Raw genomic sequence first — 144179 nt, forward strand, 5'->3', positions numbered from 1 at the left:
ATTTGTCTCGAGAATACTTCGGTATACAAAGTTCATTGTCTACTCAGTGACTACAACACCCTCCAAATCATCCATTCTCTGTCATTGTGCTTGACAACATGTATGAAGTCTATCAAGGTGCTGTGTTGGATTTTCGCCAAACATAACGCTAAATGTTACCCTCTCATATTGTGACACCGCAGCAACATCAAGCTAGGGTTTTGTCTTGTCTCCATGTTATGTCTTGTCATTTCCTGTTTTAGAATTAACCCTGGCTGAAATAAATCATTTAGGAAGATAAATGTTGGTTTAATAGATGAAATCTAACAGTTGTAGCTACGCCTGTTAAGAAATTTGCTCTGAAAATTTCGGGATGAGAACAGCCTGTCGGCTCGGGAGCTGAGTTATGGTTCCCCGTTAAATCGGCGCAGAGCCTACGGTGTAGGGTACGGCGTAGGGTACGGCGTAGGGTACGGCGTAGGGTACGGGGTACGGCGCGTGTCGCCGCGTAACCTACGCCGTAGGCTCTGCGTTGGTGTAACGCGGAACCATAAATCAGCCTTTATTCTGGCGAGTCTGAAAAAGACTTTGCAACAACGGACAAGCGAGTGATTATGTACATTCACTGAGTGAATATTATGAAAGTAACATATATATTTCTCGCTACAAATGTAATCAAAATGCATTTTTATGTAGAAACTAACTCAAAATATTGATTTTATTCACTAAAAAATAGGAAATGTCCGCCATGTTTTATTTTTTCATTTAGTCCGCAAATGACGACGAAAAGCATTCCGGGAAATTCTTCTGGCCCTCGGTCAGCTAGTGAGCATCTGAAAACCCTCGCTCCGTAGGGACAGATTCATAGCCACTACCACTCGTTTAAGCTACTACCCCTAGGTGAAAAGAGGAATGGGGACACCACTACCCTCACGGGAACGCGCAAAATGTAGGGGTAGGGATGAAAAGTAGGGGTAGTGGGAGTATTGGGACTGGGCCTAAACAGTAACTAGAGGCTGCGTTGATCAACCTTTCTATTTTCTTTTTTCCCAAGTGAGTCAGCGACGTCATCACTTGTCAGTCTCAGTCAGTTTACAGGTCAACAAGAGCTTTTTGGGAAATGTATGTAACTTTATTAAAAAGAGGTGCTCAAGCAAGTAACATCAGACCTGTATTGAATTTCTTTGAGCATTTTGGTGACTTTAACTTTCCCACTTTGAAATGGAGCTTTGTGATTTGCAAAACCTTTATTATGAAAATGAAAAATAGGACAATTGCACTTCAGTAAAATTCTTTATTTATCAATGAGCAGCAGACTGTATTACTTGTCCCAGCAGCACAGGTCTGACATCAGCATTTCTTCTTGCTTAGCTTTGTCTTTATCACAGTTACACGTCTCAGATCGTCAAGCCCAGTTTAATGTCAGACAAAAAGAAGCAGGGTGGTTTGGAAAGCTTCTTTCTCTTCATAAATAAAATGTTTCCACCGTTACCGTGTCAATAATACGCTAAATCCTCCAAATTGTAATTACTGGAACATATCAGAGTTTAACCCCTATTTATAGCGATCAGTGGGATTAATCAGGCCCTGTATGAAGCAGTGTGTTTGATTTGTTTATTGTTGTGTGGTGATGTGCAATACTTATACAACTATTACTCCTGTGAATTACTAAAAAATGATAGAAAGGTAATCAAATTGAACCCTTGTGGTAAAGAAGAAGATTTGCTAGACTCCATGCAGGGCCTGCATGTGTATTCAATCCTGTTTATAAAATACACTGCAAAAACTCAAAATCTTAACAAGAATATTTGTCTTATTTCTAGTTAAAATGTCTCATTTTTAGTCAAAAAAAATCTCATTAGACTTAAAACAAGACTCATCACTGGAAAAAACAACAATGTTCACCTGTTTCAAGTAGATTTTCACTTAAAATCAGTAGAAAAATCTGCCAGTGGAACAATATTTTTTTGCTTGTAATGAGAAGATAAATCTTGTCCCACTGGCAGATTTTTCTACTTATTTGAAGTGGAAAATTTACTTGAAACAGGTGAAAATTGTCAAATAACAAGTTATTTTTCTGTTAATGATTCTGGTTTTAAGTGTAATGAGATTTTTTGACTAAAAATGAGACATTTTAACTATAAATTAGACAAATATTCTGTGTAATATATGATGTAACAGTGATAATAGATTGTTCCCCACTATTTGGTATTGATCGTGTTGGTGACCATCAGCAGCGAATGGTAGTCTCCCTGTACAGTCTTATTGGATAACCATCTGTTTTAATACAGTAACTATTCTTCAGGATCATTGTTTGTAATGTACCTTATTTGTGTTTTCAGTACTGTTTGTATTTGCCTTGTGAAACGCTTTGTGACTCATGCTGTATATTAATGTTCTTCCTACTTACTAACATCTTGACACACAACGACTAATTTTACTCTGTCTTTTATAACCACCTTGTTCTTAATGTTTTAAACATCTTTTCCGTTCCTGCGTCAGCCTGCTGTCCTTTCTTCGTAGGCTGTTGTGTTCTAGTGCAGATGAAGGCTGCAGATGTTATGACTTTATTCTCGTAATTTCCAATTTTTTTTTTTTTTTTCTTAGTTTGGCCCTGATACTCTGTCGTAGTATCACACGCAGTACTGGAGTTGAGGGGGGATGAGGGGGGATGAGGGGGGATGGCATCCCCCCTGAAATAAAAACGGTCCAAATCATCCCCCCTGTAAAACTGCCATCCCCCCTTTCCATCCCTTATGTCATTTCATCAATGAATGTGGTTTTACTGCTATTTCAACATTTAGAGTCATCACCAGAAAAATAACATCAGAAAAATAACTTATTTGACAATTTTCACCTGTTTCAAGTCAATTTTCACTTGAAATAAGTAGGAAAATTTGCCAGTGGGACAAGATTTATCTTCTCATTACAAGCAAAAAAATCTGATTTTTCTACTTATTTTAAGTGAAAATAAGTTTAGTTTAGTAAAAAAAATGTTTGACTAAAATGAGAGAAAGATTTTGAAGGACAGAGTCATATTGATAAGTTCAGAAAACTGTTTTTTATTGTTGTGTTTTGTTGTATTTGATGTAAGCCCAGTGGATATTTAAAGCTTACAGAAGGCTGCATTTAACTGCTGCTATGTCATTCCTGCAGTATTTCTGCAGGTGTTTTGGTCACTGCTATTATTTGTAATATATTATATTATTTGTAATCAGCACAAATTATCTGTCCCCATATGATAAAATCCAGCGTCCCCCCTGATTTTTTTTTTTTTTACAACTCGAGTACTGGCCCTAATATTATGTCGTAGTATCACACGGCATTGTAGTTTGTTGTTTGTTTTTTTTACAGATTTTGGACGGATTTATGTCAAACTAAAAATATTCCGACATTTTTTCCCAGTCCCTGAAGGCAGCTGGATGACGTCGCGTGTTTTGCACGTGTGGCGGGAGTCGCTTCTGTTTATGAGAAGTTCCGGGTCTCCCGTTCTGATCAGCGGTTTTAGTTTAAACATCTCATCTCAAGTTAGTTCAGGTCGAGAGATACCAGGAATCATATCTTTTCTATTAACTCAGCCTAACGTTATTAGGAAGTCCTCGTTTGATAGCCGAAAAGATCCACTTTGTGAGTGAATGGAGCAGTCTCTGGTTAAAGACAACCCCCTGCTTTTACCTGTCAACGCACAGAGAACCGTCTATGACGGATTCATTACTGTGCAGGTAAGACCAGACCTCATTTAAGTTTATACACATTTAAAGATTTCTTGCTGTACACACACGCACTTTAATAAAAAATAGGAAAGTTGAAGATATTTTGCAATGTCAACATTCACCTGGTTAATTCGGGATACTTTATGCTTTATGAAATATGAAACAATTGATCTTATTTAAGTTTATAGTTTGATTTGGATCCCCATTAGCTACAGCTAAACTGCAGCTATTCTTCCTGGGGTCCGACACATAATACCTGTACATTACAACAAAACATTAAAAGCAAACCTAAAGAGGTAGAAAATAAAAAGATAAACAACAAATAAAAAGTCATTCCGTTTAACATTTAGATATAAATAAAAACAATACATATTCATACATTTTATACATTAACAAATTCAAACAATGTATAGCTATCACAGTTTGCACCAATAACCATTTTTAATAAATATTCATATATACCTGTATACAGAGGTGGGTAGAGTAGCCCAAAATTGTACTCAAGTAAAAGTACTGTTATTTCAGAATAATATGACTCAAGTAGAAGTAAAAAGTAGTCATCCAAATAATTACTTGAGTAAAAGTAAAAAAAGTACTTGGTGAAAAAACTACTCAAGTACTGAGTAATTGTTGAGTAACGTCTGATTTATTTTTTTAACACAACCATTCAAACAGACAAAAGTACAAAATAATCTTCAGGCAAATTAAATCAATAAAATAATACAATAAATTAAAATTAATAAAAAAATAGCTTAAATTAAAATAATCTTAAAGTAAATTCAAGTACTTAAATAAATAGTACATAAATAATAAAATAATAACAGAATCAAATAATAAATTAAGCACAAGTAGCACAAAATGTCAAGCCTTTGTACTTTTCTTTTTTAACCAGGCAGAACTAGAACAAACATGAACTCATAGAAACTCTGTGTGTGTTTGAGTCTGTGTAAATGTGACAAAACATGCAAAAACAAACATTTTTCCCAAAGAATCACCCAGTGATGTCATGAGATTGACCCGTACGTGGATAAAAGGGATAAAAGAAAAGTAACAGCTCAACGTAGCCTAATGTAGCGGAGTAAGAGGAACAGTTTCTTCTTCACAAATCTACTCAAGTAAAAGTAAAAAGTATAGTGATTCAAAACTACTCCTAAAAATACAAAATTTCCCAAAACTTACTCAAGTAAATGTAACGGAGTAAATGTAACTCGTTACTACCACCTCTGTATAAATATATATATATATATATATGTGTGTGTATGTATGTGTGTATATATATATATATACACATACATACCCATATACTATCTACATATTTATTTAATAATAATTAAATATGTTTTATACAGTATGTATCTATTCAGGAGATGTTTCTTTACTAACAATTTGAATTATTTTATGTTAATAGTTTGCTTGAAGTGTTTGGGAAGTTAGTTCCATGGGGTCAGGGGACCTAAAGCGTTGCCCATTGTTTTTTACAGTCTGGTGCAAATGCATTCATCTGTTCCACCTGCACACCAAAACTAACTTTGGAAATGTAAAATTAAAATTCAGTTAAAGTCAGCGTGCAAATTAAACCCAGCTAGTTAGTATAAATCTCATGGGAAGGGTGAATATTAATAAAAAATTAACAATAATAGTCTGTTTTCATAAATTTGCAAGGGTAAAAAGAATAAAAATATGCATTTTGAATTTCAGATTTTATAAACTCATAAATGTGAAAGACAACCTTCCCAGAGGAGAGCAAAGACGACACAAGAATAATCCGTTTGGAACACTTTTCGCTCAATTTTTATGTTTTCTCAGCTAGCCACGAATGACAACGGGCAGGTTTTTACCCAAATACTACAGAGGCCCCCGGTACCAAGAGAAAGAAACGATGCAAAGCTCTTCCCAAAAGAAACCTCGTATTTTCTAACTATTGAGTGGAGTCTGTTTTAGCTTCACATGCTTTCTGCAGTTCTCTTCAATTTCCTGATGATATTGCTTTTTAACTTTCCTTGTTTTATGCCTTTTCTAGGAAAGAGACTTCCGACTGAGAATACAACTCCCGCCAGATCAGCAGCTCAAGAGGGCCAAGTGAGAACTTCTCATCTTCTCTGAAAAGATGCCATCTTTGTGTTAGCTAAGTTGAAAGAACAAGAAATTTGTTGACATATTGAAAACAAAAGTTATCAAGCCATTATTTTATCATACGTTTCCATTTTGTAAAACAAACAAACATGTATAAAATGTTTTTTTATAATGTGTCTTATTAGAAAAACTACAACTTCAGATAAACAACAAGATCTAACCTTTTTCACGCCATCATTGATTAAATAGTAAAAGAGGGTGGAGAGTCTCATGGGCAACAGTTCAGTATCTTGTTTGTTTGTTTGTCTGTTTTACTGTTTGCACTCGTAAAAAGGAACATAACACAGAGGAAAAAAAGTTAAGAAAAGATGTGCAGGGCTTATAAGCGACTCCCCCCCTCGTAAACACAAGAAAAAATGAAAAACAATAATTCACAAAACCATAAAAGCACAATACATAGGGCTATACAGTTATACAATACTTCAGAATACAATTAAATAACTTAGAAATATATTTGAATAATGGTGAATGAAAAACACGGTTAAATTAAAAATCTATAAACTTTTTGTCAGCTTTCTTTTGAATGCAGATAATGTTGAGCATGTTTCACTTAGATGTTTTCAACTGTTCCACAGCACAACACCTTGATACATAAATGAACATTTAGCAAATTTAGCCTCTTGTAAATCCACATTTAGCAGCAGCCATTTAAGAGGTTATTTCCACTACATCACATGGTTGTGGGGGGATTTTGGTCCATTCTTCTTTGCATCGTCGCTTCAGTTCATTTTGGTTTTGGGACATTCACTCATGTGTCCACCACAGCATTTCCATCTGGTTGAGCTCTATATTTCGGTTCAATCATTCCAAACCCTTGATTATCTCATTTATCTGATGATTTGCTGCTGTGCTTCAGTTCATTGTCCAGTTTGTTGTTACATTTGCCTGTAGAATACACTTGTATATGCAGTTGTTTTTGATCAGTTCAGGACTACAAATGATCACTAAGAGGTGTTTCTGCTGGGATGCTGTTTGGTTTTCTCCAAACACGGTTCTGGACTTTTCTACCAAACCCGCTCACTTTGGTCTCATCTGTCCATCGGGACGTTGTTCCAGACGCCTTGGGATTTGTTCAGTTTGTGAACCTCAGTTGTGTTTCCATATTATTTTTAGGAAAGGACTCAAAACCGAGTCCGATGACACCACGAGTCTTTATATCAAACCATTCAAAAGTTATGGCAGAAAATAGGAACTATCAAATATGGACCAATCAGATGAAGGGTGGGCACGCTTTTTGGCGTCTAGTGTTGCCACGGTAACACTTTTGACTTAGAAAAGTAATGCGCTTCGTCGCAGGATGCAAACGCACATTTTGATGTATAACACATCTGGGTTCACGTTACGGTTTGGGCCGCATTAACTGCCGAAGAAATGGCATAAATTGCGCCAAATTTACACGATTCATTCAAAATGGCCGACTTCCTGTTTGGTTTCGGACATGGCGTCAAGAGACTTTTCTTTAAGTTGCGACATGATACAGGTGTGTACCGATTTTCGTGCATGTACGTCAAACCGTATTGTAGGGCTTGAAGCACAAAGTTTTCTAGGGGGCGCTGTTGAGCCATTAGGCCACGCCCATTAATGTAAACCATTAAATATCAAATTTTTCGCCAGGCCTGGCTTGGTGCAAAATCTGGTGACTTTTGGGGCACGTTTAGGGGGAAAAAAGGCTCTCATTTCTTCAGAAAAAAAAAAAAAAAAAAATCCTACAGATACAATAGGGCCTTCGCACTGTAAGTGCTCGGGCCCTAATTACAAATTAGGCAATTTAAAAAAAAAAAACACTTTCCAATAAATGTAATTTTTCTTTTTTTTTTAGATTTTTTTGGGCTCTAGTGGCCCTTTAGTTGCAGACAGGAAGGGGGTAGAGAGAGATAATGACATGCAGCAAAGGTGCAGGCCGGGATTGGATCCTGCAACCACTGCAGGACTGTAGCCTCAGTATATGAGCCACTGCTTAACCCACTACACCACCGAGCGGCCACAATAAATGTAATTTAAAAAAAAATAAACAACTAAAACCAAAAGAACTAAGGATGAGAAGAGGGGGTGTATGTTTTATTCATGTCTCCAGTGGCAGTAACTGTTCCAACTCTCCCCCACTGCAGGCTCCACTGCTGCTGGCAGCTGAAGCACTTGTTGCGTGGATACGAGCACATCGTGAAGCAGGTAAACGTATCATTACGACGCTCGTTTCAATCCCAGTCTCCAGTGACATGTTGTGTCTGCCGTCTCTGATGAAGATCATGTGGTTCGCCGTGTGTTTTGAATCTTTATTGTCATGTTGCGTTATTTTTGTGGTTGCGTCGTGCCTGGCAGCTGCTCCGTCACCCATCACACTGGCCAGATTCAGAAAATGAACAAAATATATATATATATTCATCACTGTTTAATTAACATCGCCTGGAAAATGTCCCTATTTGTTATGTGGCCCCTACGGGTTATTTGGATGAGATTGATATTTCACCCTGGGCTGCAAAGTTCATTATTTTCACAGGCTTTAAGCTATTATTAATTATTAAAGGCAGTGGCAGCTCCCATTAATCACAAACACTGTTTGATTTGAATGGCTGGCTAAAGAAAAAAAAAACAGACACTGTCACTTAATTATCCGTCCATTCACAGATGTTTTTCTCTGCAGAGGCTGCAGCAGTCCAGCGATCTGTCCGGCTTCCTGGTGGAGCTGAAGACGGTGCTGGTGAGTTCTGGGGAGCTCGGACACATTAGTGTGTTGTTTTATCAACTGGAAATAAATGAGAACCTCAAACACTGTTTGTTTGAGATTGTGTTTGCCAAAAACGTAGCTGGACTAACTTTTGCATGACTGTTTGATTCATGTATGTGCACTGCAAAAACTCAAAATCTTACCAGGAATATTTTTCTTATTTCTAGTTAAAATGTCTCATTTTTAGTCAAAAAATCTCATTACACTTAAAACAAGAGTCATTTCCATTATCTTCTCATTACAAGCAAAAAAATCTTGTTCCACTGGCAGATTTTTCTAGTTATTTTAAAGGTATTGTGACATCATTTTTAACATGCTTTTAACACTATTAAAAGTCTTGGCCAACATCCCTCAAATGTGTCTAAAAGAGTGTAACAAGAAAAACTTCACTCTAGTACTCTATTCCTGGCTTTTTATTACAGTGTTTTTTTGCGCCGTGAAAAATGCTTCCTTTCCCCCCTTTCCTGTCAATCATTGCTCCGCTCCTCCTCCAAACCTCCTCCTCCTCCAGCCATACGCTCACAGCGGCGTCGGAGAGGGAGCGACAGGCGAAGCATGCACGGAAAAGCAGGAGGGCGAACCACAGCAAACAATCATAAAAATAAAGGCATGCAAGCAGCAGTGTCACCTTATCTTAAGTCCAGTCAGTGGCCGCGGGTCTTCTTAGCAGTTTTCCTCCGGTGATTAGAACAAAAGAGGCGTGTTAAGCCTGATTTATGGTTCCGTGTTAAATCGACGCAGAGCCTACGCCGTAGGGTTCAGCGTACGGTGCGCGTCGCCGCGTAACCCTACGCCGTAGGCTCTACGTCGGTGTAACGCGGAACCATAAATCAGCCTTTATGGTGCACTGGAGAGGAGAGGAGGCAGGGAGCTGGGTGGAGGGGGCGGTGATTTAGCGGATCGTTACGTAACGATCCGCCACCAAACCACATGCGCCGTTTTTGCATAGTTATGCGGAAAATCCCAGAAAGCACACAATACACTGAATGTTAAAAGTTCGTTGTTTTTTGGGTGTAATTGATGTCAAGACACCCAACAAAACACAAAAAATCAAGAAAAATTTGTTTTTCATGTCACAATCCCTTTAAGTGAAAATCTACTTGAAACAGGTGAAATTTTTTTTTGTTTTTTCCAGTGATGAGTCTTGTTTTAAGTGTAATGAGTTTTATTTGACTAAAAAATGAGACATTTGAACTAGAAATAAGACAAAGATTTTGAGTTTTTGCAGTGTAGCATGTTGTTTTATGAACTGGAAATAAATGAGAACCTTCGACGCTGTTTGTTTGAGATTGTGTTTGCCAAAAATGTAGCTGTACTAACTTTTGCATGACTGTTTGATTAATGTATGTGAGGTTTACATAAGGAAAATAAATAGATTTTAAAGAAGCATGGAAATGATTGGCCCTAATCCGGTTTGTTTACATAGTTTGTCTTTAACTGAAACCTATGGTTTACACTGCAAAAACTCAAAATCTTACCAGGAATATTCGTCTTATTTCTAGTTAAAATGTCAAATTTTTGGTCAAACAATCTCATTACACTTAAAACAAGAGTCATAACAAGATAAATAACAATTTTCACCTGTTTCAAGTAAATTTTCACTTGAAATAAGTAGAAAAATCTGCCAGTGGGACAAGATTTATCTTCTCATTACAAGCAAAAACATTTTTTTTAAGTGAAACAGGTGAAAATTGTTGTTTGTTCCAGTGATGAGTCTTGTTTTAAGTCTAATGAGATTTTTTTTTTTACTAAAAATGAGACATTTTAACTAGAAATAAGACAAATATTCTTGTTAAGATTTTGAGTTTTTGCAGTGTAATTGTGAATTTCTTGTGTGTTGATATTAAGAATGTTCCTTGTGCTCCTGCAGGAAGTAGGTCTGAAGAGGCGTCCTGAGTGCCGCTCCATGCCACCTCCTCAGTATTACTCCCAGCTCATCTCGGAGATGGAGACCCTTGGGTGGGACAAGTAAGTGGGCCGTGAGGAGCAGTCGCACATGCTCGGAAAACAGGTCTAAAAAAAAAAGCATTAGCCGCTCAGCAGGTCAGTGAAGGAAAAGTTACGTCTGAGCACCAGCTATAGCACCACAGTTCTGTACGAAGAGTATCAGGGCCATGCAGGAAAACAAATATTTGAGAGGGGGAGATTTGTTTTTATTGTGCACTTCGAGAAAAAAGTTGAAATGTCGAGATTAATGTTGAAATAGGGAAGGGAATCCTTTCAGCAGTGCCTGTGTTTTTAAATTTTAAATTATTACTGAAGTTGTTGTTTTTTACATATTACTGAAGTCACCACTATTGCACTTTATTTGCTAAACAGTTTGCACTCTCATTTTAATGTTTATTTCTTAATTACTGTTATTTGTGTGTTATTTGTGGACTTGTGCTGCTCCTTCCTTGGCCAGGTCACCCTTGTAAAAGAGGTCTTGATCTCAATGGGTCTTTTTATCTGGTTAAATAAAGGTGAAATTTTTTTTATAAAATTTCAAGAATAAAGTCGAAATTTGGAGAATAAAGTGTAAATGTCTTCTCTGACCCATCAAAACCAGTTAGCAGAGCGACTGACAGCTCTGCAGCAGCAGCCGGAACTAACTAACTAACTTACATCCTTGGAGTGGAACGTTAAGGATACGTTTCTGAAGTTATGCAACTGCATATGTGTGATGTGTTTCAAATCAATATCGTAAAGCCAATTCTTGTATTCTGAACCTTGTTGTTACTAACCCAAGTAGTCAACACTAAAGCATATGAGGCTTTCGCCTTTTTTCTCAACTTTTCAACTTTATTCATGAAATTTTGACTTTTTTCTCAACATTTCGACTTTTTTCTCAAAATTGTACTTCAAAATAAATCTTCCTCCTCTAAAATATTTTTATTTTTCTCCTGCCTGGCCCTAATACTCTTAGTTCTGAATGATTGTGTAAAGAAAATACTTTTTTTAAATGTTGTTAACGTGGGAGTCAGTGGAGATGGACTGGCTCTCACAGCCAGACTCCAGTGGCCAGTGGAGGAACTGCAACAGATATCTGTTCCTCCACTCTAAGTCACATGGTTGGCACTAGTTTACTGCAGAGAGGCAGAAGGAGCAGGCCTGGGTGGAGCAAGCTCCTTTAGCTCGGCTTAGCTTATGCTAGCCCATGATGCTCACATTGCATTGATTCTGATTAAGTCAGGTCAGATTCGTGGTTTGTGAGTACTGCTGAAACAATGTGAAACGAGTCACGTCTGAGTTAAAACCCGGACAGCTGAGGCACTTCCCAAGGCTTAGCACTATGGAGGTAGATTTGTGTCTTAATTATTCAATCAAAAAAAAGATTGGTTCAATCAAAAAATATATTTTCAATAAAAAAAAAATCACTTCAATCAAAGAAAATGATTTCAATCAAAGAAAAAAAGTGTTTGAATGTAAACAAATATTTGAGACTCAAAGAAATGCATTTGAACACTTTTTTTCTTTGTTTGGAAATGTTTTCTTTGATAGAAGTGAAGTTTTTTGTTTGAACCAACTTTTTTGATTGAAATAGTGTTTTTTTTGTGTTTGGGCCATATTATGGGTAGGACATTTGTGTCTTTATCATTTAATCAAAAAAGAAGTTGCTTAAAAAAGAAAAAAAATATTTTCAATGAAAAAAAATCACTTCAATAAACGTTTTTAATCAAAGAAAAAAAGTGTTTGAATGCAAAAACATATTTGAGACCCAAAAAATTGCATTTGAAAAAAATTTTTTTTGATTGAAAATATTTTTTGGGATTTGAAGTGATTATTTTTTTTTTGATTGAAGTGAAAAAAAGTTTTGAAGTCTTTTTTTTGATTGAATTATTTTGACACAAACATCCTGCAGTGGGCGGATGCTTCCCCATTGGTCAGACATGTTTGAGTGACAAGTGTCTACACCAACGTCTACAGCCCCCCGACTTTGTCCAAAATGGTCTAGTTTGTTTGTGCTGTGTTAGTGCTGGTTTGTGCAGAAAAAATCGTTTGTGCTGCTTTAGTTTTGAAGATATAACGGGTTAATTATGACACGATGACGTCACGCAGCCCCCCACTTTGTTTCTGTCCGCGGTTCCGATTCCAAGGAATTGAAACCCTTTTTGATTCCAGTGGGAACGAACGATGTCAATCCACTCGTTGCGTAAGGCAGCAGTCAACAGTAAACATGTCACCCAAGCAATACAAACGCTCAATAGTCTGGTTACATTTCACTAAAAAAGAGATAACATGGCAACTTGAAATACTTGCTAAGTGAATATTTCGTCAAAGGGAGGAAATACTACCAACATGGAAAAACATTTGTGTACACAGCAGCAATAACAATCAATGAATGTCGCGTTTTCGATCCACCCCAGCAGCAACGTTAGCGCGTCCTTAGCTAATAATACTGCTCGTAACTAATGAACTAACGAATGCTGCCTATCATATTAAGGCCATTTGCCTCATTGTTGTCCTTTTTTTTCCCAAATGAGAATCGATAAGGGAATTGATAAAGAACCGAATCGTTAAGCAGAATCGAAAATGGAATTGGAATCGTAAAAATCTTCTCAATTCCCGTCCCTAAGCAGGAGCTTTCAGTTCAAATGAAATCCTTCTCAAACTTTTTCTTAATCGAGGTAAAGAAATAAATTAAATCCAGGAGAATTGTGAACATTTGTCACAGATCAAACTAAACTTGTTAAACTACCCTCTCACCAAAAACAGGGAGGGAAGGAAGCCAGAAAGGATGTTTTTGGCTATAATTTTGGCTCGTTTTTTCCACCTTCTAAAATCACAAAAATGATCATGGTGGTTTTCAAAAGAGGGATTTCCGGTTGTCATTGAAACCCTACAGATGAAGATCAGAGCTGCCGTGGAAGCGCCGTCTGAGACGCCGCAGACGTGCTCCTTAACGGCGGCTTCAAGCATCTATCGTGGCATTTAAGAGGAAATCAAGTGATAATAAAACAATTATTTTGTCTTAATGAACACCGTGTTAACATAGTTCCATTCCCCACTTACATGGTCCCCGGATACCGCGGAAGTAATTTGCCTGTGGAATTGCTCACTGATGAGGCCTTTTTTTTTATCCAGTGAACCAAATATCAGCCTCACGGTTTATCTCCTCACGAGCGTTGTTGCCGTAACTTCTGCAAATTCACACGGACATCAGAAGCAACAGAGGAACATTGTATTTGAGACTATGTAACCATTGAAACTTTTTAACTATTTAACCATAAATGTGAGATTTAAAATCTCTAATTCAAGAGACAGGCAGCAGTGAAGACGATAAGAGTTACCAAGCGTATAAGGACAACGTACATATGAAATATGAAGCACCACCAACATCAAGGTCTAAAATGACTGCTTTATTTTGACTGATTGATTTGATTTATTTTGTACATGTAAAAAGACAACAATTAAAAGAAGTTTGGGAAAACAATATATATATATATATATATATATATATATATATATATATATACTCTATACATACATGCACACATATATACATACATATTCACACACTGTAATTGTGCCTTACTTTTGTTTTTGTGTTAAAACAAAAACAAAAATCATATTTTAATAGTGAGTCTTCATATACGGTAAGTAATTATATTAAAAAAAAAATGAAATAAAACAAGAAAAGTCATGTGGGCAACACTAAGTATCCCTGTGATCCAGCAGCTTGTAGAAGCTGTAACAGCAGCAATCGTTTCCTGTGTGACATTTCTCTCCCAGTGGCATCAGAAAGCCATTTTCAGGCATTTTTCACTCATCTAAGCGTAAAAGTGTGCAGAGCTACAGCAGACTGGTTCTTGCTGGGGGAGTCGTAGCCCCGTTGACCGTCACCTCCCGTCTGCTCAGGATACAGATGAAGGTTGGACACAGTCTGTTGTACGGAAGAGTATCAGAGCCATGCAGGAGAAAACATATTTGAGAGGGGAAGATTTATTTTTATTGTGCACTTCAAGAAAAAAGTTGAAATGTCGAGATTAATGTTGAAATACAATTTCAAGAATAAAGTCGAATTTTCGCCTTTTTTCTCAACATTTCGACTTTTTTCTCGAAATTGTACTTTAACATTATCCTCGACATTTCCACTTTTTTCTCGAAATTTCCAATTTTTTCTCGAAGTGCATAATGAAAAAAAAATCTTCCTCTAAGTGATTGTGTAAAGAAAAGATTTTTTTAAACTCTCTTTCCCAGCCAGCCTCCAGTGGCCAGTCAAGCAACTGCAACAGATCTCTGTTCTGCATGGGCCTCCACCCAGAAGTCACATGGTTCTCCTGCTTGACCCTAATACTCTTCCGTACTGTTGGGTTCCTTAGCTACGCTCTTTTTTACGAATTAGCGTTACATAGCAGTAGCTCAGGTGGTAGAGCGGGTCGTCCAATGATCGGAAGGTTGGCGGTTCGAATCCCGCTCCGTCCAGTTGCTGTCTTAGTGTCCTTGGGCAAGACACCTTACCCACCTTGCCCCGTGTGAATGTGTATGAATGTTTGGTGGTGGTCGGAGGGGCCGTTTGGCCAATATGGCTGCCACGCTTCCGTCAGTCTGCCTGCTTATATCCCCGTAGCTTAGAATGTGTATGGATGAATAATGGTCTCTGTAAAGCGCTCTGGGTGCCTTGAAGGGCGCTATATAAAACCAAGTCATTATTATAAAACTGGAATTCTGGACTTCTGTGTCAAGGCTGTGCCATCACTATGGCATCGGTGCGAACCACGTCGTCGGGTAAAACGATAGTTTGCTGCAAGGTTTTTAAAATGACATTAATTAGCTTCAACTTGAGTAGAAATATACGCTACCTGCTCTGATGCTATGTCTGAGTTACGTGTAGTAAGTAAACAAAAGGAAAGTCGCCACTGCGAGCTGCGGTGCTGCAAAAAAAGAACCTACACTGACGCCCGGTGGTCGGGGGTGTAATTACAGAGCAACACAAACTAACGCAAAAATGAGTTGGGCTGAATTTGGCATTGTTTGTTTTTGAGTTTGTTTTGTAAAATCATTTATGACTCTGTGAAAAATGTATGTGTTGTTGGTTTATGTTGTATTTGCCTAATACTATGATTGGATGCTTCTTTTTAAAAATACATTGAATTACAACAATGGCACAAACTTTTCCTCATCTCTGCACTGCAAAAACTCAAAATCTTAACAAGAATATTTGTCTTATTTCTAGTTAAAATGTCTCATTTTTAGTAAAAAAAAATCTCATTACACTTAAAACAAGACTCATCACTGGAAAAAACAACAATTTTCACCTGTTTCAAGTAGATTTTCACTTAAAATAAGTAGAAAAATCTGCCAGTGGAACAAGATTTTTTTGCTTGTAATGAGAAGATAAATCTTGTCCCACTGGCAGATTTTTCTACTTATTTCAAGTGAAAATTTACTCGAAACAGGTGAAAATTGTCAAATACCAAGTTATTTTTTCTGGTAATGACTCTTGTTTTAAGTGTAATGAGATTTTTTGACTAAAAATGAGACATTTTAACTAGAAATAAGACAAATATTCCTGGTAAGATTTTGAGTTTTTGCAGTGTGTGGATGGGCAGCAGCCTCCGCTGCATCACATGGTCATTGTGGAGCAGTTTTTCTCCCGCAGTCTCAGCTGATTAGAGGGTGTGCAACAACAAAGCTCCACATTTACCAAATGGCTCTTAATGACTTCCTTATTTTTAGTTATTGAGTTATACTTGAATCCAGGTCACATTTAATAAAGCTCAGCTGTCTTTCAGCAGCAGGCCCGGCTAATACCGTAGGAGAAAGCGAGGAGGGGGTGGTGGTAGTTAGCAGGAAGATATCTGTCCTCCCCCAGCTTGGATTAAGCCTCAACGACTACACTCATTTTCCACTTTCCTATTAATGACCACGACTGCAATTATGATATTAGCAAAATGCAAATGGCTCTAATTGAAGACTCTCAGGTTTTAATAGGAGCTGGGGGGGTGAAGGTATGCTTCATGTTGGAAATGGGACCAACATCATTTACAGTGCGGTGTTACGGTTAGGAAGCATTATACACAGTGGGCCTCAATCTCCTAAGCACTTGAGATTCGCTTAGCGTCTTAATTGGTATGGGCCGTGCTAATGGCCACCGGGGGTTTCAGTTGTAATTCTGTCTGCTGATTGGGCCAGGTAAGTGAGTCCTCTCTCTGTCTCTCCGCATGCCTCCATTTTTGCGTTTGAGTGTGGTCATCTTAATAGGCTGGGGTTGGCAAACCCGTAGCAAAGGCTGTGTTAATTAATGTGGATCAGGGTGAAGGCGGGTCAGCCGCCGTCTCTGGGTGGCTCCGTACGGTCCGTAAGGTCTGTAAGGTCCGTAAGGCCTCTGGGAGCTGCAGGGGCTCAGCACAGGCACGGCTGCTGGGCCGGCAAGCGTCGGGTCTTACCTTATGGAGCTTTTACACTAGCACCTACTCGGCTCAACTCATCTCATCTCATCTCATCTCGGCTCGACTCAACTCGGCCTGGTTTCTTTTCCACTACAATTCAGCACCTGGAGCAGAAGTAGGAGGTTGGAGTGAAGCTGCTGTGACGTATTTGATTGTGTATCTAAACGAAGAAGACAACAACAGTAAAGATGTAGAATCTGGAGGAGGTGATAGATGTGCTGCTGGGTCTGTGGCTTGTGTTGTGTTTCAAGTTAAAAAATGAGAGTGAGAGAAGCTTCAAGCGGCAATGCTTTTTTTGTGTGATTGTCTCTGCGCTGCTGCAAAGTCAGCTGGAGCCGTGAGCAGCTATGAAGAGACAGAGCTCCTGGTAGATCTTGTCGTTCCTTATCGCCCGTCTAGATCCTTTTTAATTCTCTCCTCAGCACCAGGTTTATGAACATCTGACCCTCAGAGTTGGATCATGAAACAGACTTTTGCTGCCATTGCTGGTTGAATAAAATGAACAAGAAGCCGTCAGAGTCTCTTTCTCTGATTTCCACCTCCTGACTCAGACGTCTGACTCCAACCCCCCGACCAATCGGTGGCCTGTAGTGTGATGATGTCAGATACAGCCGACTCAGCCGCTTAGAACCTCGGCAGAATAGATACAGAAAAGTATCTACTCGACACGTTAGACCCTTGTTGGGAAAGAACCAAGTCGAGTCGAGTCGGGCTGAGTAGGTACTAGTGGAAAAGCCCCATTAGTCCGCTGTTGCCGTGTCCACAGTGTGTATCCTTATTTACCATCCGTCTGTGGTCGCGTTGTCGGACCCTTCCAGCCTGGGGTCCAGGAACTGCACGGTAGCCAGCGTGATGCCTTCACTTCATTAATTTACTCGGCCAGCTGATAAACGCTGTGTCTAATTCTGCATTATAAATGCCGTCACAAAGGCTGCTAGGAACTCTTGGGATTATACAGGTTATAAATGGTGGCTTCTTGCGCGCGTGCTTGTGTGCAGCACGGCCCTGCATCTCCGCACCATCATTTCGCACACGCGAGACACAAGGACAACATCTGTGTTCTCAACATTCATGAATCTCTGTCTCCACACACACAAATATGCCTCGTGTGCAGCGTCCTCAAGCAGCTCTCTTGGCTGTGGAGTTGCAAACGGGACGCTCTCATCAGTCTTCCCAGCAAGGCGTCTGACTGTCGTGCTGTTTCCATCACGGCCGCGCTGGGCAGCGGCGGTCCCTGGTACGCTGGGTGTGAGACCCCACAGGAGCAGAGCACTGGGATGCTTTCCCTACCGCGGGTCCTTCTGCAAAGTCCTCCAAAACCACAATACATTTTGTGATAAGTTAATTAAATGAAAAGTCTTTTACATCATACGCTCCAAGTTTACAAGAAATTCCTCAAAGAAAACCAAAACAGTGACGCAACTGTAGGACTCATTGTACTGGACGACCAGGGGTCGGACATGCCGCGGTGTTGGCTGGGACAGCACGAAACCGAACCTTTGTTATTTCAGTTAAAAGAAGTCAGTCAGCATCACGACAGATGTTTGTGCCACCTACATCCTATCTGACTCCGTACGGGTCGATATTCAAAGCCCAGGTATCACAGTTGCTATTCTTTTTTGTCCAACATTATCTTCATTTGGTTTTCAAATCCTTCCAATGATACACAAAAATAAGAGTGCTCTCACATAAAAGGAAACATCAAGGGCAGCTGAATTATTGTCCAGCATTCGAATCATATTTCCTTACAAGTCAGGTATTTATGAGATATCGTAAAGCAACACTCAGTTTAGTTTTATATGAGAAAAGGAAAGAGAAAAAAGAAAGCAAAAAAAATAAAACCCACCCAACGATCAAAACAACAAAGGTTTCTCTATTTTTCAAGGGTTAGCCCAAATTATTTCACCATTGTGCATAGTTCAGAAATACAAACTCGAATGTACAATTCACACAGAATAAAGAAATCAAGTACCAAAAGAAAGGAAATTATTTCAGAGCACTGCAGAGGATCATCCGCCCCACTCCCCAGACCGCTGAAATCCACACTCAATATATTCCATAAAAGATTAAGACATAAAAATTATAGTTTGCCCTTCATAATGTAAGTAATCTTTTCCATAGGTAACGTTGTAGACATTTCCTTAATCCAGTTAATGAATTTTGGTTTTCTGGTACTCTTCCGAGTGCTATATGACTCTTTTTGCAAGCAGTAAACACAAATCCAGGGGAGTGATTATTTTTCTAGACATATGATGTCTATCAGGATATAAACCTAGGATAAACAGTTTAGGGTCAAGAACACATTTTATACCTAGTATAGTCTTTAAAGCTCGTTTAATCTCCCATCAGAATTGTTGAACTTTATTGCATTTCCAGATACAATGGAAGAACGTCCCCTTCTCCTCTCACCTGATGCACAGGTCAGGGATGGCACCATTATACTTATTGAGCTTTTCCCACAGTTGCTATTCTACCTTTTTAGAGATGGACATTTTTAACATGAGGGCCAATACAAATTGGCATTAACTTGAATGATCTGGGTTATATCTATCAAGCCAGAGCCACTCAGAGGGCAAAGGCCATTTTGGCGAACCCTCACCATCCTCTCCATGCTGAGTTTCAGCTTCTCCCGTCTAAGAGAAGGTACACTTTTCCCTGTAGGGCCAAATCAAACAGATACCTCAAATCATTTATCCCATCTGCAGTTAAGTTTTTTAACAGCCTATAGGGGGAACAATGTACCTGTTTACTGTGATGACTATATTTACTATATTTATTTTATTTATTGTATTGTGTGTTTGAAGTGGGATATGTATGTTGTCCTGTTGTTGCAACCCCTTCGGGGACATTAAAGATTTTCAAATCAAATCAAATGTCCTCAGGTCTAGTTTCCCTCTAGTGGTCATTCGATGAACTGCACATTTTCTTACTTCCTGATTGAACTTGGACATGACGGATTTATGCATCTGTCGTGTTTACAAAAGTGTGTATTTTATTAGTCTGCAGTCTTAATGTGCACTTGGGGGGTAAAGAAACCTGAGCATCGACTGCTGGAGGACTTCTGAATGTGCTGAACTGGCCTGAACATGACGTTTGTGAGTTAGCGTGCGGCAGATGTTAGTGTGAATTACATCAAGGAGCCGTCGCCCTTCTCCCCGGGTTTGATCACCAATGCGAGAGCAAGAAGACACTTTTATGAATCGGGCTCATTGGATGCAGTCTCCCATTATTCCATCACTTTCCAAAGTGTGCGTCGGGGAGGAGTGATGCGAGCGCCGCGCTCAAACACACCTCATAAATCCCCGGCAGCCATGTGAGCCTCGTCACAGAGCGTTCATGGTGATGTACTGTAAATCTGGAGGAGGACCGCTCCGGTGCTTTGTCTCGGAGCGGCCTTTTGTCTTCCGGTCTCAGTGGAGCAACGTTGGACGGGCGGGAAGTCAGCGGGCGCAGTAAATCTGACCAGCATTGTGTTCTTAGCCTCAACAGATAATCATTACCTCTTGAAGGAGGGAGTCAGCCTCATGTCGTCCAGGAACACATCATTCTCTGAGAGCTCGACTGCCAAAGCCCCTCCGGTGTGCCGTTACTGTAAACGGGCTGTGGTCTGGGCCGAGCTCCGTTCCAGCTACCTTTCAGTCAGGCATCCTTTCAAAAGATAAAAAAGGTGTTGACATGTTGTTCTCGGAGAGAGCCGGGAATTGACAGGACTTACCTTGAGGTCAAACGTAAACAAATTTGAAATCGAAACAAAGGTTTTATGGCGCTTTTCCACTAATACCTACTCAGCTCGACTCGCCTCGCCTCGGTTTGGTTCTTTCCCACTAGGGGTCTAACGTTCCGAGTAGATACTTTTCTGTATCTATTCTTCCGAGGTTCTAAGCTGCTGAGTCGGCTGTATCTGACATCATCACACTACAGGCCACCGATTGGTCGGGGGGTTGGAGTCAGACGTCTGAGTCAGGAGGAGGAAATCAGAGAAAGAGACTCTGACAGATTCTGGTTCATTTTATTCAACCAGCAATGGCAGCAGAAGTCTGTTTGGTGATCCAACTCTGAGGTGCAGATGTTCATAAACCTGGTGCTGAAGAGAGAATTAAAAAGGGATCTAGACGGAGATAAGGAACGACCAGATCCACCAGGAGCTCTGTCTCTTCATAGCTGCTCATGGCTCCAGCTGACTTTTCAGCAGCACCGAGACAAACAAAAAAAAAAAAAAGCATTGCCGCTTGAAGTTTCTCTCACTCTCATTTTTTAACTTGATATGGAACACAAGCCACAGACCCAGCAGCACATCTATCATCTCCTCCAGGTTCTACATCTTTAGTGTTTTCTTCTTCGTTTAGATCACACAATCAAATATGTCACAGCAGCTTCGCTCCAACCCTCCTACTTCTACTCCAGACGCTGAATTGTTATGGAAAAGAAACTTGGCCGAGTTAAGTTGAGTCGAGTAGGTGCTAGTGGAAAAGCGCCATTAGTTGAAATGAGGATGAGAGCAGAAAGGACAAGAAACTGGAAGAGGAATATTATGTCCTAATTATAACTAAGCAGACCCCCCCGTGATGCTGTGGTCCTGTCACGATGTCCTCACCTTTGGGAACATTTATGATCCGTGCTGAAAGTGGCTCCTGGGACATGGAACGATGGCATTTTAAAGATAGCACGACTACTTTCTGCTGTCCGTCCACATGCCCCCCGCTAATCCGGGTTGGAAGCAGCCTACTTCACAGATGGCCCGATACCCAAACGCCAACAAACACCAACACTTAGTAGACGGTACAATTTCACTGAATAGTTGAGCCTGTTGGGTTTCTAAACGCTGACTAGCAAGCCTGGGCCACTACCACAGCTCCAGAGGGGCATTACACATCCAGATCCAACATTTTCAATGGCCGACGGGAGCTGGTCTTGTAGGACGAGGAATTCTACCGGTGCTTTGGCTCTCGGTCTTTCTTTGGGGAATCTCTCTCACTTGGAGACGGCAAGCTCCAGAGCTCACTGCTGCGCCTCATCCGTCTCCGTCTTTGACTGAATAAAGTGGAGCTTGTTCACACGACGGCTCCTTCAAAGCTGAATGAACTAAACCCCAAGCTAGAGCAATGTCTTGCAAACAGTTTTCCTCTTCACTTGTTCTTCTAAGTGAATGATGACATTTAAGAGAAGAATCTTCTCCTGTACAGCTGTTCAAAAACACCAATGCTTGAACATGAACCAGTGACAGCAGGTAAAGTTTCTGCAACTGTGGCAGCAATGAGTACACTGCAAAAACTCTAAATCTTATATATTATATATTATTCATTATTCTTATATATTAACAATTTTCACCTGTTTCAAGTAGATTTTCACTTAAAATAAGTAGAAAAATCTGCCAGTGGAACAAGATTTTTTTGCTTGTAATGAGAAGATAAATCTATTCCCACTGGCAGATTTTTCTACTTATTTCAAGTGAAAATTTACTTGAAACAGGTGAAAATTGTCAAATAACAAGTTATTTTTCTAGTAATGACTCTTGTTTTAAGTGTAATGAGATTTTTTGACAAAAATGAGACAGAAATAGAAATATTCCTGGTAAGATTTTGAATTTTTGCAGTGTACAGAAGAATATTAGGGGCCAGGCAGGAGAAAAATAAAAATATGTTATACAAGAAATAAATAAATACATTTAAAAGAAAAAGAAAAATATGTTAGAGGAGGAAGATTTTTTTTTTTTATTATGCACTTTGAGAAAAAAGTCAATGTCGAGAAAAAAGTCGAAATGTCAAGAAAAAAGTTGAAATGTCGAGATTAATGTTGAAGTACAATTTTGAGAAAAAAGTCGAAATATCGAGTAAAATGTTGAAGTACAATTTTGAGAAAAAAGTCGAAATGTCAACTTTATTCTTGAAATTGTATTTTGACATTAATCTCGACATTTCAACTTTTTTCTCGACATTTTAACTTTTTTCTCAAAGTGCACAATAAAAAAAAAATCGTCCCCTCTCAAATATTTTTCCTCATGCATGGCCCTAATACTCTTGCGTAGATGAGAGAGGGAAGACTTTGGAGAAGAGCAGTAGAAGAGAAGACCTTGTGGCTGTGTTTCACTATATTTGGGAGTTGTTGACGTCTTCATGATGATGTGTTTCCTCTGAACGCTCTGATCGGTTGACTCTGTGTTTCCATCTTCAGGATGCTCGGCATAGACGTGGAGTTTCAGACGCTGAAGCTGAAGGCGGAGGACTCTTCAGGACGCCAGCACATCCTGTCTGTGAAACTCAAGTCGAAGGTGAGCGTCGGCCCTCCGCTCTCAGGCAAACGCACCGACTTTCAGCCAATCCCAATCAGAACAGGCCCGACTTCGCACAGACGCTCAGCTCTTCCAGCCATTTACATTTGTGCCCCTGAATCTGGGTCAAACAGTAGACGGCGTGGAGAGACCCGCCAGCCCGCTGCGACTGAGATGTAGCACAGATAAAACACCTCCCCGCAGACCCCAGTGTGACGGAGAGCTGAGTCTGGGCGCGGAGGAACCGGTCCGCCCACGCTCATCTGCATAGCTGCTGCTGCTGAGAGCAGAGCCAGGCTCTACCTGTGTAGGTAAATGTAATGTATGCAGCCAGACCAGAATCCTCATCTCCATATTGATTGTGTTTAACGACCCTTTGCACCAGGAAGACACCACACTTGAGGCTGATTTTTGATGCTGTAGATCATCTACATTACACGTTGGAGCAGATTTAAACATCAAATTATCCTCATTTTAAAGTGCACCTCATGTTGCTTGTAACTCCCTGTAATAGACCTCTTTCCCATCTCGTGTCTCTGGACACCCCTGATTGGTCAGAGGGAATTCTCAGCGTTGAGCATAATCACGTCTGCAGCGGAATCTAAATCAAATCAAATCAAACTTTATTTGTATAGCACCTTTCATGCATAGAATGCAGCACAAAGTGCTTTACATAAAAACAATACACAAACATAAAACTTAAGGATGCACTGATACCACTTTTTTTCAAAACGAGTAGTGTACGAGTACTTGCATTTCAGTACTCACCGATACCGAGTACTTACAACATTACACATAAAGTTGCTTTTGAATTATTTACATTTTTTCCACATATCATCTGTACAACATTCAATTCAATTCAATTTCCAGAGACTAGAACATAAACCCCTGAGCAATTATTACATAAACAATGGCAGGTAAAAACTCCCCTAGTGGCAGTAAAGCCTTAAGCCAAACAGTGGCAAGAAAAACCTTTAAGAGGAAGAAACCTAGACCAGGACCTGGATCATAAGGTGGTAGAAACCTGGACCAGGACCTGGATCATAGGGGGGGACCCTCCTGCCGAAGGCCAGACTGGGGGGTCGGGGACGTCAGCGGCACACAGCAGACATCCACACAGGCATGTGGTTAAAATACACACTAAAAGTAGGGCTGGGGATCGATTCAAATGTCAAGAATCGTTTACGATTCTTAAGATTCAGAATCGATTATCACGCTTTGATTTGATCCGATTCCGATATTGATTTGGGTTAGCGTTATTAAAACTGTTTTTTGAGCTGTTGCATGATTTATATGACTGTGTAGTTCTGCAACACATTAATACTAGTATTATATTGAGATTCAACAGCAAGTATTGGCAGCTAATGATGCTGTAAGGACCAATCAGCTCCCAGAATGCTGATAGAACTGCTTTCAGAAACATTTTTTTCCCATTTTTGAGAATTAGGTTTTTACCATTTTATGCAAATGTAACCCCAAGACGGTATATAAAGCAAAGAAATATAGACAATTTATGCAGTTATAACTGAAAACTTTAATATTTTCATACCTTTAAACATATTTAAAGGCAAAAACATGGCACCAGTTATGCTCGTGTCCAACAAAACATTCCTTTTTTGGGCATAAACAAAAAAATACCAAAAGTTGTAATGTAATGATGGAAGAAAAAAAAAAAAAAACGATCTTTAAACATACAAATGGATTTTTAGGAATTAAAGGAGCTGTATGTAAGAGCAATAATAAAACGAATCATAAAATGACCCCGATATGTCAACAGACATTTAAAGATCATGTTCATTTCAAATACTGATGTCACTGACAACAGCACTCAAGCCAGGATATTCCAGTTTAAAAAGAGGAGTTGCAGCCCTCAACTGATGTTTATGTTGTCATTTTTTGTTTTGGCCTGAAGCTCCACCCTCCACCTATCTCCCAATCACCAAGTCAGTATTGTTTCTGAAGCTCCACCCTCCACCTATCTCCCAATCACCAAGTCAGTATTGTTTCTGAAGCTCCACCCTCCACCTATCTCCCAATCACCAAGTCAGTATTGTTTCTGAAGCTCCACCCTCCACCTATCTCCCAATCACCAAGTCAGTATTGTTTCTGAAGCTCCACCCTCCACCTATCTCCCAATCACCAAGTCAGTATTGTTTCTGAAGCTCCACCCTCCACCTATCTCCCAATCACCAAGTCAGTATTGTTTCTGAAGCTCCACCCTCCACCTATCTCCCAATCACCAAGTCAGTATTGTTTCTGAAGCTCCACCCTCCACCTATATCCCAATCACCAAGTCAGTATTGTTTCTGAAGCTCCACCCTCCACCTATCTCCCAATCACCAAGTCAGTATTGTTTCTGAAGCTCCACCCTCCACCTATCTCCCAATCACCAAGTCAGTATTGTTTCTGAAGCTCCACCCTCCACCTATCTCCCAATCACCAAGTCAGTATTGTTTCTGAAGCTCCACCCTCCACCTATCTCCCAATCACCAAGTCAGTATTGTTTCTGAAGCTCCACCCTCCACCTATCTCCCAATCACCAAGTCAGTATTGTTTCTGAAGCTCCACCCTCCACCTATCTCCCAATCACCAAGTCAGTATTGTTTCTGAAGCTCCACCCTCCACCTATCTCCCAATCACCAAGTCAGTATTGTTTCTGAAGCTCCACCCTCCACCTATATCCCAATCACCAAGTCAGTATTGTTTCTGAAGCTCCACCCTCCACCTATCTCCCAATCACCAAGTCAGTATTGTTTCTGAAGCTCCACCCTCCACCTATCTCCCAATCACCAAGTCAGTATTGTTTCTGAAGCTCCACCCTCCACCTATCTCCCAATCACCAAGTCAGTATTGTTTCTGAAGCTCCACCCTCCACCTATCTCCCAATCACCAAGTCAGTATTGTTTCTGAAGCTCCACCCTCCACCTATCTCCCAATCACCAAGTCAGTATTGTTTCTGAAGCTCCACCCTCCACCTATCTCCCAATCACCAAGTCAGTATTGTTTCTGAAGCTCCACCCTCCACCTATCTCCCAATCACCAAGTCAGTATTGTTTCTGCATCCGGGTTGCCAGCTCGGCTCTAATTATCGCAGCCATGGCAGCCTACGTTCCTGCTGCATTCTGCAGCCTACCTGGCAACCTCTGGTCGGGGGGAGGAGGGGGAGGGTACACGCCGCTCAACAATATTTTGAAAGTGACTGCAGTACCAGTTTTGGCCATTTCTTACAGACGGCTCCTTTAATATGAGAATCGATTTAGAATCGGAAAATCGATTTTTTTCAATACAGGCCTAACTAAAAACGTTTAAAAGTATAACATAAAATCCTAAAAGTAGGTCTAAAGAGCAAGAAATTAGAAACTGAGATAATAAAACAATAGAATGTATAAAATAGACTATAAATAACGACTAAAACATTTAAATATAACATTGAGATAATAAAACAGGATAAATGAAAGTAATCAGAATCAGAATCAGAATCAGAAAGGGGTTTATTGCCAAGTTTTCACACGAGGAATTTGTTATGGGGATTGGTGCAACACAATACAAATATAAAAACAAATATATAAGAGATAAAATAAAATAGAATGAAATGTATAAACAATAAAAAGTATAGACAGTAAAATAAAATGTAGACCGGAAATGTACAAAATGAGGTTTTAAAGTGCCGGGTGAGTCTGTACAAAAGTGACTTAGAAACTTAGGATGGGTAAAAAGTATAGACAGAAATGTACAATGAGGTTTGTAAAGTGCTGGATATGAGTCTGTGCAAAAGTTACAGGATTGGAGTTTTTACGTTAATGTAACGTAGAGTGGGATGGGGGGGCAGTCCTTGGTAGTCGGGGGGGAGGGAGGGGGGACCGGGCCTTGTTGATGAGGAAGGCTGCAGACGGGAAAAAACTGTTCTTGTGGCGTGAGGTTTTGGTCCTGATGGACCGCAGCCTCCTGCCAGAGGGAAGAGTCTGAAACAGTTTGTGTCCGGGGTGGGAGGGATCTGCTGCAATCTTTCCTGCACGCTAATACAACACAGAGTAGTAAGATCCAATAAAAATAGGGGTGAGCATAGACAATTATAAAGAGTTAAATGAGTCAGTTAAACGCCTGATTAAAGAGATGGGTCTTGAGCCTCTTTTTAAAAACATCAACAGTCTCTGAGGTTCTGGGAGGATGTTCCACAATCGGGGGGCATAATAACTGAATCTAATCTAATCCCACTCATAAGAGACTGACATCATTGATAACACATCCATGTGCAGAAATAACAAGTCCAGAAACACATTTGTAACCAGGAGGAGGCGTTAATGCTTCCGTAGCTGGATCTGGTCAGAAAGTTCCCGCGGTGCCATGCCAGTGTCCTGGACGACATCCACCGGGGCTGGGGGGGGGGGTTGCAGGAGCCCGTCCTGTTCCCGCCTGGCCCTGCTCGCCCCTCTGGCACCAGGACGGAACCACGGACTATTCCAGACCTCCAGCTGCCGCCGCCGCAGCCAGCGCCAGGTCATCCCTCACCAGGCACAGCTTGGGAGGAGGTGGTGCTGGCACGGGGGAGGCTTGGAGGGAGGGAGGGAGGGAGGACGGGGAGAGGACGGGGGAGAGGAGAGAGTTCTGCCATGCTGAAGGTGAACAGAGAGGACGTCTGACCCAAACTCCTCAGGAAGTTCCAACATGCTAAGGAGCCACCAATGTCACGTTAGGTGTTCAGGCGCGGAAACTAGGCCTCTGTTGAAAAATATCAATTTTCCGATTCTAAATCCATTCGTATGTCTAAAGATCGATTTTTTGTTTTTTTGTTTTTGTTTTTTTTTCATCATTACATTACAACTTTTGGTATTTTTTTGTTTATGCCCAAAAAGGTTTGGAAAATAACTGGTGCCATGTTTTTGCCTTTAAATATGTTTAAAGGTATGAAAATATTAAAGTTTTTCAGTTATAATTGCATAAATTGTCTATATTTTGTTACTTTATATACTGTCTTGGGGTTACATTTGCATAAAATGCAAAAAACCAAATTCTCCAAAATTGAAATCCGAAACAGACCAAAAATGGAAAAATTAAAATGGAATGCGGGAAAATTTAAACTGATTTCATGCGTCCTCTGTTTGCTGCCCTGGATCTGTTTGGTAATTCTGACCCACACGATGTTTCTGAAAGCAGTTCTATCAGCATTCTGGGAGGTGATTGGTCCTTACAGCATCACTAGCTGCCAATAGAGGGAATGTGCATGACGTAACAGATGAGACTTCACAGCAGGTTACGTCCACTGAGTGTCAGAAAGACTGAGTGTCAGAAAGACTGAGTGTCAGAAAGACTGAGTGTCAGAAAGACTGAGTGTCAGAAAGACTGAGTGACAGCAAGACTGAGTGACAGCGTAAACTTTCAGTTTGAGCAACTGGAAAACATCTAAAATGGGAAAGAGCTGTTGTGCGATCGACTGTACTCGTAGATTTAGCAAGCAGGCCAGCAGGACAGCACGCAGCTCCCAAAGCTCCGGCCTGCAAACATGCACAAAAGTGAAAAAAAGGGGGGCCAGCAAAAGAAACTACAGGTACGATGGACAAGAATGATGGCTATGAGATACTTATAATAAATAAAAATGGAGAAGGAGAGGAGAGGAAGGGAAGAGGAGAGGAAGGGTGAGAGGCACCGGCCAGTGGATCATGTCGGTGCCCCCCTTCAGCATAAGGGCCGTGGTCTTTTGATTGACAGTGTACATAGCCAAAGTGTCATCACTTTAGCTCCATTATCAGGACGAGACAGGAAATAAGAATCGTATAAGTTAGCAAAAATCTGACTGAATCTCTGCAGCCGAAGATGAATACATGCCATTATTTGAGAATGTATATTGAAACTGTATTCCATCTTTACTCATGTGTGTTGAAGTGAACCTATGCTGAAAGTGATGCCTACGTGGCAGGAAGTATTGAGATGCTGGGAGAGCTTTATATCCAAGTCAAGTGTGACCTGCTTTTGCAACACCTGCAGCATCCCATGGAGGCTCCTGAATGCTCAGCTGACCTGCCCCTCCCTCTGGCCGTCACCTGGACCCCACAGGTGAGAGCACACGCACTATCCAGCTGTGCACAGCAGGAACTGTGGCAGCTCCACCTTTTAAAAAAATACAGATACTGGAAAAAGTGTTGGGTTTGTGTGCAGAAACATGATAAAAGTCATCTGATCATAGTGGGCCGTCAGATACCGCCTTTATCTGCTTCTGATTCCACACCAGCTTTGCTTTGCCTCTACGGTGTCTCTGGGCCGAGTCATGCAACTCTTCTGACCCATAATCCTTTGCTTCCTAGTGTGCTGTCGTGCACGTATACATGTCAGTTAAGTGAAAACAAACAGTTTAGTTAGTTTTGGGGGGGGGTTGTATTGTACGGAAGAGTATTAAGGCCATGCAGGAGAAAAATATTTGAGAGGGGAAGATTTTTTTTTATTGTGCAACAAAAAAAGAAAAAAGAGAAAAAAGTTGAAATGTGGAGATTAATGTTGAAATACAATATCAAAATAAAGTCGAAATTTCGTGAATAAAGTCAAAATTTCGCCTTTTTTCTCAACATTTCAACTTTAGTCACAAAATTTTGCCTTTTTTCTCAACATTTCAACCTTTTTCTCGAAAATGTACTTCAACATTGTGGCAGGGTGGAGGATTGGGTGAAGGCTGCGGGGAAGCAGCCACTCAGCTGATTGGGCACACCTGTGCCCAATCCACCTCTCCACCCTGCCTGGCTACATAAAGGGCGGCTGCACACCAGCAATGGGGTTCTGCTGGGAGGAAGGAGAGCTGCGGAAGGTGCTGAGTCCTGGTACACGTCTGGTGAAATAAAACATTTCCTGCACGAAACCCTGTGTCCTCTGTCCTGTCGGTCCACCCCAGTGGCACGAGCATTGCTACAGTGGTGCCCAACGTGGGGCCCGACAGGATGGAGGAGGAATGCGGGGAGTGGACCCTGGAGATGCTGGCACAGGGGCTGGTGGACCTGGCAGCCCTGTTGCAGAGCCATGGCGAGCGGCAGACCGCAGCGCTGGAGGCGCAGCAGCCTGCAGGCCGCCAAGCGACGGCTCCTGAGGCGGCCCCAGCGACGGCGGAACCCCGGCGGCACGCCGGAGGTTCGCCACGGCGGTCCTGGAGGCGACGATAGACGCCAAAAAGCGCGCCTCCCCTTCATCTGATTGGTCCATATTTGATAGTTCCTAATTTCTGCCATAACTTTTGAATGGTTTGACATAAAGAGTCATGGGTGGTGTCATCGGACTTAGTTTTGAGTCCTTGGCCTTTATTGGTGAAAATTGCACGCGCGAGGGCTCGTTCATCGCTGCTTGCAGCTTTAATTTTTCTTGTTGTTGTTTCTGTTGTTTATAGGTCTCTGTTACAGCTGAGTTAGCGGCGTTGCTCCTGTTGTTTCTCTGCTTTAGTGGCAGCCAACTTTGAAAACTCAATATCCTCTGTTTGAGAAACTTTCAAATATCTTATCAGCTTCGTTGTGTTGAAATTCTTTCATAACATTCCCCCTCTGGGTTTCTCCTTTGCAAACACCCTGCAAACTGCACATTTGTTGTCCTATTCGGACATTGTAAATCTCCCGTACTGGCGACGCCGACGCCCCCTCAGGACACCTGGGTCTGAGATGTGGGAACGCAGCGCGGGCGGGGGGTTGTTGTTGTTGTAAACGTCATCAGATCGGCTGCTCTAAAACTATTATTTTGAGAACTCCGATCAAAACCAATAGGAGCACTATCGGCCGATACCGATCGGTTGCCGATCGATCGGTGCATCTCTAGTACACACACTGCAAAAACTCACAATCTTACCAGGAATATTTGTCTTATTTCTAGTTAAAATGTCTCATTTTTAGTCAAAAAATCTCATTACACTTAAAACAAGAGTCATTACCATAAAAATAACTTGTTATTTGACAATTTTCACCTGTTTAAAGTAAATTTTCACTTGAAATAAGCAAAAAAATCTTGTTCCACTGGCAGATTTTTCTACTTATTTTAAGTGAAAATTTACTTGAAACAGGTGAAAATTTTTTTTTTTTGCAGTGATGAGTCTTGTTTTAAGTGTAATGAGATTTGTTTTACTAAAAATGAGACATTTTAACTAGAAATAAGACAAATATTCTTGTTAAGATTTTGAGTGTCTGCAGAGCTTTAACCAGTATCGGAGACGGCTTTATACAAATGTCAGGTACCATCATGCATTTCCTGACTGCGTTGCTGCATTGTTCATGAACCTAACCTAAGACGTCGTTAGCTGGAGGTCTGGATGGTGTCCAGGTCGTCCTTGTGGCCTTCAGCCGGGTTCTGCTGGAGGATAAGAGAGGATAAGAGCCTCCTGGAGATATTCATGTGCTTACCGGTTCACTGCAGACTCCACCTGCAGAGGTCTAGTTTCATCCAGCACCGAGACCTTGAAAGAATTTCTCTATTCTACTCTGGAATTCTGTTTTGTGTCCCGATGTTTTGAGGATCTCTGAGACTCAAACTCTGAAAGGCACCACCAATTAACTTGACTCATTCTCTGCTACCTATTGCATAATTTGACAAAATGCAGCTCCGCATGCTCTATTAAGACATTTTCTCTTAGTTCCTCACATTTAGTCCACTGTAATTGGTATAAAAGTGCTTTGATGTAAAACCAGCGGTGGGCTCTTTGTATCTCTCTGCCTCCTCGTTATTATTGTTTGGCGTCTTGTTTCTTTCACTCCGGCGCCTCTTTTCATCTCCGTCACTGCCTCGGAGTCTGTGTGTCACTTACTGCATCTCTCTCTCTCACACACACACACACACACACACACACACACACACACACACACACACACACACACACACGTATCTGAGCGCTGAACTGGACTGGTCCTTGTGTGATGCTTCAATCTCACAAATACGAGTGTGTGTGGTTTTTTTGTCTGTTCGCGTGACAGTGGGCAGAAATCAGGAGGAAGGGAATCTGAGGAGAAAAAGAGAGTGTGTGTGTGTGTGTGTGTGTGTGTGTGTGTGTGTGTGTGTGTGTGTGTGTGTGTGTGTGTGTGTGTGTGTGTGTGTGTGTGTGTGTGTGTGTGTGTGTGTGTGTGTGTGTGTGTGTGTGTGTGTGTGTGTGTGTGTGTGGCTGAGCAGATACATGGCAGGCGTACAGTGAGGACCAGCTTAGAACAGCGCTTCCGTATGGAGCCTGTCGGCCTGCTGGGCTGTTGATGGATCTCTCCCACACTGCAACATGAAGGAAATGTGTGTGTGTGTGTGTGTGTGTGTGTGTGTGTGTGTGTGTGTGTGGCGGGGGAAGGGCCTGTCTGTCGGCAATCCTGACATGTTCATTTGAATGAGTAATTATTGCCTGCTCTGTTGCAGGGCCAAGACGTGCCATTCGGTGCATTTGTGTGGAACTAGGAAGAGAAGACAAATAAACCTGTGTGTGAGTGTGAGTGTGAGTGTGAGTGTGAGTGTGTGTGTGTGTGTGTGTGTGTGTGTGTGTGTGTCTGCGCGTGTGTGTGTGTGTGTGGATGCTGCTCCTTGTGCTTGCAGGCTATGCAAGGTTTTAAGAGCGAGGAAGTGCAGATATACGGGGAGATGAAGCAACATTTTGCTGAGCAGTGGAGCACATTATTAGCAGGGTCACTGATGAATGAAAGAAGGCTTTGAACAAGTGATAATAATACTAATAATAACAATAATAATGATGATAATGATCATTTACTAATGATATGTCCGAAAAGAACAACGGAGAACCTGAGCTTGTGGAAGGCGACCTCTTCTCCAGTAATCAATGCTTCAATTCAATTCAGTTTTATTTCTATAGCATCTATTACAACAGAAGTTGTCTCTAGGACTCTAGGAACCCCGAGCAATTATTACATAAACATAACATCAACAGTGGCAAGAAAAAACTCCCCTTTATAGTCCGTGGGCCGGAGCCCAAAATTTCACTTTTCAGCACCAGTCAAGGTGACAAAACTTACTTATGATTTTTGAAAAGATCCATGTCTATAGATGATATTCTGGTATGATAACCTTCCTGAGTGGCAGCTGGATCAGAGTTATCAGCTCATGAAGTTAAAACCCCCTTCAGAAAATTACGTTGGGTCACATGATGCTCTTCTAGTTTAAGGCTCCCAATGACCTGTAACAATGATATAGTATGGGTGTATTATACATTTCCTGAATCTTTATGGTCCTGTGAGTATTCCAGTTTTTGTATTTGTGTCTCTGTTTTTCCTAGTTGACACAGGGATAAAAGATAGTATATCATTTAGGCGAAAATGGTGTAAAAATGTGTGTTGTTTATAGTTTAAAGAGCTGCAGTGACCTCTATGTTGGTCAGAATGATTCACATCTTAGCTTGAATGAATGCTTAAAAGGTCTCCTTTAAAATGACACCAAAGATAATATTGTGAAACATTGACAGATATCGTGTACATGAGTCTAAACCAGGATATGCACCAGCATCTAAAATGTAATTTTCTGAAGGGGGTTTTAACTTCATGAGCTGATAACTCTGATCCAGCTGCCACTCAGGAAGGTTATCATACCAGAATATCATCTACAGACATGGATATTTTCAAAAATGATAAGCAAGTTTTGTCACCTTGAATGGTGCTGATATCTGGTCTGGAACATGGACTAATTAGGAGGGAAGAAACCTGGACCAGGACCTGCATCATAAGGAGAAACCTGGACCAGGACCTGGATCATAAGGAGAAACCTGGACCAGGACCTGGATCATAAGGAGAAACCTGGACCAGGACCTGGATCATAAGGAGAAACCTGGACCAGGACCTGGATCATAAGGGGGAACCTCCTGCCGGAGGCCAATGTTTGGCAATGGTCACGTTTCACTTCCTGTCTTCTACTTTGACTCGTTGTTTGGGACGTGAGTCTAGAGCAGCGTGATGACTTTGCCGGCCAGAGTGAGCACCAGCCTGACGACTGCAGGGAGGGACAAGTCTCTGCCACGCTGCTTTAGTTCGTTGAGGTTATTGGACGGACTCTCTCAGAGCCCGTCAGCCTGACACTCCCTTCCAGAGAGGACGGTGCTCTGGTGCTGCTCCAGTCCCGCGCTGGCCGCTGGCTTGTAGAGCCCTGCTATAGCAGGACTGTTTTCTTCATCCCGCTGCATTTCTGACCATTACCACCCGCAACGTGTGTGTTCCACTGTGTGTGCTGACTTTCATCCGCAAAACTCTGAGAATTCATGCCGCACAATAATAGATATATAAATCTATCTGATTTAATGTTAACATTATCATTGTGGAGCTTGATGGATAATTGAAAGTTCATAGGTCACCTGACCCAAAGTTAGATGCATCATTGTCATCATTCATAAGCTACTTCCCCTTTCGTAAACGCATCAATTATGTGATTGAGGTTATAGCAATGAGGCTGTGAGTGGCTCAAATAACACTAATAAATAACATAAAATAAACAAAGTTAAAGAATGAAACAAATTAATTTAACAAATGAATCACTAAACGCAGTGTTTCCAAATATCTGACTTGCTTTTTCTTTGTCTTTGTTTTGTAAAGACCTTGTTTGAGGTTCTTTTCCACGTCAGCAAAGTTCAAACCGCCCACTCCCGCCAGATTTGCGTTGCAATCCCAGTGCAGCCCTCTAGTGGCTTGTTGTTTTTGCTGAAGGCTTGTGTTTAGGTGTTTGCCAGACACGGTGCCAGACGTTGAGGCCAAACACCTGCAGCATCATGGATGTAGTGCCGACCCCGAGAGCAGAAGCTGCTGCCTGAAGCCTGTGACCAGCTCTTGGGGATGGGGACGAGCCGAGGTCTTTACGACGCGCTGATGTTTTATCCAGACCAGGGGTCGGCAACCAGCGCCGCCCTAGTGACTCCCTGGAGCTTTTTCAAAAATGTTTGACCTTTTTTCTTCTTTTTTTCCCTTTTTTTTCTTTTTTTTTTCTTTTTTTCTTCTTTTTTTTCTTTTTTTCTTCTTTTTTTCCTTTTTTTTTTCTTCTTTTTTTATTTAATTTTTTCGTCCTTTTTCCTTCCTTTCCTCAACATTTTGACTTTTCTCTTGAAATTTTGACTTTTTTCAACATTTCGACTTTTTTCTGGACATTTTGACTTTTTTCACGAAGTTTTGACTATTTCCTCAACATTTCGACTTTTTCTCGAAATTGACGTTTTTCTCAACATTTCGACCTTTTCTCGAAATTGACTTTTTTCTTGACATTTCAACTTTTTTCTCGACATTTCGACTTTTTTCACAAGATTGTGCTTCAACATTAATCTTGACATTTCAACTTTTTTCTCGAAATTTTGACTTTTTTCTCGACATTTCGACTTTTTTCTCTTGAAATTTTTACTTTTTTCTCGAAGTGCATAATGAAAAAAAAATCTTCCCCCAGTTATAACTAATATAGAAACATGCAGCATGTGTTGCGTTAATTCTAAGGCTGATACAAGACTTTTCATTTTTTGCGGCTCCAGACATATTTGTTTTTTTTGTTTTTGGTCCAATATGGCTCTTTAACATTTCGGGTTGCTGACCCCTGATCCAGACCCGGTGTGGTGGTGTTTGATGACCAGACGACAGAAACAGCGTCACCGTCCACACTGAAGCAGCTGTAATCCTGACTGGCTCCACCTTAGAGCAGCAGCTCTCCTTGATTGTTCCCCCTGCTGGACGGGGCCGAGTGCAGTTATCCCGCCGTACCAGTAATCATACCACTGGCATTAATTGGGCTGTAATTGCCGAGGCTCTCAGCACCTGGATGATGCTTAATTGTGTGCACTGTGCTGGCACGATGACCCATAATTTTTGGTTCATTTTTCCCCCTTTTTTCTTTTTTTCTTCTTTCATTTCATTCTATTTTTATTGCTCTCTCATCTCTGTCTGCCTTCTTTCCTCGTGTATGTCCATTTACGTGCCCGTACGTGAACGCAGGTTCCTACTGCACGTCGTTAGTTTATGAACCTGGATGAGGCTGGTCGTTGCTGCGTCTGCTGTTGAGGATTTAGATGAATAAATAACTGCTTCACTCAATGACCACATAATGAAAACAAAGAAAGTTTCTATCGGAGTAATTAAATGACCATTTTCCCAGGTACCAGGGGTACCGGGGGTACCGGGGTACCAGGGGCTCCTGTCAGCAAAACAGTATCTGAGTGCTTTTCCACTTTATGCACTGCAAAAACTCAAAATCTTAACAATAATATTTGTCTTATTTCTAGTTAAAATGTCTCATTTTTAGTCAAAGTTCTCATTACACTTAAAACAAGACTCATTACTGGAAAAAACAACAATTTTTACCTGTTTCAAGTAGATTTTCACTTAAAATAAGTAGAAAAATCTGCCAGTGGAACAAGATTTTTTTGCTCCTTTAATATAAGATAAATCTCGTCCCACTGGCAGATTTTTCTACTTATTTCAAGTGAAAATTTACTTGAAACAGGTGAAAATTGTCAAATAAAAAGTAATTTTTCTGGTAATGAGATTTTTTGACTAAAAATGAGACATAAAATGTCTCATTTTTAGACTTTTGGACTGGAAATAAGACAAATATTCCTGGTAAGATTTTGAGTTTTTGCAGTGTGATAGACTTTTTTAGTTTGTCATATTTTCTCGCTACTTGTAGATAGTTTAACTACAGTCAAACGTTTGACTATTTACTTTTATTTCACCCAGAAGAGAGAGAACTGCTCCCGTTATTTGTTATAGATTATTGTGACATTTAAGTCTGAGCCAGAGATCAGATTGATAATATTCTGCTAACTCCGTTAAATGCCACGGCAGCGTGCAGCGTTGGACTTGTCTCCTGAACCGCTGCGTCGGCGCGAGCAGCTGCTGGCAGGGGTCGGGGGAAGCGGCTCACCCGCCACTTCCTGTTGATCTGCAGACGTGTTTCCACCGGCCGCGCCTGACACACTTTACAGTAGGACTTTAGACAAATGTGGCCGAGCCAAACTCTGTGTTTAAACTCACTTGATGTGTGGAAGCGATCCATAAAACCCTTTGTTAAAATGAAGGTACCCTCGGATGTCTCCGCTGAAACCTCCCATGATCCTACACCCTAACCGCTGCGTGGTGGCTTAAACTGAGTGAAGACAAGCAGGCAACGTTAAAATTTCCCTCCAATCTAACCCTATAAAAGAAATGGATTTGGGGGACAGGAAACGGTCTGGCCGCCCCACGGTGGACCCGTGTGGAGACCGGGTGTTAGGGGTGTAACAATATATCGTGCCACGAAATTTTGCGATAACAAAAACATCACGATACGTGTCGTGGAGGTGACAAACCGATATTGGGTTGTTCATATTAATATATTGTGTTTACTAGTAACGCGCATCCTATTGGTGCGACCAAAATCGCGGACCAAAATCTTCCTCCGCTCAGAAGAAACTAGTACCGTTTTGCGGTCCCGATCACGGGACTCTTGGGGGGTTTTGAGCTCTGAACTTTTACTTCTAAGTTAAGCATGAATCAATGTTTTTTATGATGTAAAGATTGTGTCGTCCCCAAAGGTGTGAGGATGAAACAATAACGGGGTTCACCTTACGGCCTCAGGCTGGAGCAGGTGAAGCTCTGAGCTCCGTAATATGCTAAATAACAGTCATGTTGCATTTGGAGTTTGGGACTTTTCATAGTTTATTTATTTACTTTTATTTATTTATTTCATTTTAGTTATTACATTTCTGGAAAAGGAAAAAAGTCAAGTCATACATGAGAGAAACTATTCAGTTTGTGGCTAAATATTTGTACTTTCTCTTTAAAACTTAAACAGTTATAAAGCATTACAAACTGTAACAATAGGGCAAATGCACAGCATTGTTTTGTATTTTGTGTCTTTCCAATAAAACCCCATGTTTTCCAGTCATATGTTCCTCATTCAAGGTTGTTAAAAAAATACTGCTATAATATCGTATCGTTATCGTGACCTCAGTATCATGTATCGTACCGTATTGAGAGATTAGTGTGTCGTGACACCCCTAACGGGTGTCCACCAGCTGTGGTTGTGGCCGTGACTCCCCACTGTCCTGCTTCTCCAGAGCACTCTGCAGCAGCTGTACGGTCAGTTCCTGCTGGTCCTCCGGTCCCTGACAGAGTTCTGGGACGTCCTGGACGAGGTGGACGGCAGGACCTGGGTCCTGGAGCCGGAGAAGCCCAGCCGCTCCGACACCATGAGGCGCATCGCCATCGGTACGGTACAAGGACTGGGGGGGGGACACTGCTACTGAAGGTCCAGCCTGGCTGATTGTATGTGATTGTCCTGCAGGAAACAACGTCTCCATCAAGGTGGAGCTGAACCCCAGACACCCCCGGATGCTGCCGGAGTGCTGCCTGCTGGGAGCAGAGCACGGTGGGTAGGACCACACCCTCACTGACGGAGCAGCAGTATCTGCTGGCCAGCGTCAGTGTGGTGGTGGTCAGGGAGCCGTGAGGGTCCCGGGGGGGTTTCTTCCTCAAAGGCCTGGAGAGCAGCGCTGTCATCCGCGGGAAAAACAGCTGCTAAAATCCGTAAAACAAGTCGCGCTGCCGTCGTCTCTGATTCCAGTCAGAACCTTCCTGATGCTGATTGGTCACATATTTGCCCCACTGAGTAGGATTTCTGTGGATCACCTGAACTATCAGGGTTTACACTGTTTACACACTGCAAAAACTCTAAATTTTAACAAGAATAATTGTCTTATTTCTAATTAAAATGTCTAATTTTTAGTAAAAAAAAAATTCTTTACACTTAAAACAAGACTTTTCAAACAATTTTCACCTGTTTCAGGTAGATTTTCGCTTAAAATAAGTATTCGACTTTTTTCTCGAAATTTACTTTTTTCTCGAAATTTACTTTTTTCAACATTTCGACTTTTTTCTCGAGATTTTACTTTTACTTCGTTTCAAGTAGATTTTCGCTTAAAATAAGTAGAAAAATCTGATTTTTTTTTGCTTGTAATGAGAAGATAAATCTTGTCCCACTGGCAGATTGTTCTACTTATTTCAAGTGAAAATCTACTTGAAACAGGTGAAAATTGTCAAATAACAAGTTATTTTCTGGTAATGACTCTTGTTTTAAGTGTATTGAGATTTTCTGACTAAAAATGAGACATTTTAACTAGAAATAAGACAAATATTCCTGGTAATATTTTGAGTTTTTGCAGTGCACACCAATGTCACATGGTTCTATCAGGCTAACCTGATGTGACTGTATCCCTGTAGTGACACGGGGACGGCGTCTGCCTTCCCTCGTGTAGCAACGTGCACGTTTCTTCGTGCCGACTTTCACCTCAAAACCTGGAAGAGCCGCCAGGCGTGAAATCAACGGAACCGGATCTTCCTCTGGTCGCGCCTCGTCGGAGCAGAACCGTGTCGGTCCACCTGCGTCCGGAGTGGCAGGTCGTCTGTCCCGCCGCGCCGAGGGCAGGGGCCGGCCGGAGCTGCCCGGACCCGGCCTCCAGGCAGATCCGGTCAGCTCCGGCCGGCCCGTTTCCAGCTCCACACTGCAAAAACTCAAAATCTTAACAAGAATAATTGTCTTATTTGTAGTTAAATTGTCTCATTTTTAGTCAAAAAAATCTCATTACACTTAAAACAAGAGTCATCACTGGAAAAAACAACAATTTTAACCTGTTTCAAGTAGATTTTCACTTAAAATAAGAAGAAAAGATTTTTTTGCTTGTAATGAGAAGATAAATCTTGTTCCACTGGCACATTTTTTTCTACTTATTTCAAGTGAAAATTTACTTGAAACAGGTTAAAATTGTCAAATAACAAGTTATTTTTCCAGTGATGAGTCTTGTTTTAAGTGTAATGAGATTTTTGACTAAAATTAGACATTTTAACTAGAAATAATAATATTCCTGGTAAGATTTTGAGTTTTTGCAGTGCAGCTCTCTGTCCAGGTCTCCATCTCTGTCCGCCATTGTTTCCGTGAACCCAAGATCACATGACACGTAGCCTGTTGCCTAGCAATGCAGCTCAAAGGATATTAAACAGGAGGTGGGAGGCGAGCCGACCCTCCAACATGGGGGGTTCGCGCAGAAATCTTGCTTTTGCATGTGAATAACAAACGGTGAAGGTGTAGAGCGGTGCCTGGCGGGACTCCTTGTGGCTCTGGGCCGCCGTCTGTACTGAATGGTGGCGGCTGCAGAGAGATGGTCTCTTCTGAAGGCTCACAAGCAATACTGGTGCACGGGGACCCGAGGGGAAGCCGCTCGTCCCGGTCCGGTCCGGAGGGAATAACACGTGTCTCTGATGTTGCAGTGGTGACGCCGCTGAGGGACAAGCTGAACGCCAACATGCATCTGTGGTGAGTGTCTCAGCAACACCGTCCTGCTCTGTCTCTACAGCTGCTTTCCTTTTACACCTGCCGCAATTCTGATTCTTATTCATCCTGATCAAGTCCTGAATCCTGCCTGACGGGGAGCTGGTGGTGGGGGGGGGGTCAACTGTCAGAATCAGAATGATTGACACAGACGGACTTCCTGGGCCGCGCTGAGTCACACAGACGCGCCTGAAACCCGTTACATAAGTTTGCGGTTGAACAACGAGGCAGAAACGATTACCAGGCCGTGCTGAGGCTTCAGAGGTCACATGACCCCCAGCTGAACCCCAGGGGGGTTTTCCACTAGCACCTACTCAGCCCAACTTGACTCCACTCGGTTTGGTTCTTTCCCACTAGGGGTCTAACGTGCCGAGTAGATACTTTTCTGTATCTATTCTACCGAGGTTCTAACAGCTGAGTCGGCTGTATCTGACATCATCACACTACAGGCTACCGATTGGTCGGGGGGTTGGAGTCAGACGTCTGAGTCAGGAGGAGGAAATCAGAGAAAGAGACTCTGACGGATTCTTGTTCATTTTATTCAACCAGCAACGGCAGCAAAAGTCTGTTTCATGATCCAACTCTGAGGGTCAGATGTTCATAAACCTGGTGCTGAGGAGAGAATTAAAAAGGGATCTAGACGGAGATAAGGAACGACCAGATCTACCAGGAGCTCTGTCATTTCATAGCTGCTCACGGCTCCAGCTGACTTTTCAGCAGCACAGAGACAAACAAAAAAAAAAGCGTTGCCGCTTGAAGCTTCTCTCACTCACTCACAATCCACAGACCCAGCAGCACATCTATCATCTCCTCCAGGTTCTACATATTTAGTGTTGTCTTCTTCGTTTAGATCACACAATCAAATACGTCACAGCAGCTTCTCTCCTCCTAGTCCTAGGTCCTAGAACCTCCTACTTCTGCTCCAGGTGCTGAATTGTTATGGAAAAGAAACCAGGCTGAGTTGAGTTGAGCCGAGTAGGTGCTGGTGGAAAAGCTCCTCAATGAAGTTGTTCAGTTAAAGGCGTGTAAAACCTCTGGAGTCCTTCCATTGGTTGCTCCTTCAGTTCCACCAGTGAGGATCACCTGATCCTCACTCAGGGACTGACACAGCAACATGGCTGCACCGTGTTCCCTCAGCATCGTCCTCCAGCAGCATCCGCTGCTCCTGCTCCGTCTCCTGTGCTGCTCATTAGCATGTGCTTGATGAGTGTTAATCTGTCTGTCTGTCTGTCTGTCTGTCTGTTTGTGTGTCTGTCTGTGTGTGTGTTTGTGTGTCTGTCTGTGTGTCTGTCTGTGTGTCTGCAGGAACCCGGACGCCGGCGTCATGCACAACCTCCAGGACGTGTTGGAGATCCAGTTCCCGTCTCCCGCCACCCACGACAAATCTGTACGTATCTCCGTCCCCTGCGGCCTCAGCCCGGCTGCAGGAGCCAGCGTTCTGCCAAATTATCCTACCTGTCGAGATGTTCTGCTCTGCGTCACTGCGCATGCACACGAGTCAACAGCATCGCCATCGTCCTACCGATCAGCTGTATATGAAGAAATGCCCCAATCACAATTCCAGCTTCCTTTACCAAGGTTGCTGATCTTCATTTTACCCCCAACTACCACCCCACCCCTCATATCCACTTTTTATGCACAGATTGATTTCTCTCATCAAGACTACTGCTGCATTCAGATGAATCTGAAAATCTGATTAATATGAAACTTTGTATAAACCTTTTCTTTATGATACTTCCTGGGAATGTGCATTTTACTGCTTTTCAAAAAGAAATTTAGTGATAAAAAAAGATATATGTAGTTTGAAAATGTATAGAAACACAACAAGGTGATACAGGCAGTTCTATCCGCATGCGTGTATGTGACAGCATGATCTGACGGGGTATTTTCATCTGCCAAATCATCCTACCTGCCAATATCTACAGGACTGTCTCAGAAAATTTGAATATTGTGATAAAGTTCTTTATTTTCTGTAATGCAATTTAAAAAAAAAAAAAAACATGTCATACATTCTGGATTCATTACAAATCAACTGAAATATTGCAAGCCTTTTATTATTTTAATATTTATGATTATGGCTTACAGTTTCAGATTAAGATTCCCAGAATATTCTAATTTTTTGAGATAGGATATTTGAGTTTTCTTAAGATGTAAACCATAATCAGCAATATTAAAATAATAAAAGGCTTGCAATATTTCAGTTGATTTGTAATGAATCCAGAATGTATCACATTTTTGTTTTTTAATTGCATTACAGAAAATCACAATATTCTAATTTTGTATGTGGAAGCGTGATTTGACAGGTTTTTTTCTTCCGCCGAAGCGTCGTACACATAGATCTATGTGGAAGCACATTCTGACTTCCTGCTGTATTTTCTGCTGAAGTACGACACCTCGGCAGAAAAATCATTTCATCCTACGGGTAGGACGATTCACGGAGGTAGGACACCTCTGCAGAACACCGTGCGTCTGTCCACCTCCGTGCAGGTCCGTCCCCGTGTCTGTCCTGCTCTAACGAGGAGCTGCCGGTGTGTGTGTTGTTGTCGGCTGTAATTGGCTTGTTTACAGATGAGATCATTAGAATAACAAAGATGGCAGATTTCTGCCGGCGATCGGGCTGCTTTAATCACGCAGAGGCGTTTATCTCCTCTCTCTGTTCCTCCACCCCGGTCCCCCCCCTCCTCTACGAGGAGGGTTGAAAGGCCGGCGTGTTTATCTGCCGTCTCCACGGTGATTAATGCCTCGGCTTCATTAACATTCAGACGGGTGAGGAAAGTTGGGTTGACCAGATGTCGATTTAGTCGTAATTTTTCTCTCTTAATATGAGAATCCAGGTACGAAACCAGACCGAGAGCTTTCAATTCCAAGAGTACAAGTGTGTAGCAGTGTGTACCACACTGCTAAAACTCAAAATCTTACCAGGAATATTTGTCTTATTTCTAGTTAAAATGTCTCATTTTTAGTCAAAAAATCTCGTCCAGAGCGTCAATTTGAAGTTGAAAAATCTGAACTTTATGCAAATGAGCAGCGTTGACGCCGAGACAGCGTCCAATCACAGACCGGGATTCCCGAAGAAAGATTGTACTTTCATGTTTACACAAACATACACTCATTCACATGCGTACAGGAGCAGAGCTGTCACTAACACACTTATTTTATCAGGAATTAATATATTTCATCCAGCAAACTGACATTTTTGCTGATTTGACTGTAGTTTTTACCCGAACTGATCATGTGATGGTTCTGATGGTTGAGGAGCTGGATGGTCCCAACGATTTTATTTGCTACATCGATCCAACACAAAATAATTAAAAACCGTGCTTATTAATCACCAAACACAGTTTAAACATTATGACCAAATCCGCTCAGACCCGGTGAGTCAGTGTTCACCCAGACAGACTGCAGCTTCATGATGGTTGATGTTGTTGATCCAGGACCAACCTGGTTAAGGATCAAACTCACTCTTATCTACGTGGAAATAACACTAAAATATAGAGAAGGCTTCCCAAAGTGTAATCCCTGGTGAACTACAGGCGTCTTGAGCCTCCACATGCCATTTTTGCTGCTTTCAATGTGAATCCAGGGTTAGAAGGCTCCTCTCCAGCAGCTCGTCCTCCATCACATGGATGAACAGGAAACCTGCAGGCGTGTCTGAACTTTCCTCCGTCTCCGTGCAGAGCTTCAACCTGGACTGTGGCATCTGCTACGCGTATCGGCTGGAGAGCGCCGTCCCGGACCAGGTGTGCAACGACCCGCGCTGCGGCCAGCCTTTCCACCAGGCCTGCCTGTACGAGGTGGGACGCTCATGCGCACACGCACCTGTACGCACACACAACACGCAATCACAGTCACCCGGCCAGACTGGGTGTGAGAGGTTAGAGGCGGGCCGGACCCGGTCACCTCTGACGTACAAATAACTTTTGGAATTTTTCCACCGTGCCACCGGCTGTTACTAACGTGGGTCGGGGACCAGAACCATGTGAACCAGTGAATATTTGAAGAATATTTGTCTTATTTCTAGTTAAAATGTCTCATTTTTAGTAAAAAAAAAAAATCTCATTACACTTAAAACAAGACTCACTGGAAAAAACAACAATTTTCACCTGTTTCAAGTAGATTTTCTCTTAAAATAAGTAGAAAAATCTGCCAGTGGAACAAGATTTTTTTGCTTGTAATTTATCTTCTCATTACAAGCAAAAAAATCTTGTTCCACTGGCAGATATTTCTACTTATTTCAAGTGAAAATCTACTTGAAAAAGGTGAAAATTGTCAAATAAGTTATTTTTCTGGTGATGACTCTTGTTTTAAGTGTAATGATATTTTTTTGACTAAAAATGAGACATTTTAACTAGAAATAATACAAATATTCTTATTAAGATTTTGAGTTTTTGCAGTGAGGTCAGACCGGACCGCATGTAGCTCCTATAATGTAATAATGTCCAAATAAAATTTGCACTTAACTCAATCGAAAATGTAATAAAACCCAATAGTGTAATAACTTCCCCAATAATGTAATAAAATATCCTGACTGATATTGTAATAACATTTTTACCAATAATGTAATACCTTATTACGTTATTGGGAATTTATTACATGGAACTCAAAGTCTGCAATTTAACTCCAATAGTCATTCTGGTGTTTCAAATCCAGCGTAAATAACATTCTTAGTTACTTAAAACACAAAATGTAGAACTCTGGACTGAAAATGAACATATATATATATTACATTATTTGTCAAGTATTACATTATCAGTTTTGGAAAAAAAAAAATAAAAAAAGCACCTGAAAATGTAATAAATTCCCAATAACGTAATAAGGTATTACATTATCGGTAAAGATGTTATTAAAATATCAGTCAGGATGTTTTATTACATTATTGGTGAAGTTATTACATTATTGGATTTTATTACATTTGCGATTGAGTTAAGTGCAAATTTATTAAATTTTCAGGCGTTATTACATTTTCAGGAAATTATTACATTATAGGAAATGACTACATTATAAGGTGCTACACCGCGTCAGGATCATTTAATGTTAGCCAGAGGTTAAGTGACCATGTTGGAATCAAAAAGCTACTTTAAGCCCCTGACGGGACTCAGAAATGTCCGTAACGGGCTGGACGGATCATTTTGACTGGACCACAAAACTGATGAAAACCCTCCCGGTGACGGAGGCCCAGACCGGTTCCAGCCACTTTGCTCTTTATTTCTCACGTTTGCACCTCCATAATCCCGTCGGCACAAATTGTCTTTATTTCTGCAGCAGAGGAATCAGATCGTGATGCTTCATGTTTTAAATATAAGTTTATATTATTCACATTGTTACTTATGAGTGAGGTGATCGCGGTAAGACTCAATACACGTGTACATTGGTCTTAATCCGTCACTATATAATACATGTGACAATAAAGTGGAAACGAGGAGCCGTTTTTCGTCCCACCAACTTAAGTTCTGGTGTCAGTTCTTAAATACAAACAAGAAAAAAGAGTGTAATGATGCACTAACGCTGAATAATAACATTCACAAACCCTTACGATAATAATAAAACCACAGGCTGACAGAAACTTCTCAGCGGTTAACTTGTGTCCTCCACTTCTCCTCCTCTTCTCCTCCACCTCCTCCTCCTCTTCTCCTCAGTGGCTGCGAGCTCTTCCCTCCAGCCGGCAGAGCTTCAACCTGGTGTTTGGAGAGTGTCCCTACTGCAGTAAGGTAGGCTTGACCGGGCCCTCCGGCGGAGCCCGCACCCCCGCTGGGTCTCAATAAACCACCGGCTCAATTTTCATTAGCCACTGCTTTTTATTTCACACATCCCATTAATCAACAGTTTCTCTGCTTGTATTCCAGCCGATCACGGTGAAGATGAACGCTCCGCGGTCCTGAGGACCTGAGGACCTGACGGCCGCAGCAGACGCAGGAGAAAGTCAGCGGAATGGGTTTGGATGAACTGTGGTGAACTGCAGCCAGACGGCGGCGCAGATGATGATGATGAAGACGCAGGGACAGATGAGGCAGACGAGGCAGGACGTCCACCCTGAGTGAGTGGCAGCAGCTGGTGGTCCCCGGTCGTCTCCCGGTCCTGCTCCGGGACGGCCGTCCTCCTCCCATCCCTCCTTGCAGCTGCGCCGTGTTGCTGGTTTACTGGTGCGTGGGCGGAGCTGTGGGCGGAGCTGTGGGTGGAGCCGGGGGTCCCGCCGCGCTGACATCACGTCCTCCGTGTCCCCGCGGCTCCTGTTGGACTGAGGGGAGTTCAGCTGTGGCTCTACACTGCAAAACTCAAAATCTTAACAAGAATATTTGTCTTATTTCTAGTTAAAATGTCTCATTTTTAGTCAAAAAATCTCATTACACTTAAAACAAGACTCAGTACCAGAAAAATAAATTGTTATTTGACAATTTTCACCTGTTTCAAGTAGATTTTCACTTGAAATAAGTAGAAAAATCTGCCAGTGGGACAAGATTTATCTTCTCATTACAAAAAAATATTTTTCCACTGGCAGATTTTTCTACTTATTTCAAGTGAAAATCTACTTGAAACAGGTGAAAATTGTTGTTTTTTCCAGTGATGAGTCTTGTTTTAAGTCTAATGAGATTTTTTTTTGACAAAAATGAGACATTTTAACTAGAAATAAGACGAATATTCCTGGTTAGGTTTAGAGTTTTTGCAGTGTGCAGTCACGTCTGGTTCCTGTGTGTGAGGAAGAGCAGAAACCTCCAGCTGCTGGTGTTTGTGTGACAGAGGAGTCGGGGGGAGTTTTACTCGCCCAGCTGGCGGCCAGCACCTTCACCTCCCACCTGTTTGGACGGAGCCCCGGGGCCCCTGGGGGGCCCGATGGGGGGGCCCCTGAGGTAGCGCTTTGGGATGGGCTTGGGTCTATCATCCTCCTCCTCCTCATCCTCCTCCTCCTCGTCCTCCTCATCCTCGTCCTCAGTCTCCTCCTGCTCGCTGGAGTCGTCGTGGTAACGGCGAGCCGTCCTGGGCCTCAGCCCTGGTCTGCCAGCAGAGACGTCTTCTTTCTGTCACCAAACAAGACACAAGGGTTTATTTGAGCTCTTCCTGAACTTGGACCTGCTGTAGCCTGAACATCCCGATGATGCCGGAGCAGAGCTGGAATCTGGACCGCTGGAATCTGGACCGCTGTGACGAGGAGGGACACACGTGCCGGTCCGGGTCATGCAGCCAGTCAGAGGGACTTGGTCCTGCTCACTGCAAAAACTCTAAATCTTAACAAGAATATTTGTCTTATTTCTAGTTAAAATGTCTCATTTTTAGTAAAAAAAAAATCTCATTACATTTAAAACAAGACTCATCACTGGAAAAAACAACAATTTTCACCTGTTTCAAGTAGATTTTCACTTAAAATAAGTAGAAAAATCTGCCAGTGGAACAAGATTTTTTTGCTTGTAATGAGAAGATAAATCTTGTCCCACTGGCAGATTTTTCTACTTATTTCAAGTGAAAATTTACTTGAAACAGGTGAAAATTGTCAAATAACAAGTTATTTTTCTGGTAATGACTCTTGTTTGAAGTCTAATGAGATTTTCTGACTAAAAATGAGACATTTTAACTAGAAATAAGACAAATATTCCTGGTAAGATTTTGAGTTTTTGCAGTACTGAATGCTACGACGCTCCTGTGCCGATCGTAGTCTAAGCCCCGCCCCCGCTCTGCTGTGATTGGTTCGGTGGAGGAAGAACTGCGAGAGCAGCGAGGTTCTGCTGCAGAGCCCGCCGGGTTTATTCTGTAGCTTGTGTGCGGTTCTGGTTGTCATGGGAACAACGTGACAGTTGTTGGTCTAAAATACATCTGTATTTGAACAAAGGTGATGCAACTAAGGAAACCAGGATGTGGCGTCTGCACGCTGCCGGGCCGAACCATCGCTGGGAACCCAGCAGTACCAGAGACCCGGCCCCGACCCGGTCCCACCCAAACACTGTACCTGCTGAGCCGGAGGCTTAGAGGGGGGCGGGCCTCGTCTGTAGCGGGCCGGCACCGGTTTGGGCTTGACCTGGTCCGGTTCCTCCTGGTCCACATCTGCAGGCGCCGGCCCGGCTCTGGCCGGGGTTCTGGACGGGGTTTTGGGCGGAGCCCTGGCTGGTCCTGCCGGCTTCTGGAAACAGGTTCATACCGGGTCACGGTTGGATCCACGCTGCAAAAACTCTAAATCTTACCAGGAATATTTGTCTTATTTCTAGTTAAAATGTCTCATTTTTAGTCAAAAAATCTCATTACACTTAAAACAAGACTCATCACTGGAAAAATAACTTATTTGACAATTTTCACCTGTTTCAAGGAAATTTTCACTTGAAATAAGTAGAAAAATCTGCCAGTGGAACAAGATTTATCTTCTTATTACAAGCAAAAAAATCTTTCTACTTATTTCAAGTGAAAATCTACTTGAAACAGGTGAAAATTGTTGTTTTTTCCAGTGATGAGTCTTGTTTTAAGTGTAATGAGATTTTTTTGACTAAAAATGAGACATTTTAACTAGAAATAAGACAAATATTCTTGTTAAGATGTTGAGTTTTTACAGTGCAGTCAACACTGTTGTACATCAGTCTTCATGTTTGGTGAAATAAATGCCGCTAAAGTAAAAGCCGATTCTCAAGTTATCTTTGTTTAATTAGATCCTAAATAGTTTGCTGGTGTTTTTACGTTAAATAAGGATCTGAGGAGGAGCAGCTGTGCATGTGAACCGTGAGCTGGGCCTTACCTCATCAAGGAGAAGAGAAATCATTGCGGAAAAAAGCAACAGTCCAATGAATTGAAAGATTTTAACAAGTGCAAATGTTTGTATTATTTGAATCTTTTCTGTGAAAGGCCACATCGTCACTCTCGTTTTCCGCCATTTAACTCTGTCTCTCCACCATCTCTCACCACTCTGCAGAGATTTGATGTTGGGACTTCATGAAGCTACGATCTTTAGTTTTATTCACTTGAAATCAGACCGTGATTGGTGGATTTTCCCATCACTCTCCACACCAAAACACATTGCAGCCTTCCCCGGGATTGGTGAAGTCCTGACCAATGGATGAGCAGCTAACCCGGCCTTAATAGAGACAGACCATTCTGATTGGATAACAGGTTTTCAGGACATGAACTTGACAGTAAACTGATGAGATGAGAGAAAATCTGTTAAATATATTGTATTAAATTAAATGAGATAGAATTTTTTTTTTCTTTATTGAATACTTTATTATTATTATCATTATTATTATTATTATTATTACATTTATTATTATTTCTTATTTTTTTCGGCCTTCTCTGCAGCTTCCCCAGTGCTGCATGAGGACGAGGTTCTGCCGGCCGTTATCTCTGACATTTCCTCTCCTCTCCCGATAAACGGCCACTTGTGAGTAACGAGGGATCAAACTGGCCGCTCTCCACCCTGGAAATGAAACCGTGGAGTGGAGAGCAGGTCAGGAGCATAATTGGAGCCGCTGGCGCCGTGTGAAGGGTGTCGTCAGCTCCTTGACACCGGGCCGGCCCTCGCCGGCACTGCCGGGACTCCGGGGTCAACGAGTGATTCTGGTGAACCAGCTCAGACCGACACCTCTGGGGGGGATGGAGGGGAGGGGGGTCTGCAGTCCGGGCTTCACTTCATTACTGTGGCTGAGTGGCTTTGAGCAAAGCAGACGGGAGTCTTGGGGGCCACATCTCAGGCCCCGTTTACACGGAGCAAAAACGCTGGTGTTTTCATGCGTTTTGGCCATTCGTTTACACGAAAACGAAGCTCAAAGTCACCAAAACGATCAGTTCTGAAAACTCCGGCCAAAGTGGAGATTTGAAAAAACTCTGTCTTCACGTTTGCGTCTAAACGGAGGGAAACGGACATTTAGGCTTCAGAACGTCATATTATGGGAGAGAAACGTCACCAGCGTCATGAGTGACACCTGTGTTTACAATTTCTTTGGCCACTGTCAATATTTTCTTGTATTTTACCTGTTTTATATTCTAAAGTCACACTTAAAAGTAACTCCACTTCTCTGTCTCTCCAAACGAAAGACTCTTTTTGTCTTATTTCTAGTTAAAATGTTTCATTTTTAGTCAAAAAAAAATCTCATTACACTTAAAACAAGACTCATCACTGGAAAAAAGTGAAAATTTACTTGAAACAGGTGAAAATTGTCAAATAACAAGTTATTTATCTGGTAATGACTCTTGTTTTAAGTGTAATGAGATTTTTTGACAAAAAAAACGACATTTTAACTAGAAATAAGACAAATATTCTTGGTAAGATTTTGAGTTTTTGCTGTGCAGCGTCATGTGTGCGACCTGTGTTTACAATTTGTTTGGCCACTGTCAATATTTTCTTGTATTTTACTTGTTTTATATTCTAAAGTCACACTTAAAAGTAACTCCACTTCTCTGTCACTCCAAACAAAAGACTCTCGTTCATCTTGGAGGTAACTGGAAGTTACTCGTGTCATTTGTTGTTTTTTTCCAGGATTCTGATTGGCTAGCATGACTTTATCTTCTCGTTACACTGCCCCCTGTAGGTTTGGCTGCTCATAGCACCTTAACAGATATTTATGAGGGTTGGTGTAAATCAGGGCCGGAGTGGGACTCATTCAGCCCTGGAGTTTCACGACTCAGACCGGCCCACTTTAGATCACCACCTATTATTATTAAAATCATGTAATTATAACCTTACATGTTAAGTATACAATAGCACACTGTTCTGTAAAGCCTTGTAATTCTGTATATTTTTCTAAAATAATTCAGTGCAAGTAAGAGTTGCTTCACAATGTAGATTTATTTCAACACAACACTGTCATCTCTTTTTCCTCTGCATGGAAACAGATCCGTCACAAATGAGAACATGAGTTGTTCCAACAGCTCACCTGTTCCTTCCATACTGACAGTAGCAGTCCCCTCATCACTACTGGCTCCTGGCTCTGCTTCTGACACTAAATCACATTTTAAAAATGCTCTTAATTCTCAGCACAGATCTCCCCTTTTTACAAAGCCGTCTGATCAATTCAGGTCAGTTTCATTAATGTAGTGCTGAATCATCTAGCACAGGGGTCGGCAACCCAAAATGTTTTAGAGCCATATTTGACCAAAAACACAAAAAACAAATATGTCTGGAGCCGCAAACATGAAAAGTCTTGTATCAGCCTTAGAATGAAGACAACACATGCTGCATGTTTCTATATTAGTTAGAACTGGGGGAAGATTTTTTTGTCATTATGCACTTCGAGAAAAAAGTCAAAATGTCGAGAAAAAAGTTGAAATGTCAAGTTTAATGTTGAAGTACAATCTTGAGACAAAAGTCGAAATGTCGAGAAAAAAGTCGAAATGTAGAGAAAAAAGTAAAAATATTCGAATGTCGAAATATCGAGATTAAAAAGGAAAGGAAAAAGAAAGAAAAAAAAAGAGGAAAAAAAGAAAAAAAGAAGAAAAAGAGAAGAAAAAAAAAGGAAAAAAAAGGTCAAACATTTTTTAAAAAGCTCCAGGAGCCACTAGGGCGGCGCTAAAGAGCCGCATGCGGCTCTAGAGCCGCGGGTTGCCGACCCCTGATCTAGCATCCCAGGGCACTTTGCATATAGAGCAGGTCTACACCATACTCTTCATTATGTGAATTCACTCGATAAGCAATCCTACCTGCCCACTCTGGAGGTGTGGGCTCATGGCTGGTGCAGCTGACTCTGAGGGGCTACAAGTTTCCTAGTTAGGTGGCGTTGCATCATACTATTATTTAAATTATATAATGTTATGTTATTTGTCACAACGCCACACAATTCATTGACTTGATAATTAACTTCAATGGTGGTTTGCAGGCAAAGTTTAACATCTTGCCTTACCCGTTTCATTGTCCTCATTTGTCCACGAGCTCGCTTTTGTGAAAAAGTTGCCAATTCTGGCACACTTTGCTGCATCTGATTCCAGAGCTTTTCTCTTTTTTAATTTTGCTTCTCCGCGCCACCCTTGCGCTTTCTACTCTCCATCTCTCCATTACCACTGTCCGAGTGCACGGACGTGTCAAGCCTGATTTATGGTTCCGCGTTACACCAACCCAGAGCCTACGCCGTAGGGTACGGCGTAGGCTCTGCGTTGGTGTAACGCGGAACCAAAAATCAGCCTTTACGTCACGGTGCGTCTGCAAAAAAAAAAAAAAAAGAGCTGCCAGTGGAGGCGGAGGCGGCCCAGGGACAGCGGTAGCGCTTATACATCCATGCTGTAGCATACCTGATCAACCCAGTGCAATGACTGAACACCGGCCCCCCCAAAAAACAACTGAACACCAGCCCTCGCGGCCCAAACATCAGACCGGCCCACCGGGAATTGTCCCGGTCCTCCCGATTAGCCACTCCGGGCCTGGTGTAAACGATGGTATTTTTCAAAACGTAGAGGGGGAAATATCAGTTTTTGTAAATACCCGGCTATGTGTAAACGTGGCCTGAGATGAAGACGTTTCCATGTGTGACGGCTGCTCCCAGACACCCGGACCCCCTCACGGCCGGGAGGACGATGGCCCGGTCCAGGAACCAGCCCACTGGAACTCCGGGTTCCCCAGGACGTTTCTACCCAGAACACATCAGCAGTTCTCCAGAGAGGACACACAACCACCAACTCACTCTCACCAGAACCCGTCCTCACCTTTCCTCTGGCGCGGGGCTCCGGGGCGCGGGGGTCCGTGCAGGCCGACCCCCCGGGGCCGTCCGGCCCGGAGAAGTCCAGCGGGCCTCGGGCGGAGCCGCCCAGCAGCTCTCTGACACGCTGGTAGTCCGGTCTGTCTTTGTAGTCCAGCGTTGTCAGGTACTGGAGCAACGAGGACACCTCATCTGGACACGCAGACAGACACGTGCACGCGGAAGATCATCAGGGCCATGCAGGAGAAAAAATATTTGAGAGGGGAAGATTTTTTTTTATTGTGCACTTCAAGTCACAATTTCAAGAGTGAAGTCAAAATTTCGCCGAAATTGTGACTTTTTCTCTCAACATTTCGACTTTTTTCTCGAAATTGTACAGTGGGGCAGTATTAGGGCCAGGTAGGAGAAAAATGAAAATAATATTTTAGAGGAGGAAGATTTTTTTTTCATTATGCACTTTGAGAAAAAAGTCAAAATGTTGAGAAAAAAGTTGAAATGTCAAGATTAATGTTGAAATACAATTTCGAAAAAAAATGTGAAATGTATTTCAACTTTATTCTCGAAATTTCGACTTTATTCACAAAATTTCGACTTTATTCACGAAATTTCAACTTTATTCTTGAAATTGTATTTCAACATTAATCTCGACATTTCGACTTTTTTTTTGACATTTTGACTTTTTTCTTGAAGTGCACAATAAAAAAAAATCTTCCCCTCTCAAATATTTTTTCTCCTGCCTGGCCCTGATACTGTTCCGTACCTACATATACATACGTACATACATACGTACACACATACATACATACATACATACATACGTACACACATACATACATACGTACATACATACATACGTACACACATACATACATACACACGTACACACGTACATACATATAAATAAATAAAAGGAGTTTGACAAAAATTGCCTTCTTTTTCCAGCTCTGGTTTCATTTCACTCCTCAGATAGTTTCTCTGCAGTAGTTTGAGGGGAGTGTGATTGGTTGCGTGGGGGGGACAGGCTGAACCTGAAGGTGCAGATACTACAGGAGGTTTCATGTCCCGGCTCAGAGCAGCCTGGTACCGAGGGCATTGTTGGTATGTGAGGAAGTGTCATACGCAGACAGCCGCCATGCATCACACGCCGGCCGGACGGCCTGCATGACACTCCCACACACACACACACACACACACACACACACACACACACACACACACACACACACACACACACACACACACACACACACACACACACACACACAGCTGTGATGTATCCGTGTCTCTTATCAGCGGCAGCAGCTGGGCCTCGTCAGCGCAGCCCCATCCGGCCCGGGCCATGCATCACACGGAGCCGTCACAGGTGTGACCTCTCAGGAGGAGGAGAGATAAACCTCCCCACTCTGAGAGGCGTGTCCATGGAACAGCTGTTTCATGGCTAAAAACTTCTTCCTCTGGTGACGACAGCAGATCCAGGTCTGGGACAGTCCTCCGTCCTCCATCTCCACGTCCCAGCTGCGTCAATCCCGCCACAATTTCAATTTCATCCGGAGGCACATTTGGTGTTCCCGCCCCGCGCCACACCGCTCTGAGGAAAGCCCCATCCCTTGGCTGATTTGTACACTATTATCTACGGAAGAGTATCAGGGCCAGGCAGGAGAAAAAATATTAATATCAGAGGGGGAGATTTTTTTTATTGTGCACTCAGAGAAAAAAGTCGAAATGTCAAAAAGAAGTTGAAATGGCGAGAAGAAAGTCGAAATATCGAGAATAATGTTGAAATACAATTTCAAGAATAAAGTCAAAATTTCGTGAATAAAGTCGAAATTTCGAGAATAAAGTTGAAATACATTTCAACTTTTTTCTCAATATTTTGACTTTTTTCTCAAAGTGCATAATGAAAAAAAAATCCTCCTCTAAAATATTATTTTTATTTTTATCCTGCCTGGCCCCAATACTTTTTTTATTGTGCACTTCGAGAAAAAATTCGAAATCTCGAGAAAAAAGTCCAAATGTCGAGATTAATGTTGAAATACAATTTCAAGAATAAAGTCGAAATTTCGCCTTTTTTCTCTCAACATTTCAACTTTATTCTCGACATTTGCACCTTTTTCTTGAAGTGCATAATGGAGAAAAAAAAATCTTCCTCCTCTAAAATCTCATTTTTATTTGTCTCCTGCCTGGCCCTAATACTCTTCCGTACTCATCACCCCCTTCGTACAACAGAGCAACACTGTGATGTGAATATATGAACATGTCAGTTTCCTGTGCTGTGGTGAGCACCGGTCCACCGGTCAGTCCTGCGACCCCCAGTCCCGGTGAGGGGGGGATCCATCTGCAGATGTCGTCAGCGCTTACACCAGCAGAAAGGTGTTTATTTAAAAAAGACCATAGAAAGACTGCTCTTTTTTCAACCTAATCACTCATTCATCTCTTAAAGGGACAGCGAGACAGTGTGTGAGTCGGTTTTGAACCTTTGAACATCAGAAAAGGCGTGATCATGGGACCTTGCAGAATCTTTGACGTCGTAGGAAAACGTCGCCAATCGTATGAATTTGTTTGAAATGTCTAAACCAGCATCAACGTAAGAACTCCAACTAAAACCTTCCTCCAGAGAGTCCCGTGAAGCCATCGCTCAGTCTGACCCTGGACTCACACTGAACGCGCTACAGGCGTCACAGGCGTCCGGCTGCCATTCATGTCTATGAAAGCTCTGCGAGAGGCGTCGGAGGCGTCCAGAGCATCAATTTGAAGTTGAAAAATCTCAACTTTATGCAAATGAGCAGCGTTGACGCTAGGGATGGGAATCGAGAACCGGTTCTTGTTGAGAACCGGTTCCCAGTGTTTCAATTCCTTGGAATCGTTTGCCTTTTTCCCAAACGATTCCCTTATCGATTCCAGTGGGCGGGAATGACGTCACCAAGCACTTTGCGCCACGTGCGCATTCACGCCCAGCAGGAAAACACGGGGACAAAGCGGCATAAACGCTCGAAAGTTTGGTTACATTTTACCAAAAAGGATGACAACAGGGCGACAATACTTGCAATGTGGACATTTTAACAAAGGGGGAAACTGTTAGGACTCGGCCGGCTGATGCGCTGGGAGCATGGAGTCAGCCGGCGTGTGGTAAGGCTGATTTATGGTCCGCGTTACACCAACGCAGAACCTACGGCGTAAGGTACGCGGCAACACGCACCGTACGGCGCGCGTCGCCGCGTACCCTACGCCGAGGGCTCTGCGTCGATTTAACGCGGAACCATAAATCATGCTTTAGAAGAGCTGCGCCACGCGGAGGAGCCGGGCGCTCCGGTGGACAGCGGAGCTCCTGACAGAGCTGCAGCTCGTCAGCTCATCTATGGAGAAGTTAAAGAGCTTCTACCGCTAGATTCTCCTTTTATCAGCAGGGAAGAGAATCAGGCCAGAATAGATGAATGTTATCAGGGACTAAGTTTGTGGTGTTGAACATGTTACTGGACATTCTTGTGTAATTGCTACAAAATAATTTGTTGTTTTTCGTTAATTTCTACAGAAGAATATTTATTTTATTATTATTATTTTATATTAAATACATATTTTACTGTATGTTACAAATCATTTTGTGGGGACCCCCTGGCACCATCGAGGAGGCCAAGGCTGGGGGCATCTTAAGACCTCATATTTTTTTTGTTAAAGATATAAAAGTTTTATATCTTTGAACAAAAAAGATCGGAGAAACAAGGAAATTGAAACAAAGAAACAATTTTAGTATCAACTTTGTTTTATTAAAACAAAGTTGATACTAAAATTGTTTCTTTTTAGTATTTTAGTATCAACTTTGTTTTATTAAAACAAAGTTGATACTAAAATTGTTTCTTTTTAGTATTTTAGTATCAACTTTGTTTTATTAAAACAAAGTTGATACTAAAATTGTTTCTTCTCCTTTTTCCAAATGAGAATCGATAAGAGAATCGATAAAGAATCGAATCGAGAAGCAGAATCGATAAGAGAATCGGAATCGAAAAAATCTTATCAATTCCCATCCCTAGTTGACGCCGAGGCAGCGTCCAATCACAGACCAGGATTCCTGAAGCGAGAAGCCTCAATGCAGATTGTACTTTCATGTAAACACAAACGTACACTCACTCACATGCATACATGAGCAGAGCTGTGCACTAACACACTTATTTTATCAGGAATTAATATATTTCATCCAGCAAACTGACATTTTTGCTGATTTGACTGCCGTTTTTACCTGAACTGCTCATGTGAAACACTAACTGATGGGTGAGGAGCTGGATGGTCTGAACTATTTTATTTGCTACATCGATCCAACGCAAAGCAGACGGTGCGATGCGTCCTGAGCCTCCACAGGCCATTTCTGACACTTCACCAGTGTGAATCCAGCATGAATCGGCCGGAGAGCTGGCTCCTCCTGCAACCATTCACATGAAGCTCATGAAGCTCTGGCCTCCGGCGGCTCCTGAGGTGAACGCCGGGCCGGGCCCTGAACAGAGCGGCCCCTGACCCCAGGAAGCCTCAGGTAGCCTCAGGTAGCCCCAGGAAGCCTCAGGTAGCCTCAGGTAGCCTCAGGTAGCCCCAGGAAGCCCCGCTCGGGCCCCCACTCACCTGTGCTGGCTCCACTCCCCGACAGCTGCTGGACGGAGCCGGGCAGATTCCCCATCAGCCTGAGAGACGATGGAGAGGAACGGGATGGATTGAGTCCAGGGGAAGAACGTGGGAGGACGAGGAGCTACACACTGCAAAAACTCAAGATCTTAACAAGAATATTTGTCTTATTTCTAGTTAAAATGTCTCACCGGGCTTTGGCCTCCTGGACCTGGAGGGGGTTCTTGAGAAGGCCGTCCCAGGGCAGAGAGCCATGGATCCAGTGAAGGAGACAGAAACCCAGAATCTGAAGGTCCCCTCGTCTTGATGGGGCTACAACACAGAGAGAGGAGAACAGTGACACCTGGATTCTTTTTCTCTCTGGCTTCTTTCAAACATAGATTTGGCTCTTTGGACCAGAAGGCGTGGAAGTTATACAAACATTGGAAGATCGTCAGCTCAACACACATCATAGTACTGTCGGACAAAACGCAGAACCCCACACTGCGTACTCCATGTATGTATGTATGTATGTATGTATGTATGTATGTGTGTGTGTGTATGTATGTGTGTGTGTGTATGTATGTATGTATGTATGTATGTATGTATGTATGTATGTATGTATGTATGTGTGTGTGTGTGTGTGTGTGTGTGTGTGTGTGTGTGTGTGTATGTATGTATGTATGTATGTATGTATGTATGTGTGTGTGTGTGTGTGTGTGTGTGTGTGTGTGTGTGTGTGTGTGTGTGTGTGTGTGTGTGTGTGTGTGTGTGTGTGTGTGTGTGTGTGTGTGTGTGTGTGTGTGTGTGTGTGTGTGTGTATAAACATGAATATTTATTAAAAATAGTTATTGGTTTAAACTAAATGTTAAACGAAATGACTATTTTTTCTTTATTTTCTGTTTTTCTTTTCTTTCTTTTCTTATATGCTACGTCTTTAGATTTGCTTTAAATTTTTTGTTGTAATGTACTGTGCATTATGTGTCGGACCCCAGAAAATAGGAACTATCAAATGTCGACCAATCAGAAGAAGGAGCGGGGTTAATTTTCACCAATTTTGTTCAAGGACTCAAAACCGAGTCCGTTATGTCAAACCATTCAAAAGTTATAGCAGAAAGTAGGAACTATCAAATATGGACCAATCAGATGAAGGGGGGGCACGCTTTTGTGCATCTAGCGTCGCCACGGTAACGCTTTTGACTGAGAAAAGTAATGCACATCGTCGCAGGATGGAGACACACATTTTGATGTATAACACACCTGGGTGCACGTTATGGTTCGGGCCGTATTAACTGCCGAAGGAATGGCATAAATTGCGCCAAAATTACACGATTCATTCAAAATGGCCGACTTCCTGTTCGGTTTGGGCCATGGCGCCAAGAGACTTTTCTTTAAGTTGCGACATGATACAGGTGTGTACCGATTTTCGTGCATGTACGTCAAACCGTATTGTGGGGCTTGAGGCACAAAGTTTTCCGGGGGGCGCTGTTGAGCCATTAGGCCACGCCCATTAATGCAAACCATGAAATATCACATTTTTCACCAGGCCTGGCTTGTATGCAAAATTTGGTGACTTTTGGGGAACGTTTAGGGGGAAAAAAGGCCCTCATTTCGTCGGGAAAAATAAAAACGAGAAAAACAAAAATTCCTACAGATACAATCAGGCCCTAACTATAAAACCTGCCGGTCTCTCACTTGCGGATCTCTTTGAATTAAAGTATTTTCCCAAAAAAGAAAAATGAAAACAAATCTTCTCCCTGACCCCCTCTCAATGCTCGTGTCATATAAACTTGTACAACTTTTGGCTAATTCCTTGGCTTTTGTAATTCTTGATTTATTTTGCAAGGGTACTTTGACAAAGAGTAAAAAAAAAAAAAGAAAAGAAAAGTCGATACTACTTTCAGTTTGAAAAGTATGTAATGCTTTGAAGCAGATATTTCTAAGAACAGTCAAGGTCGGCCCTTTGAATTGTCAAATTAAAGGCAAGAGATTCACAAATATGAGTCGATGGAACGCAGCAGCAAAGATACTAATTGACCTGTTACAATGCTTTAGCGCAGTGATCCAGGCACACACACTTTCTTCTCCTTTCTTTGGTGGTGAAGTACTGAACCGTCTGAGGCTGAATGACTACCACATGTTGTAGGAGTCAACAATTGTGTACCGTTGACCCCATTTCTGAACTCCACGCTTCATCTGTTTTTTCCACATAAAACCAAATCACGGATGAGACTCAAGGGTGTTATATTTAACAGTCGGACATTCTGGCTTCAGAAAAAGTACCTCAAACAAATTCAATAAAATTGCTGAAAATAACAAGTAGAGGAAGAATTTATGCAATCAGCCAATGTGTAGGAATTATTAAAGGACTCGTGAACCTCTGGCTCTATTGGCAGTTTGAATTCTTTAGAGATATGTTATTTACTAATGACAATATAACCCAAACCCTTCAGCAGGATTAAACTTTCATGTTGAGAACTTCAGTCACGTCTGCAGAATAGAATCTTGTCATGGATCCATTTTTAAATTTCCACCAGACTTTTAATCAGGCTGAGGTCAGAACTGTTTGTTGGTCATGTCAGTGAGCTGATACATCATCCACAAGAAATATTGTAATGTTACATTTTATGCAAAGAAAAATACTGTTTTCATGAAAATGGGCTTAATCATTGCCAGATGTTCTTTTCAGTGTACACCTGTGCATTTAACATTTTTCGCTGACATCTTCCGTGTTCCTGCACCTGTTCCTGCACCTGTTCCTGCACCTGTTCCTGCACCTGTTCCTGCACCTGTTCCTGCACCTGTTCCTGCACCTGTTCCTGCGCCTGTTCCTGCGCCTGTTCCTGCGCCTGTTCCTGCGCCTGTTCCTGCACCTGTTCCTGCACCTGTTCCTGCACCTGTTCCTGCACCTGTTCCTGCACCTGTTCCTGCACCTGTTCCTGCACCTGTTCCTGCACCTGGTTAGGGATGGGAATCGAGAGTCGGTTCTTGTTGAGAACCGGTTTCCAGTGTTTCAATTCCTTGGAATCGTTTGACTTTTTTGCAAAAGATTCCCTTATCGATTCCAGTTGGCGCATTGCGCCCAGCAGGAACACATGTGGACAAAGCGGCATAAACGCTCGAAAGTTTGGTTATATTTTACTAAAAAGGATGACAACAGGGCGACAATACTTGCAATGTGGACATTTCAACAAAGGGAGGAAACTGTTAGGGCTCGGCCGGTCACGCTGGGAGCCTCATGTACTAAGAATTGTGCAGCTTTCATACTAAAAACACAGCATACGCCTACATTTGGGAAAAGTACGTCTGCACAGGGATTTTCAGATGTGTGAATCCATGCTTAGTTTAGTCCTGGGCACCTTTCCTTGATAGATACATCCCCATTGATGTGGATATATACTTGTATACTTGATGTCTAAATAACAATGGAAAAACAACAGAGAAAAAACCCATAAAAGAAAAAAAAAATCCCATAATGTGAAGTTAGTGTATGGGGGGTGGAGGCATGAAGAAATATCTTATTTTGTGGCTGAGGCTGTAAACACGCAGGATCGGAACGTCACACCACAGCTTAAATATAGACAAGATGGTCCAACATGAAAGTCAATGGAGAGAGAGAAAAAAGAAAGTTGCTGCACATCGGAGAATTTCCCTCTTCTGGCACCCTGCCAGCGTATGCAGACGACTTTGATATTATCAGAAAGTACATTAATAAAAATATTATTCATGCATTGCTTAGTCACTTCAATTGGAACGAATCAAACTTTTATTTTAGGGAATCGACATTTTGCTGCAATCATTTTAAAGAATAATGTATGTGGGAATGTCACATGGTTTTCTTCCATTGTTGGTTTGGAAATCAAGTGCTCAAACGCTTTAAGGAATTACATTTCAAATCGCTCCTGGCTTCAGGAAAATTTGGGGAAACATATTTCTCCACTTGGTCATAAATAACAACCTCAATTTTCTGGTTTGTTTTAGTGTCAGATGTTCAAATAGTTTGAACACAGAATAGTGATTCCGTGTTTCTTACAAACGGATGTAAAAGCGGTAAAGTTATTAATGTCATACTCACAATAATGGCGTCTATGTGGACAAGAGGAATCGAACTGTTGACTGAACGCGACAACCTTCAGAAGAAAGCGTTTACGTGTCTTACTTTTAGAATATCCAGTTCATATCCTGTTTATAGACGTTAAAGAGTGCAAATTGACCAATCGGGTTCAGTTACATATCCCATAAGCCCTTACACGTTGCGTCCAGCGTTTCCATCAGAATTTAATGCAGCACCTCCAAACTAAAGTTTGTCAGCATTATCATACCAAATACTTTCAGGTGCTGGAAGGATTTGGAAAAAGTCTCAAGTACAGCTTCTTATTTTTAGCACCTTAAGTGCTAATAGACACTTGTCTTCAAACACTTTTATAGCTGTTGTGCGTGTAAGTATAAGATTTACTTTGATAGTGTGACTGTGATCTGATCCACCTTGGTCACGTAGGATTCTCTTTCTTCGCCAGTTATACTGGGCTTCAGTTGGTAAACTATGTTGAAGCTAGACTTGTTAATAAGTGCAAAGCTTTATCAGTGTCACGCTGTTTCTCTTAGTTTCTCTCACTTTGTGTAATGACTGCGAGTGAAGGAGTGTTGATTCTTCATTGTTAATTGAAGATAGTGAGGTGTAAAACATAATATATTCAACATCTTCAATTAACAACAGCACTGGATGCAGATGTGTTTCTGTTTTAAAACTTAAAAAAAAAAGTCACTTTGATATGAGGGGGCCGTTTTGTACACAAAACTCCCGTTTGATTTTCTATAAACTAGAACCTCTGAGAAGTGTCGGTCAGGAGTGTGTTTGCGTCTTCTGCTTATTGTGTGTCCGCCTTCGTAAGTCTGCATTTATGGGTGGGGTCTGTCAATATTTAGTGACCAAGTCCATCCGGGGAGGTCAAGCCTGGGGAGTTTTAGCCACTCAATACTGTAACAGTCGCAACACGTCTCCGGAGAAACGACGTATCGACCGGCTCCATCAGAGGGAGAAATCTCGCCGGCGATCCGCGGCCGGCATCGATCCTGTCCGGCCGGAGCCGGGACTGAGGAGGAAGTGTGGTCGCTGGGACACGGGACCGTTTACAGACGATGGGAAGACACAGATCTGATCTCGTGTTGACAGAAACAAATTCAAGTATTCCGGTTTGCATTTTTAACATGCTGAACTGATAAGATGCAGGGATGGAGGGAGGAATGTTTGTGAAACAGGACTGGAAGGAAATCACAGATCAAGGAAGGTGAGGGTGGTTACAGCCTGGCTGGAGGAAGAAGACTGAGATGGTTTGTGATTAGGTGAAATATAAGTGTATGTTTGATCAAACCATTTCCATTTCCTCCCTCAGTCTTTGAGAATTGAATTAGCCACTTCCTAACGAGCATCCCTGGTACCTGGACAGATAACTCAAGCTGTTTTTAACAACACAAAGCATCATATGACACGAGTGACGGACGGGAGAACGCTGGGCTGGAAGCCTTCAAGGACTAGTCCATCTATCTATCCATCCAACCATCCATCCAACCATCCATCTTCTTCCACTCATCCATCACTGAGTCGCAGGGGCAGCTGTCTTACAGATGCCCAGACTTCCTTCACCCCAGACTCTTCCTCCAGCTCTTCCTCCAGCTCTTCCTCCAGCCCTTCCTCCAGCCCTTCCTCCAGCCCTTCCTCCAGCCCTTCCTCCAGCCCTTCCTCCAGCCCTTCCTCCAGCCCTTCCTCCAGCCCTTCCTCCAGCCCTTCCTCCAGCCCTTCCTCCAGCCCTTCCTCCAGCTCTTCCTCCAGCTCTTCCTCCAGCTCTTCCTCGGGGAGTCCGAGGCGTTCCCAGGCCAGGCGAGAGACATATTCTCTCCAGCGTGTCCTGGGTCTTCCCCGGGGTCTCCTCCCGGTGGGACATGCCTGGAACACCTTCCTAGGGAAAAGGGACATGCCTGGAACTCCTCCCTAGGGAGGAGGGACATGCCTGGAACTCCTCCCTAGGGAGGAGGGACATGCCTGGAACACCTCCCTAGGGAGGAGGGACATGCCTGGAACACCTCCCTAGGGAGGCGTCCAGGAGGATCCGGTACAGATGCCCAAGCCACCTCAGCTGACTCCTCTCAATGTGAAGGAGCAGCGGCTCGACTCCGAGCTCCTCCCGGGTGACCGAACTCCTCACCCTATCTCTAAGGGAGCGTCCAGTCACCCTGCGGAGGAAACTTATCTCTAAGGGTGCGTCCAGCCACCCTGCGGAGGAAACTCATCTCTAAGGGAGCGTCCAGCCACCCTGCGGAGGAAACTCATCTCGGCCGCTTGTATCCGCGATCTTGTCCTTTCGGTCACTACCCAAAGTTCATGACCATAGGTGAGGGTAGGTGCATAGATTGACCGGTAAAGATCGACCGCATAACTGCGGACACTGCACCGATCCGTCTGTCAATCTCACGCTCCATCGTTCCCTCACTCGTGAACAAGACCCCGAGATACTTGAACTCCTCCACCTGAGGCAGGACTTCTCCACCCACCCGGAGAAGGCACGCCCCCCTTTTCCTGGTGGAGAACCTTGGCCTCGGTTTTGGAGGTGCTGATTCTCATCCCTGCCGCGTCGCACTCGGCCTCAAACCGCCCCAGCACATGCTGAAGGTCCCGGTCCGATGAAGCCAACAGGACAACATCATCTGCAAAAAGCAGAGATGAAATCCTGAGGTTCCCAAACCGGAACCCCTCTGGCCCCTGGCTGCACCTAGAAATCCTGTCCATAAAAATTATGAACAGGACCGGTGACAAAGGGCAGCCCTACCGGAGTCCAACATGCACCGGGAACAAGTCTGACTCAGTGTTTCCGCTAGAAAAAATTGGCACCGGACAATGTGACCGGCAGGGTTTCAATTTACCGGACAAATGTTTGAAATTCCGGTCACATAGGCTATATGAATTTATTGAGGTTAAAAATAAATCATATGCAGTAGTACGATATCAATGCAAGTCATTTAATAGTATTTTTATTGAAAAACAGGGTTTTTAAAATAAAATAAGTCCCGTCAATTGACTCGCGAGCGTAACTTCAAAAAATAAATAAATATTGCAGAAGCTTGCGCGTAACCTACGGCGTAAGGTACGCGGCGACGCGTACTCTATGCCGTAGGCTCTGCGTCGGTGCGACGCGGAACCATAAATCAACGCACACGTGGATGTCGGCGCCGCAGCTCCGCTTCCTCCCGGCTCCCGGCACCGGGGCTCAGCATGTCCCTCCGCGGTACTCCCGGGGACTCTAGTCCCTAGTCCCGCAGCCCCAGTGAGTATTTTCACCGGACATTTTGACCGGAGAGATTATAAAATACCGGACTTCGGCATATTTTACCGGACAAAGTCCGGCAATTACCGGACAACGGAAACCCTGGTCTGACTTACTGCCGGCAAGGAGAACCAAACTCCTGCTCCGATCATACAGAGACCGGACAGCCCTTAATAGAGGGCCCCGGACTCCATACTCACCGAGCACCCCCCACAGAATGACATGAGGGACACGGTCAAATGCCTTCTCCAGATCCACAAAGCACATGTAGACTGGTTGGGCAAATTCCCATGAACCCTCGAGCACCCTGCGGAGGGTATAGAGCTGGTCCAGTGTTCCACGACCGGGACGAAAACCGCATTGTTCCTCCTTTCCCGGGGAGGCTGAGAAGTGTGATCCCCCTATAGTTGGAGTACACTCTCTGGTCCCCCTTTTTAAACAGAGGGACCATCACCCCGGTTTGCCACTCCAGCTGTACTGTCCCCTTCCTCCATGCGATGTTGCAGAGGTGTGTCAACCAAGACAGCCCTACGACATCCAGAGACTTGAGGTATTCAGGGCGAATCTCATCCACCCCTGGTGCCCTGGCTAGTGGACGGCAGCTACAGAAACTGGTCCGGCTGCGAGGTAGGTCTCCACAGGTCGTAACGTGGTAATATGACCACTCTGGAATGAAAACTCGCCGACTCAGCAGTCAAGGAACAGGAAAAACACATTCACTGATACCGCCGTAAATATGCGTTTCCTTTTTTACAGTGTTCCAGTGTTCCTGCTTCCGCAGGCGGTAGAAACTTTCATCTAGAGGTTTTTTTGGTTATTGGAATGTAAAAATTAGTTTTACTGTTTAATAAAAATCAAAAGCTTGCTATGATGACCGCCTACTCAACCTTTAAAGCAACACAGATGAACTTCTGCCATTTTTAGCACTTTGGGCCCCAATAGACGGCAGAGGTGAATTCTCCTTCTCTTCCTGAGTCTCTTAGGTCGTCTCCACATACACTGTATTACATTGCATCATGTCTAAGTTAGTTTGGTGGAAATGTTTGTTTTTGCACTCCGACCCAGACACCACACAACGAGCAACAGCGGCCGGTGCTGTCCTGACTCGTAGCAACGGGATGAAAAGCACGATGACAACACATATGCATGGCCAACTCGGGATGTGTTTTTTTTTTTTTTTTTTTTTTACCCCAAGTTGGCACATTTTTTCTACATCGTTTGTTTCTATCACTCACACAAAACAAACCTTCTTTTGCCGTGCTTTGACGTGCTCCTTCACGACCCACAAAGTACTGCCCAGCTGACAACGGAAGCCTCAAACATGTTTGGTACACCCCAGAATTCGTTCAGATCGAGCGTGCAGAGCGCTCGATGGACTTCGCTGATCGCTCCATTAACTGACGTGTGACGGGATAACATTACTGTAGCTGGAAGATCGCTGCAGCTACGGAGAATTAACAAATTAAACTGGTATTTTAACATGAACTAAATTCCTTTGTGCTTTTTAAAGTTGACGACTTCTATAACGTGCAACGCAATAATTAAGTACAACAGGAATGTTTTGAACAGAAATTTCTCTTAATCAGATAAACCTGAGAATAACTGAGCTGGATAGGCCGAGACTTAATATTTAATTGGTCTTCAACTGAACTCTTCGTCTTCTTTCTAATTAAAATGACCCTGAGAAGATATTTCATGTGAATTAGTACTATTGATGTAAAGTGTATTGAATAGGACAGAAGTGTCCTAAGTAAAGAGAAAGGTCAAAGTTGAGGCATCATCCTGAGAGCAGGTCAAAACATCTTTGGTTGAAGTTCTGTAGGTAAATTTAGTTAGACATGTTCGTGGAAGTATGTGGATCTTGAGGCAAAAGCAGCACAATGCAAGAAGCATAGTGGATATGTGAAGTAATGAGGCCGGGGCGGAAAAATCGATTGAATGAATTCATTCAAATTCTGCGCATTTTTGGCTCCCCGGAGCTTCCGTAGCATTAGCACGGTTGGCTTCACATAGCAGTATGGCGAGTGACAACAACAACAACATCTTAGCACACACGAAACAGCAACAGCAGGTGCCAATGTGGCCACCGGTGAGAGGGGGAAGTTTTGTTCCCAGGAAAGGAGTAAAATCATGGCTTTGCTGCCACAGACGCCACGCTAAAACATCTGTCTACAGTCCATCGCAGTCAAAGGCAGCAGCACCAAAAACCTGTTCCATCACCAGAAAACAGGCATCCAGCACGACGAAGCACCAGTGACCAACAAACCTTAGCTAAAAAACAGCTAACTGTAGCCAAATGGCGCACATGACAGGAAAGGGGGGTGGTGGGGAACACTCACCGGAGCGGCCGCTTTGCACGTAGCCATGACATGGTATCCATATATACCGAGGAGAGGACGGGTTTATTAATCTGCCCAGTCCTGGAAGTAATCTCCATTTCCATCGACAACTAAATTTACTACATTTACCAGAGTTGAAGGAACCAACTTGAGCCGACAAACAGATTTTTCTTTTTTAAACTGCTTCTACGTACTCTCAGGTTTAATGTACACGGTGCAAACATTCAAAGCAGCAGGAGGATAATGGCTCATTTTGTTTCCCTAATCTGAAAGGTACAGAGTTATCACAGTCTGACCTCATTGCCGGCGCAGAGGACATCTCGTGTTGCGGGGGCTACAGTCACACCTTTGCTAAGTAAGAGCTCAATTCAGGGACGTCAGTAACACTAATCCTGCTGGATCTCTCGCCAGGCACGGAGCGTGCACAACCCCGCTGCAGAAACAGCATTAGCGGCTCTTAGGTTCATCTAAATAACCGATGCTAAGTGTTAGATGCGTTTGTCCTTGTGGCTGTAACGGATGCAGCGAGCCTGCGTGACTGCGAGCCTCCCCCTGTAAACACACATCAGCCCCGTTGCTTCAGAGAGCCCGTTGAAGGAGAATAAAGATGAAAAATAGACGTGATACTGACAGTGGAGAGAAATGGTCCGGCTCCCAGAGCACCATAATGGATTACCAATTAATAAGATCAACAACTACATTAAGCGCCGCTGCCCTCCGCGAGCCCCCCGAGCACATCGTCGCTCATTATACCGCTTTATTTGTCCGCTCTTCCGTATTTATGTCTGTGATTTGCCCTCATGTAAAGGATGCCAAAGGAGTGCACGATAAACCTGCATGTGTGCAGACATAACGCACACACGGCTCTGGCACGCACGTTACATAAGCACAAAAACACCCACATCAACACGGCGGGTGCGCGGCGTCTCTGCAGACGGGAGGTGAGGAAGCGACGCTTGTGTTGTTAATTATCTCCTATTGTTATTCAGACTCCCTTAAGCGTGTTGCAGTGTCACACTCTTAACCCTCCTGCCTCCGAGTCTTGTTATTTGCAGACGGTCATCAGTCCGCTGTCCGCCCAGCGAATGGCGGTAATTACACCGTTTAGCTCCGGGTACATACGACTGCCACTTGCAAGCTGTGTTCACCGGGCGTCACCATGGCAACCTGTCAACAACTTTCTGGATATTAATGCCAGTGGGTCAGCGAGGGGCAGATGGGGGTCGGGTACTTGGTGGCGTTATGCAAAGTGTGAAGTGCTTTTCCTTCCTCCGTCTCTGTCTCAGAGGTGTTAACCCCTCCCTCCCCGACGAGGCCCTTCATGAGAATCCTGCTCCAAAATAAAACCTTGTTTATGTCAGCAACTACAAGCTGTATTTGGATAAATCTGACATCAAAATAAAAGGTAGTTTCATTTTAAAACGTACATGTAATCAGGCCTGGGTAAATGGAGATGGAAGACAGACGTTTCTGCCTGATGAATTGTTTCAACATCTGGAATATTGGTAAACCTATCAATTTGTTATCACATCTAAAACCCATCAATACTCAACATGGCTCTGCAACCAGATCTGATTCTGATGTTCACTCTACTCTTCCTCTACCAAGAACCGATGCACTAAAGAGGCTACAATGTATAGAGCAGTAACATATTGGAATAAGCTTCCACCACATTTAACCATGATAAAAAATGACGCTAGATTCAAAAATAAATTAAGATTAAAGCTGCAAGCAGCGATGGACGGGCCCTCCACCCTTGTGCACGTTCAGGCTGCAGTGGAAGCTTGTATGACTTGCATGTAGATTCTTCAGGGCTGGACATTTAGCGGATGACACCACCCACGACTCTTTATATCAAACCATTCAAAAGTTATGGCAGAAAGTAGGAACTATCAAATATGGACCAATCAGATGAAGTTGGGGAACGCTTTTTGGCGTCTATCGTCGCCACGGTAACGCTTTTGACTGAGAAAAGTAATGCGCGTCGTTGCAGGATGGAGTCGCACATTTTGATGTATAACACACCTGGGTGCACGTTACGGTTCGGGCCACATTAACTGCGGAAGGAATGGCATAAATTGCGCCAAAATTACACGATTAATTCAAAATTTCAAAATGGCCGACTTCCTGTTCGGTTTCGGCCATGGCGCCAAGAGACTTTTCTTTAAGTTGCCACATGATACAGGTGTGTACCGATTTTCGTTCATGTACGTCAAACCGTATAGTGGGGCTACAATAGGGCCTTCGCACTGTAAGTGCTCGGGCCCTAAAAAGCAGTACTACTTAGCAAGGAAATCAGGTTTAGTTAGTTGGTTTATTCAACAATTTAAGGGTTGAATTTCATCACATCTCAGATCATTTTTGTTTAGATTTAGTCATGTTTTAATTGTAAGATTGTATTTTATTGTTTTATCTGTGCAATGTTGGACCCCAGGAAGAATAGTCTTCACTGCAGTGAGGACTAATGGGGATCCGTAATAAATAAATGAATGAATATTTGCCTTTTAGAGGTCACCATCATCTCACCATTTATTACACCACGTTCTTTTGTGTATTAGAGAGGTTTCTGAAGAGGGACGTTTAGATGGGGCTCGTACAACTGAGGCTTTGCAGCTGCCGAACTCAGAACTTGTTTTATTTGATTTACTGTAAATGTCGCTCAAATTACGTTGTGTAATGTAACCTGGGAGCAGTGCTCAGCTGTGGGGGTCGTATCCGGGGAACCCCCTGATCCACTTGACAAACCCACGTGACTTCAGGGCTTATCCAATCAGAACAAAGACGGGGCTGAAAGCTTTTAGGGAGGCCAGCAGGTAAGCCTTCTGGGTAACGGCTCTGCTCCGGTACACTGCTTTACCACTGTGTCACGCCGCCAAACCCTCAGGAGTTCGTCTGACCCTCTTATATAAAAAGATTATTACATTTCACCAAGTGGAGCCGAGCCTTTATTCTTAAATGTTTTTATATTATTTCAGTCTTCCTGAGAAACTGCAGTGGCCGAGTGTTAGGACGTATTTATGAAGGGGTGTTGGATGAATCAGATGAATCTGCTGAGGTTTCAGTGGATTAGATTTACGACGGCGAGACACCAAAGGTAAGCTGAGCTCAGATGTAGAAAGTGGAGCCGTGTTGTTCTTTTACTGGTTTTACTGCTCGTGCAGTGACTTTTTGTCTCTCCTGGGGCTTTTCGACCAAGTGAAAATGGCTGCTAGCGCCACTGCTAGTGCCGACTTTCTGCTACCCACGTGATTTACGTTTCAGGGTGAAAGTAAAGCCTGAGTTATGGTTCTGCGTCAAATCGACGCAGAGCCTACGCCGTTGCCGTGACGTCGTCGTGAACCTTCGGACTTCTCCGTCACTCCATTTCCCCGCGGTGCAGTACCCCCCACGACCGCTAAATCGCGATCGTTTCCTGAATGGTTTATCCGACTTTTTCCGGTCACACTGAATCAAAGAGATAAGGACAACTATTGTGCAAAAAAAATAAAAATAAAATAAATCACACATACACGAAGAAAAGAGCGCTGAAAGTTCACGACTGCTTCAAACCGGAAACCGGAAATGCGTTGCTTCAAGCAAACCAATCACAGCCCTCTCTGTCTGCGTGTGGTCTGCGTCGCCTCGACGCGTAGTTACAATTTTTGGGAGGTGCACGTCAGTGACGGCGTGTGGTATGCGTCGTTTTGATGCAGAACCACAACTCAGCCTTTTTTCCTCTTCTTAGAGTCACATGTTTACTGTCAGTAACGTGTGTTTGATTGTGCGGTTAAACCAGTTTGCACCATGTTTCACTTAGTTGCTCGGAGCCCAGATCGTTTTGTTCAGGCGGACATAAGCTGCGTCCGAAATCCCATACTTCCACCCTAATGAGTAGCAAAAACAGTATGTTAGATTTTTTAGCGCGTCCGAAACATTAGTACGTACACAATAGTATGTACTGTACTATCCATACTCATTCTGGAGAAATGTATTAGTATGGATTGATGGACACTAGCGAAGCAGAAACTTCCCACAATGCAATGCAGCGGTGTTTGGTTGCTAAGTGCTGCACAGATACTTAGCAACCAACAAAAATGGAGGATAACGTTATAAATAAATACAGGAGTATCTGGCGACGCAGTTCCCTTTCGGAGTCCCAACGTCTGTTAAGCCTTCTTCTTCTGTTTCTCGTTAGAAGATGAAGAGGTGAGAATAAAACCACACAGCGCAGGAGAAATGTCATCTTGTTTGGGCCAGGATAAAGGGGAAAGAGCTGAGCGGTGCTGCTACTGCTGCTGTGACAGGAGTTGTTACCATGGTAACAACTCCCCCTCCCAACGGCAGGAGGTGCCGTGTAGCTCTGAGTAGTATGTCCCAATTAATGCACACTACTGATATTTACTCAAAAGTGTGCCCAACTTAAGTATACTTTTTGAGTATATACTAGGGCTGGGCGATATATCGACTATAGCCGATGTATCTCGGCTTCTACTCTGTGCGATGTACAAAATGACTCTATCGTGCATATTCGAGTATAAATTTTCAGGCATTTTGCATTTAGCCGCGGGCGTTAAATGACAGACTTTTCTCGCTCTCTCGTCTCGTCTCTCCTTCTCTGAGACATAAAACAAGCGCACCCTGTTACACATGTCAGTCACGTGCTGTCGTGTGTGCATTATCATTGGCCCCCGACCAGCTGCTGGTGTCAGCGCGGCTGTCCGGGACCGGCGCTCACTTCCCCGCTTTAACTTTAACTTTAACTTTCCCAAACTCGGCCTGTTTGCGCCGTGAGCTCATCTGCGCGGTTGCTACGCGCGGCGGACTCTTTTCAAAGCTAACCGGCTTAGTAAAGACGGGAGGGGATGTTTTCTCCTCGCACGACGCGAACGGCTCTGTGGAGAGTGCGACACGCGCAGCCGAGCCTTTAGGCTGATTTATGGTCCCGCGTTACACCAACGCAGAGCCTACAGCGTAAGTGCGCATCGACGCGTACCATACGCCGTAGGTTCTGCGTTGATTTAACGCGGAACCATAATTCAGGCTTTTCTCTTTCAGAACTGAGAAACGTCACCTAGTGTTGCTTAAATGTGGCCACATGAAATCAATCACTATCATCGAAACAAAGTCAAACAAGACTATATGACGTAATATTTCTAACAATAAGTGAAAGTGATGCAAAGTAAAGGAGGAGAGGATGAAACATTGCAGTCCCTGCACCTACAATTGAATATAAAGGTGCTCTAATGGCCCTCCTGCTTAGAGCAGCTCATCCTGGTAAAACCAGGTAAAAACCAGGTGAAACCTGGTCATCCAGGTAAAACCGGGACCAGAACATGTTCTTAGCAGATGTTCTTTGACCGGGAATCAGAGCGATGCAACGTGCACTTCTCTATTTTGAAATGACACTTTTTATGTTTGTGCCACTCACTGCTTAGTAACTGTTTAATAAATACAGTTTTGGTAAATTTGACTTATTCCCCCTTTTTGCATGAAAGTTTAAAATGAGCATATATTAATGCAGTATGAACGAGAATGTTTTAATGTAGATATAGAATTATCATTGTGGTGTGATTGTAGCATCAAAGTGTTAATTCAAGGCTAAGGCAAAATATCGAGATATATATCGTGTATCGTGACCTGGCCTAAAAATATCGAGATATTAATAAAAGGCCATATCGCCCAGCCCTAGTATATACTGTTTAGTATGGCATTTCGGACGCACCGATACTGCATGTGTACACTGTCGGCGGGCCAACTCAAGGTAGGGAACCTGCTCCGCTCAAACATCAGTCCTTAATGGACGGAGGATGAATACATGATGCAGGTTATGACTTCGGTTAATTAGGGAATTGTTAAACAGAAACGATGCCGGGGAACTCAGCGGGGGCCGTGGACGGGAAATCGATGGTCGATGAAGGAAGAGAGCGTGTAGGCAATTTGCCCGTTAATGTGTTCCCAATACCAGCTGATGGAGGTGGAGGTGGAGGGGCGTGGAGGCGAGACCATTTTACACGTATTGACAAAAACTGTAAATGCAAAAACTGCTAATGGTGAGGTTTACACAGACGTGGAGGGTGGTGGACACCTGTCTCTTCTCACACTTGTGATGAAGTAAAGTGATACCTGAGATACCTGGAGGCCCGCCCCGCTCTCTGGTCCAGACACGCTTCTTCACGTTTCTTGGGAAATTACATTCAAATTAGTAATTAACTTCAGTTTTACTGTTAAATCTTATTTAAAGAGGACCTATTATGGCATCTAATCCCTATTTTAAACAGGCCTTGAATGTCTTAAAAACAAGCTTTTGATTGTTTTTGCTAAATAAATTAGAAATTCAGCCTCTGAGCCATGTCTTTATCTTCCCAATCTCTAACCTCATTATCTATGCAGGATTCTGAGTGGGCGGGGCTATGATAATGAGGCACTGTGCTGATTGCGTAAATGATGTGATACACCGCTACGAAAAAATGGCGGAAGTAAAATTTCGAGAAAAAAGTCGAAATGTCAAGAAAAAAATCAAAATGTCGAGAATAATGTTGAAGTACAATTTCAAGAATAAAGTCGACATATCACGAAATTTAAACTTTATTCTTGAAATTGTATTTCAACATTAATCTCGACATTTCGACTTTTTTCTTGAAATTGTATGTCAACATTTTTCTTGACATTTCAAATTTTTTTTCGAAGTGCACAATAAAAAAAAATCTTCCCCTCTCATATTAATATTTTTTCTCCTGCCTGGCCCTGATACTCTTCCGTGGTGAGAGTCCTCAGGGATGGGATGGATGGAACAGGGAATACAGCCAGAGTGTGCTGTCTTATGAGACACGGCTGACGGAGCGTCCCGGACCTCGTCCCACCCAGACAGAGAGGTGAGTGATGGGCCTGTTTGTCAACGACAGGTGACGTAAACCTGGACAGGTAGTTGTGAAGCCGTTCTGACATCTGGAGGCTCCGGCCTCTCGTGCCGCCTGGCTCTGATCTGATAGTGAGACTTACCGGCTCCTTTGTGGGCGTCCAGGCTGGTGTACTCGATGGTGCCATTGTGTCCCTTCTTGGGGTTTTCTTTGTAGTCTTTGTGGACTCCGTCAGGACAGTATCTGTAGGAGAGCCCGTAGTCTGCCAGGTAGACCTGAGGCAGGACCCCCAAATTATGTCATTACAAACCAAATACACTTTAAATGGAATAGAATTACAGCAAGAGGAGACAAATCAGAGACATAAACCTAATAAAAAAACTAAAGGAACTAACAGCTAGGGGTGTAACGATACACTAATCTCACGATACGGTACGATACGAAATATTTTGCCACAAACTGAATAGTTTCTCTCATGTATGATTTGACTTTTTTCTTTTCCAGAAATGTAACAACTAAAATTAAATAAATAAATAAAAGTAAATAAATACATACAATTTTACATCATAAAAAAGATGGATTCATGCTCGCCTTATAAGTGTAAGAGGAGATTTATTTTTGTTAAGGTTATTTTGGTAATTCAGGGTTCATTATTTTATAAATCTATTCTTTATATTCTGATGTAAATCAGGGACTATAATGACACTAGTCAGTTTATCTGTAGTGATTATTCTGTTTTAGATTGGGCGGAGTGATACGCCACAGTACGGCACTAGGTGCTGTGTTGATGTTCTAAAATCCTACGCTGTTGAGGGACATTAAAGTACACTGGAACTCAGCAGAAGTTGTCCCCGTGTTTATCCTACTCACCACCCCAAAAAGGTTTAATTTAATAAGGTAAGGCTTAACTCTACACCAGCCTTACATAAGTAAAAGTTCAGAGCTCAAAACCCTGCAAGAGTCCCGTGATCGGGACCAAAACGGGACTAGTTTCTTCTGAGCGGAGGAAGATTTTGGTCCGCGGGTCGGGGCGCGGTCGGCACGCGTGTTACTAGTCAACACAATAGATTAATATTAATAAACCAATATCGCGATACAGTTTGTCACCTCCACGACACGTATCGTGCCGTTTTTTGTATCGCAAAATTTCGTGGCACGATATATTGTTACACCCCTAATAATTAGGAAACAAGCATTGACCTTATTTGCATGAAGCATGAAAACATGAATTCAGACCATCAGCTGAACACGATGAGCGTGACGGTGAAGGTGAGGATGCACGGACCTGTTGGGGGTCCCGGTGACCCAGCATGAAGTTGGCAGCTTTGATGTCTGCATGGACGTACTCGTTGTCGTGGATATACTCCAGCACGTCCACCTGGTGCAGGAACCACAGGACACTCAGCCGAGGACAACCATTAGGATCAACAGACTATAATGAAGGTGTCAAACGAGCTGCCGTGTCCTGGTTGTGGTTAAAGAGCTCACTTCCTGTTAGAGCCTCGGCTGGGACTTTTGTTGGCGCTAATGGACAGAAAAAAGCTTTTCACTGATTATCTCACCGCCCTTTGGCCGATCCGGAGCGCCGTGTCCTTCTTCATGCGGCCTCCGCTGGCCCTGCAGAGCTTCTGGAGATCGCTGCCCAGCCGGTCCATGACCATGAAGCGATACCTGAGGGGGACACCAGTTGGGATGAGAAGCATCTAGCAGTTATCCATGCCATCAGTGGTTTGGACGGAAAATCAGGGACAGTAATCCCTCGCTACAACGCAATCCAAAATGTTGAAAGAGCCATATTGGACCAAAAACACAAAAAACACACAAAAAAAAAATATGTGGAGCCGCAAAAAATGAAAAGTCTTGTATAAGCCTAAAGGTTGATTTATGGTTCTGCGCTACACCAACGCAGAGCCTACGCCGTCACCGTGACGCCGTCGTGAATCCTTCGGACTTCTCCAACACTCGCTACGGTGCAGTACCCCCCCGTGACCGCTAATTTGCGATCTTTTCCTGAATGGTTTATCCGACTTTTCCGGTTACAGTGAATCAAAGAGATAAGGACAACTATTGTGCAAAAAAAAAAATTAAAAAATTTAAAAAAATTAGAAAAAAAAAAAAAAAATCACACATACACAAAGAAAAGAGCGCTGAACGTTCACGACTGCTTCAAACCGGAACCGGAAATGTGTTGCTACCAAGCGAACCAATCACAGCCCTCTCCGTCTGTGTTTGGTCTGCGTCGCCTCGACGCGTAGTTAGAATTTTTGAGAGGTGCACGTCAGGCTACGACGTAGGCACGGCGTCGTTTTGACGCAGAACCATAACTCAGCCTTTAGAATGAAGGCAACACATGCTGCATGTATCTATATTAGTTAAAACTTTTTTTTTTTCATTATGCACTTGAGTACAATCTCGAGAAAAAAAGTCTAAATGTTGAGAAAAAAGTCAAAATGTCGAAATCAAAAAGGAAAGGAAAAAGGAAGAAAAAAAGAGAACAAAAAGAAAAAAAAAAAAAAAAGAAAAAGAAAAAAAAGAAGAAAAAAAGGTCAAACATTTTTGAAAAAGCTCCAGGAGCCACTAGGGTGGCGCTAATGAGACGCATGCAGCTCTGGAGCCGCGGGTTGCCGACCCCTCTGATAGAGTAAAGTTGAAGGACTGTTTTGAACAGAGGCGTGTCCGGGGAAGAAGGGGGCGGGGTGTAGTGTCTGACTCCGCCCCCTAAAAACCAGCTTTTTGGACCAGAAAAGGCCTGACGCTGGATTCACGTGGCGGCGCTGCATCTCTGTTGCTGCTTCATTTGTTTTAGAGCTCAGGACAACTGTCTGGAGGATGATTGAGTGAAAACACGATCTAAATGAATATCCTGAACCTTCCCACACAGATAACATCAAGGAGGTGATGTGCTGCCGTCCTGGCAGCGAGCAGCTCAGTAAAATGCTGAGAGAGAAGGAGCAGAGCTCAGCTTAGAGGAGAAGAGCTGTCATCTTAGTTTATTTCTGGGTTTTTTCCCTTCTTTGTAACTCTGGCTTTGGCAGAGGTACGCGCTGTCAGATTACTCTCGTTATCACTTTCCTGTTAATGCCAGATGAAACCTGACTAAGAGCATGGGGAGATATTTGGACGCGTGAGCCGTTTCCCTCCACAATGAGCAAACTCCCAGGTCTGCCTTCTTCACTGAAGTTGTATTTGGAAGCTGAAAAGCCTCCGTCAGTCTGAGGAGCAGAACCTTTACTTTCCCTTTTGGACCCGGTTGTTCTGGTTCTGCTGCTCTCGCCCCCTCCGTTTACTTAACTCGCTTCAGAATCCGTCTGGATTTACGGCAGCACTTTTAATTAGGGCTGGGGAACGATTCAAATGTCAAGAATCGATTATCATGTTTTGATTTGATCCAATTCGATTCCGATATTGATTTATGTTAGTGTTATTAAAACTGTTTTTTCAGCTGTTGCATGAATGATATGACTGTAGTTCTGCAACATATTAATACTAGTATTATATTGAGATTCAACAGCAAGTATTGCAGCTAATGATGCTGTAAGGACCAATCAGCTCCCAGAATGCTGATAGAACTGCTTTAGGAAACATCATGTGGGTCAGAATTACCAAACAGATCCAGGGAGGAAACAGAGACGGATGAAATCAGTTTTATTTTTTCCCATTTATCAGTATTTGGTTTTTCGCATTTTATGCAAATGTAACCCCAAGACAGTATATAAAGCAAATAAATATAGACAATTTATGCTATTATAACTGAAAACTTTAATGTTTTCATACCTTTAAACATATTTAAAGGCAAAAACATGACACTAGTTATGCTCGTGTCCAACAAAACATTCCTTTTTTGGCCATAAACAAAAAATACCAAAAGTTGTAATGTAATGATGAAAAAAAATCGATCGTAAGACATATGAATCGATTTTTAGGAATTAAAATGAGAATTGATTTAGAATCAGAAAATCGATCTTCAAGAAAGACTGTGGTTCTGAGGTGTAGCGTGGCTGCATCAGTACCTGAGGTCTCCGTGTTCAGCCAGTCCTGATCCCCAGTACCGCGGGATACCCAGGAAGTCCAGCTTCCTTCCTCTCTTCCATCGTTCCACTGAATAAAACAATACACACAATTATCAAGCACCGGAAATCAGCCAAATGAGAATTCAAACCCCCAGTAGCTGAGCGGAGGACACAAGGGTTTCAAGGGTTGGCTGGCAACTAAAGTGGATTTTGTTAGTACTTGCAACAGTTTTAAAGTTTTATGTTTGTGTGCACTTGACACAAGTCAACTTTTTGCAAATCAAGTCAAGTGCAAAACGCATGAAAACACCAAAGTTTTTGCTCCGTGCAAACGGGGCCTGAATAAAAGGCTTAGCAATCTGGGAGTGGGCCGGTGTTGGGCCCAATAACAGGTTTGTCCTTGCAGGTGTTAGAATCCCTGACTAAAAGCCTGAGTGTGAAAGTGCTGAGGAAGCGAGCGCAGCTCCAAGACGCGCAGACGGCCCCGGGCCCCCGGCCCCAGGTAGAGCAGCGGGCCTGGCTCGGGCCTGCATGGCGGCCGGCCTGACTGGCGCTCAACCAGGATGGCAGGTGGCCCGGGGCCCAGCGGAGGCTCAGGCATCATTACGTGTGAGTAGCTCCGCTCCGAAACAAAGACGAGCGTGGAGGGGGAGCCCCCGCCCCGGCCGCCACGGAGGTGCGTGTTTGCTTTGGCTGCTTATTAATGACTGAGCGCCAGGGCAGCGGAAACCTCTGCGTCTGCAGCCACTTCATCCGTCAAAGGCACTCGTGCTCCAGCGAGCTGCCGGGACGCGGGGCCAGTCGCGCTACTCACCGCTCTCGGGTTTGGCTGCCCTCTGGTAGAACTTGAGCTCGGAGAACAGCGGCCCGTTCTCGTGGTACTCCTGCAAAGACGAGCACAGGCAGCCGCTCCATCATCACCGGCTCAGCGTGCAGAGGGCCGGTCGTCTGGATGTCATTCACCGCGGAAAAGAAAGAGCATCTACACCGGTCGTTTCACAGCTTTTCCTCTCCTCACGTATACGGTCAAGTCCACAACTTAGTTTATAGTTTATAGTTTGATTTGGATCCCCATTAGCTACAGCAAAACTGCAACTATTCTTCCTGGGGTCAGACACATAATACTACGACGGAGTATTAGGGCAAACTAAGACAAAAAAAATGGAAATTACGAGAATAAAGTCATAATAATATGAGAATAAAGTCGTAATATTAAATATATTTAAAATATATAAATATAACTTCACAAGATGCTCAATATTCCTCATTTAAACACAGGGAGAAAATGCTCTTCCTGTTAGAGTTCTCATAAATTACGACTTTATTCTCGTAATGTTACGACTTTATTCTCGTAATGTTACGACTTTATTCTCATAATATTACGACTTTATTCTCATAATATTACGACTTTATTCTCTTTATTTATTATGACTTTATTCTCGTAATTTCCCAGTTTTTTGTCTTAGTTTGGCCCTAATACTCGTATAATACATTGTACATTACAACAAAAAATTAAAGCTGCAAGCAGCGATGAACGGGCCCTCGCACTCACGGCCACCGCCCCCCATAAGCATATCAGAAACGATACCACCCACGCCACTCTATGTCAAAACATTCAAATGTTTTCACCAATTATGGTCAAGGACTCAATACAGAGTCCCATGACACCACCCACGACTCTTTATGTCAAACCTTTCCAAAGTTATGGCAGAGAAAAGTATTCTAGGGGGCGCTGTTGAGCCGTTAGGCCACGCCCATTAATGCAAACCATGAAATATGAAATTTATCGCCAGGCCTGGCTGGCATGTAAAATTTGGTGACTTTTGGAAACTATCAAATATGGACCAATCAGATGAAGGGGACGCGCGCTTTTTGGCGTCTAGCGTTGCCACGGTAACACTTTTGAAAGAGAAAAGTAATGCGCGTAGTAATAACACACTTGAGAAATTTTGCCACGCCCATTAATGCAAACCATGAAATATCAAATTTATCGCCAGGCCTGCCTTGAATGCAGAATTTGGTGACTTTTGGGGAACTATCAAATATGGACCAATCAGATGAAGGGGGGCGCGCATTTTGCCGTCTAGCGTCGCCACGGTAACACTTTTGAAAGAGAAAAGTAATGCGCGTAGTCGCAGGATGGAGACGAACATTATGATGTATAACACACCTGGGTGCACGTTACGGTTCGGGCTGAATTAATTCTCGAAAGAATGGCTCATATTGCTCAAAAATTACGCGATTAATTCAGAATGTTCAAAATGGCCGACTTCCTGTTCGGTTTCGGCCATGGCGCCAAGAGACTTTTCTTTAAGTTGCGACATGATACAGGTGTGTACAGATTTTCGTTCATGTACGTCACACTGTATTCTGGGGCTTGAGGCGCAAAATATTTTCTGTCTGAACCAACCAGATGAAGGGTGGGCGCGCTTTTTGGCGTCTAGCGTCGCCACGGTAACGCTTTTGAAAGAGAAAAGTAATGCGTGTTGTCGCAGGATGGAGACGCACGTTTTGATGTATAACACACTTGGGGGCACGTTATGGTTCGGGCCGTATTAACTGCCGAAGGAATGGCATAAATTGCGCCAAAGTGACATGATTAAAATTCAAAATGGCTGACTTCCTGTTCGGTTTCGGCCATGTCGCCAAGAGACTTTTCTTTAAGTTGTGTACTGATACAGGTGTGTAGCGATTTTCGTGCATGTACGTCAAACCGTATTGTGGGGCTTGAGGCACAAAGTTTTCCGGGGGGCGCTGTTGAGCCATTTTGCCACGCCCATTAATGTAAACCATTAAATATCAAATTTTTCGCCAGGCCTGACTTGCATGCAAAATTTGGGGACTTTTTGGGCACGTTTAGGGGGGCAAAAAGGCCCTCCTTTCGTCAGAAGAAAAAGAAAAAGAAAAAGAAAAATTCCTACAGATACAATAGGGCCTTCGCACTGAAGGTGCTCGGGCCCTAATTAAAAGCAAACCTAAAGAGGTAGCATAAAAAAGAAAGGAAAAACTGAAAATAAAGAAAAAATAAAAAGTCATTCTGTTTAACATTTAGATATAAATAAAAACAATACACCACGCACGCACGCACGCACGCACGCACACACAAATTACTTATTTATTTGTTACCCCTATTTTAACCTCATGTTGTTGTTTTTGTAAAAAGTGGAACTGTAAAAGAGTCAAACTAGAACTCAGGTGAACAAGAACACGTGGCTTTTCTTACCGTGGTGTTATTTATTTAACAATAATGAATCCAAAAAGAAAACAAAAGCATGCGTTTTGTTTTGTCTGCTGCTCGGTTTGGATGTGTGTTAACACAATGCACAGAGGGAAAGACATAAGCTATGGTCTTAGAGAACCAATTGTTCCTGTAAATCAATCTGGAAGACGTTATACAGCCGTTTCCAAACATCTGGAGTTCAACATCCTACTGGGAGAAAGATTATTCGCAAGTGGAAAACATTTGGGGGAGTTGTTCATCTTCCACAGAGATGACGCTCCAACAAATTGACCCCAAGGTCATAGAAAAAAAAAAAACTCAAGACCCACTAGTCTTCAGTGAGCTTGTCAGAGGTCATGAAGCATCTACGAGAGGACTGAACAAGTACGGTTTGTTTGGAAGAAAAAAACAACAACATGGAAACACGACTGAAGTTCACAAAGCTGCATCTGAAAAACTGAAAAGGACATCCTAACGTTTTCTGAGTCAAACTGGAACTCCTCTGAGTGCTAGAGGTATCTGAGAGGTCAAAACTGGATCATGTAACGCATCAAGGTGGCTACAATAAACTCCAGTCAAGGTTTGGTCCAGTTAAAGCAGACACGGCATCAGCTTCAGCCGAAGGAATGGCATAAATTGCGCCAAAATTACACGATTAATTCAAAATGGCCGACTTCCTGTTGGGTTTGGGCCATGGCGCCAAGGGACTTTTCTTTTAGTTGCGACATGATACAGGTGTGTACCAATTTTCGTGCATGTAAGTCAAACCGTATTCTCATTACACTTAAAACAAGACTCATCACTGGACAAAACAACAATTTTCACCTGTTTCAAGTAGATTTTCACTTAAAATAAGTAGAAAAATCTGCCAGTGGAACAAGATTTTTTTGCTTGTAATGAGAAGATAAATCTTGTTCCACTCGCAGATTTTTCTACTTATTTCAAGTAAAAATTTACTTGAAACAGGTGAAAATTGTCAAATAAGTTATTTTTCTGGTAATGAATTTTTAAGTGTAATGAGATTTTTTGACAAAAAAAATTTAACTAGAAATAAGACAAATATTCCTGGTAAGATTTTGAGTTTTTGAAGTGTTTAATCAGGCTTTTAACTGACTCATGTAACTCTTTATAATTTTCTATGCTCACTCCTATTTTTATGTAAAGCACTTTGTGCAGCATTTTATGCATGAAAGGTGCTATATAAATGAATAAACTGAAGAAACGTTGCGAGGAGCAGCAATGTGGGAGACCGCCCAAGTCATAAAGGAAACAAATACTTCAAGTTATTACTGGGAAAAGGCAAATCTACAAACGCCTGAATCGCCTACGTTTGCCCACATGGTTTTTTTTTTCTTCTTTTTGTTAAACAAATAATGTCATGGGAGAAAAAAACAACTATGTTGTTGTGTGTCTGAGGTTGTATTTGCTTACTACTCAGTTCCACGGAGGCCCAATAAAAAGAGGATCAAAAGAGGCGGCGGTAACTTGCCTGTGATTATATCTGTGTATTACTGCATCCGTAACTATAGCAACGGCTGTGTTTCAGCAGCACAGAACAGTAAGGGAATCCTCCACTGTACATTACAGTCACGTGTCACCCAGGACTGATGGTACTCACCACTTTTATGACGAAGTCTGAGTCCTCTGCAACGGGTTGGTTTACATCCTGGGAGGCTGGGAGAGGAGAGAAAACAGGCTGGAGATGAGACGACAGTATGTGAAGTCTAAATGGCTGGATTCACACCAGACATTAGTGCTTTTTAATTAAGGCTGGGAATCCATTCAAATGCCAAGAATCGATTCGATTCAGATTCTTAAGATTCAGAATCGATTATCATGTTTTGATCCGATCCGATCCCGATATTGATTTGCGTTAGTGTTATTAAAACTGTTTTATGACCTGTTGCATGAATTATGACTGTGTAGTTATGTAACATATTAATACTAGTATTATATTGAGATTCAACAGCAACACTGCAAAAACTCAAAATCTTAACAAGAATATTTGTCTTATTTCTAGTTAAAATGTCTTATTTTAGTAAAAAAAAAATCTCATTACACGACAAGGCTCAAAAACTCAAAAAACAACAATTTTCACCTGTTTCAAGTAAATTTTCACTTAAAATAAGTAGAAAAATCTGCCAGTGGAACAAGATTTTTTTGCTAGTAATGAGAAGATAAATCTTGTCCCACTGGCAGATTTTTCTACTTATTTCAAGTGAAAATTTACTTGAAACAGGTGAAAATTGTCAAATAACTAGTTATTTTTCTGGTAATGACTCTTGTTTTAAGTGTAATGAGATTTTTTGACTAAAAATGAGACATTTTAACTAGAAATAAGACAAATATTCCTGGTAAGATTTTGAGTTTTTGCAGTGAAGTATTGGCAGCTAATGATGCTGTAAGGACCAATCACCTCCCAGAATGCTCATAGAACTGCTTTCAGAAACATTGTGGGTCAGAATTACCAAACAGATCCAGGGCAGCAAACAGAGATGCATGAAATCGGTTTCATTTTTTCCCACATTCTGTTTAAAATTTTCCATTTTCGTACTATTTCGGTTTTTCATTTTTGAGAATTTGGTTTTTAGCATTTTATGCAAATGTAGCCTCAAGACAGTATATAAAGTAAGGAAATATAGACAATTTATGCAATTATAACTGAAAACTTTAATGTTCCCATACCTTTAAACATATTTAAAGGCAAAAACATGACACCAGTTATTCTTGTGTGCAACCAAACATTCCTTTTTTGGGCATAAAAAAAAAAATACCAAAAGTTGTAATGTAATGATGAAAAAGAGAAAAAGAGAAAAAAAAGGAAATCGATCTTTAGACATAGGAATCGATTTTTAGAAATTAATATCAGAAAATCAATTTTTTTTCAACACAGGCTTAATTCACAGCAGACATTAGTGCTTTTTAATGAGTTAGAAAGACCACAGAGATGTGCAAAATCCCCTCGTGAGCAACGCTTTCTTCAAATCTGATCTAGTCACAAAGCTTCTGCAGCGAGACAAAGAAACAGACCGGGCAGATTTGGGACTTCCCTCACATAACACGTCAAAGAAAGATCTGTTCTGCCGGTCTACATGGATGTGCTGTGTGCAGAGGTTTCACCAGACATTACCCAGATAAATCAGGCCGAAGCCACCTTCACCGATCACTCCCCCCAGACGCCATTTCTTCTTCTCCCCGTCTGTCACTATGAAGCCTTCAGGGAGTTTTTTGGGTGGGGCGTTCTTTTTTCGGGGTGCCATGAAGACTGAGTACGTTTCTGTTAAAAAAAGAACAGAAAAATGACATAGTTAGTTAAATATCTCTGTATATAAAGATAGCGTGCTGAAGAGATCACATACTCTGATCAGGGTTCAGACACATTTTAACCAACACATTTCCATGACTTTTCCATGACTTGGCAGCAAGTTTCCATGACTATACATGACCTCTAAAACATCAATGTATGAATGAAATATAGGAATAAAACTATGTAAAAAGTCACCACAGTGGAGATCTAATGACAATTATGGTTTAATACAAAAGAAACATTTGTTTAAACTAACACTGATATACCAGCACTATGTTGTAGTATATGTTGTATAGTAATCTAATATAACTGTAATAATAACCGATCTGCATGATGTGCAAGATGCTAGGAACATTTTCTATACGAAATATTTATTGATCAATTTTAAATCTACCTTATAGGCTGTTATTACTAAATCAATCAATCAATCAATCTTTATTTATAAAGCCCTTTACAACACACAGGGTGACCAAAGTGCTTTCCATTAAAATCCACATTAAAACATTAAAACATTAAAACACATTAAATGTTATCATTAAGTGGGAAAAATAAATTCCATGACTTTTCTAAAACTTTTGGGATGAACTTATTTTTCCAGAACTTTCCCAGGCCTTGAAAATGACATTTTCAAATTCCATGACTTTTCCAGGTTTTTTTTAAACGTATGAACCCTGTCTGATGAGTATAAAGATGATACAGTCCTGGGAGAAACACCGGCTCAGTGAGACCTGGGGCTCTGAGATGTGGCTGGTTTTGTGTTTCTCCGAGCACTGCAGCCTGATCTTGGGGTGAATTTGCAGAGACGTCCACTCCTGGAAAGAGAGGTGACCGTCTCAAATGCTCTCCTCTTGTGAATAATCTCTCTCATTTCAAAACTTTGAACCCAAAATGGTTTGGAAATGTTTTTAAATCCATTTCTGGATTGATGAGCAACAGCCATCAGTTGCACCAAAACCACTCCCGATTACCTTCCCTCTTGGCGTTGTGTTGACTGGGAATGGTGTGAACACATACTGAGTACTCCAGGCCAACAAACTGATAAAGTATCTGCTTTTATAGAGATCTGGAAAATACGGAAGAGTATTAGGGCCATGCACGAGAAAAAAATATTTGAGAGGAGAAGACTTTTTTTTATTGTGCACTTTGAGAAAAAAGTCAAAATGTCGAGATTAATGTTGAAATACAATTTCAAGAATAAAGTAAAAAAAATTCGCCTTTTTCCCTCAACGTTCCAACTTTATTCATGAAATTTTGACTTTTTTCTTGAAATTGTATTTCAACATTAATCTCGACATTTTGACTTTTTTCTCGAAGTACATAATGAAAATAAAATCTTCCTCCTCTAAAATATTATTTTTATTTTTCTCCTGCCTGGCCCTAATACTCTTCCGTAGAGATACAACAACAACATAGTGCTAAAAAAAGAGAGCGCTGACCCTTACACTTCAGTTAAAAAAGAGCGCACACTTGAATCCCCCTCTTTAACAGATGGACCAGCAGGGCGGCAGGAGGACCAGCCCCGCGCACATGCACACAGTCTGAGGTAGCAGCAAACAAACAACAGCTAGATAAAGGGCGGGATGAGAGGCTTCTCCACCTCTCCACCTCCATCGTGAGCAGGTCTCAGGCATCAGCAGTGCTGGGACCCGGGAGATCCGCGGTGGCAAGACTCACACAGACCCGAGACCAGAAGCTGCTCCCACACAGAGACGGACCTGGTGTCATCAGCCGGCATGGGATATCGTTCCATTGCTACGCTGATGACACACAACTGTATTTCCGGATAATCTCACTTCCCTCCGCCCCTCCCCGTCAGCACCATCATTACATTACTCACAATTTCCTGCAGCACCAAGACAGAAGCCATTCTGATCGGCAGCCCATGTAAATTCTTCCCCAATAACCAGTGTCACCTTTTCCAGCCAGAACCTCCGGCTCTCATCTGTAATCACCAACCTAGGTGTCAAAATGGAGCGGAGTGGCCTAGTGGTTGGGACTACGGGCTCTTGATCCGAAGGTCGAGGGTTCAAACCCTGGCACGGGCGTCACTTTGCCCATCCTTGGGAAAGATGCTTTACTCTCGGCTTTCCTCACTTCGGTATGAATGGGTACCTAACTTTGCTAGGGGAAGTGGTTACCACCTGTTTGTTTGCGCTACAGAAACAGGGGATAAACACCGTCTCCTTGGGCTCGTAAAGGACATACTTACTAGGTGTCAAAATGGACCCTCACCTGACCTTTGACTCTCACATCAAAAACCTTTGGAAAACCTAATTTTTCCACCAGACTCCGTCCCACACTCTCCCTCCCTGATGCCGAAAACCTTGTCCACGCTTTTGTCTCCTCAAGGCGGGACTACTGCAATGCACTTCTCATCGGGACCCTAGCAAGACTTTTTTGTTCACCAAGGCATTTGCTTAACCTCAGTAGGAACTATGCATTTTTAATCTCTTTGCTGTGCATTGGTGACTTTCTTTTTTTTTCTTGCAATTTTAGTCCATCTTATTTTTGCTGCTTTTTTAACTTGTTTTTATTGTAGCACTTTGAGATTTGTTTCAAATATAAAGTGCTTTATAAAAAATGTATTATTATTATTGGTTTGTACTGGGATTTTTCAGTTCACGGTGAATGTCTATACTCAAAAACCACACAATCCAGATGAGCTGGAACAATCGGTCTCAAATATTGGGCTAAAATCCCTGATAATCAGCTGGTAACTGAGGGACCTGCAGATGCTGCTGGTCCCAGCAGGGCCAGCAGGGTTGGGCCCTACACAGGGGCGTCAATTGGCTATAAGCAAGGCACACCTCAGCTTCAGGGGAAAATTTTAATGTTCGTTTTTTTTTTAAATACATTTATAGAATTACTCTGTGTCTATAACTTAATACATATAAAATAACTACAAATGCATATCAGAACAACATGATGGATTTCACTAGGTATTATCTTTCCTAACACTTGTACCCCCCTCATATCTTGAAATGTGAGGTCCCAGCGTCCCTGACAACAGTGGTCGCTATCCATCTCGTTTTTAGCTCTGCAGTGTTACTAACTTACAAAAATGAAAAGGAAGCAGACAATCACGCAATTTAAAAAAAAAAAAGAAAGAAGGCAAGTGATGAGTCCAATGTTGCCCCAGCATCAGAAAATATTAACGAGGCTGTTAGCCACTGATGGATTAATTATGCAAGTTCATTTTAAGGTAAGATATCAAATCACCCTACCCTCTTATAAATCTGTTTAAGGGAAATATTTGACTTTTTTTTTACTCTCTCTCTCTTTCTCTCTTCTGCCCCCTCTCTCTCCTTTTTGCATTTGGACTTTTAACTGTTTTGAGTTAAACTGGGATGTCCCTGTGATATTGTTGCACTGACATAGTGAATAAAGTGAACCAAATGAGTTAAATTGCGTTTGTCAGATACGCTTTTTCTGCTCTCTAACTCTGCAGAAAACGGATGCGTAAAAGCCCATTGACTGAATTGATCAACACGTTGTTAAAGTGTAGTGTTTATAGTAGCAGGATGTGAGTGAGACTGCATTTGAAAAAGTTAAAATTTCCTTACCACCAGAGGTGGGTAGTAACGAGTTACATTTACTCCGTTACATTTACTTGAGTACATTTTGGGAAATTTTGTACTTTTAGGAGTAGTTTTGAATCATTATACTTTTTACTTTTACTTGAGTAGATTTGTGAAGAAGAAACTGTTCCTCTTACTCCGCTACATTAGGCTACGTTGAGCTGTTACTTTTCTTTTATCCCTCTTATCCGCGTACGCGTCGTGATTCTTTGGGAAAAATGTTTGTTTTTGCATGTTTTGTCACATTTACACAGACTCAAACACACACAGAGTTTCTATGAGTTCATGTTTGTTCTAGTTCTGCCTGGTTAAAAAAGCTTTGAAATTTTGTGCTACTTGTGCTTAATTTATTTTTTTACTCTATTATTTTATTAAAGTACTTGAATTTACTTTCAGCTTATTTTAATTTAAGCTTTTTTTATTCTTATTTTTATAATTTATTTTATTATTTTATTGATTTAATTTGCCTGAGGATGATTATTTTGTACTTTTGTCTGTTACTCAGTACTTACTTGAGTAGTTTTTTCACCAAGTACTTTTTTACTTTTACTCAAGTAATTATTTGGATGACTACTTTTTACTTCTACTTGAGTCATATTATTCTGAAGTAACAGTACTTTTACTTGAGTACACTTTTTGGCTACTCTACCCAGCTCTGCTTACCACACAGATCAGCTACATAGCAGACTTCTGTGAGTATACTGGGCATATTGATTGATACTGTAGTTAAGTTCTGAGACTCGTAACCTTGCCATACCTTAACTTTAACTGAAATGACGACACTGGCCCAACCAGATGATTCAGTTTGGTTACAGCAACTTTGTAATGTTAAGTTTGCAGAAAACATAACAGAAACAAAGGTCACAGGACCTTCTTAGTTCCCGTTTGTTCAAAACTACGTCAAAAAACTTCCCTCACACGTCAGACAGTGAACTGAGCTGAATCAATTCACCAGTAAGGTTCCCCCCAGCCCGGTATTAACATATCAGTTATAGTTTTACTTTGTTTTTAACTTTTAACTGGCTCTTCGGGATTGAGCTACATTAAAATCATACTTTAATATTTAGTTCATGGGGCTAAAAGTATGTACATAACGTCGTGTTACTGGATGAAATACTAGAAAAGACAACGGAGACGGCTGGACGGGTTTTTAACGTCTGACAAACATTCGAAAGGCAAAAACAAAACGGTTTATAACTTTCTGTTAAAGAAAGCTTTGTTTCAGCGGCAGGAAACGAGCAAGCTGCTAATTTAGTGAATGAGAAACCCCTCAATATGACTCACGTAACAGCAGCCTCCGGGGGGAATCAGGAGACGAGAAACTGATTCAAAGATCCTTCTCTAAACTGACAATAAAACAAAATAAAACCAACAGCATTCACGTCGTCCGGTATCAATGAACTGTTGCCATGGGTTGTTACTTCCTGGAAGTTGCCCCGCCCCCTTCACCGCACAACCAATGGGGTGTGAGGAGAAGCTTCACGGCGACCAATAGCCGTGGAGGAAATAAAGAAGGCGGGAATATCCACGATGACGCGCCTCCTTCCCGAAAAGTCACATCAGTCGTCAGTTTATGGCAAAACAGTTTTCCCAAAACTATAAACTCATTCAAAAATATTTGAAGACATTTATGGAGTTTTAACGAACACAGTTGTGCACCATTCTTATTTCTAGAACAACAAACTGAAAAGTCACTACCAAAGACCGCAGAGGCTTTGAAACGTGACATGAAAACTCACCTTTTTAAGAAAGATTATAGCTAAATATATCTTTTATATGCTCTGTTTTTAAATATATTTAAAAAAAATGTTATTGATTTACTTTTCTGCTTTGTAGCACTTTGAGATCATAGTTTTATAATTTTATTTCTATCCCCATTAGCTACAGCTAAACTGCAGCTATTCTTCCTGGGGTCCGACACAGAATACACAGTACATTACAACAAAAATAAAAAAAGCAAACCTAAAGAGGTAACATATAAAAAAGAAAGGAAAAACAGAAAATAAAGAAAAAATAAAAGGTCATTCCGTTTAATATTTAGATATAAATAAAAACAATACATATTCATACATTTTATAACATCAACAAATTCAAACAATGTATAGTTATCATAGTTTGCACCAATAATCAGTTTTAATAAATATTCATTATTTATATAATATATCTATATATCTATATATAGACATATATATATATAGAGAGAGAGAGACATCTACATATATATATATACATATACTATTTACATTATTTATTTATTTAATAATATTTAAATGCGTTTTATATGTATCTATTCAAGAGATTTCTTTACCAAAACCGATGTGTACCATCAAAATAATTCAATAATTTTCCTTCCTTCCTTCCAGTAAAAACATTGGGATATGGTACGTAGTTCACATCTGACCCATGCAGCACGTTCCATAATCCCTGGCATTTAAGTCATATGTGTTGTAAACTGGGCCATCTGCCCTGATTGTCTGCACCTGTGTCTCGTTAAGCCTTCTGTGTATATCAGGTCTTGTCCTCCCCTCACTCCCTGCTGGTCTGTACTGTTTCCACACTCCATGTGTCCTGTCAGGTTGTTTTAAAGTTTTTTTTAAAAGTTATTAAATCACGTTTGTCTGGACTTGCTCCCCCCGTCTCTCCTGCATCGGGGACCTACTCAGCCTCACATGACACAAAGGTCCTTTTTTAATATACTTTTTGTAGGTTCACAAAGATAAAAGTACTGTAGTGGAAAGATGTTTCTGAGTCTTGTCAGAAACTTGAAAAAGCGATTCATGTTGCCGGTTGTCTTGTCTGCTAACCAGTGGTGGACAGTAACGGAGTAAATTTACTTGAGTACTGTACATATCCAGAGGATTTGTACTTTACTTGAGTATTAGATTTCTTTGGTACTTATTACTCTTACTTGAATACATTTCCAAGACAAATATTTTTACTTTTACTCGAGTAAATTTCTAGGAAGGCTGAAAAGTACTCGTTACTTTCAGGTCTGCTCTTTTTTCTTCTTCCCTAAAATCCTATTGGACACAAGCTGTTTTTGTCAAAGGAGGAGACCTATCACAGTGCACGCTCTCCACTGGGATGTACGTAAAGCGGAAATACGTCAAGCCTCCTCAAAACGATACCGCCAAAGTAGCCTGCGTTTGTCAAGACAGAGCTGCAACAAGTCAAGACAGAGCCGCAACAAGTCAAGACAGAGCCGCAACAAGTCAAGACAGAGCCGCAACAATGGCTACGCCTGCGTCAGGAGAAGAAAGACAATCCGCTGAGTCGTCTGAGTCTGATAATGAGCCGGACTCGGAGCAGGGACTTTCACAAAATCCTTGGCCGTATCTTAACTCAATGTTTGAGTTCGACCGAGTAAAAAACGAGGGCACAGACAAACCACAGACATTTATTTTCAAATGTTTATTGTGTCTGCCGAAGCAGAACTACCTCTCTGCTTTCAACAACTCAACATCCAATTCTCAGAAACAAGAGTTAAAAGATCCTTAAATTAATTTAGAAAAAATATAGTAATTTACTGATGTGGAAAATAAGAAATTTGCTCTTACTTTTACTTAAAGTAAATTTAAAAGCATTTACTTTTGGATACTTAAGTACCTTTAAAAGCAAGTACTTTTCTACTCTTACTCGAGTAATATTTTGACTGAGCTACTTTTAATTGTAACGGAGTAAATTTTGACCAGTAGTATTTGTACTCTTACTCAAGTACTGGGGTCGAGTACTCTGTCCACCTCTGCTGCTAACCGTAACAACTATTATTCTGTAAACATTCCCCTCCAACTCAAGAAAGCTTTAACTCACGCCACTTTGCCCCTAACGAACGTTTACACTTATCACCATCTTATGGTGCTTTTTTCCACTAGCACCTACTCAGCCCGACTCGCCTCGCCTCGGTTTTGCGCTTTCCCACTAGGGGTCTAACATGTCGAGTAGATACTTTTCTGTATCTATTCTGCCGAGGTTCTAAGCTGCTGAGTCGGCTGTATCTGACATCATCACACTACAGGCCACCGATTGGTCGGGGGGTTGGAGTCAGACGTCTGAGTCAGGAGGTAGAAATCAGAGAAAGAGACTCTGACGGATTCTTGTTCATTTTATTCAACAGGCAATGGCAGCAAAAGTCTGTTTGGTGATCCAACTCTGAGGTGCAGATGTTCATAAACCTGGTGTTGAGGAGAGAATTAAAAAGGGATCTAGACGGGAGATAAGGAACGACCAGATCTACCAGGAGCTCTGTCTCTTCATAGCTGCTCACGGCTCCTTCTGACTTTTCAGCAGCGCCGAGACAAACTTAACAAACAAAAAAAGTGTCACCGATTGAAGCTTCTCTCACTCTCATTTTTAACTTGATATGGAACACAAGCCACAGACCCAGCAGCACATCTATCATCTCCTCCAGGTTCTACATCTTTAGTGTTGTTGTCTTCTTCATTTAGATACACAATCAAATACGTCACAGCAGCTTCACTCCAACCTCCTACTTCTGATCTGGGTATCGGAAATAAACCAATTCAATTTTATTTGTATAGCGTCTAATACAACAAAAGTTGTCTCTAGACGCTTTCCAGAGACCAGAACATAAACCCCCGGGCAATTATTACATAAACAATGGTAGGTAAAAACTCCCCTAGTGGGAGAAAAACCTTAAGCCAAACAGTGGCAAGAAAAACTCCCCTTTAGGAGGGAAGAAATCTTGAGCAGGACCAGGCTCATAAGGGGGGACCCTCCTGCCGAGGGCAGCACACAGCAGGCAGGTGGAAGCAGCAACGGGATGACCGGGGGTGGGGACCGCAGGCAGGTGGAAGCAGGACCTGGATCATAAGGGGGAGAAACCTGGACCAGGACCTGGATCATAAGGGGGAGAAACCTGGACCAGGACCTGAATCATAAGGGGGTAGAAACCTGGGGGCGCGCAGGCAGGTGGAAGCAGCAGTGGGAGACAAGGACCAACCAAGGGATGGCGAGTCGAGTCGGGCTGAGTAGGTACTAGTGGAAAAGTGCAGATGTTCATAAACCTGGTGCTGAGGAGAGAATTAAAAAGGGATCTAGACGGGAGATAAGTAACGACCAGATCCACCAGGAGCTCTGTCTCTTCATAGCTGCTCACGGCTCCAGCTGACTTTTCAGCAGCGCCGAGACAAACTAACAAAAAAAAAAGCGTCGTCGCTTGAAGCTTGAGATGAGTAGAGCAGAGTAGGTACTAGTGTAAAAGCGCCATAAGAGTAAACGTGGGGTTGATTAAGCTTGGTAACAGAGCTTCAGTCACGTCGCTGCCTAGTTGTCCCGGACGGACCCTTCCTTTCTGGCAAGTGGCTCAGTTCATATTGATCTCCTCACCATCATCACTTTAAAAAGCTCCTGTGTATCAGCGCTGTGAAAATGTGTAGCAGCTGCCGAGGGCGCCGTCATAAATTCTGGTTTCACACAGTCTAATACATTCTTGTTACACTTAAAGAGGACTCCACTTAAACAGATACTCCAAAGCGTCGATAAGGCCAGCCGGTGCTGGCAGCAAGCAGCAGTAAAATGGAAGCAGAGGTGCTGCTGCAGTCTGACATGGGATTGGGCCTTCAAAGCAGCCTCTTGTATACTGCTTATTCAACTTACTTACACAAATCAATAGCAGTTTGTTTTCAGGAATTCAGGCGTCCCTGTTGTAACCCAGTTTGATCTTCATTTTGCTGTACAACGCGGTCAATACCCGGACCGGTTAATGAACACAGGCTGCAGGAACAGAATGCCACGCTGGAAACCACTCATGGCGGACACAAACACACGTCTCCCTCCTCGCCGCTCTCAATCAAGCACGTTTTATTTCCAAGAAAGAAAAACAGGTAAAAAAAAAACAACAAAAAAGCCCCAACTCTCAGTGTTCCTGTCGGTGTGCAACGTACAACAGGGAGCCCATCGATCCGCAGGAACCCTTTGGGCCTAATTTAAGTCTCCAGGATTCTGCAATAAAAAGGGAGAAAATAAAACATCACTGAGTGAACATCAGTTGTTGTAGGGAAAACAGGGTGAAGCTGGATCTCATTTAGAGAGAAGATCAGCTTCTGCACAAAGATGTGCAGAGCAGCACTTCCCGTGACTGAGGCAAGTTTATTTGATTTGATTTGAAGATTTGAAGATTTTATTTTGAACATGCATGTTAAAAAAAAGAGTACAAAAAAGTAAAAAAACTGAATACAAATATATATATAAATATATATATATATATATATATATATATATATATATATATATATATATATATATATATATATATATATATATATGTACAGCACTTGGGCAGACCTCATGGATCCACCAACATGATCTTACATACATTCTTACATATAGTAAGAGTTTCAATAAGCTTACTTATAAAACACATATCCCTACTTTAATAACTGTTCAATACAGTGATATAATACTCAATTATATGTATATATAAATATAGTCAAAATCAAAACAAATAAAACAAAAGAAAAGAAAACAAATGCCCAGCATTTAGTTGTGCTACTATGTATGTAATAGAAGTAATTATAATGCATAGTATTACATTATCATTACTCTACTATATTACTACAATATAATAGAGAACAAGCATTGGTATAACAATATACTTGAATAACTACATAAGATTAGATATGATATACACTGGTTCATATATTTACCTCCAATTATGTACATAGAAATTACTATAAATCTATATATCGACATATCTACATATAACTATGAATCAGTATATATTAATAGAGATATAGATACACAAATACTCTACGTATAATACAACTCAATATATCTATATAACATACTTACATATCTATATCCATAATATACGTCTTTATATCTACATATATTAATAAATGTACATATCTACATGTTTATTCGCATCTGTATTTTGAATAGATAATAGTATCTTTGTATCTTTTTTTCTGTATCTATTTGTATAGCATAATTCAACACAAGGTAATTAAAAGTGTTTTACATTACATTACATTACATTACATTACATTACATTACATTACATTACATTACATTACAATTAAACAGTAAATAACAAATAAAATGGGCCGCTCGGTGGCGCAGTGGGTTAAGCAGGGGCTCATATACTGAGGCTACAGTCCTCCTCCTGCAGCGGTCGCGGGTTCGAATCCAGCCCGCGCACCTTTGCTGCGTGTCTACCCCGTTCTCTCTCTCTCTCTACCCCTTTCCAGTCTGCATCTCCAATAAAGGGCCACTAGAGCCCAAAAAAAAATAAAATGATAAGGAAAGAGGTAAAATAATAAAAAGCACAAGTTGTTAAAAGTAAGGGCAGTAAAGTACAGCAGGTACATCTCATTCTTAAAAAGGCAAGAATTACGTTTTTATACGGTCAAAACGTACAAAGACCGGGTCAAATACAGTATTACAAAAGTAATCTGTAACAATTCGTACAGTGAATTAAACCAATTTGACAATTCTATGCCACAATGCCTGCATTCAGGGCTTATTTCACACAACTGAGGAGAATTACGTTTTTATACGGTCAAAACGTACAAAGACCGGGTCAAATACAGTATTACAAAAGAAATCTGTGCCGATTCGTGAGGTGAATCGGACCAATTTGACAATTCTACGTCACAAGGCCTGCATTCAGGGCTTATCCATCACTAGTGTAACTTCGCGCAGTTTTCAAAAGGCCTAACCGCTGCACGTTAGAACCTGTGCTTTGTATCTGCACACCTGTTGCGAACCCAGCTGGTACGAAAAGGCCTAGGGAATTGTTTAATGTTCATAGTGCTCCCTAGCTCCTCACAAATGTGTGCAGGGGATCAGTTGCAACTACAGCTGCATGAAATCCTTTAGGATAGATGTCAACCTGTGTATTATTTGAGCTTGTTCATCTGCCTTTCCACCTTTCTGCTCACTTCCCTGTCTCCTTTGCTTCAAATAAAGGCCACCGGTGCCCAGTTGACCTGGAAATGGATCCATCCATCCATTAACTTTCACTTACCCTAGTTGAGATGGCTGGGGCAGCAGCTTAATGCTGGATTCACACTGAAAGGGTCAAAAATGGCCTGTCATATTTTTTAATCTGTGTTTTGTGATTAATAAGCACAGTTTTTAAAGGGGACCTATTATGGAATCTAATAACTATTTTAAAGAGGCCTTGAATGTCTTAAAAACAAGCTTTTGATTGTTTTTGCTAAATAAATTAGAAAGGAATTCTCTAAGCCATGTCTTTATCTTCCCCGTTTCTAACCTCATTATCTATGCAGGATTCTGAGTGGGCGGGGCTATGATAATGAGGCTATGTGCTGATTGGCTGCCTGAATGACGCCATACACCGCTACGAAAAAAATGGCGGAAGCTCAGGCTGGCGGAGTTAGTTGTGGGCGTGGTTTCACGCATCGCTCCTGTCGTGACGTCGTGACGTCACGACAGGAGCAGAATCTTATTGGCTCGTAGATCCACATCACACTGGACGGCTCATCCGGGCGGCTGTACAGACACTGCAGAATTTGGTTGCTTTCCTCCTTCTCTGAGTTGGCAGGCTGAGGGGAGACCACTTTATATATGTTAAAGCAAGAGAAAACCTGTTTTTCAGAATAGCTCACCTTTAATTATTTTGTGTTGGATCGATGTAGCAAATAAAATCGTTGGGACCATCCAGCTCCTCACCCATCAGTTACGTGTTTCACATGAGCAGTTCAGGTAAAAACGTCAGTCAAATCACAGAAATGTCAGTTTGTTTGATGAAATATATTAATTCCTGATAAAATAAGTTTGTTAGTGCACAGCTCTGCTCATGTGTGCATGTGAATGAGTGTACGTTTGTGTGTACATGAAAGTACAATCTACTACATTGAGGCTTCTTGCTTTGGGAATCCCGGTCTGTGATTGGACGCTGCTTGGGCGTTGCCGCTGCTCATTTGCATAAAGTTGAGATTTTTCAACTTCAAATTGACGCTCTGGACTCCACCGACAACTCCGCCGCCTCCGTGGCCTACGACGCCTCTCGCAGCGCTTTCATAGACAATAAATGGCAGCCGGACGCCTGTGACATCTGTGGCGCTTTCAGTGTGAATCCAGGGTGAGAAGGGAAGCCACGACCATCGTCCCCCAAGTTAACTCCTCCAGTTCTCTTGGGAGGACACCAATGCATTTCCAGCATCTCTCCAGGATGTCGTCGCTCTGCCACTGGCCTCATCTCCATCAAACTGACGTGCCTGAAACACCTCGCCATAGAGGTGTCCAGGAGGTCTCCTAACCCAGGCCTACCAACCTACAGTAACTTCCAATGCAAAAGTAGGAGAAGTTACAGTTGATCAACTCACCAGCTGACTCCAAGAGCGAGCTAATCTCAAGGTTAAAACATCCAACTTTGCAGCAGAAATAAACATATTTACAGCCTGGCTCAAAACAGTTTTGGACTCCATAGCTCGAGTTCACATCCATGAAAAACAAACCCCCATTCACATATACTGATGTATATTTATGATGCATCAACAGTGATGGACCCCACTGGAGACGCAGGGGCCCTCAAGGACAAAATAACAACCTCCTTCCACAGCATCGCTTTAAGAAAATCAGATTTCTCCTAATTTCACACAAGAAAACTGGATAATTGATATGTAGACCTACCGACCGCTGTGTTGGAGACTCAAATATCCACTCAGCCAATCACAGGGCCGCAGCTCAACACACTTAGACACTTGTAAGCGGTCAAAACGAGGTGCTGACGTTCAAACTGAACATCTATCTAGTTTTGAGCAGAACGAGGCTGTTGACTCGGGGCCAGCAAAGGGTAGATGAGCGAGTAATGGTGCTTTTCCACCAGCACCTACTCAGCTCTACTCATCTCAACTCGGCCAAGGTTCTTTTCCATAACAATTCAGCTGGAGCAGAAGTAGGAGGTTGGAGTGAAGCTGCTGTGATGTATTTGATGGTGTGATCTAAACGGAGAAGACAACAACACTAAAGATGTAGAACCTGGAGGAGATGATAGATGTGCTGTTGGATCTGTGGCTTGTGTTGGATATCAAGTTAAAAAATGAGAGTGAGAGAAGCTTCAAGTGGCGATGCTTTTTCCTTTAGTTTGTCTCTGCGCTGCTGAAAAGTCAGCTGGAGCCGTGAGCAGCTATGAAGAGACAGAGCTCCTGGTAGATCTGGTCGTTCCTTATCGCCCGTCTAGATCCCTTTTTAATTTTCTCCTCAGCACCAGGTTTATGAACATCTGACCCTCAGAGTTGGATCACCAAACAGACTTCTGCTGCCGTTGCTGGTTGAATAAAATGAACAAGCAGCCGTCAGAGTCGCTCTTTCGCTGATTTCCACCTCCTGACTCAGACGTCTCAGACTCCGACCCCCTGACCAATCGAAAAAGTATCTATTCGGCACGTTAGACCCCTAGTGGAAAAGCGACAAACCGAGGCAAGGCGAGTCGCACTGAGTAGGTGCTAGTGGAAAAGCGCCATTAGACACTTACAAGCGGTCAAAACGAGGTGCTGACGTTCAAACCGAACCTCTATCTAGTTTTGATCACAACGAGGTTGTTGACTCGGGGCCAGCAAAGGGTAAATGAGCGAGGCAGGTCTTCGTACCGCTCCAGTAGGAAGCTGCTGGACGTCTCGACGGCCAATCCATCCAAGAGTCACCAGTGTTAACTCCATTGATACTGTACCCTCTCACCGTGGTTGGGTTTTGACCCAGACTTCTCTCTCTCTGTCTCTCTTCTCCTCTTTTGTCTTGTGTTCTTTTCACCTGCTTGCTCTCTCCCTCGCCTCTCTCCGATCGTGACACCTCTCCAACGGGGTAATTGTTCCGTGGGCTCAGCAGCGCCCGCCGAACGACTCCAGCTTCCTCTCGTCACCTCTCATAGACCGGGCTCCGTGACACCAATCTGAGCGAGGGCCACGACACCATTTGGTGTAACTGGCCCTCGTGATGGAGATGGCATAATCGCCCTAATTAGGAGGAGGGGCGGCGACCCGGGAAGCCACGGCGCTGACCCACCCCGGCCCGAGTCCATATGGTTGGGAAGCTGATAATGAGCCAGTTAATGCGCCGTGCTCGTCGGGAAAATATACTCAGTATGGACATTGTACCAAAGAGACAGAGAGAAAAGGGTTTAACGCTCTTCTGTTTCCTCTCTCACAGTCATCCAGACGCAAGTTAACGTTTTAGCTCCAAAAAAGAAGAAAAAAAAAAAAGCCCACTAATGTGTTTGTGTACTTAGTTACCTCCAGTAGTCACACCTTTCAGCACATTAGTGGGTGTTACATTTTGTCAGTAATTACAGACATCCTGCCTCCACATCATAAATGACACTTTAAAAAACTGTTTAATTTTATGAACCATTTATTCTTGGCCTTGACTCTCAGCTGGCTTCATGCAGCTGTGTCACTATTTCATGTTGTGACTTTGTTCCCTTTATGAATATGAGATGTATTGCCAGTTCAAATGAAAGTAATACAAATCTAATGGGCAGTAATGAGATGGCGCTTCACCATTATTGGCTGCTGGTTGTGCCGACTCCAGCCTGCTTTTGTGTGCGTGTGCGCGTGTGTGTGTGTGTGTGTGTGTGTGTGTGTGTGTGTGTGAGAGAGAGAGAGAGGGGGTGCATTCTCAATGCTGTGCATGATTTGATGCTAATAAAACCATACTTTCTGCTCCGAGGAGCAAGCACTGACCAGGATTCAGATTAGGACTAAATGGCTCCCAGGCCTCGGGCTAAATTGAAATGTAAAACCCTAAACCAAACATCATTTAGTTCTTGTGTTTCTTGATGTGGGCCAGCAAAATGGAAATTAGAGACATGTATCTGTTTAAATGTGATTTTCTTTCTTTCATGCAAATATTGATGTGCACTAAAGGGGGCTCGTGCGTACCTGGGTGCGCATGTTGATGCTGTAACTGATTTTTTTCCGTTAATCTCCATCCACTCAGCAGTTTCCTCCCTAAAAATGAAGTCTTAGAGAATTTGATGTACAGTTAAGGTCGAAATCATCAGCCATCAAGGAACTTTGAAACCTTTCCCCCAAAGGCTTCCTAATAATTGTGTTATTTTTAAACTTAACATATTTGGTATTTCGAAGGCCTTTACGTGGTTCATTTTTAAAATGTACTACTTTTGAAAAAGGTTTTTTTTTTCCACAAAATGTAATGAAAATTGAGGTGGTTAAAATTATCGTCATTATCAGTTATTATAAGTCATTTTTGCCTTCAACCCTCAGCCTTTGAACCTTACTTAAAGGACTAAGAGGCTTATGTTGATATTCTAAGGAATAATTTACAGAAATCTGCTGTCAGTCTAGTTTTATCACGACTGGCTCTTTCAACAAGACCATTCATCCAAAATGTTTTGCCCTGTTGCAAACTTGTGCAGGGACCTGCAGGTTAATGCCCATCTTCAGAAACCATGCGATATGCAACAATTACCCACGGAGGAATGAGCAAAGACCCCCAAGAGTCAAGATTCAACTTAGTTCACAACTACTTCAAGAGATCGTGGCCAGTTTTAGGTCACCAGTTACACTATTGGTAAAAGAAAAATTTGGGCCTTGATACATTTGCTTTTTTCTTGTTCTTATGAAACATATCAGTAAAATATCTTAATTTAGCTTCACTTGTTTCACTTTTTTGTTGGCTTGAAACCAAATAAACTATAAACTACGGTGGCCGAGACCCGCCATTGCTGAAAATAAAAGTAACGCTGCAAACAGAAACAAACGCTGCTGCAAATTAAAGAAACGCTGCAAATAAAATAAATGCTGCAATCAAAAATAAACGCTGCTGCAAATAAAAGAAACGCTGCAAATTTAAAGAAACCCCGCTGCAAATGAAATAAACCCCGCTGCAAATAAAATTTAAAAAAACGACGCAAATAAAAAAGCCACAACAGAAGTGAATTACCGGGGACTATTTTTGCCGATGCACCGGTGTTACACATTAAAAATGACACGTAGCGACGTTGAACACTAACCTTTTCACTTATTTTCTCGTTCGTTGTTCTTCTTATTCCTCGCTCTTCTTATTTCTTACTTTTCAGTTACGTCTTCATCTTCTTCTTCTCCTCTCACGTAAAAAACACCGGTGCATCAGCAAAAATAGTCCCCGGTAATTCACTTCCGTTGTGGCTTTTTTATTTGCGTCGTTTTTTTTTTATTTGCAGCGGCGTTTCTTTATATTTGCAGTGTTTCTTTTATTTGCAAAGAGTTTATTTCATTTGCAGCAGCGTTTGTTTTTATTTGCAGCGGCGTTTGTTTTTATTTGCAGCGGCGTTTGTTTTTATTTGCAGCGGCGTTTCTTTATATTTGCAGCGTTTATTTTATTTGCAAAGCGTTTATTTTATTTGCAGCAGCATTTCTTTTTATTTGCAGCGTTTCTTTGAGTTTCAGCAATGGCGGGTCTCGGCCACCGTGATAAACACTATTTGAGATGGTCATTTCCATGGAAAAGTTAACAGTTTTGATTCCTTGAAGTGATAATCCTGACATCAACTGTGTGCAGAACCTTGGCTGTAATATGTAAAGATCTATTTACAACGTAGCATTTCTTTCAGTTCAGCTCAGAGGCACGTCATAAACAACCAGTCTAAATCAATACTGCAATGAAATCATAATGCATCATATCCATCTTGCCATCAGAGCAATTTACAGTTTAGGCTGGATATCAGACCGGTGTTGGTCTGGCGGATCAGCAGATCAATACGGCCGTTAGAAAGGTGCAGTCCTGGACTCCTAAATCGCTGACTGAGTGATGAAGTGACACCAGTGGTCACTTGGACAAATGTGGCCCTTTTCCCACTGGCCGAGGTTCTTTCACAACATCAATTCAAAAGTATGTTGCGTACAGTTTGCAATTCTCCACTAACTTACTGATGCAAACCCCTTTCCGTGAGCACTTTACATGTACAAACCAATGTTTGCGTGGGTTTTCTGCAAACCAATGATGCTAATTGATATTATTACATGAATTCCTATCAGATCTGTCCAAACATCCTCATTTCCATTGTAGCCACCAGAATAACATCAGAAACCAGAGCTGCCAGAGCTGGACTCTGCTGGAATCCGCAGTCACCAGTGTTGTGCAAATTCCTACTTCTCATGAACTAGTTCAAAGTTCAGTTCACTTTAAAAATGAATAGTTCACATTCAGAGTTCACTATTTTCACTTTTCTAGTTCAAATTCAGTTCATTTCAATATTTTCAGGTGAGAAGTACGAATGAAACGTCCCCCTATCCTAAAACTGTTCACTATACAATCATGTAATGTCCTAGTGGCTTTTCAACTTTACTAAGAGGCTGTAAATCTCCAACAATGTGGTCCATTATCAGTGTTTCTACCTGTTGCAGGTAAATGCTCCCCCTGAAGGAGCAGCAGTGGGACTGGGGTCGTTTGGGGCAGTTGGGTCTTCTTGATCTTTCCTAATGACTTTGTTTGATTGCCACAGGGTGCATTTTCTCGCCTACTTTTGTGGTTTGAGAAAGTTGCACCTCTGGCTGGAAAACATTGTGCATGATATAATAAAGCTTGTAATGATTCTGTTCACTGGTTTTCTTATGGTGCACCAGACAAACGAACACGAGGATCTTTCAGTTGGCTTGGACCCTGTGTGTTGCGGGCTTGCTTCAGATCAAAAATGGATAAAACGGGTAACGGTCGTTATCCGTTTTTTTCCATTACTCATTTCAGCATAATATCGAAAACTGAAAGAACGAGTCTTTATTCCTTTTTTTCATTTCGGTTAGGAAACCAATACTGAAAAAAAAATTGTGGTTTTCTCGTTTTCTTACTTTTGGTTTCATTTTGAAAAATGATTCACAGATTAAGAAGTCATTTCATCCAACAGTTTTTATCTAGAAACCAAGAGTGTCTCTGTGTTCAGATATGAAGCAGTAACAAAAGGATTTTTGAAAAGTGGAAAACCTGGAGACAAAACTACGGTACATATGCAAAGTCTGACATCTCACATGCATTGTTTTACCTGAAGCTGCTTAAGATACAGACCTCACACTCCGGAGAGGGGATGAAAATCCCCACAAGCCATTCACACTGACAACACTCTCCCACTTTATTCCCCCCCCACCACCGAAAAAACCCAACAACAACCTGCCTTTCAAAAATAAACAACAAAGGAACACTTCTGGCAGCGATGAACGTATTGATTTAGTCTCCATCCAAACTAGTTTTACAAACAAAGAACACTTTTCTTTTGTTTCATCCCAAGTCCCACCCGTAAATCATTTTTTGACCCCAATAAACAATGTGCTTTTGAATATACAAAAGAACGTCTGATGTTGATTCCAAAGTTTCTGTGCAGTTTAAGCAGGTGTGCCGGTGTGTGAGACTACAGGGGATGCAGAGATCCAGCTCTCACCGTTCCCCCACCTGGGGCTCCTAACGAACGCAGAGAGTACGGTCATACGGCTCGCAGGTACAGCCGGCCAATTACACATCCATCGCTCGCTGGAGACGTCTTTTGTCTTTGATGTTGTTCCTCAAACAACGAGGCCTTCCTTCTCCTCATCCCCCACTGGTACTCACTCACCGTGTTAATTACCAAGACGATAAGCGTCTGCATCCAAACCACTGCTTCCCCAACGCTGGGATGGGATGATAATGTAGGTTGTCCACAGATGCAACACAGACTTAAAGTTTGGTGGAAGGTTGTGCTGCGTGATAAACTTTATAAAGTGATAAACTTTGACATAAGAATGTTGCGTAAGAAAGGTTAGGAGTAGGGCTGCCAACCGTCCCTTGAAAAAAACGGAATCGTCCCGTATTTATAAACTAAGGTCCCGGCTATACGTAGTGTTTTCATGCGTTTTGGCCGTTCGTTTACACGAAAACGAAGCTCAAAGTCACCAAAAACCATCATTTCTGAAAACTCCGGCCAAAGTGGAGATTTTCAAAAACTCCATTTTCACGTTTGCTTGTAAACAGAGGGAAACGGACATTTAGGCTTCAGAACGTCACATTATGCAACAGAAACATCACCAGTGTGCGACCTGTGTTTACAATTTGTTTGGCCACCGTCAATATTTTCTTGTATTTTACCTGTTTTATATTCTAAAGTCACACTTAAAAGTAACTCCACTTCTCTGTCACTCCAAACCAAAGACTCTCGTTCATCTTGGAAGTAACTGGAAGTTACTCGTGTCATTTGTTGATGTTTTTTTCCAGGATTCTGATTGGCTAGCATGACTTTATCTTCTCGTTACACTGCCCCCTGTAGGTCTGGCTGCTCATAGCACCTTAACAGATATTTATGAGGGTTTGTGTAAATGAAGAGATCTTGAAAACGATCTTGTGTAAATGATGGAATTTTTTAAAACGTAGAGGGGGAAATATCAGTTTTTGTAAATACCCGGCTATGTGTAAACGTGGCATAAAGTACGCGTCCCGTATTGAGCTGAAAAGGGACGCACTTTGTCCCGTATTACTGTGAGATTCAAAAATAGTCATAAAATGCCAATGGAAAATCTCATTGAGATGTTGAGTTCATAAGCTATTTTGTTCTGTTTTACTACAACTGTAGCTACAGTCATGGCCTTTGAGGCACAAATATGTAAGTTTTCTACAGACTTTCTGTTAGCACTTTTAATATTGCACTAAAAACTCACACACACACTGTCCTATTACAGAATGGATGTTCTGCTTTCTTTCTATTGTTTTATATTAATTTATACAATTTTAAGTTACGCAGGACAGGTTTCTGTTTAAGGAAGATACTTATTTTATTCAGTTCCTTTTGTTATTTTGTATTAAAGTGAATTGCTGGATAATAATTTGTTTTCCATGTGTTCATGGCATTCAAAAATATGCATCTAATTCAATTCAGGTTGGAGTCAAATAGTAAAAAAAATTTCACTCACAAAAAAAGGGGCTAAAAAAATTCACGGCCCCCAGGAAAGGTGAAGGCAATCGGGTTGATGAGGTGTCCCTTATTTAGTTTTCAGTGAGTTGGACCCTAGTTATGAGGCCACCGGTGTCGACAAAAGGCCAGTGTTGTAAACTGGCTTTTCTCAGTATGAATTCTGGAAAATGCAGTGTTTTTATTTTTGTAGTCCAATTATAAAAGATCTTTGTTTATCTTACTGTACTTATACCCACCATTTTCAAAGAGATGGTAAATTTGGACTAAACCAAGTTTTTCAAATAATGCAATGACTAACTACCGAGGTCAGAATTTCATAGTTCCTAGCTGAAAGCTTCAACTGGAAAAGTAAAGAGAACTCCTCACCTGCCAAGGTTCAGAATCCAACATGGCTGCTACTCCAACCCACAGAGTAAACACTCAGCTAACTTGACTTTAGGCAAGGCAAGTTTATTTGTATAGCACAATTCAACACAAGGTAATTCAAAGTGCTTTACATCAACATTAAAAGTGGCAAGACACAATTAAACAGTAAATAACAAATAAAATGAAATAAAATGATAAGAAAAGAGGTAAAATAATAAAAAGCACAGGTTGTTAAAACGTAAGTACAGCACATCTCATTCTTACAATGGCAAGAATTACGTTTCTATACGGTCAAAACATACAAAGACCGGGTCAAATACAGTATTACAAAAAGTAAATTAGTAGTTCTGTCTTATTTTAAACATACTATGACAGACTTGGACAAACTAACTTGTTGCGTTTCATCAGTGGACCCATAGCACTAGCTAGCATCAACAGCTAGTCCAACTTAAGTAAATGTTCATTTTCTGACTTCACCAAGCAGTGTCATAGTTGTATTGTGTTCATTATGTCTTCAGATTTATAGCTTTGTGGTTTTCTTTTGTTCAAGGATCCGAGTTCTTACCTTCAAACTTTACTCCCATAGTAATCCCATTCCCATAGTAAAGTTTGAAGGTAAGAACTTGGATCCTTGTCTGAACAAAAGAAAACCACAAAGCAAGCAGTCATTCTGAGTGTTTGTCCTCTGAGGGAAATGGATCGCTAACCCAACATTCACTTAATAACTGGTACCAACCGATTAATTATGAATGAAGTAATTCTTTTTTTTATTTTGAACAAGTATATAAAAATGAAAGTAAAAATAAAAAATAAAAAGATAAACATTTACATCTTCATATTCACATATGTTCGAAAAAAAGGAGTAGGAAGAAGAATACACTTTTTCCTAGTTCCTACCCCTTTATAACTGTATGGATTTACATTATTGCTATTATTTATTATATCTACACAGTATCCATATAAATATAATCTATATAAATACTACGTAAACATGCCTATTTTTACATAATTATCCGTATAAGTATATAGAAAATATAAATATTATATCAATATCTAGAAAATACAAATATTATATAAATCTATATAAATATACACTATATAAACTACATAAATATCCCTATAAATATATGCTACATACCCACTAAATATATAACATATATTACATAATTATAACTATGCCTCTCAACATATAATATATACTACATAAATATCCACATAAATATCTAAACATATCTTAAGCAAGTATAATATACCATTTTTCCCTATTTTATTTGATTCTCACACTCCGATATGCACATGCTTTTCATTGTTGTTCGTACTTTATTATTCCTTATGGTTATGGCAGCGTTTTAAAGTGCTGCGGTTCAGCTGGCAGTCGCTACCATTGGTCAACAGGTAAGGTATGGATGAGTCTCTGCTACTTAAAGGAACCTTCCACAGGTAAAACAACCCTAGGGAGATTATTAGAAGGTGGTGAGTGTAAAATAACACATATTTAAGGCCTATTACTGTCATTAGACCCAGAATGAACAAAAGACTTCCTGGCCACACCTTTCATTGAACTGGATTTGTACTTTATGACAGACTTTCGCTAGTTAATTGGTATGCACTTGAAGACAAACAGTGCTTTTCATGCACTTACAAAGTTATAATGACCCTGGCTTGTCTGTAGGGATATGAAACCACACTAGGTAGAAGGACATTTTCCAGTCTTGAGAAAAGCTTAAAATTGTAATTTATTTTAGCTTTGCATGGTTGTCCTCCGGGCTAACGTTGATGGCCATTATGATGCAAACATATATCCTGTTGTAACTCAAAACTGCTTTCATTCAAGTTGTTTTAATCCCTAATTAACGTTTACACTCATTAACATCCAATGATTAACCTAGGGTTGATTTAACCTCAGAGTGCTCCTTAACATTTATTGTTTTTAAATGTTTTGAACAAAATACACGGAGAGTGTAATAATAGTAGCACTAAAAGGAATGTAGCAGAAGTAAGATATGGCCATCAAATAATTACCATAAAAGCGACAGACCAACCATTTGTATAAATGTATAATTGTTGTGAAAAGTTTCAGTCAGATGAAGCCCATCACTCCGAATCCCTCCAGTAGATTGCTGGTTAAACTCAGTTATGCTTGGTTTACCTTCCATTAAAAAATCACAGACACACATTCACACTCATCACTTTGTCACATTGATGCCAAGAACAAATATGCCAATTTTTTTTCTTTCTTTCTATCACTTTTTTTTCTTATTTTTTTAGGCTGAGCACAGTGGGAATGCATTATTCAAATAGGTCTTTGTTACTCCTCCAAGATGATTGTGGCACAATCAGCCATGAAATAAGTTTGCTGTTTTAAAAGTGTTATTCTCCCTCCAGGTCTCTCAGGTGTAGCTTTGTATTCAGGTCAGCTTGCCTGCACCAAAAATCAATCTCAATCAAAGGTGGCGAGGAGTTTATCATAAATTATCATGAAAAGGGTTCCCACTCAGTAGATGCTTAATTACAATCTCATTTGAATAAGTTTGCATATTAATGAGTTTGGAATGAAAATGGTTTGTGGGGTTTGTGATGGGGGGCCGCGGGGTAACCCACAGCGATAATGACGGCCCTTTAAAATGTATGTGATATTATTGCTGGTGGAGAGCTGCGCGCTTGTCTAATACACACGAGCTGACATACCTGTGTGCATGTGCACACATACACACACACATACACACACACACACATACACACACACAGGCATATGCTCAAATAAAGCTGCAAACAAACACATGTAGCACGCACGCAGGCTATACATACATTAGTGCAAGCACGCACACACTTATGGGGTGTTATAATATGATTAATGGCGGAGTGTCTCTGACATTAATAAACTATAACCAAATTTAAGACTTCATTAGTCTCAACTCGGGCTCAGCATTTGGTCACACGGTGAATCAGCACAGTGTGATACTCGCCTTGCATGACTTCTTCATTTTTCCATCCGAAGCCCACAAAAGTTAACTTGTATCCGGTCATATTCTGTACATCTCCTTGGAAAATGAGTCAAGTCACTCTGGTAATGTTTGTGTGTGTGTGTGTGAAATAGATGTTTGCAGATACTGTTATTACTCTCACAGTTCAGCCTGTTCTTACAAGCTCACATGGGAAGTTTAGAGAAAGCACCAAGCAGAGAATATTTATCATCCAAAAACTACGTTGGACAAAACAACTGAGAATAATTTGAGCATTATAAAGTCATTTTTTCTTCACACCTTGCATTAACATGCACCCTAAAGTCTGCTGGTTCACACCTGGGTTTGTACCCAAGTGTAACCAGATCCGGCCAACCTGTACAACACGCAAATAAACATGCATGTTATTTTTGGCTAGCACACAATGCACTAGTTTAAATCACTAAAGCCAGCACCTGCAACTATCTTGCAGAAAAGACAAAAAAAAAAGAAGCAGCCAGAAATAAAAAGTTCTTTACTCTACAGAATATATGTGCTATAATACTTGCAGTAAACCATCAAATGACAAAGAGCTATATTTGGGTCAATCATATGAATCATCACATAAGTCAATAACAGAGGTTTATTAGATGGTCTGAAAATGTCTAATTTTAGTAAAAGAAATCTCATTGCAATTAAAACAAGACTCATCAGTGAAAAAAACAACAATTTTCACCTGTTTCAAGTAGATTTCCACTTAAAATAAGTAGAAAAATATGCCAGTGGAACAAGATTTTTTTGTTTGTAATGAGAAGATAAATCTTGTCCCACTGGCAGATTTTTCTACTTATTTCAAGTGAAAATTTACTTGAAACAGGTGAAAATTGTCAAATAAGTTATTTTTCTGGTGATGACTCTAAATGTTGAAATAGCAGTAAAACCACATTCATTGATGAAATGACATAAGGGATGGAAAGGAGGGATGGCAGTTTTACAGGGGGGATGATTTGGACTGTTTTTGTTTCAGGGGGGGATGCTATCACCCCTCATCCCCCCTCATCCCCCCTCAACTCCAGTACTTGGTATATTCAATATGAATTTGATCTTTGTTACTGACAGTTTACATTACACTTTGCAAGCTACCAGATGTTTTTGTCTTTGCTGATGTTATTTAATGGCTGTTCTGGTAACAGAGAGACATAGAACTGATAAACAAATCAAACTTGATGGTGGTGGGGGCGCCGGGCTTTGCTACAGTTGGAAAAGGTTACGCACAGCCACGGTGTACATTTTCTGCAAGTTACAAGAAACCTGCATCCACTACTTTGTCTCAGCATCCGCCCATGGACTGTTGTTGTCGTCAGATCAACTGCCAAACGCATCAAAACCATGGGCCAAAACAGAAAAAACATATTGGCACTGAGAACCCGTCACTCTGGTAGGCACATTTGTTATTTTATGTCATGCTGTGAATGACACAAAAGACTTTTGCAATCATAATTGGGAAGCCAGACTCTTAATATTTAGACACATCTGTGAAAATCTGATCAGAGTCACATTTAAAACCATCTCTGTATATTGTTTGAGTCATATTTGGAATAAAATACATTTATGGATTTATGGATTTTGGCTCTACACGCTGTCAGCAACTGTCATGGTCAAGAGTGTGCTATGTTCTCGTAGAGGGAGAATAACGTTTATGTGAGTTTTTTTTAATTTATCAAACCAAATTTGGCTATTTTTTCAAAAGAAAATTGATATATTTGGAGACTTTCTGTAGTTGTGTTAAATAATCTCTGCTATGTTTTAAAGCAACACTGTCCATCCATCATCTTTGCCCCCCAGTGAGGTTATGGGGATCCGCTGAGCCTATCCCAGATCTCTACAGGCAAAAAGCCAGAACCTTGGTCAAGTCCCGCTAAAATTATAGTTACAGAATCCTTTCATTGATTTATATTAATGTGAACTGGACTTTCCCCACTGACACAGCGTAATAGGTCTGAAATTGCACTTAGTTGCATTGTGGTCCAGCCCAGACTCTTGCCACAATGCGTATGGCGTTACAGCAACATAACTGTTCTACGTGCATTTAATATGGCAGAAGTGATGAAGAAACCAACGTGGACCAGATCAGAGAGCAAGGAAGAGGAGAAAATAAAGTGACCAATCAACAGGCTGTACAACCACGGACAGTATTAAGAACTGCACAAGGCCCCTGCAGCAGCATCCGTAGGTCTTCTAAAGACTGGCTTTTGGTTTTGAAGCCTCTTTTTTCCTAATTTTGAATCCAATCCCTCTCAAGGAGACTTGATTGACTTGGTATTCTGGCTGTCTTGGTTGACACGCTAGTGTAATATTGCATGGACATCAGGGACGGTGCGTGGTCCCCCTCTTGAGGGATCTCAGTCCTCAGCCTCCTTGATAAGGTCCCATGACTGTACTGTCCTATTAGGGGTACTGGAGAGGAAGGTCTGTCGAATAGTTAAACCTTGGATTTAAGAGGAGCAGCATGGTTTTTCATCCTGGCCATGTGTTTGACCAGCTCTACACCCTCAACAAGGTCCTGGAGAGGTGCATCAGAGTTTGCACCACCAGTCAACATGTGGTTTGTTGACCTGGAGAAGACATTCGACCATGTCCCTTACGGACTCCTGTGGGGTGTACTCTGAGAGTGTGGGCTCCTCTGCCTCGAGACAAGCAATATGAGGTGGCTCGGGCACCTGGTTATGATGCCTCCTGGATGTGTCCCTAGTGAGGTTTTCCAGGCAGACGAATGGAGAGGAGACCCCTGGGAAGACCCAGGACATGCTGGAGCAACTATGTGTCTTGGCTGGCTTAGGAACTGTTGAGATTTCCCCAGATGAGCTGGACAAAGTGGCAGGGGAAAGGGAAGCCTGGCTTCCCTGGTTAGGCTACTACCCCCACGACCTGACCCTGAATAAGCTGTATAAGATGAACGGATGGATGGCTTTTTCCTCATACAGGTTTAACCATGTTGCAAACTGGTAGAACAAGCAGGCCTGGATGCCAGCTGGAACACACCCAGTTTATGTCAGTCACAGTTACCCAATTTTGGTTGGCTGACTTAGCTTATGCTAACCTATGATGGTACCATATTTTCTGCACTATAAGGTGCACCTAAAAGCCTTTAATTTTCTCAAATATGGGCACTGCGCCTTATAGTGCGGTACGCCTTATATAGATTGTTGACTGTTACTGTAGTCAGTGTCGCTGAAGTGATGGCGCTAAAAACGAGGGTTTCACAAAGGCAGGAATCGTCACAGACGTTCAAGACAACAGCAGCAATGCCGACTCGCATAATGGCGACTGACGAGATGGAGCCGGGACCATTGGATGCTGCACTCGCGCAGCTGTTCCATTCCGACACAGAAGAAGAAGATTTCGAGGAATTCAAGGAATGAATGGAAAAGTTCCCCTCTGCATTTGTATTTTGTTAATAAAGTTTGACTTACGGGGATGGCCGGTGGGGGGGCGCGGGTGTCTTATCAGGGCCGGCTTTGCTGGTCCTGCTTCCTGGCTTCGGCCTTCGCTCCCCCTCATTCCCCCCCTACACGATTCATACGCGCATAGGCGAAGGGCGGGGGGCCCGGGTCGTGGGGGGCATTGTCCCGCGTGGCCCGGCACTCCCCGCCTCACGGTTTTAACAGCAAAATAGACACTGCACATTCAACACTTAATAAAGACATTTGACAGGGACACGTAGTTCGGGAGGGGGGGGGTCGGTGTCAAATCGATACTTGGCCCTCCCCCTCCCTGTTTTTATGGCATTAATCACATGCACTCAACACCAGGGGCGGGAGGGGGTCCCACATCACCCGCGTTCCCTCACCGGCCTGGGATAGGTGGGTCGGGATACCCGGGCCCGGCGGGGCTCGCCGTGCAGCCTGGGGTGCCTTCTGGCGGGGCTGGACCCCCCCGGGGAGGGGGAAACGGTGCATGATTTTGTGTCTGTGTCGGTGAGAATGCGGTATGGAAGGGTCCTGCCATGGAAGATTTGGGCCTCCATTGGCAGGACATCAAAACTTAATAATTTATCAATATTATATTATACAAAGATGGTTATTACTATTATTATTATTATTATTATTATTATTATTATTATTAGTATTAATAGTATTATTAGTATTATTAATATGCATAGTATATCATATTATTATTAGTATAGATATCGGATAGTTGAATGGATGAATGAATGGGATGCCTGGGTCTGGGGCCCTCCGTTGTCGGGCCTGCACGGGTGTCGCCCTGTTGGGGGGTTCCCTCTCTCCGGGCCCGTCTCCGGTCCCCCCCGCTGCCTCTACGGCGGGGCGCCCCTCTGGTCTTGGAGGGCCACTTTCGTGGGGGGCGGGTGCGCCTAGCCCGCGTCGGCGGCCGGGGCGGCTCTGTCTCTCCGGGCAGGCTGGCCCCCTGCCGGGTGGGGGTCGTTGGCCTGAAGGGTGGGGGCCTCCTGGCCGTGTGTCCGGCCCGGACCGGGTGGCCGGGGATTGCCTGGGTCGCGGTCCGCCGCCGCGGGATCCCTGGCTGCTTCTTCCCGCGCCGTGGGGGCTCCGCCCGCGGACCCCCTCGGCCGCCGCCGGGGGGGGGGGGCCTCGCAGGCGGTGGGTTGCCTCCCTCCTGCTTCTCCCCTCTGTGGGGTTGCCGGTGGCCTGGGTTCCGGGCTCTTCCGTGTCGGCCTCTGGTCTCGCGGGTGGCGGGGTTGCTCCCTCCCCTCCCCCACTATAGATACACTTCAGGTAGAGCTTTGTTTGGTTTATTACACACACACACACACACACACACACACACACACACACACACACACACACACACACACAGCCACTTAGTCACATGCATATACACAAACATACACAGCCACACAAACATATACACACACACACACACACACACACACACACACACACACACACACACGCATGATCATATACATACACACACACACACACATAGACATACACACTGGCTTGTTCACCTGCATGCTGGCTCTCTAGTTTTTGGGGTTAGGTAGCGGTAGCTTAGCTCAGACTGCGATCAGATCTCAAGATTTAGGTCGATTGCTGTTGTTGTTTTGGTTGGCTCCGTGCCGGTTTCGTGTTTTGTTTGTGGTTTTTTGTTGCAGATTTCCAGTGCTTGATGTGTGTTCCGTGTGTCCCCCCCACAAAAAAAAGGAAAAAAAAAGAAAAATCACTGGGTTTGTATGTGTATATTTATGTATGTGTACGCATATGTATGCGTATATATATGTATATATATTAATTATAGTAATAATGCACTTATATATGCTTTTGGTTTCTACCGTCATGGTATCAATCATTAATATGTGTGCAGACAAGGGATAAAAAAAATTTCCTGTAGCATTTTGTAGCATTTCCTAACTTATTGTGATGTTCTGCTAGGAACGTCTGGCTGAGGCCCCTGTAAGAAAGAGCTTCAAGTCCCATCTCCAGCTGAGCTTCAGCCACATCCCGGGGAGGCAGGGGACATTACGTCTGAGTGGACCATTTTGTACGCCTCTATTGCGAGGGCAGCTGACCAGATTGTTGGTTGTAAGGTGTTCAGGGCCTGGTCATGATGGCCTGGCCTGGCTCCTCAATCCCACCGACAAACCTTCATATGAACAAGCAGAGCCTGGTGACTCGGAGGTGGACTATCGTATCTCTGGGGGCTGAGGTCACCAAGGTGGATGAGAAGCTCCTTGGTGGCAAGGCACCATGGATGAATTAAATCTGCAGAGTTCCTTAAAGCTCTGGATGTTGTCTGGCGGTTTTGGTTGACACGCCTGTACAACATTGTGTATACATCGGGGACAGTGCCTTTATATTCCAAGATTGTTGGGGTGGTCCCCCTCCTTAAAGGAGCATGAGGCTCCTTTAAGAAATGAGACTCGTTAGCGCCACCCTTCGCCACGACGGCCGTCGGGGGTACTGCAGCCAACAGCGAAGTCGGCACGGGAGAACGGGGAGAACGCGCATGCAGCGTCATGTGACGTCACATCCGCAGGACAGCGCGGGAAATTCCGGCCCGGAATTGCAGCACATTTTGCAGCATACAGCCTGTTCAAGGCAACGGAGAGATACACTAGAGGGCTCATTGTTTTTGGTTTGGAACGCTTTATCTGACATTATTACTAGAAAACTTAAAACGTATACAAATTTTTATCATAAATCCTGCCTCAATTCTGCCTCATGCTCCTTTAACATGGGGGAGAGGAGGGTGTGCTCCACCTTCAGAGGGATCACACTCGTTGCCTCCCTGGTGAGGTCTATTCAGTGGTTCGGGAGAAGAGAAGGTGCCAGATAGTCTGGGACTCTCTGAGTGTAAGCGATGTCCGGTCCCTGTACATCCGGTGTCAGAGCTTGGTTGGCATTGCCACCAGTAAGTCTGATTCATGTCCCATGATTGTAGGACTGTGCCAAGACAGCCCTTTGTCAAAGATTTTGTTCATTACTTTTGTGGACAGGAATTCTAGGCTCAGCCGACAAGTGGAGGGGGTCCATTTTGGTGACCCCAGAATTGGGTCTGTCAGCTTTATGCAGATGTCGTGTTTGCTTCAATAGGCCATGATCTGTAGCTCTCACTGCAGTGCTTAACAACTGAATGTGAAGTAGCTGGGATGAAAATCAGCACCACCAAATCCGAGACCATGGTCCTCAGTCGGAAAAGGGTGGAGTGCCCTCTCTAGCTAGGCCATCCTGCCCCAAGTGGAGGATTTCAAGTATTTCAAGGTGTTGTTCATGAGTGATGGTCGAATGGAGTGGGAGATGGATCAGTGTGTCATCTGCAGTGATGCAGCCGCTGCATTGGTATGTTGTGGTGAAGAAAGGCGTGAGCCAAAACGCAAAGCTCTCAATTTACCAGTCAGTCTTCATTCCAACTATCACTTGTGGTCACGAGCTGTGGGTAAAAGAATGAGCTAAAATTATCTTCCCCTGTATGGTGCCTGGGCTCCACATTCAAGGTAAGGTGATAACCTGGGCTACATTACAGCTAATACCATTGCTGTTTTGAAAGCTGGGATTTCACCATCTGCAGTTTTACTAAAGTAAAAGGCTTTGTCTTCATTAGTCTCTGTTGGTTCTGTGCGGTTTGCTTTCTTTGCCGGTGATACAAAGGGCCAATCCCAATACACCCCCTACTCACTACCACTAGCCCTAAAAATGAAGCCACAGCCGTAGGGTCCTTGTAATGTTCCCTAGGGATTGGGACACCACTTGCTACGTCACTGCGTGGTTTACGTTCGGGTACGTAAGCGACTGCGTAGTTACGTTTGCACGTACGTCACACCATATCAGGAAGCCCAGAGCTAAAAGCTGTTTTAATTTCAGCTGTAGCGCTGTCAATATGCCACTTTATTAAGTTTTAATATTTTTTCAGGCGTAAAAGTAACTGTTAAGATCCCCAACCTGGGCTCAGTTTATCCAAATAACGCCTGTTAAGAAATTTGCTCCGATGTTTTCGGGATGAGAAGAGCCACCGCCGCACGTCGCCGCGTAACCTACGCCGTAGGCTCTGTGTTGGTGTAACGCGGAACCATAAATCAGCCTTTATTCTGGCGAGATCTGAAGATACAACGCAACAACGAGCAAGCGAGTGATTATGTACATTCACTGAGTGAATATTATGAAAGTAAAATATATATTTCTCGCTAGAAATGTAATCAAAAACGCATTTTTATGCAGAAACTAACTAAAAATATAGATTTTATTCACTAAAAATTAGAAATGTCCGCCATGTTTTTTTGTTTGATTCAGTCTGAAAATGATGACATAAAGCATTCTGGGAAATTTTCTGGCCCTCGGTCGGTGAGTCAGCAACTGAAATCCCTCGCTGTGAAGGGCTAGATTGATACACACTAGCCCTCGTTATCCCCACTACCCCTACATGCAAAGAGGAATTGGGACACCACTACCCTCACGGGAACGCGCAAAATTTAGGGGTAGTGCTGAAAAGTAGGACTAGGGGGGGATTGGGACTGGGCCTAAGTTTCAACTGGTTAAACAAATCTACGTGTACCGCTGTATTTACGACAGTACTGGACCAACCAGAACTGTACTGAGCCACCAAGGAAATAAATAAATACCTTATTCCACAGTCTGGCTTTAAAATGTATCTGGGATAATCTGTAATAGATTCTTTTTTAACCTGTGAAAAAAGTGTATTAACCATCTTAACGAACACTGTGCACATGTTTGAGCTACTCCACTGCAACGCCTTTTAACTGCCAAAAACACAAGATTGAAACTTCTCATCTCCTCCACTGATCTTAGATTCAAATAATAATCAGCAAATGTATATGGATTACATTGTGCATCAGCAACATCAGAATGCTGTAAAACAAACAGACGGACAGACCATGGACAGGCAATGTCGTCTGACGTGATTTCATGGTAGTGCAGCCTTTAAAGGAAGATCAGTCCGTCTTTCCTGGTACACATAGAACAAAATAACGGTATTACTTTTGCAGCAGCCCTTCGAACATTGTAGTATTTAAAATAGTTTCTGCATATTACCTCCTGGAAGGATCCACATCTACACTCAAGCGTGTGTCCCTGCTGCTTTGTGGGGAAATAATGAAGCCAGCAGAAAGAAAGCAGGATCTCAGAGCTCCCATCGTCACTGCCCGGGACCTAAAACATCAAAAATAAGATGGTTAGAAAATAATATTAACATTTCTTACTTTAAAAGTGTGTCAATACGTTTGTACGCCAGTGAAATCTCTTGGTCTCAGCTAACTTTGACTCTCGTCGAGAAACATATCCCAGAGTCCCGATCATAAGGAAATACACTTTTACATGAACAATTTCTTTTTTATTTTTTTTTTATTCTTAAACTATTGTTAACACAAAGAAATACATTAAGACAATTTGTAAACATTATATTATACAACTGTTACTGTTTCACCAGCTTCTTACAAATAAGTTAACTAACTTTTAAAATGTCCCTACAGCTACTGTACATTATTCCCTTCTGTGTGGAGAATAATTAATGAAAGATTCTTTGTTTGCCGCATTCTCAGGTGTAAATAGTCCCTAAAATTTACCAAATGCTCATTTCACAACAAGCCACCGCGAACCTAACTGCACTTGTTCATTTGCTAAAAGATTTTTGCATAACATTTTATATTTGCCAAGTGTAAAAGGAGAAGGAATAATGATGTGGGCAGGTCTAGGTACCACCCTGCTGCTTCTGTGGGGTTTAAGCTTTGCTGCCAGGGGCTGATGAAGCATCATCTGCCAGAATGCTAGAAAAGCAGATGTTTGGATAGTTTGTTGGTCTGAAAGAACATCTTCATGCTTTCAAACAGACATACAGGCCATCGGAGAAACAAGTGATGGGATGTAAGCAGAGTGAGAGCCAGACTAGCACCAACAACAAAATTACTATATATAGATTTATAGTAATTTTTATGTATATAATTGGAGGTAAATATATGAACCAGTATATATAGCATATCTACTCTTATATAGTTATTCAAGTATATTGTTATACCATTCCTGTGTATTGTTCTCTATTATATTGTAGTATTATAGTAAAGTAATGATAATGTAATACTATACATTATAATTACTTCTATTAGTACATACATACATAGTAGCACTAACTAAATGCTGGGCGTTTGTTTTCTTTTCTTTTGTTTGCTCTGATTTGTTTTGATTTTGACTGTATTTACAGTATATATACATGTAATTAAGTATTATATCACTGTATTGAACAGTTATTAACCCCTGGTACTGTCTTTGGGTCAAAATGACCTAATTCTCCTGTTCCTTCTTTCCTCCTGCTCTCTCCTTCCTTCTCCCTTCCTTCCTTCCTTCCTTCCTTCCTTCCTTCCTTCCTTCCTTCCTTCCTTCCTTCCTTCCTTCCTTCCTTCCTTCCTTCCTTCCTTCCTTCCTTCCTTCCTTCCTTCCTTCCTTCCTTCCTTCCTTCTTTCCTTCCTTCCTTCCTTCCTTCCTTCCTTCCTTCCTTCCTTCCTTCCTTCCTTCCTTTCTCCCTTCCTTCCTTCTTTCCTTCATTCCTTCCTTCTTTTCTCCATTCCTCACTTCTTCTCTCCCTTCCTTCCTTCTTTTCTCCTTTCCTTCTTTCTTTTCTCCCCTCGTACATTCCTTCCTTCCTTCCTTCCTTCCTTCCTTCCTTCCTTCCTTCCTTCCTTCCTTCCTTCCTTCCTTCCTTCCTTCCTTCCTTCCTCCCTTCTTTCCTTTCTTCCTTCTTTTTTCCCTTCCTTCCTTCTTTTCTTCCTTCCTTCTTTCCTCCCTTCTTCCCTTCCTCCTTCCTTGACTCGAAGACAGCACAAGGGTTAAAGTAGGTATGTGTGTTTTATATATATATATATATATATATATATATATATATATATATATACATATATATTTTATTTATATTTTATTATATTCTATTTTATTTTTTAACTTTTTTGTATTCTTTTTTTAACATGCATGTTCGAAATAAAATCTTCAAATCAAATCAACAAAATCCTTTCAAAAATCACAGTTAGAGTAGGGACACCAATGAACGCCTGATGTCGGTTTCACAGTAAAGAAACTCAAACTGATCCGAGGTGATGTCTGCCTCCATCCTGGTTGTTTTGAATAGTGGCTCTGGATGTGATGCTGTGATTGGCTCGGTACATTCTGCATTATTATTAGAGAAATCAAAGTATCATGTAGTATCATGTATCATGGTTCTGGACCCTGGAGTGGACAGGCTCAGTAATGCAGGCGGACACAGGAGTTGGCAGTCAGCAAGTATTGTTAAGCAATACATGAATGATCTGGGTCTTTGCGATACATGGCGCTCTCTACACCCAACCCTTAGGAACTACACTTTTTTCTCAGCCGTTCATCACTCATATTCTAGGTTAGATTATTTTTTAGTCAGTAGCTCTCTGATGAGAGATATCTCAGAATCACAAATTCACCCAATCATTATTAGCGATCACGCACCTGTTTCTTTCACTCTGGGGAAGAGGGGGAGCGTATCATCCTCCAAAGTTTGGAGATTTAATACATCATTGCTCAAAGACCCCGACTTTATTAATTTTTTTAAGAAAGAATGGGATATATTTTTACAAAATAACGACCAGCCGGAAATATCAGCGAGCGTTCTATGGGAAGCAGGAAAAGCAGTAATGCGAGGCAAAATAATTTCCTTTTCTTCAAATAAGAAAAAAAAAGACAACTTAAAAACAAAAGAATTAGAGTGTGAAATAAAGACGCTAGAGGAGGCCTTCCAGACCTCTGCAGACGAACGTATCCTTAACAGAATAAGGAAAACTAAAATGGAATTAAATAAAATAATTGACGCAAAAACGCAGTTTCTAGTACAAAGGCTTCGCCTGGAAAACTTTGCACATGCTAACAGATCGGGAAAATACTTAGCCAATCAATTAAAAATAAACAAAGAAAAAACAACCATAACATCCATTAAAGACCAGTCAGGGGGAGTTACACATGACCCCTGTTTAATAAATTCAGTCTTTAGAGACTTTTACTATAAATTATACTCGTCACAAATTGAACCATCTGATCAATCCATTAATGAGTTTCTTGGAGACATTAATCTGCCGAAGTTACATCAGGAACAGGTTATGAATTTAGACTCACCGCTCTCAATAGGAGAACTCCATGAAGCTCTTCAACATATGCCCAATAATAAAGCTCCGGGCCCAGATGGTTTCCCAGCTGAATTTTACAAGGAATTCTGGAGTATATTAGCACCAACATTTTATAAAATGATTCTAAATGCTAGGGAAAATAAAAGCTTACCCTTAAATATGAACTCTGCTAATATTAGTCTTTTATTAAAACCGGACAAGGATCCCTTGCTCCCATCGAGCTACCGCCCAATTTCATTGATAAATGTAGACCTTAAAATAATTAGCAAGGCCATTACTGAACGTCTGAAAAGAGTCACCCCTTCTATTATACATCCGGATCAAACAGGCTTCATTAAAGGTAGACATTCGTCTACTAATATTCGCAGATTATTAAATATTATAGACTATTCGAGTATCAATAAACAGGAGACTACTATTATATCCTTAGACGCGGAAAAAGCATTTGATAAGGTAAATTGGAAGTTTCTATTGGCAACTTTGCATAAATTTGGATTTGGCGAATCTTTCATTGACTGGATAAAAATATTATACAGCTCTCCCAAGGCACGTGTAAGGACAAATGATCAAATCTCTACAAGTTTTACCTTGCAAAGAGGCACTAGACAGGGTTGCCCTCTCTCTCCCTCATTATTTGCAATATTTATTGAACCTTTAGCAGCAGCTATTAGACAAAATCAAAATATTAAAGGTATACAATGTAAAATATTAGAGCACAAAATTAGTCTTTATGCGGATGACGTACTCCTCTTCCTCCAGAACTCACGATCTTCACTATCACAGACAATTGCACTTATAGAGGGATTTTCATCTCTGTCTGATTATTCTATTAATTGGTCTAAATCCACTGTTCTGTGTGTTAACTGCAATTTTAGGAATATAACCAATACTCAATTACAATCAGGGAACATTAGATATTTAGGCATAAACATCTCCCCTAGGCTGTCAGAGTTAATAAAATTAAATCATGTTCAGCTTATAAAGAAAATAGAAGATGATCTTTCCAGATGGAGCTCTCTCCCCATTTCGCTCATGGGTAGAATAGCCACCATTAAAATGATGGTTTTACCAAAAGTAAATTATTTTTTCTCAATGATACCATGCAAACCCCCTCTTTCCTGGTTTAAATCGTTGGACTCATATGTATCAAAATTTCTGTGGAAAAATAAAACTCCACGTATTAGTTTAAAGACATTGCAAAAATCCAAAGAATATGGAGGTTTAGAATTACCTAATTTTCAGTATTACTTCATAGCCAGTAAGTTACAGTATATTGTAAAATGGTCAAAAGATCATCCTTTAGATAGTCAATGGCTGGACTCAGAGCAAGTGTTTTGTAATGAACTAGAAATCTCAGAGTTACCATTTATTAGTCAAAGTATCAAACGTCATCAATGTTTCAAAAGCATTAATATTAGCACAACTTTATCAGCTTGGTGGGAATTTCTTAAAATAGCTAAAATTTCACTTTTTCCATGTGACCGTACACCCATATGGAACAACCCAGACATCGTGAAAAATGATAAAAAGATGGTTAACTTCGTTCAATGGAGAGATCAAGGAATACGGTACTTACAGCACGTAATTGTAGGAGGACAGTTTGTACCTTTCAATACACTTATTGTTCAATACGGAGTTAGCAGGAATACATTTTTAGAGTATCAACAACTTAAGGCAATAATAAATAAAACATACAAAATTAGCCAATTAGATTTACAACTTCCCGCTAAGATAATAGATTTATTGAATCTAAGCACTTTAAAGTTGTTATCAAAACTCTACAGGTTAGTGTCTAAACTGGACGATTCAGTCTCTCTCCCGATCTCTAAGTGGGAGGCGGATCTCTCTCTTAATACCGACCAGTTTTCTTGGTCACAAATATGCTTAAATACGTTTACTATGACTAAAAACCCAAACCTACAACTTATACAGTACAAAGTTCTTCATAGAATACATTATACTGGACAAAGGATGTTCCAGATGGGCTTTGTCACCTCTAATATCTGTTCACAGTGCACAGAGAACACCCCAGATAATTATATGCATGCTTTATGGTTCTGTACACCGGTACAGAGGTTCTGGAAGGAGATTTGTGAGGATTTATCCACATGGATCAACCACAGAATCCCAGTGTGCCCCACGGTGTGTATATTAGGTCACCTGGGAGACACTCAAATAGATCCTAATTGGACACACCGGGTTCTCACTGCCTTATGTATCGCAAAGAAAACCATTTTAGTAAATTGGAAACAAAAATCCAGTTTATGTATCAACCATTTTAGGAATCTTTTATCAGATCATATTAGTAGTGAGATAATGTCTGCCTCCACTGAACAACATTCGGCTGAATTGCACTCTCTGTGGTCCCCGTTTATTGGCTTCGTTACCTAGTGGGGGCGGGGGGGTGGTGATCTCGTAGCCCTTGGGGTTGGGGGTTGGCTTGGGGGGTCTGGGGCGCGGGCCTCTGGTGGCCCCTGGGGGGCGGTGGGGGGGGCCGCGGGGCCCTGTCCCTAGCCGGTGGGGGCCTTGGGGGCCTGTGGGGGGGGTTACCTCATGGCGGTGGGGGGGGGTGGCTGGGGAGGGCTCGGGCGGGGGGCTGTGGCTGGGGCGTCTCCAGGCCTCCCGGGGGGGGCGGGGCCGTGGACGTGGGGGTCCCACCCGGAGGGCCCGGCCCTGCCTGGGTGGGGGGTGGCTGTCTGCGCTGGGGGGGCATTGCTGCCTTGGTCCTCCGTCGCTGGGCGGGGGCCAAGTGCCCCTGCGGATGTGGGGACTCCGGGACCCTTGGGGTGTCCGCCGGGGTGGCCTCGGGGGGGGGTGGGGCCGGGTCCGGGGAGCGGGCTTCCCCTGACCGGGGGGTGCACGGGCGGGCGCGACGGCGGGGTGGCACCATTCCCAGGTATCTATGTCTTATGTTGTCAGTATGAATGGGAGGATGTTGGACCGTTTCCTCCTCCGTCTGGGGGTTCCGGCGGCGCCGGGGGCGCCCTTGGAGGTGCGGTGGGGCCCTTGCCCGGCTCGGGGGGCCGGCCCCCGTCTACTGGACGGCCGGTGGGGGGACGCGGGTGTCTTATCAGGGCCGGCTTTGCTGGTCCTGCTTCCTGGCTTCGGCCTCCGCTCCCCCTCTTGCCCCCCCTACACGATTCATACGCACATAGGCGAAAGGCGGGGGGTCCGGGTCGTGGGGGGCACTGTCCCGCGGGGCCTGGCACTCCCCGCCTCACGGTTTTAACAGCAAAATAGACACTGCACATTCAACACTTAATAAATACATTTGACAAGGACACGTAGTTCGGGAGGGGGGGGGGTCTGTGTCAATCGATACTTGGCCCTCCCTCCTCCCTGTTTTTATGGCATTAATCACATGCACTCAACACAAGGGGCGGGAGGGGGTCCCACATCACCCGCGTTCCCTCACCGGCCTGGGCCTGGGACGGGTGGGTCGGGTTACCCGGGCCTGGCGGGGCCCGCCGTGCAGCCTGGGGTGCCTTCTGGCGGTGCTGGATCCCCCCGGGGAGGGGGAAACGGTGCGTGATTGTATGTCTGTGTCGGTGAGAATGCGGTATGGAAGGGTCCTGCCATGGAGGATTTGAGCCTCCATTGGCAGGACATCAAAAACTTAATAATTTATCAATATTATGTTATACAAAGATGGTTATTATTATTATTATTATTATTATTATTATTATTATTATTATTATTAGTATTATTATTAGTATTATTATTATGTATAGTATATTATATTATTATTAGTATAGGTATCGGATAGGTGAATGGATGAATGAATGGGATGCCTGGGTCTGGGGCCCTCCGTTGTCGGGCCTGCGCGGGTGTCGCCTTGTTGGGGGGTTCCCTCTCTCCGGGCCCGTCTCCGGTCCCCCCCGCTGCCTCTGCGGCGGGGCGCCTCTCTGGTCTTGGAGGGCCACTTTCGTGGGGGACGGGTGCGCCTGCCCGCGTCGGCGGCCGGGGCGGCTCTGTCTCTCCGGGCGGGCTGGCCCCCTGCCGGGTGGGGGTCGCTGGCCTGAAGGGTGAGGGCCTCCTGGCCGCGTGTCCGGCCCGGACCGGGTGGCCGGGGATTGCCTGGGTCGCGGTCCGCCGCCGCGGGATCCCTGGCTGCTTCTTTCCGCGCCGTGGGGGCCCCGCCCGCGGGCCCCCTCGGCCGCCGCCGGGTGGGGGGGGGGGGCCTCGCAGGCGGTGGGTTGCCTCCCTCCTACTTCTCCCCTCTGTGGGGTTGCCGGTGGCCTGGGTTCCGGGCTCTTCCTTGTCGGCCTCTGGTCTCACGGGTGGCGGGGTTGCTCCCCCCCCTCCCCCACTATAGATACACTTCAGGTGGAGCTTTGTTTGGTTTATTACACACACACACACACACACACACACACACACACACACACACACACACACATATAGTAATTTAGTCACACGCATACACACACACACACACACACATGCATGATCATATACATACACACACACACACATAGACATACACACTGGCTTGTTCACCTGCATGCTGGCTCTCTAGTTTTTGGGTTTAGGTAGCGGTAGCGATAGCTTAGCTCAGACTGCGATCAGATCTCAAGATTTAGGTCGATTGCTGTTCGTGTTTTGGATGGCTCCGTGCCGGTTTCGTGCTTTGTTTGTGGTTTTTTTTGTTGCAGATTTCCAGTGCTTGACGTGTGTCTCCGTGTGTTCCTGCTTCCTGGATTGGCAGTGGATGTCGTCACCACCCCCCCCCCCCCCACCCCCCCCCCCCCCCCCCCCCCCCAAAAAAAAATAAAAAAAAAAAAAAAAAACACTGGGTTTGTATGTGTATATTTATGTATGTGTACGCATATGTGTGCGTATATATATGTATATATTACATATAGTAATAATGCACATATATACACTTTTGGTTTCTACCGTCATGGTATCAATCAATAATATGTGTGCAGACAAGGTAGAAAAAAAAAAAAAAAAAAAGAGAAAAAAAAAAAAAAAAAAAAAAAAAAAAAAAAGTATCATGTAGTAGTTACATTACATCTCCTCAGTTGTGTGAAATAAGACCTGGAAACAGGAATTGTGGCATAGAATTGTCAAACTGGTTTAATTCACCATATGAATTGTTACAGATTACTTTTGTAATACTGCATTTGACCTGGTCTTTGTACGTTTTGACCGTATAGAAACGTAATTCTCGCCATTGTAAGAATGAGATGTACCTGCTGGATCTACTGCCCTGACTTTTTAACAACTTGTGCTTTTTATTATTTTACCTCTTTTCTTATCATTTTATTTCATTTTATTTGTTATTTACTGTTTAATTGTGTCTTACCGCTTTAATGTTGATGTAAAGCACTTTGATGTCCATGTCCATCCGTCTCACTACAACAACACAATGAGTGCAGTTTGATATTATGTAATACACTTCATGTAAGATATTAGGATATTTAGAGTGAATGTCACCGGACTTTTCAGTTGGAAACAGTTTGTGATGTGGAGCAGTTGTGAGTGATGCGTTAAGGAACGATACATGTGTCAGTTACACTAGTTAGACCAGAGACTGGGGCTTCTCAAGGCTGAGAGTGAGCAGAGAACTGCCTGATGTCCAACTCTTCCATCTCTGGTGCAAGAGCAGAGACTAGTGGCGGAAAGCAGAAAACGTACGCTGATTTCCTCCGGCTTTCTTCATTTTCATCCTCCCCTTCTTTTCAATCACTCCCCGGCTCTCGTTTCATCCCCACCTCCCCTCCGCAATCACCTATCAGACTTGACCTTTTCTCTGTTTGCAAGATTATTTAATGCTACAATTATTGCAGATTACTTCAAGAGAAGAGGAGTGTGTGTGTGTGTGTGTGTGTGTGTGTGTGTGTGTGTGTGTGTGTGTGTGTGTGTGTGTGTGTGTGTGTGTGTTAACCACACACTTATATAAAGCAGCTTTTCATTAAATCTCTACAATAGGGCTTATTGACTTCTCATATCACCTAAAGGGCAACGCCTATGAAGTAGAGGAATTATATTCATGATCTTTTTACTGTTATTATAATTGTTATTATTATATATTGCCTCCCTTGTACAGTTCCTATTGCTATTTTCATAAATATATTAACATTACAGTCATGTTCACAAATTAATATTCCCTCTTTTAATCTTATAATCAGTCTTCTCTGTGTTATTGCACTGCAAAAACTCTAAATCTTACCAGGAATATTTCTCTTATTTCTAGATACAATGTCTCATTTTTAGTCAGAAAATCTCATTACACTTAAAACCAGAGTCATCACCAGAAAAATAACTTGTTATTTGACCATTTTCACCTGTTTCAAGTAAATTTTCACTTGAAATAAGTAGAAAAATCTGCCAGTGGGACAAGATTTATCTTCTCATTACAAGCAAAAAAATCTTGTTCCACTGGCAGATTTTCTACTTATTTTAAGTGAAAATCTACTTGAAACAGGTGAAAATTGTTGTTTTTTTCCAGTGATGAGTCTTGTTTTAAGTGTAATGAGATTTTTTTCGACTAAAAATTAGACATTTTAACTAGAAATAAGACAAATATTCTTGTTAAGATTTTGAGTTTTTGCAGTGTGCATTTAAAAAAAAAAGGTGATCGTAGGTGGTCTTTATATTAACCAAAATATAACCTTTTTTTTTTACCATGACAGTATTTCTTGAAGAAAGACAATAGGATTGTAGCTGGGGGTTTTTAATCAACAGTCCTTCATGGAGAGATCAGCAGCAGATACAGACCTCAGCTGAAGCAGATCTTTGTTGTGGTTGATGGTTCTGTGTTGGTCAGTAGCATTCAGGCCTGGACTAACACAATGCCAAGCAGAAAACTATTGGGAATTCAACGTTAGAGTGAGAAAGTTTATTCCCAATGTGAAGCATCCCACATGCACTCCAAGATTAGACCATATGATGCCCAGAGGGATAGGAAGAAAAGGACAATACACTGCAAAAACTCAAAATCTTACCAGGAATATTTGTCTTATTTAGTTAAAATGTCTCATTTTTAGTCATAAAATCTCATTACACTTAAAACCAGAGTCATTACAAGAAAAAATAATTTGTTATTTGACAATTTTCACCTGTTTCAAGTAAATTTTCACTTGAAATAAGTAGAAAAATCTGCCAGTGGAACAAGATTTATCTTTTCATTACAAGCAAAAAAATCTTGTTCCACTGGCAGATTTTTCTACTTATTTTAAGTGAAAATCTACTTGAAACAGGTGAAATTTGTTGTTTTTTTCCAGTAATGACTCTTGTTTTAAGTGTAATGAGATTTATTTGACTAAAAATGAGACATTTTAACTAGACATAAGACAAATATTCTTTTAAAATTTTGAGTTCTTGCAGTGCAGCTGCATGTCAGACCTTACGAGACATGTTAAAGGAACTGTAAACAGACTTGGTCCGAGTGCTCTGAGGAAACATGTTCTCCCTTTAACTCCTCTGTCAGTAAAACCTTGTGAGCTTGTCAAAAACTTGGGTGTTATTGTAGATGCTGATCTTAACTTCCAGAAACACATAGCTAATGTCTCCAGGACTGCCTTCTATCATCCCAGAAATATATCTAAAGTAAGATGCTTTCTGTCACAATCAGACTCTGAAAAGCTGCTTCATGCTTTTATCTCCAGTAGATTAGATTATTGCAATGCACTTTTTGCAGGACTAACAAATCAAGTGTTACATAAACTCCAGCTTATTCAAAATGCTGCAGCCAGAATCCTAACCTCCTGTTTTATCCTCTCTTCACTGGCTCCCCGTGAAGAAAAAAGAGAAAGAAAGAGTAAAGAAAGAGAAAGAAAGAGTAAGGAAAGAGAAAGAAAGAGTAGATTTTAAAGTACTTCGTATTGTCTTTAAATGGCTTAGCTCCCTCCTACATGGTTGACATGCTGACTGAATACATACCGGACAGATCCCTTAGATCATCAAATAAGAGTCTTCTCATCATACCTAGAGTTCACACTAGATCTGCTCATGGTGCTTCAGTCACTACTACACTCTCTGGAATTCCTCTCTGCAGGAACTAAGGTCTGCTCCAACAGCCCTCTTTCAAAAGCAGAATAAAAACTTACCTTTTTGCACAGGCGTTTGACTAAACTCTAAATGATTGGCTGAGTGATAGCACTTTTGTTATAATGGGATTATTTTTGTTATTGTTGTTTTTTTTATGTTTCTCTTAACATCCTTTCTGTTATTGTAACCCTGTAATTTTATTTATTTATTTACTTATTTATTTATGTATTTAAGCACATTGAGTCCATGCTCGTCATGTGAAATGTGCTATATAAATAAATGTGCCTTGCGTTGCCAAGAGAAAGCCTCACACTGCAAAAACTCTTACCAGGATTACCGTATTTGTCTTATTTCTAGTTAAAATGTCTCATTTTTAGTAAAAAAAAATCTCATTACACTTAAGTCATTACCAGAAAAATAACTTTAAATTTTCACCTGTTTCAAGTAAATTTTCACTTGAAATAAGTAGAAAAATCTGCCAGTGGAACAAGATTTATCTTCTCATTACAAGCAAAAAATCTTGTTCTACTTTTTAAGTGAAAATCTACTTGAAACAGGTGAAAATTGTTGTTTTTTCCAGTGATGAGTCTTGTTTTAAGTGTAATGAGATTTTGACTAAAAATTTGACATTTTAACTAGAAATAAGACAAATATTCTTGTTAAGATTTTGAGTTTTTGCAGTGCACAAGACTTTCTGAAACCAGTCTTCCGGACAGATGAGACCAGAGGGGAGTCGTCTGGTCTCGATGTCCATCGCCACATCACACCCGCTGTGCAGCGCGGTGGTGGACGGACGGTCCAGCTGTCTGACGCCTACAGCCCCGTCCAAGCTGGATCATACAGCAGAGCCAGGAGCTCCAGCACAGCAGGAAATGACATCACGCTCGCTGGAAAACTAAAGAATCAGGGCTTTGGATTCACCCGAGAGTTCAGACGTCAACTTGACCTAAATGGTGCGGTGAACCCTTGAGAACCCAAACAGTAAACACATACACTGCAAAAACTCAAAATCTTAACAAGAATATTTGTCTTATTTCTAGTTAAAATGTCTAATTCTTAGTAAAAAAAATCTCATTACACTTAAAACAAGACTCATCACTGGAAAAAACAACAATTTTCACCTGTTTCAAGTAGATTTTCACTTGAAATAAGTAGAAAAATCTACCAGTGGAACAAGATTTTTTTACCTGTAATGAGAAGATAAATCTTGTTCCACTGGCAGATTTTTCTACTTATTTCAAGTGAAAATTGACTTGAAACAGGTGAAAATTGTCAAATAACAAGTTATTTTTCTGGTAATGACTTTTGTTTTAAGTGTAATGAGATTTTTTGACTAAAAATGAGACTTTTTTTTTTTTTCAATTTTTTTTTTACATATTCCTGGTAAGATTTTTAGTTTTTTGCAGTGTTTGGATTCACCTGAACAGAGTTCAGACGTCAACTTGACCTAAATGGTACGGTGGACCCTTGAGAACCGAAACAATAAACACATAGGATACATATATGATCATCAGGAGCACGAAGGTGAAATTAGAAGACTAATACTTTTGTACATGACCATAAACTTCTTGGGAAATTTAAACTAACATCAATTTTTTTAACAGAAAAGAAAAACAACAAAAAAAGTGACCTTTTTGGTGAGTAAAATCTTGAAATAGACACCGGCACCCTTCCTGCCTCTGATTCCTTTGTCATTGTGTGTATTTCCTGACAAACGGAAACATAATTCATCATATCTGACTGTGTGTTTCACAGCATGTTGATGAGCACAATCCAGAAGGACGGGAGGTGGAGAGTGTTCAGCTGTGTGGAAGAATCTGAGCTTAATCAGAGCTGAGGGCCAGCAGATTAATTACACCACATCTCTCACACACACACACACACACACACACACACACACACACACACACACACACACACACACACGGAGCACCTAAAACGCACACTTCAGGCTCTCTCCCTCACACACAAACAGCGATGCACACATGCGAGCCGAAGGAGACAACAGTGGTGGCCCTGGCTAATAAAGACGGCATGTTAATGAGCAAGTGCAGCCTTGACACCAAAAAAAATGAAATGCAGAAAAAAAAAGAAGGAGAAGAAGAAGAAGAAGAAGCCACGGCGCAAATAATTCATAAAGTCATATTGATCTCCAAGAAGAGACATTAAGCCTCCATTAAGGGCAACAAAAGGAAAGCATCATGCTTCATCAACACAAGAAGCTAAGGGGAGAAATGTGAGATCACAGACAGATTGTCATTAAGAACGTCATGTGCAACACTCGCACGCGCCCGTCGTGTTTACCCCCCGACACACACACACACACACACACACATACACACACACACACACTGTAACACACAAGGGGAGGAGGGTGAAGGGGGGACGGTGGGGGGGGAAGGGAAAGACAATAATGAAAGATTAAGAGGAGGAGAAGGAGAACAAAAAGGGAGGGCCCCTCTAATAAATCAGAAAAACATGCAGCCCCGTTTGTTTGGTGATAGACTCTAGCTGAGCTTTTATGAGTGCGCTGCAATCCTGCTGCACACTGCGTGAATACTAAATCTTTACTGGTAAAGAGCTCGGCGCGGCGCGGCCGCCATCAGGGACGACACCGGAGGAAACACGCTGCATGCAGGGAAAATAAGGGAGGCCGGCGAGATGCAGATGAAAGCATCTTAACGTACTTTTAGGGAGGGAACATACGTTTCAGATAAGGGTTTGATCTGTTAACTTACACGTATGCTGATACTGGTAACTTCACTGATGGCGTTTGTTTGTGGGTTTGCCCACCCCTGAAGAAATGAGGGCTCCATTATTTTTATGCTAGGATTATGTCCAGGGTTGACACCCGTCCCCTTGAAATACGGAATTGTTACGTAATTGGGAATTAAAAGTTGCGTTCCATATAGAGGGAACGCACATGACGTCACAGATGCGACTTCACAGCAGGTTACGCCCACTGAGTGTCAGAAAAGACTGAGTGGCATAAAGACTGAGTGTCAGAAAGACTGAGTGGCAGCGTAAACTTTCAGTTTGAGCAACTGAAAAACATCTAAAATGGGAAAGAGCTGTAGTGCAATCGACTATACTCATAGATTTAGCAAGAAATCAGAGTTACCGTTTTACAGACTGCTGAAAAATAAGCTAAAGAGAGACAAATGGATCGCTGCAATTCACAGAATTGACTTGACTTAAAGGGGTCCTATTATGAAAAACAGGTTTTTTCTTGCTTTAACATATATAAAGTGGTCTCCCCTCAGCCTGCCAACTCAGAGAAGGAGGAAAGCAACCAAATTCTGCAGTGTCTGTACAGCCGCCCGGATGAGCCGTCCAGTGTGATGTGGATCTACGAGTCAATAAGATTCTGCGCATTTTCGTTACGTAACCAAAATGCAAACCACTCCCACAACTATAAAACCGTGTAACTGCAACAGCGTCCGACTATCGTAGCACTGCGTGACATCAGACGCTCTCTGTCCATCTCCCTCCAGCAGCTGCAGCTTTATTGAGGTTTTTGTAGTGAAATGAGGAGGAATCATAGAGATAACTTCTCATTTCAACCAACTGGATCAGCCGTTCCTCATCATGACTGTTTCCTACTGCGCTTTCAACCGGCTTTCAACACGAGAGACAGGAAGAAAATAGAAGCAGGGCGTCCGACAAATGTTCAGCTCAAAACGGCGCCGCGTCGCGTTAGTTAGGAGTTAGGACAGTCCAATAGAAAATAAAGCAAATGGACGGATGGAATTGATTTTGTCGCTGATGCTCGCTCGCATCGCATGCAGTTATGACACGGTAACTCCGCCAGCCGGAGCCTCCACCATTTTTTCATAGCAGTGTATCGCGTCATTCAGGCAGCCAATCAGCACAGAGCCTCATTATCATAGCCCCGCCCACTCAGAATCCTGCATAGATAATGGGATTACAGAATGGGAAGATAAAGACATGGATCAGAGGCTGAATTTCTAATTTATTTAGCAAAAACAATCAAAAGCTTGTTTTTAAGACATTCAAGGCCTGTTTAAAATAGGTATTAGATGCCATAATAGGTCCCCTTTAATTGAGTTGAGGCAAAATATCTCTATCACTCCTGGTGGATGACTTTGGTTTAGGTGATAGGAGATTGACTCATAAAGGCCAAAAATGCCTTCAGGTTTGCAATGAAATACAATAAACATCAAATAATAATGTTATGCCAAAATTAGATTTTTATTTAATTTTTATTTGAGGGTCCGGCCCCCAAGGTGACAGTCCAGTAAATTTCTGGCCCTCTGACAAATATAGTGGGTGAGCCCTGTTTTAGATGATTCCCCTTCTTGGATCAGCATCAACTTGTCATCAAGGTACAAGGTACTTCAGTGTGTTCCTGTGTGCTCATCAGTTCGGGTCTTATGGCATTTTCCACTAGAACCTACTCAGCTCGACTCGACTCACCTCGGTTTGGTTCTTTTCCACTAGGAGTCTAACGTACCGAGTAGATAGTTTGTCTGTATCTATTCTGCCGAGGTTCTAAGCTGCTGAGTCGGCTGTATCTGACGTCATCGCACTACAGGCCACCGATTGGTCGGGGGGTTGGAGTCAGACGTCTGAGTCAGGAGGAAATCAGTGAAAGAGACTCTAATGGCTTCTTCATTTTATTCGACCAGCAATGACAGCACAAAAGTCTGTTTGATGATCCAACTCTGAGGTGCAGATGTTCATAAACCTGGTGGCTGAGGAGAGAATTAAAAAGGGATCTAGACGGGAGATAAGGAACGACCAGATCTACCAGGAGCTCTGTCACTTCCATTTTGTATCAGGTAATGTTGGATTTTTGGGTAGCTAACATTAAACGGTCAAATCATAAAGTTCGGTGTCCTCATCACTTTAATTTCTACAACAAATCCTGCCTTGAAGTCGGACCAAGCGTCAAGACTTTTGTAAGCCTTCAAGCTTTGCTTCGTGTATTTCCCCAGGGTAAGAATTAAGTACATATAAATATCAGGAAACTGGATTCGGAAACTCTTCTCTTCTCTTTTTTCTTGGTGCAGCATCCTCTGCCGGTGGCGAAGAGCATCTCTGAATGCAAAACACCGGATCCTGCAGTGTGGGAGTGAGGGGGGCAGGGTAACGGCCCCTTTTGGGCGGGGGAGAAGGTTCGTCCCTCAAGACTCCTCTCCCTGGCCCTGCCCCTTCTCAACCTTTCCCCGACCCTGCACCCCAACCTGGGACTTGCTGATTGGGCCGGAGCTTCGGGAGCTGCGTGCTGGCCTGCGGTCCCCACCCTTGGTCATCCCGTTGCTGCTTCCACCTGCCTGCTGTGCTGTTGCCGTCCCTGACCCACCAGTCTGGCCCTCGGCAGGAGGGTCCCCCCTTATGAGCCTGGTCCTGCTCAAGGTTTCTTCCCTCCTAAAGGGGAGTTTTTCCTTGCCACTGTTTGGCTTACGGTTTTTCTCCCTATAGGGGAGTTTTTACCTGCCATTGTTTATGTAATAATTGTTCGGGGGTCATGTTCTGGGTATGGGTCTCTGGAAAGCGTCTAAAGACAACTTTTGTTGTATTAGACACTATATAAATAAAATTGAATTGAATTGAATTGAATTCGTGGCCAAATATTAATGTCCATGGACCACTGGTTCTTGGGGTAACTGTACCAAATATTAATGTCCTTGGACCACTGGTTCTTGGGGTAACTGTACGGGTCACTGTCATGTCCAACTGCCTTTAATTTAAGCCCATAATCGTCTGTTAACGCGTCTTCTCCACTAGTTGCAGCTGTTTTTGCTGATGTTTTTGCCACTCAGTGCCAGTAAGGGGGCTGGTCCAGTGGGGAAATGACGTCAATGCAGAGCTGAGCTCTGGAACTGGAAGTATTGTTCATTTTACCATCTTTTGGACATCGTAAGAAAACAAAAGCCAAGGTTTTGGGAAAAAGTAAATCCTTATGATGACAGCTGTTGGATTTGTTCGTTTCCTTTTTAGAGTCATGAATGTACTGTATGCAGAATATATTCTGCTGAGATATTGGGGGCAGAAAAGCTCTAGCGTGACTGCGTGAGTGGATCTGAAGGATTCACAGGAGCCTGTTTTTTGATTTTAGCTCATGTTTACGGTGCACATACACGCAGCCACGGCTTCTGCTTAGAGCGTGATTGATGATTGCCCTGGCACAGGACCAAACCTTATTTTGGGTTTCGCACATGCTGAGAGAGAAGAGTAGAGGCAGAGGGTGCATATACTCCATCCTGACTCTCATTAGACATCTCAGGGAACATGTCAAGCTGCAATTTGTTTCCCTTGCATCCAATAAACAGCTCATTCACTGGTCAATCAGTCACTGCAGCGGCTAGTCAGATTAAAGCCAGCAGAGGATGACAGAAGGAAAAGAGATCCAGAGGAGATGAGAGCCGAGGCAAAGGACCAGTGACAAGATATTACTTGTCTGGAGAGTTTGTCTCGCTTTTTACCATAAATACACATCACCTGCGTGGTGAAGTCTTCTGTGACTGCAGCAGCTTTTGGAAATCAGTCCCGTTCGCCGGATGAGTGATGGGAACACCACCCGGTGAATCGGCGTCTGGAGTGGTTCATGTTAACACCGCAGAACGCATTAGGTGAGGCAACGGAGATGATGAAAAATGAAAACACTTCTAGCCTCCGTGAGAGAAGAATCATCTAAATTGATGTGAGTAAATCTGTCAGATTTGAACAAGAGTTTATGACGTTCAGCGCGAAACGCTCTTCCCTCAGATGTGAAATGCAACGTTAGCGCCTAGTAAGGGGCCACACAAAGCTGAACGCTGCAGCGGCTGGACGGGAGAAACATTAGCAGACGTGTAATCTGAGGACCTACAGTATAGTAGGCTACGTCTGTGATGCTGCGCATGAATCTGCAGAATCTGCAGGGCAGGGACAAACCTTTGGTGCTGAAAGCTCTTTGAAAGACACTTGTAATTTGTTAGTATTGAAAATTGTGGGCATGGTTGCTTAGAGAGGAGCAAAAACTCCATTTAGGGCCAATCCCAATACACCCCCTACTTTCTACTACTAGCCCTCACTCACTACCACTTCAGCCTAAAAATGAGTAGGGCCCTTGTAATCTTCCCTAGGGATTGGGACACCACTTGCTACGTCACTGCGTGGTTTACGTTCGGGTACGTAAGCGACTGCGTAGTTACGTTTGCACAAACGTCACACCATATCAGGAAGCCCAGAGCTAAAAGCTGTTTTAATTTCCGCTGTAGCGCTGTTAATATGCCACTATATTAAGTTTTAATATTTTTTCAGGCGTAAAAGTAACAGTTAAGATCCCCAACCTGGGCTCAGTTTATCCAAATAACGCCTGTTAAGAAATTTGACCCGATGTTTTCGGGGATGAGAAGAGCCGCCGGCGATTTATGGTTCCGCGTTAAATCGACGCAGAGCCTTTATCAAATAAATCAGCCTTTATTCTGGCGACATCTGAAGATACAACGCAACAACGGGCAAGCGAGTGATTACATTCACTGAGTGAATATTATGAAAGTTAAATATATATTTCTCCCTAGAAGTGTAATCAAAACGCATTTTTATGCAGAAACTAACTCAAAATATTTTTTTTATTTTTTTTTATTGATCTTTTTAGAAAAGAAAACAACATACAATGACAACATGGACACAAATAATCAAAAATATGAATTATGCATTATACATTGCCCTTTTTTTTTTTTTTTTATAAACACACAGAACTAAGAACAGAGTCTCTGTAGAGTTAAATAAAAAAAAATAAACAGATGAGCAACAAATGAACAATGGAGTAGAGTATGGATGAGCAAATGCGGCATACAAAAACAAATGCAGTGATAAATGCAAATGCCCATCACTAATATCCCATTAATTGGAAATAATAATAAAAAAAAAAGCAAGCAGCATAAAATGCAGCATAAATAACAATAATCAAAACAAATAAATAAATGAAAGAAATGAAAAGAAAATTAAGGTAAGGGGGAGGGATCAGTCGGTGGGTAGAGTCTTCAATGAGAGAAACTAACTCAAAATATTGATTTTATTCACTAAAAATTAAAAATGTCCGCCATGTTTTTTTTTAATTCAATCTGAAAATGACGTAAAGCATTCTGGGAAATTTTCTCAGGCCCTCGGTCGGCGAGTCAGCATCTGAAATCCCTCACTCGGTAGGGCTAGATTCATACACACTAACCCTCATTATGTCCACTAGCCCTACATGCAAAGAGGAATTGGGACACCACTACCCTCACAGGAACGCGGAAAATTTAGGGATAGTGCTGAAAAGTAGGAGTAGGGGGGGATTGGGACTGGTCCTTAAAGTTGAAGCTACTGACGTAGCGTACTGGTGTACGTGTCGCTGTTACAGTCCGAGAGTCCTGGAGCTGCCGTAGCTTCAGATATGCAGCGTACGGGAGACCGGGCTGCAAACCCCACCTTTAGCGGGTGTTTGGGCGTGTTCAGGGCGAGAGTCCAGTCACATACAGTAATCCCTCGCTATAACGGTTCACCTTTCACGTCTCGCTGCTTCACGGATTTGCATTGTGAATCATGTTCTGCATTCTGATTGGCTAAACAGTCTCCCCGTTTCTTCACTTCCTGTGTCAATAACGTTGGTTGCTTAGCAACAAGCTGAGAACGGCCAATGAGCTTCAGCAGCAGCTCAAGAACGGGAGCCTTTGATGAATCGTTCATTACAGTCTCAGATATAATCCATGGTGGCATGTCGGTTTATAAGAATCTTTTTGCTCAGAAGAAAAAAGAGCGACAACAACGACCCATAACTATGTTCTTCTCTGGAAAAAACACACCTGCACCGCGGCTGGCTACTGTACTTATTGTAGTTTTTTTCATAATTCATTGTCATTTTCTCCCGTTCAAATCCAATTACTCAAGTCGCAGTGGGGCGGGGCTGATCTCCGCAATTTGAAGCCTTGTATAATAGTTGTAAAAAAAAAAAAAAAAAGGTTGCTTCACTTATCACCGGTTCTTTTTGGAACGTAACCCCCGCGAAAAACGAGGAATTACTGTACCTCCAATACAAACCGTGAGGGAGCGATGGCGCCTACCAATGGCGGACTACCCGGACTATGTCAGCTGTTGGGAGACCGGGGCGACTGGAACGAGACAGAACAACATTATCTGCAGATGTGGCTCCTGAGAAACACACCAGTGGTGGTCGTCCTGCTTCTGGTTAACACCGTTCAGGTACTTTTATTCAGCTCTAGTGACGTTCCTGGACCACTGCTACGGATCCTGGTGTCACCTAAGTAGAGGAGCTGCTGCTCATGTTGGCAGGGTGTTCAATCCAGCTCGGTACCCACCATCTGAAGATGGTGATGATGATATAATGCATTAATCCCGTGGCCTAATGGCTCAACAGCGCCCCCCTTGTGCCTTAAAGAGCATATTGCAGGTTGGAGACCCCTGTGAATCAATGTGTAGGAAAATAATGTAGGAACTGAATTTTCATTGAAATACGCATAAATATATACTACAGTGGAGAAAACTCTGGAGTTGTTTTTGTGAGAGTATTTTACTTCCGCATCTGAAAAAGCTGAACCGGGAGTGACGTCACACTGGGGAGCGCGGTGAATTCAACAATAGGAAAAATAGTGGATCTTAATGTTAGTTGTGACACTGAAGAGGTTGTGAATGTGTATTCACACCAATATGACTAAGAACCCGTTAGTCCCCCCACGTTCTTTTGATTGACAGCTGAAACTCGCTTTTTAAAAGGCTGATTTATGGGTCTGCGTTACACCAACGCAGACCCTACGGCGTAGGTTACGCGGCGACGCACCGAACGCTGCGTGCGCCGCGTACCCTACACCGTAGGCTACGCCGTCGATTTTACGCGGAACCATAAATCCGCCTTTATTCACTACAGCACCTGCCCGTGCTCCTGAAAGAAACTCCGAAAATAACTCCTTAAAAATGGGTGAGTACTTGTAATCTGTCTACGTTTGTACTTTATAAACAGAAAACAGGCTTATTATCTTCTCTTTTTTTTAAAAGCATCCGAAATAGCCGGGTATTTTTTAAAACCGAATACTTCCCCCCCTTCGTTTATCCACATTACATCGTTGTTAAAAAAAAAAAAACCTTCCACACAGAACCGAAGATCTGCGTTTTCGACCACATTCATAAGCATTCTAAACCTGTAGATCATCTGGTCTTCCGGACTCCGGGCCACCTCCGCGGCGCAGTTACCCCGGGATCTGCGCCTCCTCCTCGGGCAACGAGCTCGAGTTCCCCCCGGTGTCCGCCGCGGAGCTGCCGCGTTAATCGACGCAGTCCTGCTGCGCAGCTTTCCCGGGTCCGGGAGCCGTGTCTCATTCTCGGGAAACGAGCTCGACTCCCCCCGTGTCAGATCCATGGTCCCACCGCGGAGCTGCTGCGTTAAACCAACGCAGCCGGGCTGCAGCTGCTGCGCGTCGCCGCGTACCCTACGGCGTAGGCTCCGCGTCGGTGTAACGGTGTCAAGAGCAGAGACCATTTATTTAATAAATAGCTTGGAGAACAGATGGTGGATCATCTGTAGAACTGTAGTAAACAAAGGTCGCACGTTAGACGTCAGAATCAGAGCAGATTTGTTGTTGTTTGGAGCATAATGTGACGTTCGAAAACGCAAAACTCCGGTTGTCTCTGTCTACACCAGGTCTAAACTCATCTACATAAACGGAGTTTTCAAAAATCTTCCCTTTGCCCAGAGTTTTTTTAAACATTCGTTTATTTGTGTTTTCATGTGGATGACAGGTCCAAACGTAGGAAAATATCTTGGGTTTAGCAGATACCCGGCTACGTGTGTACGGGGTCTGGGCATACAGATGGGGCAGCTGTGGAGACTGCTCCCTGGCGTGACGTCATATGACGCGGTGGTCGAAAAAAAGAGCGTTTGTACGAGCTTGGCTAAAATCAGCCACTTTTTCCTCTGAATAAGTGCCCTTATGTCTTGTAAAACATATTAAATCCTACATTAACTTCTCACATAGTCATTTTCACATAAGGTCAGGTATCATTTTTGAAAAAATTCTAACCTGCAATATGCTCTTTAAGCCCCACAATACAGTTTGACGTACATGCACGAAAATCGGTACACACCTGTATCATGTTGCAACTTAAAGAAAAGTCTCCTGGCGCCATGGCCAAAATTGAACAGGAAGTCGGCCATTTTGAATTAATCGTGTCATTTTGGCGAAATTTATGCCATTCCTTCGGCAGTTAATACGGCCCGAACCGTAACGAGCACCCAGGTGTGTTATACATCAAAATGTTCGTCTCCATTCTGCGATCTTTCCAAAAAAATGTTTTTTTTTAATCTTTCAAAAGTGTTACCGTGGCGACGATAGACGCCAAAAAGCGCGCCCCCCCCTTCATCTGGTTGGTCCATATTTGATAGTTCCTATTCTCTGCCATATCTTTTGAATGGTTTGATATAAAGACTCGTGGGTGGTGTCATCGGACTCGGTTTTGAGTATTTGACCTTCATTGGCATGAATTAGCCCCGCCCCTTTTTCTGATTGGTCGATGTTTGATAGATCCTATTTTCTGCCATAACTTTTGAATGGTAAGACATAGAGAGTCGTACTTTAGGTGGTGTCATCGGACTTGGTTTTGACTCATTTACCGTAATTGGTGCAAATTAGCCCCACCCCTTCTTCGGATTGGTCGATATGTGATAGTTCAGATTTTCTGCAATAACTTTTGAATAGTTTGACATAAAGACTCATGGGTGGTGTCATTGGACTCAGTTTTGAGTCCTTGAACATAATAGCTGCAAATTAGCCCCGCCCCTTCATCTGATTGGTTGATATCTGATAGTTCCTACTTTCTGCCGTAACTTTTGAATGGTTTGATATAGAGAGTCGTGGATGGTTTCATCCACTAAATGTCCAGGCCTGAAGAATCTACATGCAAGTCATACAAGCTTCCACTGCAGCCTGAACGTGCACAAGGGTGGAGGACCCGTTCATCGCTGCTTGCAACTTTAATTGAAATTTGATTTCTTAGGAAAAAGGGACAGATAAAATAGGCTTAGTCTTCTTTCTGTTTCCCTTTCATTCAAGGAAAGAGATTTGTTGTAATTATATTGAACTGTTTTGTTTTTCTTTTAATTAATGAAATAAAGAATAAAAATGATGTGAAAAGGAAATGAGGTAAAAATGAGCACGTGCTCCACATACAGAATGGAGATCAAAGATGATCACAATAAACAAGAGAACAATCATCCCATCTCTTACTTATATAAAACAATAATTTCACTGGAAACTTCTACAATGCAGATGTGGACACATAAATGAAGTGTGTTTTTCCATCAACATGATCAGATGGAGGAAGAGAAGATGCACTCACACCCTTAAATACTTCACTCACAACTGCACTGATATAGTCATACGCTGTCACATCCAAGAACCCCAACACACACACACACACACACACACACACACACACACACACACACACACACACACACACACACACACACACACACACACACACACACACACACAAAGATGATTCTTGTTGTGCCAGTCTTTCATCCCCTTTTTCCCGTTTTTCCACCTTCCACCTTTCTCCAACTCCCCATCAGTTTTTCTCTTATGCTCCTCCACTTCTTCCTCCATGCTTCCATCTCTCCCTCCCTCCGTCATTACCTTAATTAGATCCAGCAGATGAACATCGTCTCGTCTGCTGGGGAGGAGGGGAGGCCTTGGTGATGCAATAAGGCTCATTTGCATCTCCAAAGTTAATTGCGGGAGCGGAGCAGGTGTATGGCAATAATGATCATCACACATGACACTCACCTGTGACCGGCGGCGTACCTAACACACACGTACACACACACACATACACACACACACAATCATCTGTTGTAACCAACTTTTCCTTTATAACTAATCCCCAAACTTCCTCTGGTGTGTGTGGAGTGTGTGACGCCACAGACGTTCATGTTCCAGTTACAACCCAGAAGGCAGATGACCGTATCAAGGCAAGGCAAGTTTATTTGTATAGCACAATTCAACACAAGGTAATTCAAACTGCTTTACATCAACATTAAAAGCGGCAAGACACAATTTAACAGTAAATAACAAATAAGTCTAACTACAAATGCATGGAGTGCTGCTGGGTGTGAGAAAAGTATACTTCAGGTGCTCTTCGGCATGGGGATCAAAAAGATTGAAAAACTATTTAGAAAAACCGAGGCACTCAAGAAGATAGAAAAATATAAAAAGCCTTTATTAAATCATGCCTTTGTAAAAGTTAAAAAATGCCAACATGTTTCGGCCATGTAGGCCTTCTTCAAGGCAGATCTGTCAAACCATTCAAAAGTTATAGTAGAAAATAGGGACTATCAAATATTGACCAATCAGAAGAAGGGGCGGTGCTAATTAAGGCCAATGAAAGTCAAGTACTCAATACCGAGTCCGATGACACCACCCACATGTCTTTATCACAACCCGTTCAAAAGTTATGGCAGAAAATAGGGTCTATCAAATATTGACCAATCAGAAGAAGCGGTGGGGCTAATTTGCACCAATTATGTTCAAGAACACAAAACCGAGTCAGATGACACCACCCACGACTCTTCATGTCAAACCATTCAAAAGTTATGGCAGAAAGTAGTACCTTTTTGGCGTCTATCGTCGCCACGGTAACGCTTTTGACTGAGAAAAGTATGTGTTGTTGTAATATGCGTTGTCGCAGGATGGTGACGCACATTTTGATGTATAACACACCTGGGTGCACGTTACGGTTCGGGCTCTGAAGCGGCTTAAGAAATGGCATAAATTTCGCCAAAATGACACGATTAATTCAAAATGGCTGACTTCCTGTCTGGTTTCGGCCATGGCGCCAAGAGACTTTTCTTTAAGTTGTGCCATGATACAGGTGTGTACTGATTTTTGTCCATGTACGTCACACCGTATTGTGGGGCTTGAGGCACAAAGTTTTCTAGGGGGCGCTGTTGAGCCATTAGGCCACGGCCATTAATGCAAACCATTAAATATCAAATTTTGCGCCAGGCCTGGCTTGCATGCAAAATTTGGTGACTTTTGAGTCACGTTTAGGGGGGCAAATAGGAAGGAAAAAAACAATTCTTACAGATACAATAGGGCCTTCACACTGTAAGTGCTCGGGCCCTAATTAATCCATTACAAAATCTGTCACAGGACTTACTTAACACCACGTAAAAGACATATGATGGGTCTGGCTACCAATCCTGACTGTACGTTCTATAATCAGGTGTTATGGGTACATTAATGCATGTCTTGTGGGAATGTCCAGATGTGCAAAGGTTCTGGGTTCAAGTAGTGGATAAGGTGTCTGATCTGATAGCGAGAAAACTCCCACTAGAACCAGCTTTTCTCTTTTTAAACGATGACTCCAGATTTAAGATCGCTGAGGTGGAGTGTAAACTCTGGCTAGCTGGCATGACCGCGGTGAAGAAAATGATAGTTTTAAGGTGGCTACCACCGCAGTTATCAATCACCCACTGGCTACGAGCCCTACTGCAGGGGATCTATCTGGACTGGTCGTCAGCTCGCATAAATAATTCCAAGCAACAAACGTTGGAGATGTGGAAAAAAGCTGCAGAGGATGTTAAAACATTTTTATTATGACCTTTGATATATTCTCTTGCCCGAAATAATGTGGTTTGTAATTCCTGTATTTTGTGTCATCCTAGTCGATTTTCCTGACTCCTGATTCCTGATTTTGTATTATATGCACAATTGTGTGTCCAGTAGAGGGGGGGGGGGGGGGCTCTGTGCGTTTTATGTGTGTTTTTGTATGTGTCAATATTAAATGTTAAAATTCAATGAAAAATGAATTCCAATAAAAAAAAAGATTTCTTAAAACTGGCTTTCCTGAAACAAAACATTGTTTTTACTTTTTTTGTGGTGTTTAGGGATGGGAATCGAAAACCGGTTCTTGTTGAGAACCCGTTCTCAGTGTTTCAATTCCTTGGAATCGTTTGCCGATTTTGCAAACGATTCCCTTATCAATTCCAGTGGGCGCGAATGACGTCACCACGAATTCGTGCCCAGCAGGAAAACATGGTGACAAAGCTGCATAAACGCTCGAAGGTTTGGTTACATTTTACCAAAAAGGATGACAACAGGGCGACTTGTTGTTCTCCACAGCTGGAGACACCATAAGTCCAGAAATATCGCTATCCTTCCTGAAAAAGCAGATATGCTTATTTTTCTGCAAAAAAATTGTTAATTCTTCATAGTTGATGGTTGCAGAATTGTACAATGCACAGTTCCATTGGACTTGAGTTGATTGTATTTTTCACTGGCTGACGTGGTTTTATTTTTGAGTGCTCAGCTCAGATATATTTTTAAAAAAGGAGAATTTTAATTACTATTAGAGAAGAATATCTATTTTATTATTATTATTATTATTATTTTATATTTATTTTTTTGGGGGGACCCCCTGGCCCACCATGGAGGAGCCGAAGGCTGGGGGCGTCTTAAGACCTCACTTGTATTTTTTTGTACAAAGATATAAAACAAAGTTGAATCTAATCGACCTGTTTGTTCTCCTTTTTTCCAAATAAGAATTGATAAGAGAATCGATAAAGAATCGAATCGTTAAACAGAATCGAAAATAGAATAGGAATTGGAAAAATCTTATCAATTCCCATCCCTAGTGGTGTCATCATTCTTCAACATCGTTTTTCTGATCACATAACATTATTTCTCTGTAGTGTTTGTTATTTTACTCTAGTTCAGGGGTCGGCAACCCGTGGCTCTACAGCCGCATGCGGCTCTTTAGCGCCGCCCTGGTGGCTCCTGGAGCTTTTTCAAAAATGTTTGACTTTTTTTTTCCTTTTTTTCTCTTTTTTTCTTCCTTTTTCCTTTCCTTTTTAATCTTGAGATTTTGACTTTTTCCTCGACATTTTTAACTTTTTTCTCAAGATTGTACTTCAACATTAATCTTGACATTTCAACTTTTTTCTCGAAATTTCAACTTTTTTCTCGAAATTTTGACTTTTTTCTTGACATTTTGACTTTTTTTCTCGACATTGACTTTTTTCTCGAAGTGCATAATGAAAAAAAAATCTCCCCCCAGTTATAACTAATATAGATACATGCAGCATGTGTTGCCTTCATTCTAATTATATTATATTATACCTTTCATTTTTTGCGGCTCCAGAC

At 42.2% G+C, this 144179-nt stretch overlaps 2 protein-coding genes across 3 annotated transcripts; one reads left to right on the top strand and one right to left on the bottom strand.

Moving 5' to 3' along the window:
• Window positions 1-3466: 3466 nt before the first annotated feature.
• Window positions 3467-46738, top strand: fancl (FA complementation group L). The gene is made up of 14 exons (XM_061745070.1): window positions 3467-3701; window positions 5713-5771; window positions 7934-7994; window positions 8467-8523; window positions 10421-10518; window positions 23094-23190; window positions 29173-29241; window positions 38189-38339; window positions 38416-38499; window positions 40395-40440; window positions 41761-41842; window positions 44133-44249; window positions 46092-46163; window positions 46299-46738. Exons 1-14 carry the CDS (start codon window positions 3615-3617, stop codon window positions 46332-46334), a joined length of 1116 nt encoding a protein of 371 aa, XP_061601054.1. The 5' UTR covers window positions 3467-3614; the 3' UTR covers window positions 46335-46738.
• vrk2 (VRK serine/threonine kinase 2) lies at window positions 45746-89649 on the bottom strand. 2 transcript variants are annotated; one of them, XM_061745068.1, is made up of 14 exons: window positions 89526-89649; window positions 84487-84633; window positions 82975-83030; window positions 78951-79020; window positions 78137-78224; window positions 75689-75797; window positions 75412-75504; window positions 74269-74401; window positions 57845-57965; window positions 57654-57712; window positions 53056-53240; window positions 48392-48562; window positions 47247-47468; window positions 45746-46690 (listed from the first exon to the last, which is right to left on the bottom strand). In XM_061745068.1, the coding sequence occupies exons 2-14, from the start codon at window positions 84614-84616 to the stop codon at window positions 46376-46378; spliced, it is 1752 nt and encodes a 583-aa protein (XP_061601052.1). In that variant the 5' UTR covers window positions 84617-84633; window positions 89526-89649; the 3' UTR covers window positions 45746-46375. The 2 variants fall into 2 exon arrangements, with proteins under 2 accessions (XP_061601052.1, XP_061601053.1); XM_061745069.1 differs by having other exon boundaries at window positions 46452-46682.
• Between the last annotated feature and the right edge of the window lie 54530 nt (window positions 89650-144179).

Source organism: Cololabis saira, chromosome 17, assembly GCF_033807715.1.
Source record: "Cololabis saira isolate AMF1-May2022 chromosome 17, fColSai1.1, whole genome shotgun sequence".
Classification (NCBI taxonomy): Eukaryota; Metazoa; Chordata; class Actinopteri; order Beloniformes; family Belonidae; genus Cololabis; species Cololabis saira.

Excerpts from the sequence above, each read along its gene's own strand:
- fancl (XM_061745070.1), top strand. The coding sequence starts at position 3,615 with ATGGAGCAGTCTCTGGTTAAAGACAACCCCCTGCTTTTACCTGTCAAC. Across the intron at positions 3,702-5,712 it reads ACGGATTCATTACTGTGCAG|GAAAGAGACTTCCGACTGAG; the intron begins GTAAGACCAGAC and ends TGCCTTTTCTAG. Across the intron at positions 10,519-23,093 it reads GAGACCCTTGGGTGGGACAA|GATGCTCGGCATAGACGTGG; the intron begins GTAAGTGGGCCG and ends TTCCATCTTCAG.
- vrk2 (XM_061745068.1), bottom strand. The coding sequence starts at position 84,616 with ATGGCACCCCGAAAAAAGAACGCCCCACCCAAAAAACTCCCTGAAGGC. Across the intron at positions 75,505-75,688 it reads TCCGGATCGGCCAAAGGGCG|GTGGACGTGCTGGAGTATAT; the intron begins GTGAGATAATCA and ends TTCCTGCACCAG. Across the intron at positions 46,691-47,246 it reads CCGGGGCTCCGTCCAAACAG|TCCAACAGGAGCCGCGGGGA; the intron begins GTGGGAGGTGAA and ends AACTCCCCTCAG.